Genomic DNA, 135,354 nt, shown 5'->3' with positions numbered 1-135,354 from the left:
CTCCTCCTCCTCCTTCTCCCCCCGAGTCTAGGCCGTATTCAAAGTCGGTGCTTTAAAACCAAAAGACACGTGAATATTTACACAGGCAAAGTTCAGCGTAAACACAGACGGATTACGCCGAGGCTTTAGTCGTTTATTTTTTCCAGAGTGGCTCACTGAGGTTATGCAAATCTCCCTCGTGCACTTCACACCTCTGTGCTTCCCCCAGACCCCCACAGCAGAGTCGAACCCATGAAGGCCTTTAGACCTGAGGGGAAAAACTGCAGGGAGGGAAAATATGGAGTGAAGAAGAAAAACGGTGATAAAAGGATGGCATGTTGTCCTGATTATTAAACATTTAGGTGTGTTTAGTGGGGGAGGGGCAACCTATAGAATAGCACTTGATCCAGCACATGTGAATTTTTATTTAAGGATACTTAATGAAGCCATGAAGCACTTAATCAGAGTATTAACATACGCAAGGGGTATTTATTTATTTATTTATTTATCTATCTATCTATCTATCTATCTATCTATCTATCTATCTATCTATCTATCTATCTATTTATTTATTTATTTATTAGGGTTTTTTTAATTTATTTACTTATTAAGTTTTTATTTTAATTATTATTATTTTTTTTTTAAAGAAACAAACAAATAAATAAATAAATTAATTCATTTACAGTATCATATGTCAACGTTTGTAGAAAAAATGGTAGAAAATCGAGTACTTTTTTTTGGCATCACTGTTGCTTTTGGCTTCCTGGGCTCAACATTTAAAAAGTTACAAAAAAAATAAATAAAATGTGATGGAGGAAAAGAAAAGACAAGAAATGGACGCATAAAAGAGGAAAAACATGAAAAGTGCATTTTTCAGAGAAGCCAAAAAAAAAGTGTGGGAGCGAAAATGGGAACGTTGAATATTTCACACGCAAACATTTTCATCACAGAAAGTACTAGAACAAGTAGGTCCTGAGTGTGCGGACATCCTAAGTAGAAGGGGTTGAACGGGATGAAGATGATGATGATGAGGAGGAGGATGTGCACTCCACCACACCAGTCCAGCTGTGATAATGGAATTAGCGTGTTCTCCCAGGGAGCCGCTCCTGGCAGGAGTTAATTCTGATAATAGCAGGCGAATCCGGCGGGAGGTCGAAAAGAGCTCTGAGAGCAGAGGCCAGTTGTGGGATGTATAATGAATGAACTGGGGCCGGGGGCCACGAGCTCGTAATTGCTCTCAGAGCCGCTAATGCGCCATTGTAAAAGAGGGCCCATCCCCAGCGCGCTCCACTCCGAGCATCCTTCCAGAAGAGCGGCCCACGCAAGGCAGGGGGGCTCAGAGAATTAATAAAACATACATGCAGAGGGTTTTCTTCCTCAAACAGCCCGGGATCGGAAGTGATGAGAAGAAAAAAGAAACTGATGCTGGAAGGACGTGTAGAAGAACATAGCCAAAATTACATCACGCAGCTAGCAGCTAGCATCTCACCTCACGGCACTAGCAGCTAGCATCTCACGGCACTAGCAGCTAGCATCTCACCGCGAGCAGCTAGCATCTCACCTCACGCCGCTAGCAGCTAGCATCTCACCTCACACCGCTAGCAGCTAGCATCTCACCTCACACCGCTAGCAGCTAGCATCTCACCTCACACCACTAGCAGCTAGCATCTCACCTCATGCCACTAGCAGCTACCATCTCACCTCACGCTGCTAGCGGTTAGCATCTCACCTCATGCCGCTAGCGGCCACCATCTCACCTCACGCCACTAGCGGTTAGCATCTCACCTCACGCCGCTAGCGGCTACCATCTCACCTCACGCCGCTTAGGCACAATCACTTCAAATCACACGGCCCTGAATAAATTCGTGTATTAACAGTGTGTCAAGGCTCAAGAATTGAAGCAACGAAAACACACAAATCTGAGGCGGGGACACCTCCGGGCCACGCAGGGCGCCGCTTTAACACGCCGCAGCATCGCTCAACAACAGCAGATTCAATAAAACTCTCCGGCTGAATGATGTGTCTATTAAACGCTGACGGTGGCAGTGCAGGCCTCCCCAGGAGCGACTCATGAGATTGGAACGAGCTGCCCTCCTTCCTCCTCCTCCTCCTCCTCCTCCACCTCCCACCGAGAGCCTGTCTATCCCAGTGTCCTCGCCTGCACCGCTCCTGGGGATAATTGGCGTCCGAATTATTTCTGCACGAACCTCCGGTGATGAAAAGTTCAATTTACGGCTCAGAAATCGACTCAATAAAAGACAATTGCTGCTGTAATAAGTTTAGACGGCCGAAGGAGCCCCGAGATCAGAGGGCCGACGCCTTGCCTCGCTTTCTCACAAGGATTGTGGCGGGTGGGAGAAACTCTGGAGCTTCGAAGAGACACTTTTCACACAAAGTGTACATTTATTTATTTCTTTATTTCTTTATCGCTTGTTTTTTAATGCCATATCAGCATCAGTGGTTATTTTCATGGCAGGATCTGTGTCAGAAGCAGAAGCTTTATTGTTTACGTTGTTGAAGACACGAGCATGGCGCCCATCATCATATTCCCGAAGATAGACTCCGCCCTCTCACGGACTCGGATAAGGTGCTTTGCTGAAGATAAAACTTCTCACTCATTTCTTCTCATCACCTGCAGCACTGATCATCAGTCGCCTCTTCACCATCCTCTCTCTCACTGACACTGGAGACTCCTTCCCTGTGCGTTAAATAAAAGTCCCCTTTTCCAAAAATAAATAAAGTATCACTTGAGTGTTTATCGGTTAAATAACTCACCGTGTTCATTATTAGGATAAAGCTGACATTCTGGGGGAGCTCTCGAGCTTCGTAGAAACGCTGCGAGGCATCAAGAAGTGAGAGAGAGAAAGAGAAAGATGCCAAACACTTCTCCGTCTCTAAACTGTTGCCTGTAATTAAATGATAAATGCCTGCCACAGAAATCATAGATTGTGTCTCGATGCAAAGAGCGTAAATGGCTAAGCCGAGCCGGGGATGGCCGCGGAGGACAGATTAGCATTGCGTCCTCGCTCGTGGTCAATCCTATTCTTCATCAGCGAGCACGTGGCCGTGAACGAGCCTGATTGTCTCGCAGCTCGGAGTGACGGAGACGCTCAGTGTGACTCGCACGGCTCAGAAATCAGCCGTAATCTTCACCTCCAGTTAATTAAAAAGGCACCGAGCAGCCGTTTGTAGACCGCAGGAGCTCTGGGCTGCGCATTTACAGCTCCACGTTAATTGATTTAAACTGCAGAATGTCTTGCAGGCGTGACAGTCACTTCATCACATTATCAGATTCAGTATGAATCAGTGAGCATCTGCAAATCACATTCATCTCTCTCTCTCTCTCTGTCTCTCTCTCTCTCTCTCTGTCTCTCAGAAACAAAATCAGATCACACAACCTGAAGCACCTTTCAGTCCACCAGCATAAATTGCACAAATATATCAGTTTCTGCTCTTCATCAAAGCAGCAAATAAACAATAACACGCCGCCGCCTGATAGCGGAACCTGAAAAGCGTATCGATTTATCAGAGACGGACAGAACGAGACTTTCACCGCTGCCCGTTAAAGCAGACGAACGTGCACACAAATGCCAATTGTCCTCATGTTGAAGTGAAGCTGATGAAATCATTCAGAATCGAATTGTTTTCTTGTTCAAGCCGCAGAGGTTCTGTTGACTTTCACGTTACGGCAGAATCACGGATGTTCACGTCGTGTTTTTTTTATTTATCATAAAATTATTTCTAGTTTTTTTAATCTAGGACTTGGCTAGCAATATATATATATATACGTTTTTATATACTTCACTTCCACAGACTATTTAAAGAGACTTATAAGTGAAGTGTGTGTGTTGGGGGGGGGGATATATGAGAAAAAATGATCAGGTATTTCAGAGAGAAAAAAAAAGTAAAAATAAAAAAAAAATGATACAAAGACAGAAAATCAATTCTAGAAGTGAAAGTGTCTGTTTTTGAGATGTGGCCTAGAGACAGACAGACACACATGCACACACACACACACACACTCACAAACACAGACATGCACACACACACACACGCACGCACACACACACGCATGCACACACACACACACACACACACACACACACACACACACAGACATGCACACACACACACGCACACACTCACACAGACGCACACACTCACACAGACGCACACACTCACACACACACACTCACACACACTCACACAGACGCACACACACTCACACAGACGCACACACACACACACACACACACACACACACACACACACACACACACACACACACACTTCTTTTTCTCCATTACAGCCATGTAAATATGTTTTCCAATGTAAATGTCTGGATTCTTACTGAAGAGAAGCTTGAAAGGAAACTGAAGTCTTTCAAACCCAAATTTTTCCACGTTTTATGAATGAACTCAGTTTTTGATACGAACCAGCAACCGGAGTTAAAGCTCTGACTCTCCAAGAGGTGATGTACAGTACAGTGTGGAGTGAGGGAGCTGAACAGGGCGTGTTCCAATAAACAGCAGTGTGTGTGTGTGTGTGTGTGTGTGTGTGTGTGTGTGTGTGTGTGTGTGTGTGTGTGTGTGTGTGTGTGTCGACTTTGGTCAGCACTTTTGAAGAGTAATGACTGCAGTATGGGCTCGACTCCGGCTGTGGCGATTCTCTCTCTCTCTCTCTCTCTCTCTCTCTCTCTCTCTCTCTCTCTCTCTCTCTCTCTCACACACACACACACACACACACACACACACACACACACACACACACACACATACACCACCTGCTAAAGAAAAGCAAAGAGCAAAAAGAGCGAGTGTGTGGGTGGAGAAAGCGAGAATGAAACGAGACAGAGACGAGACGGAGTTACGGAGACAGCGGCAGAAACACAGAGGAAGAAATTGTCATGAGGAACACGCTGGTGACCCGCCAGTCTAATCACGACCCCCAGCGAGACGAGAGAAAAGACTGAGATTAATAATGTTGATGCATGAAATTGCAATGTTATGCCTCCAAATGCAGTGTTTGGAGAAGCCTGAGCGTGGCTAAGTCAGGTTAGCGTCACGGAGCGCCATTAGCATAAATGCCTTTTAACACTAACGCCAGGAGTGAAGAGAGAACCAATGTCCATTTTAACTTCATGTCTTAACTGTTGCAAAACATTACATCAGTATTTCAGAATCCGCCAGAGTTTTAACAGAATATCTCGTCGTTTCCAGACATTAGCATTAACTTAATATCTCTTCTTTCTATCTTATTATCTCATTAGTTTTTTTTAATCGGTATCTCATTTTTTCCCCAAGCGAACGATGCCACTATTTCGATAACGCAAAGATATAGTGCTGAGAGAACTCAAAATGACAAGGTATTCTGTCAAAACAGCAAGATATTAAGATACAAGATAAGCCCAGGAACGAGATAAGACAGAAGATCAAGATAACTTGAAATTGTAAGATAACTTGAAATGAGGTCAAATATGTCAAAAAAGAGTCAAAATGAAGAATAAAGATATTAAATATAATCAAATGAGACGTGATGTTAAAATAACTATGATGAGATAACTCAAAAATAACGAGATATCTTGAAATAGTGAGATAATACAAAATAATTAGATATTCTGTCAAATGAATGAGATAAAGTCAAAGTAACTGGGTATGAAGTCAAAATAAAATATCTTTAAATGATGAGTTGAATCAAAGAGTATCTATCTTGAAATAACGAGATAACTGAAATTATGAGATAATAAGTCACAACAAAAGTCAAAACAGAAAACATTGAGATAATGAGATAGCTCAAAATCATGATATAAAACTTGACACTATGGATATTAAGTCAATGCAAGTGGTTATGAAGTCAAAATAAGATATTTTGAAATAACGAGATAACTATCTAATAATGAGATAATAAGTCACAAGGACATTCTATCATAGAATAAGGAAATATGTTGATATGGATTTTAATTCAAAGTGCAGCTGAAACAAGATGATATCTTGAAATCATGTGTTAAGCTAAAATAATGAGATCTATATTGAAACGGTGAGATAAGTCAAAATATCGAGGCAGAACTCGACATCATGGACATATTAAATAAATGGAACGTGAAACTAATCAAAATATGAAAGCTTGAAATTATAGGTCAAAGATATCCCTCTTGAAATAACTCATGAGATCTTACATCACAAAATAACGACAGAACTTTAACTCAAAGTAACGAGAGATTAGGTCCAAAATAACGAGCTGAAGTAACGGCGTCCTGCAGAACTTTAGCCGTGGAACATTTCACATCCTGAGCATCAGATCCTCCATAAAGTCTTGTGGGTTTTTTTTTGTTGTTGTTGTTTTTTTAACTAAACTTGTGCTTTACTTCTCTTTTTCATTCATCCCATCAAACTGTACTTTATCATATATTTATAAAGTCATACAGCGACGTTTGGGTTCGATCCAAGATTCATCCAAAACGTTCTGAAAATAGAAACATATTTTTCGAAAATTTCGAATTAGTTTAAACGAACGATTTTCAGCAAACTTTAAACCCAGCTATTTTCCAGATAAAGATATGAGACAAATATTTAGTTATAAATGTTTTACAGTGATGAATAAAAGCATTGTTGAACTTTATTTATTATTTATGTTAATTAATTTAGTATTTAGTAAAAGACGCGCGTTGGCAGGACCACAAATCAGCTTGTGTGCGGTTTTATCGTCCGTGGTGTTTTTGCCAGACTGCGTTTTATTATTTGTCGGGTAATTTGGCCATGTGGGTGTTGACAGGTAGAAATTTAACAGCGATGAGTGTGAGAAAATGAATGTTTACCTTTCATGTCTGTCTCTATGTGGGTGTCGCTTAAAGTCTGGAGGATTGGCTGCGTGACATTATCGGCTTATATCCTTCACATCCGAAAGGCAGAACCCGCGTTCTTTATTTACAGTGCGATTTCTGGAACTGGGTTCGAGCAAAAGGATAAATATTTGATGAATATGCATAAAAGCCGCGGAGCATAAACGACTGTAATCGCTCTCCGAAGGAGTTCTGATGTCCGAACGCCATGTGAAATGAGAGAGAGCGAATAAGCGGCAAAAAAAAAAAAAAAAAAAAAAAAAAGAAACGTTTCAATAAATAAATAAATAAATAAATAAATAAATAAATAAATAAATGAAAGGATGTCAGTGTCAAACCCATCAGCGTTAAGTATTTCATGTCTGTTTTTAACCCTGAAGGAATCCCACTGGTGTTTCGCTAGCGTACTCTTGTTTATTAGCCGAACTAGCATTCGTTAGCAGCGCAAACCGTCGAGCCGGTCTGACACGGACAACTCATTAACCTCAACCCTTTCGAACAGCGGAGCAAAGGTGTCACGTAGCAAGAGCACGGCTTTAAATTGCGCCTCGCACGAGGCAATGTGCTGCGACGGACGTCAGGAGCAGGCACCTGAGAAGCCAATTATGTGGCCAAGTGAGAATTTGTCCTGTCGTCGAAAGCCATTTGTAAGGGATTGCACCGATCCTTATTCTCAACGGTTTCCCATTAAACTAGGAAGCAAACAAGACGTGCACGCTGGGAAGGGACATTACTCCCAGCCTAAGAAGTGGCTCTGCTGCAAAATTGAAATATTCCAGAAGGCGGCTGACGCGGTCGCCCGTGCTGATTATCCCGAGGAAGACCGGAACGTTTTGGAATAAACCGGAAAGAAGAAATACTGTTTCCATGAACGTGCCGTGACCTGGGTTTTACTTTTCAACATCTCCCCTCTTGCTCGAATCCCTGTTTACCATCAAACACGCATGACGGAAGAAGGAAGGAAGGAAGGAAGTGAACCAACCTCGTGTAGGAAGCAGGAAGTGTTATGAATTTACAAACAGGAAATGATGTAGAGATAAGAGCAGATTTTTTTTTCACACATCGATTTCATCGTTAAAATCTCAACGATATCAAAGCGCTCGTTCTAAAACGGTATCGTTTCCATAGCAACAGCTCACTCGCTTCTCTCTTTTTTTTTTTCTGTCTCAATTAAAATCACAAGTCGCTCCCAGAGGAAAACTTTGGGACGTGTTGTTACAGGAAAATCCTCGACCTCGGAGGAATTTTGTCAAGAACTTTTCATTTATTTAAAATGAGAAACAACATTAAACAAAATTTTGTAGCATTTTAGAAAAGTATTTAATTTTAAATGGAGAATTTTACAGAATCCCAGAAGCCGGTCAGGTGACGTTCACGTGATTTATCGTGCGAAAGGAAATCCACGGTGCTACACAGGAAGCTGTATTCCGAGTCAACACTTCGGAGTGATGGAGGAAATAAAGAACTAAAAAGCCATTGGGATACATGGGAAGAGAGAACGATGGCAACTCGGCGTGTCTGTAATGTAATGAAAGCTGCTCGTCGTCTCTGTCGAACTTTGGAAAAAAAAAAATCCATAAAGCGAGTCTATAAATTTTGCTCGAAGAAACATCTCATGCCACGATGGTGACTGAACTCAATGCTCGCTCGATCCCTAGCTGATGCACGTCGTCACCCGTGGAGCAGAAGCTCGGAAGTCTGAAAGTCTGGAAGTTTAAGTCGCGCTGCTAATTTCACATTCAGCTCTCCAATTACACGTCCTTGTCCTCGCCTGAGCCTTTTTTTTTTAAACAGTAAAAAAGCTCGTTCGTCTCCCAAAGAAATGCCGAACCGATTTCCTGGCTGTGAGGAAATGTTCGATCCCCAGAAACACGCCATGTGAAGAGAACAAGCTCACTGGCTCTCACTCCTTCAGCTCCTCCAAAGCACTCTGGCAAATTTTTTAATGAGCCCTAAGTGCCTAAAATATGGTGTGAGCATTCTTTATAGACATCGAAATGAGCTCGGAGAGTTCTGAAGTTTTAAAGAGGGCCATTTAGCTCGGTGCTGGTTGTTCGATGTTCGCTCTTTAGCATCCATTTGAGCATTTTTGTCGGCGTTCCCTTGTGCCACTTAAAGCCGTGTGCGAGCGCGTCGCTTCGGGAGGCGTAAATAAAAGATCGGCTGGACGTCGGAGGCGCGCCGAATTATTTATTGACAACCGGACAACCTAGGAGTCGAAGCCATAATATGGGGTTTCTTTAATGAGCAGGAGAAACAGCTTCAGAGGATCAGAGACGGGACACGATACGACTTGGCCTCGTCTCGGCTGGAGACCCGCACAGAGGACAAATAATCGATTACACGAGGCATTCGCTTAAACCGACGCCACGTGACGAGCGCTAACGAGGTGATGGAGGCTCGTTAGAGAAGCCGTTTTTGTTATTCCACGGGTTCCGTGTCTCCGGAGCATCAATTTCCTCCACATCATTTTCCATAGGCGTGAATCATGGACAAGCTGCTGCTTCTACTGACAGGGGGATGATGTGGCAGCGCTGGAGGAGCCTGACAGCCTCGGGTTCTCCTCGTGCAGGGTGAACTTTTGAGAACTTGTCTTTCTGGTCTTCTTCTTCTGGTGTGTTTGTGTGTGTGTGTGTGTGTGTGTGTGTGTGTGTGTGTGTGTGTGTGTGTGTGTGTGTGTGTGTGGGTGTGTGTGTGTATAAAAAACCGCTGAGTCAGATTTGTCAAACTCTGCCAGAAATCTTTAAAGTGTCCAAATCAGAGTTTGAGAGATAATTTAGTCGAGTTACAAACCCCCCCCCCCCCAATTATTCTTTATATATCATCAAATAAATTCAAAAAGAACTATTTCCTAAACATCTGAGAGCTACGACGAGTTGGCTGAGAGTTAGACGCCATTGTTTTTACGAGCCGGGATGCTTTAGAGAACTTAGAAAAAGGCGCGGCCTGTAAGTGTATTAGCGGATTAGCGAAGCCATGTGAAACGAAAAGCTGGAGGTCCGACGAACACCAGACAAATTTGCATGTTAAGAGTCATTTAAATGTTACATTTCTAAACTGCTGACGTGAATTATGGGTAGGACACGACGTCATATTGGACACCGTGCTGGAGGAGCATGTGGATTTAAAACAGGGTGCAATAATAATAATAATGATAATAATAATAATAATAATAATAATAATAATAATAATAATAATAATAATAATAATAATAATAATTTGCTTTCATTTGAACTTTACATCTCTGAGAATTTCTACAGGTAAACAGATCTAGCTGTAGCTCTGCCCCAGAGATGGGGCTTTACTGCTGCAACAGACCAGGAAGGTCCATCAGACCAGGAGGGTCCATCAGACCAGGAGGGTCCATCAGACCAGGAAGGTCCATCAGACCAGGAGGGTCCATCAGACCAGGAGGGTCCATCAGACCAAGAAGATCCATCAGACCAGGAAGGTCCATCAGACCAAGAAGATCCATCAGACCAGGAAGGTCCATCAGAGCGCCATTGCTTTAAACCACAGAGTGGAGACTCATCTGGAAAAGACTGGAAGAAACATACTGACTTTAATTTTCTGGTAAATCTTGTTACCGTAGCAACCAGCCAGCGACATCCGGATACAGCGCAGGTTATAAGCGATCAAAACACGTATTACGACTCGTGTATTTTTTTTTCTCTCGTGCTAAGCAGTTTTAGTTGGAATAAATTTCTTCACCTGCAAACGGATCGCTCGTGAGAGCGAAGTGGAACTTTTGACAGTCGGTAGATTCGGATAATTTCTGCGTAGGAGGCAAAGTGTGAATGGATTTAATACTGTGTCAACAAGCAACTTTACTGAACACACACACACACACACACACACACACACACACACACACACACACACACACACACTGTTGAGTAAACATGGATTCCTGCCAGCGAGGTTCGTTCATTTATCGCTAATCATTTGAATTCAGTGAAAGTCTAAACATCCACAAGCTTTATCTTCTGTCCTTCGTTCCCAAACCTCGACACGAGAATGAAAATAAAAACAGACCGATGAGGGAAAAGACGTCCACTTTTTGGTCCTCAGCACATCTTCATCCACGCTTCAGATTCAGCAAAGACTGAGTTTACCGAGACTCAACGAGCTACAAACGAATGAAATGATCTGAAGGAAGCCTGAGTTTTGCCTAAATTGTCTAGTTTGTATGGAATCATCACAACAAGACAACAAAACAACCAAAAAGTAAAAAGAACAGCAGACAACAAAGCCTTCATGGATTCCGCGAGCCCACAGACGGTTTCGTCCCCGAGGGGGCTGAATCGCTCTACAAGGCAAAACAAAGCTGTCAATCAAGGCGGCGTTTTGTTTTTGTAGACTTGATTGTATGAGAAAAAAAAATCACACAGTGTTAAAATAATCAGACGAAAGACCGGGATGATGATGATGATGATGAAGATATTTTAATGGTACTATTATTTAACAGCATGTTATACCACCGTATATGGAGTGGAAATTATACACAAGCTTTTTTTCATAATCTGTTCATCTTAATTCATTCGTTCATTTTCTACCGCTTATCCGAACTTCTCAGGTGTCATCGGGCATCGAGGCAGGATACACCCTGGACGGAGTGCCAACCCATCACAAGGCACACACACACTCTCACACACTCACACACATACACTATGGACAATTTTCCAGAGATGCCAATCAACCTACCATGCATGTCTTTGGACCGGGGGAGGAAACCGGAGTACCCGGAGGAAACCCGCGAGGCACGGGGAGAACATGCAAACTCCACTCACACAAGGCGGAGGAGGGAATCGAACCCCCGACCCTAGAGGTGTGAGGCAAACGTGCTAACCACTAAGCCACCGTACCTCCTGTTCATCTTAATATCAAGTCCAAATGTTCTTCTTAATATCAAGGCTGAAAAACAAATCTACACCATGGTGGGTGACATACAGTACAAAGGCCTTTCTGAAAACAGTCGGTCAGATCTTCCCGGACGATGAGGTATCAGTGTCAACATCAACAACCAAAGTCCAACAACTCGTACCAGACCGACAGGAAGACAGGAGTACGGAGAAGGGAAGGAGTCGACCTACAGCGCCTCACGGTACGCCGTGGGCTGCTAACTGAAGATGTAGGATGAGTTGTGAAGTGCATGAAGAAATATCTTCTGCTTGACAGCGCAGACGGACAGCGACTTAAAGCCAACTTTTGAAATCAACCCAAGAGTTTTTAAAGGCAGAAAAAGTAGAATGTTTTGCGATGGCTACGTCAATCACACCAGCAGAATCCACCTGAGATGGATTTTTCTTTGCTGAAGGCAAAACTGAAGGCAAAAAGCCCCAAGAACGAGTTGGTAGTAAAGTTTCAGCAGGGGAGGAACCCGGTGCCTGATGATGATGATGATGATGATGATGATGATGATGATGATGACAACGACGACATCTGTGGGCTTCAGACTTCATGCAGTTACTGACTGCAAAGCAAAAAAAAAAAAAAAAGAAAGAGATAAATTTACGATTATGCTAATTTCTTAATTCCCTGCTCCTTTAAAAGGCGTGATGTCATTCATACACTGAAACTCTGTACAGATTGAGGATGTGATCTTTATGCTGTGGTAGACAACTGACTGTATGTACAGAGTGTATGTTCACACACACACACACACACACACACACACACACACACACACACACACACACACACACACACACACACACAATGACACTCGGACACGTGCCGCTCCATGAAATCAACAATTTCTCCAGTGCAGATACACTGCTGAAGATAATAAATGACGTCACAATTGTAGCTTCTTCACTACGTCACGTGATGCACCACAGTTCCTCACTTCTGTTGTTTTTTTTCGGATTTATAGACAATATTTTATTCTATTTAGGACTGTGGCACCTGCATGAAGAGCTAAAACGTCCTGGTGTTTATACTGAGACAAACTCCCAAAAAGTGTCGCTTCACTGTTCAGAAATGAGCCTCAAGCGTCTGTGTGAGCGAGGAGACGCCGTATGGATCCTCTGAAGATGAGGCTAGTTATCTGGTACACTGTGCGTTGCCATGGTGACAGTGAACGACCGTCGCAGAGAACAGAGTGTGTGATGGATGCATGCACATTCCTTGATGACACCGACAGAGCACGGATTGATTGTGTTTGTGTGAACGCGCGTGCACACAAAAGTGCAAACGTGTGTGTGTGTGTGTGTTTGAATTGCACATGCGTGTTTTGTAAATACATGCACCTGATAACCACGTGGGAGGAATAGCACTTATGTGGCGCGTGTCACGACTTGGTATTTATGTGCGGCTAGAGGTGTGTGGGGGCCGCGCGTGCGTGTGTGTGTGTGCGCTTGTGGGGGTGTGTTGCAGCGGGAGCAGCTTTGATGAGCCCATCCATCAGTGCGAGCGTGGAGGACTCCGTCAGGCTCGCGCCGGGAGGAAGGAGGAGGGAGAGAGGGGATGGAGAGGTGGAGGGATGGAGGGTGTCACCCTTAAACAGGATATATGGCCTGTCATGGAGACACAAATTACAGAGTAAATACATTACAGCGGTGCCGGCGACTCCTCTGCGCGCAACATCTCTCTACCAAACGCGTGCACGCGCTCACACACACACACACACACACACGCACACACACACACACACACACACACACACACACACACACACCGCTCAGCACTGCATACACAATCACATTAGAAAGGTCTGCCAAGTTTACATACATTCGCATTAGCCAAGCCGAGATGCGCGCGCGATTGCTCTGGAATGCGTGATAAACTCACCGGACGCGTGAGATCGACCCGGGGGGCGCACGCGCGCGCGCCCACACACACACACACACACACACACACACACACACACACACACACACACACACACACACACACACACACACACACACCTAATGCAGCACTGTACCAACACAGCACGCACTGTAATGATATCAATAGCATGATTCAGCATGAGAGGGTCTGACTCGAGTCAACTAATCTATTTGATTTAGGAAGCAGACTTTCTACTCCTCATTGCACACACACACACACACACACACACACACACACACACACACACACACACACACACACACACACACACACACACACACACAGGTTTACCTTACTATCCTTGTGTGGACTATCATTGTGCTATACATGAGACTAAATCAAAATAAGCAAAAGGAAACATTTCTGCTCTTTTAACCTGTTATAACCTTTTGGGGACATTTGCCAGGTCCCCACCAAGATATAAATACATGCCCACACTCTTACCTACAGACATGATCTCAATTCTGTCTACATCTCTTTCAACTATTAACATTATTTACCCAGACCCCCTTCAACTCTCCTAACTCTCCCACACACACACACACACACACACACACACACACACACACACACACACACACACACACACACACACACACACACACACAATGCAATAACCTGTAAATAAAAAAATAAACACAAAGCTACATCAGCTAGACGATGATCTTCAATGACAGCAGCCTTCAGAGGAACAGAAAACACACACATCCTTCGTCTACCATGAACACCACTGAACACCTCCACCATGACGTCGAGGTTTACCTTGGGATCAGAGGAACACTCTTGTAAAGGACAGCGAAAAACATTCATATAACATTTCACTTTTATTAATGAAATTATTAGTGCTAAGAGAAAATGATTAGTGATTAATATGAACACCTGTATTGAGTGATTGGTTGTCAGGACAATGCTGAATGGTGATTGGTTGTTGGAAACAACAGTGATCAGTGATTGAGTTTCTGACACAATGGTGATCAGTGATTGGTTGTTGGAAACAACAGTGATCAGTGATTGGTTGTCAGGACACAATGATGATCAGTGATTGGTTGTCAGGACACAATGGTGATCAGTGATTGGTTGTCAGGACACAATGGTGATCAGTGATTGGTTGTTGGAAACAACAGTGATCAGTGATTGGTTGTCAGGACACAATGGTGATCAGTGATTGGTTCTCGAACCCAATGGTGATAAGGGATTGGTTGTCAGGACACAATGGTGATCAGTGATTGGTTGTCAGGACACAATGGTGATCAATGATTGGTTGTCAGGACACAACAGTGATCAGTGATTGGTTGTCAGGACACAACGGTGATCAGTGATTGGTTGTCAGGACACAATGGTGATCAGTGATTGGCTGTTGGCTTTTAAGCTCTCACCCCTTCAGCACCTGTGATAAGAGCTAAAGAAAAACATTAAAGAAAAGAACAGCTGCTCAAATATGTTGTTCAATTTATTGGCAGCCTTTTTTTTTCAATAAAAACAATACCGAGATCTACAAAGTCACCAAATCAAAAGTTTTCTGCATCGCTACAGCAAATAACACGAGACGACTACTGAAAGGGAAAAGGGCTAAAGTAAGGGCAAGCGTAATGAATATCCTGAATAGATATTAAAAAAAAGAAAGAAAGAAAAAGAAAGAAAGAACCTTCCAGGAATTTGCAGCGAGTTTCAATCGAAATGTACGTACTATTGATATGAAACCACAGTGCAAGCTTCTAGGAGAACTAATCAATTTAACAAGCAACCGCTAAATCCTGTGTTATGGAAGCGTTACCCAGACGGACCCTTGGCTCCTTGAAGAAGCAATTAGACACCCAGAGCTTAAAGTGTAGCTTTTTTTCTTCTGCAGCTGCTTCTGCTCTAAACAACAGCGTGATGAGGTGGGAAGGAGAAGGTCAGTGAAACTCACTGCTGTGGGACTAATAATGTGCTGCTGATGGGTGGAGGGGTGAAGAGGTGAGGAAGAGACGCCACACAGGCCTCGGATACAGACGGTGCGAGAACGCGGTCCGAGTCAAAGGCTTTTGATCCTCGTTTCTCTGAGCGTTTAAAACCGAGAAGCTTCCCTTCGAACCGAGCTGGAGCTCACACGTGAACCCCATCAACCTCGCTGCAAAATAAAAAGCGTCACACCTGAAAGTTTTATGCAGCTCGGAAAATAAACTAAGCGTTTAAACGTTTGTGTTGGATAGAAAAGGTCTGATTAGCATTCTGGCGAGCAGCGTGTCAGAATAAAAGCGCTTAAACAAAAAAGAACTACAAAGACAAGCGCTAAAAAAGGAAAGAAGAAGAGGAGAGATAATTACAAGCTTGCTAGAAAAACAGCGTCAGCATGCGAGAGGAGATGCAAAACACAGCGAGAACACTCACGGACACAGGCGAGAGACGATCCGGAATTATTGGCACCCTTAATGAACAGAGAGTGAATAATGCATGAGAGAAACTTTGAGTTTTAATGATATGGAGTTTGTTTGTTTTTTTATATCGAATGATGTACAGTAGAGGACAGACGATGTTAGTGTAATATCTTTATATTGGTTTAGTCAGAGTTTCACCGCTTGGATGATTCGTTAGAAAGGGTGCCAATACTTGTGCAGGGTCCGTTTCGCTATTATATAAACGGCAGTGAAGCGACTCAGTGTTTGTTCCGAACCGTGAGAGAAACTCAGCCACCAAGAACAACTTGTTCGGGTTGGAGTGGATGCTAGCGGTTGAAGATGTTTTCGTTAAAACGGACGCGATGCCGTATCATGAATATTAACGATGTCTTTATTCATGGGCGAAAAGTTACAGGCCAACATATTAGCATGAAAAGTGATGAATTTAGAAATCACTTTAGAAATCTCTCGCAATAAACGTCCGTGTGTCTATGGGGTAGTTTTTTTTTGTACATGAAGTGGGATCAACACTTCAGAAAAAAAACAGGCATCAGATGGAAGCTCTGGTAATAAACCGGCACTTCTCTGGCTCACAGGGAGAAAGAAGAGCACTCGTTCATGATACGAATCAGTTTCGAGTCGGACGCGTCGGCTGCTTTGCATGGACGGCCGTATCTCCGAGCTCCGAGCTCCACGCTGTGATTTGTCACTGGCTCCCAGTGTTCTCGCTGCTCCACACCACAGCACATATGAGTAAACGCTCTATATATCTGCATGCTCCAGCGGCACCGAAACAGCCCCAACCACAACAGGCCATTAAAGGTACCTCACCATGAAGAGAGATTAAGCTGCAGGGGGAAAATGTGTGTGAGGGAGGGAGAAAGGGAGGGGGGGGGGCATTTCCTCAGACATTCCCTTCTGCCTTCCTTTTTCACACAAGCAGAAGAAGGAAATGTAAAAAGGATAGCGCCACTTATCTCATTCTCTGTCACTATTAATCGTTGGAAGAAAAGCAAACATCCTGCTCTTGAATAATTAGATATCGCTCTACTCATTTCCATTTCTCGGGCAAGAAAAAACCTGAGCAAGCCTGTCAGATTTTCACACACTCGTTTCTGAAAATGAGAAAAGAAAAAGAGAGAGAGATGGAGATGGAGAAAGAGAGAGAGAGAGAGAGACAGTAAGTCAAGAGGTCCTTCCATTTCATGCGAAGGAAGAAGAAATACAAGTTCCGTCAAGCGTGAAGGAACAACTCATTATAAAACTGAAGCATTTCAGTCCTGCTGTTGGGGAAAAAAAAAAAAAAACAGAGGAAAAAAAAAAATGACAACATATGAAAAAAGAAAAAATAGATAGAGATCATTTAGAAATGAGTTTGACTCCCCGTCCTTTTCAGCAGTGGAACAATCTGAAGATGAACGATCGGCGTTAGGCCTAAAAACGTCATTTTCACAGAGCGTTCGGGGAAAAAAAGCAGAGTTTGAGGAACAGCTGGTCCATCTTCAGCGCAGAATAGCTTAAAAAACAAAAGTTTGAAGCAATCGAAGTGAACACATGCCTGCGTGTGATATTCAGAACTTTGTATTTGACACTAAAAGCCCTCCATCACCTTTGGGGGTGATGATGTCATTCAGAGGTGTGACGATGTCATTCACAGGTGTGACGATGTCATTCGGAGGTGTGTTATTAGCTGTATTTTTTATTTTTTTTTCCCTTCTCTCCGGTGTGTCTCCACTACACGCTCGTGAAGCTGCTCCTCTGGGGACCTGTGGCTCTACCATCTGGTAGAAAGGAAACGAATGAGATGGAGGTGATGAGATGCTCCATGCTGGGCTCTGAATGGAAAGCCCAATTCGTAGCAGGGGAGCGAACGTATGGAACTGGAAATTGGCCGGCCGGTAAGGGAGAGCGAGGCACTGCTGAGGTGGCGAAGAAAAACTCGCAGCCTGAGGAGACAATGATCTGCAATTACCTTCAAGTCTCTGTCCAATTTAGCGCAGACATGAAAGACAGAACGGAGGGAGGGAAGGTGGAATTGTCTTCTGAGGAGACCTGTAACAAAAGAGTAAAAGTTTTTTTTTTTCTCCCGAAGCAGTGGTCGTGTGGGAGGATTTTCTTACGCGGATAAGCGGACGGCGTACGGGCCGTAAAGGGCGTAAAGGTACTTGGATGTTTTTAATTAGATGACTGACACACGGGAAAGTAGCAATTTAATTGGATGGGAATCGACTAGAGAATGGGAAAGAATTTATTGAGGGAGAGAGGGAGGGGAGGGGAGAGGAGGGGAGGAGGCCAGGAGCGAGAGCTAGTCTCTAATGAGAGGAGAGGATAAGAGCGAGAAATAGATAGAGAATTTTTTTTTGAGGAAAGCTGCAGTGTTACTCTCTGCCAAGGGGAGTTAAGAGAGTGTGCCTAGGGCAAATCTGCCATTTAAGGTAGAACCTAATGCAAGCTTTTCACAGCCGTGTGAGCTCGGGACCATGAAACCCGTCCACACTTCAGCTAATAGGCACTTAATAGTCGGACAAAGCAGGTAATTGAACTATAGCAAGGAAGAGCGGGAGACGGATCCGAATGCTGATCAGCTGGCTCGCCGTTCGGAGCTCGTCACTCCAGCGCTCCAGGTGTGTGGTTAATCAGAAGTGCCTTTCCTTTCCTTTCCTTTTCAAATTGGACAGAAGGAACAGGTCCCCCAGGAGTCTCCTTGTCAGCATTCATCTTCTAAATGAGAATCTCTCCTCCACTCCATCATGTAGACGTTCAAGGCGTAGTCTGGGAGGTGCCGGTTCCGCTCGTGCTGCCACTTTTACAGTTCCTCAGCATGTTTTCCTCACTGTACCTCCCACCAGCTTCACCCAACATTGCAGTTATGAGGCTGAAATATGGCCTTGTTGTGTGCCCTAATATTTATCCATCAAATGTAGACTGAAAATGCACCTGCTGCACTAAAGCTCAGTTCAACGTTACAAGCCCAGGCTCAGTTCGCTTCGTCACTCGGCCTCTCGGCGGGTCTGTACTACCAAACAGAAGGTCGTGAGATCAAGCCTCAGTGCTGTCATTATGCCACCGCCAGGTCAGTTAACTCCAGGGGCACCGCATCACAACTGACCCCGTGCTCTGACCCCGGCTTCCTAACAAGCTGGCTTTACAAAAGATAAAGCACTTTACACTCAGTACAGTGTGCACACGATGATAAAGGACTTCCTCTTCTAATTTCTTACATGTAAGTGTAAGCGACAAACGAGTGTGTTACTAGTCCAAGACCGCCTCATAATTCTGCTCTCGTTGAGAAGACGTTAGCTAGACAGTTATCTGGAGACGTGCCAGCGATTATCGGACAGACTTCAAATGAATAACAAGAAGTTTTATTAAAGCAAAAGAGGCGTTCTCTAAGCGAACAAACGAGTCTGCCTTGAGCATCGCTGTAAGGACCTTTATTTGCAGGAAATAAATCAATAAGTGAACGTTTCTCTTGTAAACCCAACAATAAGCATGTTTTTTTAAAGCACAGGCTGATGGGAGACAGTTTAGCCCAATGCACAACCCCCGGAAAACAAAGACAAACAAAAACAAAAAAACAACCAAATCAGCGAGATGTTCCGTAACTGAACCATCATCAAATTGTTCCGTTCCTTTTTTTTTCCCTTCCCAAGCAGCACGATGTCACTCTTCGACATTAGCCCGATGCTTCCTACCCCCTGGCCGCAGCTCTCAATAAAACTGCTTACCCCAACCACCAGTGTGATGTTTAATTGCACCCCCTGCGTCTCCCACAACAAAAGCTTTGTCTCTGTTGTTTTCCTCCTTTTTTTTCATTTTATAATGTCTCCACTAGCACTTTTTTTTTCTTTAGCAACTCTCCACTGCATCCATTATGACAGCCTCCTCAGGAGGTTTCCCTCTTCTCCCGAGAGGGACGACCGTTCTCAGTCGGTTTGATACGTTTTTTTAACCTCGTGTTACCGGGTAACAGACTGGACATGTACATGCATTTGGGGGTATAGAAAAATGAAAGAAAGAAAAGTTTGCTTTCATTGCATGCTGTTACACAGACCTGCGAATACACGACCGAAAGAGAGTGAGCATTAAATAAACGACAGACTAGCAGAGCAGAAAGGAAGGAATGATTGACCATGAAATTGGATCTGAACAACTGACCACTAAAAAAAAAAAAGAACGACAGGAAAGGGTGTAAGGGGTGAAGGGATCTCAGAGAAAGCACGTATTCCTAATTCTCTCTTCAACAGCACTATGTGATGGGTGACAGTGAAGCTCCAGCGGTTACTTAAAAACTTTCGGCTCCTCCGGTGATTTTTTTTTGTTGTTCAGCTTCGAACCGCTTCTGTGTTTCTGTACTTTAGCTTTAAGTTTCCTTACAAGCAAGAAAGGAGACGGAGGAAAGGAAAGCGGGCGAGAGGGAAAGGGAAAATGAATGGGGAAGGAAAAAGAGAAAGGGGGTGAAGAAGGTCAGGGGAAAGGGAAAGGTAGAGGTGGAGAAAGGAGTAGGAGAACGCTAGAGGTGGGTAGTAACGAGTTACATTTACTCGAGTAAGTTTTACTAGACTTTTACTTGAGTAGGTTTGTGAAGAAGAAACTGTCCTCTTACTCCGCTACATTAGGCTACGATGAGCTCGTTACTTTTCTTTTTACCTCTTTGGTATTCTACGCATCAATTTTAATGGGTTTTTTTTTTTGACAGAGAGAAAAACTTCCGCTAAGGCTCTACCACGTGACTGTGTTTCACCGATCAAACGTAGTTGTGTGGTCTCGTCACGTTACCGTACGCGATCTCAGCCAGCGGCGGGACGCGTTAGTTAGCGACACGAACCGTCGGCAATGCAGATGGTGAAGTTTAATAGTGACGTCACTGGGTGATTTTTTTGGTGAAATAGTTTGTTTCTGCATGTTTTCACACACACACACACACACACACACACACACACACACACACACACACACACACACACACGTTTTACGTTGACCGGTGTGCGATTTTCTGTTCAGCATGCCTGGTATGAAATGTGTGTGTGTTTCCTTCTGTTGTTCTGTCACTGGAGACAGACACACACACACACACACACACACACACACACACACACACACACACACACACACACACACACACACACACACACACACACAGTTTATGAGAATTTATGGGCTGCCTCGTTCTAGTTCTGCCTGGTAAAAAAAAGTATAAAGGTTTGGAAATTTGTGTTACTTGTGCGTATTTATTTTTTATTTTTTATTATTGTTATTTATTTTATTTATTAAGTACTTGAATTTACCCGAGTTATTTTAATTTAAGCTCTTTTGTAATTCATTCATTTAAATTTATTTTATTGATTGGATGAGCCATAATTGGCCTAAAGATTATTGTGTATTTTTGTCTGTCTGATTGTTGTCTTGTGGTAAAAAATAAATCAGACGTTACGCGACAGTTAGTCAGTACTTGTGTAGTTTTTTTCACCAAGTATTTTTTTACTCTTATTCAAGTAATTATTTGGATGTCTACTTTTTACTTGAGTTATATTATTCTGAAGTAACAATACTTTTACTTGAGTACAATTTTTGGCTACTCTACCCACCTCTGGGGAACGCTAAGGGGAAGGGAATGGGGAAAGTGTACAGTAAGGTAGAGGTGAGGAGGAAGGTAATAGGGAAGGAATGGGAAGGGAGAAATGTAAGAGGAAGGTTAGGGGAAAAGGAAAGGTAAGGGGAAGGAGAAAGGGAACAGGGAAGGGAATGGTGAAAGATGGGAACGACGATATGTAAGGTAAGTGGAAGGAAAAAGGGAATGGGGAAGGACGGGAAAGACGGAATGTAAGGTAACGGGAAGGAAATGGGGAAGGACGGGAAAGACGAAATGTAAGGTAACGGGAAGGAAATGGGGAAGGACGGGAAAGACGAAATATAAGGTAACGGGAAGGAAAAAGGGAATGGGGAAGGACGGGAAAGACGAAATGTAAGGTAACCGGAAGGAAATGGGGAAGGACGGGAAAGACGAAATGTAAAGTAACCGGAAGGAAATGGGGAAGGACGGGAAAGAAGAAATGTAAGGTAACGGGAAAGAAAATGGGGAAGGACGGGAAAGACGAAATGTAAGGTAACAGGAAGGAAATGGGGAAGGACGGGAAAGAAGACATGTAAGGTAACAGGAAGGAAAAGGGGAATGGGGAAGGACGGGAAAGACGAAATGTAAGGTAACAGGAAGGAAAAGGGGAATGGGGAAGGGCGGGAAAGACGACATGTAAGGTAAGGGGAAGGAGAAATGGGAATGGGGAAATGGGAAGGTAAGCGGGAAAGAAAAGTTAAGGTAAGAGTGAGGAGAAAGGGAATAGGGAAGAAGTGGGAAAGGAAAGGTAAACTGCATTCCTGTTGGCATGGAACAAACAGCATTAAACACACTTCACTTCCCTAAACTAACTAAGAAATAGAACCGGTCTTCTCTCTGCACTCCCAGACAGAGACAGATAAATACTCGTCTGTTTTATTTTTTAATTCTCCGTCACCCCCCAAAGAGAATAAATCATACATTAACTTTGTCTTTTAATTGATGTGACACCCTACTGAAGATTACACGGCAGGTAGCATCTCTGCCTCATTGCCCTTATCCCTGATGTCAGGTTCTTTCCATCCTTACATGGGTTTTTATCTGCTTCTTGTTTCCTTCCACCTCCCAAAATATGGGGTGAACTGGTGATGCTGTCTTGCCTCAAGGTGTGAATGTGTGAACTGGCATGTCATCCAGGATGTATTCGGGGATTGACTCCGGATCAGTACCAGGACACATTTATTTCTATATAATATAATACAGAATATTCTAAAAATCCTCATCCTAGAATCTACTTATGGGGATATTTTAGTGTTTCTCCTGCTTCAAACGAGTCTACAACCCAGTTCTGAGAGTCCCTCTGGATAAGAGCATGTGCTGAAGGCTGCAAAAGTAAACGTCGGGCTTCCTGAATCCTGTACTCTTGTGCGGTAGCCAAGGCTTAACATGCTGAAGGCAGCGTGTCCAGGTATGTTCCTGTCAAACACTAATCGATGAGCTGAAAGCAAAATCCAATAGCGAGTCATAAACCGAACACTTAAAGTTTCCTTTTTTTGGTTGTGGGGGAAACAAAAGGAAACTTTTATTAGGTCTGAAAACCATGGAGTCATTGAAGGCCTTTACTAAAACAGCTTCATCCCTCAGGCGATGTTCTGAGCAACTTCCTGCCTTCCAACACCCACCTGAACAGAACAAAACCCAATCAAACGCCGTACACTTTTATTCACAACTGCGATGTACACCGTGGCTTCACTCCTTCCCTGAGCTTCACTTCCTCCTCATGACCTTATAGTTGTGTTCTCGTCATATGACAGATCACATGCTCAGAATTTGTACATGATGCTAATGAAGAACATAAAACTCTGGACCGTTCATCCAAAGGATTTTTACTGGGTTGGTGTTTTGATTATGATGAGGATGATGATGGTGGTGATGGATGATCTCTAACATTCATTCATTCATTCATTTTTTACCGCTTATCTGAACTTCTCGGGTCACGGGGAGCCTGTGCCTATCTCAGGTGTCATCGGGCATCGAGGCAGGATACACCCTGGACGGAGTGTCAACCCATCACAGGGCACACACACACTCTCATTCACACACACACTCACACACTACGGGCAATTTCCCAGAGATGCCAATCAACCTACCATGCATGTCTTTGGACCGGTGGAGGAAACCGGAGTACCCGGAGGAAACCCCCAAGGCACGGGGAGAACATGCAAACTCCACACACGCAAGGTGGAGGCGGGAATCGAACCCCCAAGGCGAACGTGCTAACCGCTAAGCCAACGTGTCCTCCATGATCTTTAACATCTCGCTTCAAAATCTTCCAACTGGTGAGTGAAGTGAAGGTTCTACCTTCAGATTCCACTTCAGGATCTTCTTGCCCTGTGGGTTAAAAGACCACAGCCATTAAAATAGATATGGTTCATCGTCGGACTGGTCTGCAGTGATGATTTAATCCAAAGGCACGTGTGGAGCCGAGGCATGGAAGCTACTGTGCGTAAATAAAGGACCCTATAAATGCATTCAGAACTCCTCCTGTACGCCGGCCCCTAACGAGCGTCCTGCGAACAGCAAGCAAAGGAAAGTTTCTTTTATTCACCTAAGCATGCCGTGCAAACATGAAGCGTTCTGCTCAAAGGCAAAGCTGAACACAAGCGTACATAATAACCCTGATGGTTTTGCAGCACTTCTGCAAAAAAGGTGATTTTTTTCGAGTCCTTTTCTCAGCTCATTGTGTGTGAAAGAGCAGCAGTTGAAGCAAAAGCAGAACCCTGATCAGACAAAAGCAAGGCTGCAAAGAGCATCACATCAATATTGCGAAGGCGTGGAAGGCTGAATCGGTTAGCACTTATGAAAGAAAACCATGGCCTTCTCCAATTACTCTTTCCCTCTGAGCGACCGGAGCGCCGCAGCCTCGTGTTGCGAGTGCAGTTTTCAATCCGACGTTATTGTCTCTGATTGAACGTCTCGTGGAACAGGAAGGTGATCAGTCTAAAGCAGTGCCAGGGAGACTCGATTATTGTAGAAGCACTGTGATCGCTGAGTAGGTGGCGTCGCTCTGATCGGTCAAGATTAACCAAAATGAAAGCGTTCGTCGGCGTAAAGTAGCGAGAAATAAGAAAAAATAAACATGACACACACTCGGGGGAACGCACAATGATCCCTGACTCCTTGCTATTGTTGAAGAGGAATAATTACACAGTCTCTGTCTCAAATCTCAACTCCTGCCCTATAATCTGAGACACTAGACTCTCGACGGTGAAACTAGCACCCCCCCTCCCCCTCCCCCCCTCCCCCTCCCCCCCTTCACCGGCACCAACAACATAACCGAACATTTTTAACACTACACAGTTGTAGCCTAATTTCTGCCTGGGAATCTGTTTCCATGGTGACTGCTCATATAGTGTCAAGCCCCGCGAGTCTGAGAGGAAACTCAGGATCTACTGTATGTAATAAAATAATAATCTTAAGAGTGAAGCTTCTAGAAATCATGTCTCGCGAAAAACAAACAAACCAACCAACAAAAACACACACACACACACTCTTGGAAGAACAGAGCGTTTTAGGCCAAATTCTTCTTTAGTCTTTCTTTCTTACTGCTGAAACAACCACCGCTACCAGCTGCATATCATGATTAGAGAGATTTCGGGATCTTTAGATTTTAATCATCGTGCTTTTTATAATGACACGAAAGACAAAAGGAAAATGAAGTGTATATACTTTACATATCGCCTTTCTTCTCTCTCCTACATGCAACTAGCAATAGGAGCAGAAAAGAGAAGACATGAGCGACTTGTTGCTTGCTAGCGTGAACGCGAGGCAACACGTAGATACGGATCGTTCTCGGGTGATGTTTTGTTTCTGATAAGTGATAAAAAATACACAGTAATGTAACATCAGAGGAGGAAACATCACTAACGAGAAAACTCCCAGCAGCAAAGTTGTAAAATTAGCAAAGAAGCGATTTAGCGAATACGCTAAACGCCACAACGATTCAGCTGTGACGGGTTTCATCGCTCACTGAGACTGACGCTAGCATGAAGACGAGTGTTTTAGTTCATGTGTGTTGAACGGGTGACATTTAGAAAGTTCCAGCTACAGGCATGATGAGTTACATGTGCACGTGAGTGTAAAAGGTCAAACACACAATTCTAAACATCGTCAGACTAAATTAAAAGCATGCGCAGAGAAAAGAAAAAAGAAAGAAAAAAAGAAAAAGTCTTCATACTTTTGTAGACTCCATGTCCTTGTGAGGGGAAAAACCAGGAAGTCACCAACAAGTCACCCGGAAGTGCATGTCAGAGGCCAGTCTAGGGTGAGGGTGAGGGTGAGTGCTGCTGGGGGTGGAAATGTCAGCAACAACAACAGTAACAACTACTACAATAACAACTATAATAATAACTACAACAACAACCACAACAACAATAACTACACCAACTATAATAACAATGACTACAACAATAACTACAACAATAAAAACAACACCAACTACAATAACAATGACTACTACAACAACTATAACAACAACAACAATAACTACAACAATAACCACCACAACAACTATAATAACAATGACTACAACAACTACAACAGCAACCACAACAAAAACAATAACTACAATAACAACAACTACAACAATAAAAACAACACCAACTACAATAACAATGACTACAACAACAAAAACAACTACAATAATAACACCAACAGCAACAACAACTACAACAACTACACACATCATTGTACAAGTGTTTCTTTTTGTCTTGTGTATTATTTGTATTTGTATTATTATAATTGTTTACAAATTTCACAAATTTTGTGTCTTTACTAAATTGTTGTTTTTTTCCCTCCAGGTAGATTTTGCTTTGCTTCTTGTTAATATTTAGCTAAAAACAGGGCACTTACAGATTATGGGTGACCCATAAATATTGGCACCCCCTGCAGTATAGAGCTCATGAAGGGAAAAACAAAACAAACAAACAAAAAAATCCAGTCTAGTGGTCCTGATCAAACATCTCTCTCTTTCTCTCTCCCTCTCTCTCTCTTATTAAACATTTAAACCTCACTGTGTGAATTGCGTCCTGCGTGTGTGTGTGTGTGTGTGTGTGTGTGTGTGTGTTTTGCATGTGCTAGGACTGCTGATCAGGTTGTTATAGCCCTCTAACATCTCACTGATGATGTTCAGACTCCACCTCAGTGTCTCTTCTCACATTTTCCCCCAAACTATTTTTGGATTTTACACATTTCGTCCTCTCTAACACTCTCTTCACAGCTCAGGACACTATGCTCATGTTACCTCAGGAGGAAACGAGCACCAAGGACCAAAAAGCTTTCTGAAATCGTCCTGATTCCCTGAAGTGTATTGAACTGATCTGATGTTGTCATGTGTGGATTTGGTGAAGTAAATGAGCAGCTTTAAGTGGGCGGGATGTGAGCAGGAAGAGTGACTGAGCTTTCGCTGACGATCTGGCACTCCTGCAGACTCAGTCGCGGCCCTGTGATTTATGTAATCCAGTCCTAATGGGCTTTGCAGCACACACACACACACACACACACACACACACACACACACACACACACACACACACACACACACACACTGGCTTTTAGCTACCAACATCAACAATAAGAGGCGAGAGATTTTTAACAGCCGCTCTTTCAAGACCTGCGGCATTTAGCTGAGTCTTCAGAAATCCTTTCTTTTGTTTAAGAAATATTGACTGCTTTTATCAAATATTTAAGAGAAGGCTTCATATGAGGAAGTGAAAAACAGGCTAAAAAATATTCGGGCTTTCTTCTTTTCTTGCCCCACACTCACCCCCCAACCCCCACCCCCACAGGTGATGGTCGAAGTCTGCTTGGGATCATTGATCAGGAGTGTGAGTGTGAATGTATACGAGCAGGTCCTCTGGAAGTTCTGCAGTGTCTTTGCTATGAGGCAAAATGCATGTGTGTGTGTGTGTGTGTGTGTGTGTGTGTGTGTGTCTGTCACTGCTGATGGATGGCTCTCAGGTATTTCTGGATCAGAGATGATTCAAAGATTGAGTTCAGGTGCGAGGCAATAGAGTGTTAAATGAGTTAGTGAGATGTTTCATAGACACCACTGAGCAAGAGATGGCCACAGTCTCGCCTCTGAAAAATGAAAAAAGTGAAAAGGACATGAAATGTGTGTGTGTGTGTGTGTGTGTGTGTGTGTGTGTGTGTGTGTGTGTGTACATCAGCGTGCCCAGTGGAGACGTTTGCATGTGTCTATCATGTGACTGAAGTCTAATTACAGACTTTACTCTGGTCCTCCTTTAAGGATGACGGCGTTTAAACGCCACTGATGATATAACGCAGCCGTTCCAGCCGTCAGATCTGCAGCCTGTCAGGACCATAAAGACACGACCGGATGACCGAGAGACTCCTCTTATATATATACTGTATATATACTGTATGTGATGGCAAAAAGAAAGAGAATCTTCCAGAAACGAATCGGAGATGGAGTGAGGTGATGAATCCGGGTTACTGTGATGGACGTGGAGTGTTTTATTCCTCTTTCACCACAGCGATGTGCTTACTAATGATTTATTTATTTATTTATTTATTTACGTTTAAGTCTGTCATTTTTATCTGTTTGTTGTTGCATTGAATTCAGCAGCAGCTAGAATCTCTCTCTCTCTCTCTCTCTCTCTCTCTCTCACTACCTACTCTCTTTCTCTCTCTCTCTCTCTCTGTCTTTCTCTCTCTCACTACCACTCTCTCTCTCTCTCTCTCTCTCTGTCTCTCTCTCTCTCTCTCTCTCTCTCACACACACACACACACACACACACACACACACACACACACTACCTACTCTTTCTCTCTCTCTCACACACTACCTACTCTCACTACCTCTCTCTCTCTCTCTCTCTCTCTCTGTCTCTCTCTCTCTCTCTCTCTCTCTCACACACACACACACACACACACACACACACACTACCTACTCTCTCTCTCTTTCTCTCTCTCTCACACACTACCTACTCTCTCTCTCTCTCTCTCTCTCTCTCTCTCTCTCTCTCTCACACACACACACACAAACACACACACACACACTACCTACTCTCTCTCTCTCTCTCTCTCTCTCTCTCTCTCTCTCTCTCTCTCTCTCTCTGACACTGGAGACTCCTACCAAACACATTAAACATACCTATGTTTTTTTTTTTGCCGCACACTCTTTTACTATATAAACCGTAACATATTAAAACGATTGTTATTTATATTACTCGTTGTTATAAAGCTGGGATTTTTTTTTTTAAGCTGCACTTCAATCGAAGCTACTGACAAAAACGAATCAGCCAATCAGAATCCAGGACACTTCATGGTTACGCCTAAACGCCGCGAGAGCTCAGAACAACGAATAACGTTAAAGGAGATGTTTGTATAATAAGTGTAAGGCGTCGAAGGCCTCGGGCTTGAATTGCATCATCGATCTACACATTTTCCTCACGCTCCTTATTCCATGATTCTTTCTGTTTTTTATTATTATTTTTTTTTTATAAGGAACTGTATGTTTTTAATCACAGAGACAGGAAGTGCAGCGATGTGTGCAGGAAACAGAGGTTTTAATTGGCGTACAGGCTACAAGGCATGCAGGCTGTAATCTCCGAGCGAGCCGGAGTGTGTGCGTGGGTGATGGAAAGACACACACACACACACAGAGAAAGAGAGAGTGAAAGGTTGCCACAGCAACCACCGGATCAACAGCAAGCGTAGCCCAAGGGCAAGTTTTCGTCTTAGAACAAAAAAAAAAGGCGAACAAAACTCCCAATCTCCTCTAAACAACACGTGAGCCACTGACACTGACCTTCAGAGAGAAGGGGAAGCGGTAAGACAAACAGAAGGAGAATCTTAATAACAAATGAGCGCTCAGATAGACATAAAGCTGGATCCTGTAACGAGAGCGTGAAGTGAAGCGCCGGAGCAGCGACGAGACTCTCAATCAACTCCAGGAAAACTTTGATTTGATATAAAAGTATGTTTACTGTATGTAGAATTCTTCGGCGATAGACGTCGTTTAGCTCGTTAGCATCTCACGCTACAAAGGCACGTGATTGGTTAACGGATTCGCAGCGATTTGATTTCCTCTCCGCTAGTTACTGTATACCTATCGATCGCTGCCTCGAGTCCTGAACACCACTGAACACACCCAGATTTTTGTGGGGTTCTGACATCTTAAATTCATTATCCCGCCCAGCAGACGAGCGAAAGCTCCGGCGAGCTTCTCAGGCTCACGTTTCGCTTTCTGAGAAATCGAGTCGACATGTTAAAACGTAACGTGATATCGTACGGCCAGCATTTGCTAGTCAAGTGGATTAACGCCGGCTAAGTGAAAGGATTAGATAGCGTATATGAATTCCTGGAAATTGGAAGACTGTGTAGTCTTCGTCCTCTTTCTCACAATCTTACTCAAGTTGCGGATTGTTTGCGTCCCAGTTTAAGGAAGTTCGGGTGAACGTTTGGGTTCGGAGACGTGCGCTTTGTCTCTTTACGCTGAAGGTCAAAGATTAGCCAAAATCTTACTTCATTTTTTCACCCAATGATCTACTGCCAGGTCCAAAAATCTGAGACCTCGCTGATTTTTTTTTTTTTTTTTACTAAACCAAAAATCGGAGACGGGAATATTGAGGACTTCGTTCGAGAAGCGGACATTACATTTACAGCATTTAGCAGACGCCCTTATCCAGAGCGACTTACATTTTTATCGAGCTGAGCAATTGAGGGTTAAGGGCCTTGCTCAGGGGCCCAGCAATGGCAGCTTGGTGGACATAGGACTTGAACTCACAACCTTCCAATTAGTAGCCCAACACCTTAACCACTAGGCTACCACATCCCGGACGAAATTGTTCAGACTGGCGGAAGGTTTTCTTGGTATCGTTACAACTTTATTCTCATTTTGCATGTAGCACCGAGTGCCGTCTGAAGAATCGTTCTCCATTAGCCTGGACCCGTCTCTCTCGTCTAGATAAAGAGTCATAAAAATAACCTTCTTGATGTCTTTCTTTCAGATGTTTGACTAGACGTAACTCCTCCTTCTAGTAAACCGGAGCGAGTAATCGGAGCGAAGCCTGGCTGAAGCCGGTGGAGTCAAACCGGCGGTCTGATGGATTTCATTTGATTTGATTCTTGACTCAGTATCGACTCACTAGTGTCACAAAAAACACCCACCGTTTTTACTCATTAAGCCGCTTGGTCCATTAAACAGAACCTCTACATGCTTCCAGCCCAGAATATGCCTTTGGTCTAGATTTTTTTTTTTCTGGTAACAGAACTCTTCATGTGTATGCAGTCTGAGTCTCTGTTTTTTTTTTATCATCTGATCAGTCTAATCTGATCATTTACCCCAACACACCACCGGTGCCAAGAATGTGAAATTGAACCCCAGAGGGAGTCTTTACGTTGGATTCATTAATCTTCTGCACTGAGATGAACGTGTAATCCCTCGGCTGCTGTTCTCCTGATCACAGGTAGGGGCAGCGTGACCGCGCCGCTCATCATCATCTCATGTGGTCTCCTTCGACCCGTCTCTTTCTCTCCCGGACGGATTTGCGCCTTTTCGACCTTGCACCCGTTTGTTTCCGTCTTCGAGCTCGATGGAGGTATAAAAGGCGTTTTGATTTATCGTCTCGTGTGCAGGTGCAGCGTATTATCTTTATCGCGCTGTCAATCCTGCAAGATCTTTGACCTACTATCCCACCCACTGCTTTTTCGAAACACACTTCCTGTTCCATCTCCCGTCTTCGGCTCAGTGCTGCCTGAACAACCTGCCGTCTAAGCGCATTAACATTGACGGACATTTCGGGTTGGGTTACTTCCAGACGTTAGAGCTGCTCACTTCCTTCGAACTCAATATAACTTTCGGCTCTCCGGCTTCAGGTCCGGTAGCAAACAGGACTCGCCACAATGAGCCTGAGAGAATATTTTCTATGATTATACACCGTACAAGCAAAAGTATGTGCACCCCTGCTCATCACACTCTTTACACAATACTGGAAGAGCACAGATGCTTTGTGTGTCTGAGAAGCCCGAACCTCAGAGTGACATGAGCTTGCGTCCCAAACGACGTACTGGACACTACGCGCTACATCGTCGATAAGTCGGACATCTTGAAGAATCTTTTCTCCAACATTTCACACTAGAAGAAATGAATCATCCGTTTTTTTCTTCTTGTTCAACGTGAACGCAAATTACGGGGCGTCTCTACGGTGCGTCCGGGTCGCGGCGGCGTCCTGAACGTCAAGCTCCCTGAAGACCGCTCACTATCATGTACGTACTGTAACTAGAAACGGATAAACCGCAGGACGTCTCTTTAGGTAATGAATTTGACAATTTGAGAAAGACAACTGTTCTAAAAATGTAATCTGCTTCTCGTCCACTCCGTCGCCGATTAGTTTCCTTTCTCAGCAGGACTGCGGGAGGGTTTTATTCGTTTTTTATCATTCACACAAACAGACAGACAGACAAACAAACGACTCACACACTTGTTTGTTTCTCTTTACTCATTTTATTACAAACTCTTTTTTTTTTCCCAAGAAGGACTTATTACAAGGGGTATATTCTCAACATGCGGAAAACAGAATGAAACATAACACGCGGGAATCAAACGAACGGAGAGGATCGGACGGCCCACTGTTCACGATAAACGCAGGAAAGAGTTTCAGATGAAGCCCTCGGGAAAGTGGGAGCCAGTGAAACGACTATGGTGCAGGCATAGAAACGGCCACATTCACACCGACTCAGCCAGACGATCGACTCGAACCAAGGCAAAGATGTGCACGTCTCGATAAACACTTTGTTTTTGTTTTGTTTTTTTTTTGGTATTTTTTTATTTTGTTTTTTTTTTACCCTTTTTATATGCCGTCGGCGTTTTTGTCGCGAGATTTAAAAAGCTTCACTTGCATGTACATAAAACTGTACAAAAAAACAGGGCATCATCACAAGCAGTTTTTATTCCTATATAAATATAACCAACAGTTAAAGATAACGATTTTTTTTTAACTCTCCTGTAAAATACATACTTTCAAGGCAGCTGTCTTTAGATTCGTGTGAACAGTGAATAGTGATGATGGGGCTGTGCGGCGAGATTCGAATTTTGTTTCCAAACGGAGAAAAAAGGAAAGAAATAAAAAAAAAACGAAAAGGATTTTCTCTTCCACCGCTAAAACACCTCGGAGAAGAAGAGAAGAGCAAAGGATTCATTTACTTATTTTTTTTTTTACCGATTATCTTTGGGATTCATGCTAAACTGGCCGCAGGCTCGACGGCACGCACCGGAGGGAGGGGAGGGGAGGGGTGGAGGCTGAGAGGTCTATGTACAGAACACCTTCTAGAGACGCTAGCCACAAAACAGCACTGCGTTCATCGGGGGAAAAGAAAAACCGATAAAACGTTCCTCTCTTTACCACGATTGTATCACACCCAGAGTTCCTCAGCTACGGACACCGAACAGCAAGAGAGCACAGGTCTAAACACCAGCTTTTTTTTTTTTTTTTTAAATAAACAACGACGAGTAAAGAGTTTTCACGTTCGGCCTAAAGGACTAAAGAGGCGGGATCCAAAATGGGATCTAACCCGCGAGTCGATAAAAGGTCTCAGGTCAGCATAGAGAAGAGTCCAGATATCTCGGAGGAAAAGTCCACCCTGAAACAGGCAGGTGATGCCTCCGTGCCTCAGATTTGTCGGACGGTGGGGAATGAATGCGGCTGTAACTCAGCTAGTTTACACACAAGTTTTTTTCTGAAAACCTTATGTTCTTTTAAAGCGACGTCGTATAAATACGACTGGAAGTAGTTCGGGCTCGGAGCCGTGACTGACGAGGGAACTGTAGGGACGGTAGGGACGGATCGATCCCGTCGCACCTCTCCGATAAGGTAGGAAGTGAAGTCGGAATTTCATTGGCAACGAATCTGCAGTTAATTAATATTTAATAAAGGTTAAAAAGCGAAAGGTTCATGGTGGATTTTTCCTTTAAGTGCAGAAACAGCAGTCTCAGCCTGAGACACGCTCGGGTTCTGGGCAGCGTTAACGCTTTAGCGGTGAAGAGGACGAGAGTTAAGCCACATCAGAGCTGGGCGCACAGAGAAACTGACGAGAAGCGCTAATTACGCCAGATCACGCCTCTCGCTCTATTTATGTATTTAGTTTTCTGTTATCACAGTCATGAAATGGCTTCAAAGAACAGCGTAATGTGCTTTTATTCCGCAAGGCGCCGTAACGGCTCGCCTTATTGAATCACAGTCGTGTCCATATGTTCTGTGTGTTAATTATTCTCCGAGAGGTGCCAGAGGGGGCGCCGATGAGGTAGGAGCTGTGAGTTAGTGTGGTGATCGTCGTCTCCCAGCTCTGAGGGTTCGCACACACACTTAAACACACACACACACACACACTCCGGTCTCTAATTAGTTGTATAGTCACCGTACTGCTACTGCGCGCTCACACACACACACACACACACACACACACACACGCACAATAGAGGTCACGTTAGCGTGATGATGAAAACATAGTAACGGCTTAGCAGCGCGGCTCAGATGACTCCTCTGTGTCAGACACTTTCGCTCGGGGGAAAAGTAGCCACACTTGTCGCGTCATTACCATAATCACACATTAAAGGGGCAGTCTATCCTGTAGCTGCACCGTCCAGCTGTTTACGCTAAGAAGTCGCCTTCGGAAATCAGTCCGATTTAAAGCAAGGACGACGGGTCGAAGGGAAAAAACCAGCAACCGAAAACACAAGAATGAATAAATAGATCGAGGCAATTTCATTTCACTTGTGACCTCTGAGTCGCTCCTGACCGGAAACACATGCACAGCTGACATGCTCGTGAGGTCAGGAAAGATTATCGATCGAAATCATCATCGATTGTGATTGTTAGATACAAACAGCTTTTTTTTTAAGGCATTGAAAAAAGTTCTCGAGACCTAAAGAGGTTTAAGAACAAGAGGCCGTGAAGATGGAGAAAAAAGAACAGGCATGAGGGTGAGGCCCAGTGACGGACAGGACGGCGGGTTTGCCCCACCCTGTAATCCTTCTAAGACTCCACACACACACACACACACACACACACACACACACACACACACACACACACACACACACACACACACACACACACACACACACACACACACACACACACACACACACACACACACACACACACACAGGCTCAGTGCAGATATCTTTTCTTTGCCTTTCTCCAGCTCACCTCACATGGAAAAGAACTGCAGACTGTGTGTTCGAGAAGTGTTACCTGCCTCCTGGGTGGAGTTAAGGGTTCACAGTGCCAAACATGCTCTCTCTCTCTCACACACACACACACACACACACACACACACACACACACACACACACACACACACACACACACACTCTCTCCGGTTAAGTCTGTGATAGTGTGCAGCAACTCCCAGTGTAATATCAGTCCCATATACTGCAGTTCCAGAAGAGGTCTAGAAAGCCTAGCAAACACACACACACACACACACACACACACACACACACACACACACACACACACACACACACACACACAGGCTTAAGCTGAACAGGAGGAGCTGAAGGTGAAGCACCGACACCTGCTCCTCAGGCTGATAAAATTCGGAATGTACCATTTTTTTTTTCTTGTTCTTTTTTTTGTTGTTGTTGTTGTTGTTGATCTCAGCTCAAGGTTCTCATATTCATATCTACACATCATAGAAATGTATTTACATGGCTGTACATGTACTAAGACCACTCCGTGGTGACTCCCCGATCCAGGAAGTGGCTCGGAGAGACTCGGAGAAGAAGAAGAAGAAGAAGAAGAAGAAGCCGAGCGAGAGCTTCAGGCTTATGGCACTACAGCACAGGTCACACTGTTCGGAAAGATCCGGTAAACATTCCACAGGCTAGCGAAGCTAAAGTCACTCAGAAAGTCCCAGAGCGCTTTCATCACGGTTTATGGAGAAGAAGGAGACGGAAGAGGAATAGAAGGAGGAAGAGGAGGAGGAGGAGGGGGAGAGGAGATGAAAAAGAATAAAAAAAAAAAAAAGGAAAAAAAAAAAAAAGCTCACGGTAATAAATAGATGAATTCATAGATGAATAAATAAATAGAAATATAAATAAACGTACAACTCTACCAGACTTTTTTTTTTTTTTAAAGTTCACTAACAGCCCGAATTTACGATTCGAGTGATTATTTTCGTTCCGTTCCTCGGTGCGGAGGTCAATCAGTCGCCGCTTCGTTTACAGGTATATTTCCCGTTTGGGGGCGTGGTTAGAGGTGGGACTGGTGGGCGGGAACTCGGAGGTGACGCTCAGAGGCACCTCCTCCATCGGGACGTGATTGTTGGGGGCGTGGTCGCTGGGGGCGTAGGCACTGCGCGAAGGTGGAAGGCGGGGCCGAGGCTCACCGTTGGCCAGTCGTCCCAGAGTCCCTCCTCTCTCCTGGTAAGGCACGAAGGTGGAGAGTTTGGGCAGCGTGCGCGTCTTGCGAGCGGGTGAAGGCTGACCCGGCATCCAGCAGGCGTCCGAGTGGCCGAGCTCGCTGCACTCCTGACTGCAGGTTCCCGTCATGGCCACGTCAGGAAGCGACCGAACATCTGCAGAGGAAAGACAAAACCAAAATAATAAATGATAAAATATCAGTTTCGTTCAAACATCAGCTGAAACGTCTGCCATGATGGAGAGATTTAAACATCCTCGTCACTCCGTCACTCCGTCACCCCGCATCTCCTCGTCTCTACACCTCACACATCTGTACGCTCCACATCACATCACATCCCACACCCAACCCCCCAACTGGATTTCTGAATCGCTGCCGTTTCCATTCAGACTCACGGATATGCAAATGCGCTAATTTGCATAAAGGCGAGTGTGTGACAAGAGAGAGAGAGAGAGACAGAAAAAGAGAGAGAGAGAGAGCGAGAGACAGAAAGAGAGAGACACAGAGAGAGAGAGGAGAGAGAGAGAGCGAGAGAGAGAGAGAGAGAGAGAGAGAGAGAGAGAGAGAGAGAGAGAGAGAGAGAGAGAGAAAGAAAGAGTGCTTTACCTGCAGCCACACACGCTGATTAGGGAGCGGTTGCTAGGCACTGTGGCGCGTGTGGTCGCTATGTGTGGTGGAGCGGTTGCTATGCATCGTGGTGGCGTGGTTGCTATGTGAGGAGGAATGGTTGCTATGCACTATGACGGTGTTGCTATGGGGATCTCGCTGCAGGGGGCTTTGATCAGCAGGTGATGGAAGAGTGCAGGTGATTCCTGAACACGTGAGTGAGACACACAGTGACGTTCTGGACGGACACACACACACACACACACACACACACACACACACACACACACACACACACACACTAAATGTTGAGTGCACTAAGAGTGCACTAAATGTTCACACACATACACACACAGCTGTATACAAACAGATTACACACATTCAAGCCTTCAGTCATAGTAACACACACTATGCAGTTTCACACACACACACACACACACACACACACACACACACACACACACACACACACACACACATTAATTCGCACTTGTACACAATCTCACACACCTACATGTAGAGACACTCAAACACACGCTAATACACTAATCTAAATACCACACACACACACACACACACTAGTACAGTGTCACACAACCCCCCCCCCCCCCCCCACCCAGGGTGTAATTCGGTTGCCCAGACACATATAGAACATATGAAGCCTCAAGGGCACACACACACACACACACACACACACACACACACACACACACACACACTCTGTACATACACTCTTGGGTACACGCCCACTCTCCGCTGCATGGCCACGCCCCCCTGTGTGGCCTATAAAGGCATCTGATTGGCCCTGGAGGCAGACTGGATGTTGGTGTATTGAGTGTCAGGGCTGAAATTAGCGTGCTCCTGATTGCACTCCATTTCCATCCCACTCTTCCTAATTAATTAAACACAGCCGAGAGCCGGTGACCTCATTCCAGCGAGTGGAGCCGCGAGCGTAACCATCTACTGTATCTACCGCTGTGTGTGTGTCCTCAAACAATCAAACTCTACTCAAACTCACACACACAAAGGAACGAAGAGGGCGCCGAAGCGTGGTGTGTCGCTCGACAACACGTGGTCTCACAGCGTGTGTGTAGAGACGGTGCGGCGTGTTAAACGTCACGCCGCTCCACGCCTCCGGGCTTCTAAAGGAAACGTTTGGTTTAAAGTTTACCGAAAATTCACCACACGCTTGGTGTGTCTTTAGTTTTGCACCATCATCGGTTTGTACCAGCAAAAGGAAACTCTTCTGACAGAAGTTTCTGAATATATTATTTCAAAAAAATGTAATAAATAAAAATTTTCCGTCAGCAGAAAAAAATAAAATAAAAAACTCAATAAAAACTTTCACTCTGGCCTGAATTCTAAATTGGGAAATCGCGGCGTCCCGCGAGTGTCTGCCGTCTCTCCCGTCGTCTTTTAAACGTCTTTGGCTGGGAGGGAAATCACCAAATTACTGTCGAAAAGATGGAATAATGCGTAAGCTTGGAAAACCTCTGTGAAGCTTTAACAGGGATTTAAAAAATAAATAAAATGGCCGACACCGGAGACGCCGTCCGTCCGTCCGAGTTAAACTTCACCCCGTGGACGATGAGGTGTTTGTAATTTGTCTGTGTGGCGTGTCGGATGAGATGTTACTACGGAAACGCTAACATGGAATGAGCCTTGATGTGCAATATGAGCTACAATGTTAATGAATGATGCCTTGAGCAGCGTGTGTGTGTGTGTGTGTGTGTGTGTGTGTGTGTGTGTGGAGGAAAAAGATGGAGGGACGTTGCTTTATATCGCTCGCAATTGTTTCATGATCGAATTGTAACACGAGTAAATCGGCTCCTAGTCTCCTCCTGCCTCCTGGATGTGTGTGTGTGTGTGTGTGTGTGTGTGTGTGTGTGTTTGTTGGTAATAAGAGTGTGTGTAACCACATGAGATGCAAAAATTGTGTGGATTGGGTGTGTGTACAAGACAGAGAGAAAGGGAGTGTTTATAACTGTGTGTGTGTGTGTGTGTGTGTGTGTGTGTGTGTGTGTGTGTGTGTGTGTGTGTGCGTGTGTGTGTGTGAGTGTGTGCGTGTGTGTGTGTGTCAGTGAGAGAGAGAGAGAGAGAGAGAGAGAGAGAGAGAGAGAGAGAGAGAGGAAATGCCAGAGGCTCTAAGCAGTAGGTAATGGGATTTAGTGAGTAGGTGATTGAATTGGGGGAAGACAAAGGAGAAGAAGGAGAAGAAGAAGAAGAAGAAGAAGAAGAAGAAGGAGAAGAAGAAAAAGAAGAAGAAGAAGAAAAAGAAGAAGAAGCCTAGGTTTTCTGAAAACAAGCAAGTTGCAAGTTGGAAAACTTCATCCCTTTCTCCAAGAGAGAAATAGAGAGGTAGAAAGTCAGAGAGGAAAAGGAGGAATGTGAACGACAATGAAGGGAAAGGAACAGAAGAGGAAAGGGAGGGGGTGAGAGAGCGAGAGAGAGGGAGAGAGAGAGAGAGGGAGAGAGGGAGAGAGAGGGGGGGGGAGAAATTGAATTCTAACCAAAACTTTATTAAAACATATTTCTTAGCACCCAGCCAAAGCATTTCCATTATGATATGGTTAGTGAAGCATAGGGAGGGGGAAAATAAAAGGAGAGAGAGAGAGAGAGAGAGAGAGAGAGAGAGAGAGAGAGAGAGAGAGAGTGAGAGAGAGAGAGATTAAAGTCTTAAAGTGGGAAGAGAAGAAAAGAAATAAGATAACGGAGACAGACAAGGACAACCAAAGAAAGATGATAAGAGGTGAGAAGAAAAGAAATAAGATAGCGAGGGAAAGATAGACGGGGAGGGAGGAGAAACAGAATCAGAAGAAGAAGAAAAAGAAGAGGAAATGAGAAGAAAGGAGAAACATCGGTGAATGAAAACACACACGAGAGAAACGGAGGGACGAGGCGAGAAGGGTGCAAAACAAGGAAAACGAGTGTGAAGAATGACAGAGAAATAAAAGCAAGTGATGGAAAGGCAGTTGGGGGGGCAGTTAAAAGGAGGAACGGATAGACGGAGAAACGAAAGAAAGGGGAAGAAGAACTGAACGAAGCGGTGAAAAGGGAAGACGGACTGACCGACTGAGGAATGAATAAAAAAAAGTAGAGAATAAGGAAGGTGAGTGGAGAGAATAGAGATGAGTAAAGGATAGCAAATAAAGAAAGGAAAAAGAAAAGGATGACAGAAACACGAGGGAAAGAGACAGAAGAAGAGTGAGAATGGAACGAAGGAGAAACAGAGAGGGAGAGAGAGAGAGAGAGAGAGAGAGAGAGAGAGAGAGAGAGAGAGAGAGAGAGAGAGAGGAAGATGAGGGGAAAAAAATGAGTGTGACAGACAAAAGGTACAAAAGCACTCTATAGACACACACACACACACACACACACACACACACACACACACACACACACACACACACACACACACACACACACACACAGCAGGTTTTGCAGTAGGCTTGCATCAGGCTCATGTGTTTGTGACAGGTTTGTTCTCCATCTGATCTTCTGCTCAGGGGCACAGGAGGGCCGCTCTGTTTGATTCCTCCCTCTATCTCTCGCTCTCTCTCTCTCTCTCTCTCTCTCTCTCTATCTATCTTTCTCTCTCCACCTGCTGAGAGCGAGTGCTCCACCGTGCTCTAATCAACTGGAAGTTACAGCCCAGTTGGAGTCTCGATTGAGGAGACATCTGTCTTGATCTGTGGTCATTCACGCTTTTAATCCGTCGTGCAAAGCGTTTTACCGAAATGAAACTGAACACGCGCTTTATTCCCTCCTCCAAAAAAACTCCAGGCTCCCTGCGGCGCGCGCTAAAGACAATGCTGTCGGGATGGAGATAATGACACGAGGAAACCATCTTGTAGGAGAAGAATGACACAAGCTGTGTTTTTTTTTGTGTTGCTTTCTGGCATGCTGGGGTTTGTTATGGTATTCCAGCGCGGAGTCTAACGAGCTGACACCTCCGAGTACGTCATGTTCTCTGCCATCGAAGACAACCAGAAGAGAGAGAGAGAGAAAAGTCTCAGAGAAGAATAAGAGACACGACTGGTGCACGTGTCGGACCAGATCCGGGTGCGTCGACCTGCTTTATCTTTAGATTTATCTTTATCTTCGGTGTGCTGCTTTTAAACACGTGCTGAAATACTCGCCTGGCATTTAAAGCAGACAGGTGATTCCTCTACGGCGGGAAATTATAGAACAGGCCGAATGCGGACGCCAAAGATGGCCTCTTTGTGTAAAGTGGAGACACAAACAACAAGCTCTAATTTTCTCCGCTGAGCCTCAGATACAAAAATAAAAGGTCTCGTCTCGTGTTCTCGTGAGCCGGGGGCCGGGATACCGAGGATCCGGGACTGATCGAGGTCGGGCCGAGTGGATGATGCTATAAAGCCTCCAAGCTGGATAAAAATAAAATGAAAGAAAAGAGAGGGCGTGGCACTGTAGCGGCAGGAATGGGATGTAGGGTTAGCGATGCGAGCTGATTAGCCTCACGGTGCTGCCAGCTACTCGCGATGGCCTGCGACGCTAAGACTAGCGATCGTTTTCCTCTTGGCTGTGGAACGCAGGCTCTTGGCTAAGGGGAGGTGGCACTGTGTTGGCCTTTATTATGGAGATGGCTGGCAGGTCCACCCCGCGTTGGCACCATGTCAGCTTGCTATTGGACTGTAGGGGAACAATTAAGGGGCTGGCACGCTGCTGGATGGCTATATCATCTGTGTATATTAATGAACAAGGTAGTGGCAGTCGAGCAAAGCATGAACAGTCATAGCTCTGAGCGGTGTGTAAAATATGGATGTGTGTATCAAGCTGCAGCTTGAGTTGTTGGCTTGAGAGAGCGAGAGAGAGAGAGAAAGAAAGAAAGAGAGAGTCAGATTGCCCTGTTCCTCTGAGCCCTGCGGAATATAAGCGAAGTGCATGAGCATGTCAGTTCTGAGCAGCCCCAATCTCTCAAGTGGCAGCCATCATGGCAGGGCACCGCAGTACTTAGAGAGTGCTTGACTTGCTGTCTGCCTTTGTTCCTCTGCAGCGATGGAGGAAAATGCTCCAGGGTGTCTCCGTACCAACGCGGCACACGGGAGACCCAACTGGGGCGGAAAGAGATCGCGCAGGAGACAGCAGTTACCCTGAAATGCCCGCGTTTTACCCGCAATTAACAGCTAAGTCAGGATAACGGTATACGTTTACCTACGACATAAGGATGCCTAATTACAGAGCTGAGGGAAACATTATACACGACATGACAGTGTCGGTGATGTGCTGTTGTACAGTACAAAGCTTTTCTTTCATCATTTGCCATGTGGTTAGCTAGTTAGCCAGCGAGCCAGTTAGTAGCGCTAAACCTCACACCTGCTACGCATTTCTCTCCATTACAACTTTGTTAGCAACATAATCAAATCTCTTGTTTCTTTTAAAGCCTAAACTAGACAACTAGCTCAACATATATTACTAGGAATCAGTTTGTAACTCGGATGGGACTCGCCGGGGCTTTTGCTCGCCATGTCGAGTTACAGCTAATTAACTAACGATCCGCTCGCCTGTAAATAAACTCGTCATTTTTAAAGCACGGTCCTTCGGTGTCCACGTTTGTTGTTTCCGTTGAGCAAATTTTCAACCGCTGCTCCACATCTTCTATCTTCAACATCAGCACATTAACACTGCCGTGCTACTGGGTAGATTTTCTTTTTATTTACTCCCGTATATAAACACCTAGTGTTTTGTCTGAAGGCTCAATGTTTCAGACATGGACAACAAACATCGAACTGACTTTATGATTCCTGGGACTGTCTAATTAACCCATTCTTTCACGTCTCCTGTTGCAGCAATCCACCGCTCAGGGCTGCACCTGATGGAGACACATTATTCTCCTGACCTCATTACGGAGTCGTACTGTCTCAAGCCGCTCGCTCGCTCGCTCGCTCTATAAAACACCAGCTCAGAAAAACACACGGCATCAGCCGAGGTTCTCCCCTGGCGATAGCCTAAAGTATGCTATATAATACTCGCATTAATCTGAGCACAACAGCTCTGTTACTTCATACCGGAGAGGATATAAGGAAAAGTAACCCGAGCCATATTAAGAGTGCAATATATTGGAAAGTTGATGCTATGCATGGTCGAGGCTTGTATTATACCATCTATCTGTGCATAATTACAGGAAAGTGCACGTACTCTACATTACTTTAGCAGCTACTATACCCGACACATGGGACTGGTGTCCTGATGCAGCTCACATTTTAGTAAATCACTAACAATTCCAGGCTTTCTTTTTATTAACAGGCAAATGCTAAGCAGCCTGATTGATAGATTTTACAAATAATGACTCAATTTTAAATAGTCTTCCATCCTATGGCCAGTGTAGAGTCTCAGCAGTTAAGGCTCTGGGTTACGGATCAGCAGGTCGACCACCAAGCTGCCCCTTGAGCAAGGCCCTGAATCCTCTCTACTCCAGGGATGCTGTATCATCTCTGACCTATGCAAAGACAAATCTTTCACTGTGCTGTAATATAGATGTGACAAATAAAGGTTACTACTTTTTCTGAGTACCTCAGATATCTTCATTCTTGCCCTACTTTTGAAACCAGCTTGGAATGGAATCAGATGATGCCATAAACCATTGATGAGAATCCAAAGATCAGGATTTTTGTGTCTGGCTTCAATCACATGTCTGTCTCTTTACGTAGTAAACATTGGTTGCCTTTCATCGTTTTACTGCTGGTGGTTTATGAAGGTACACTGCCTGGCACCTTAAAAATACATCTTTGAAAACTTGAAAAACTTGTATGGGTCAGTCATGTATTTCGATGCTTTCCCATGTGTACTCTAATTCTCTCTAAAATGCCAAATGAGCCTTGCCCGACAGTCTGATGTAACTTCTGGAAAACGGGATGTTATTTGGAGGGCGCCGACCGTAGGGAGCATGAAAGTGCTCCGAGCGTGTGCTCCTGCTATCTAACATGATAAGGACGTAATCAGTGTCATCATGTTGTCGGCCTAGCGCCGGCGCCACTGCTGCTGACGCTAACGTGCTGGAAAGCAGATAATCATCGGATTTTTATCAGCAAATGGCCAGGAGAGGTGCACATGGATTCCCTGTCCTAACAGAGAAGATAGGCAGGAATATGAGTGGAATTAGTTAAGAATAATGCAGCATGATGATGGCACGGCATGAAGGGGTCAAATGGAAGGTAGAAGTCCCCTTCTGTTGCTCAAGGATCACATTCATCTACCCATTAATATGCGTCCAAAAACTAAATAAAAGGCTTCCTTGATGCTGGAGCGAGTACCGAGGACAGAAATTGTAATTCCGCTGCCGTCCTCGGTGCGAACTCGGTATTAAAGACAATTACGAACAAAGCAGGAAAAGAAACCTAACCCTGACACAATGAAGCCCTAAACAATGATGCCAGATTAGTGGTGGAAACCTGTCTCAAGGCTCCCCCCCTATTGTCTGATCAGAAATCCCTTGCAGCCCAAATGCTCCACACTGGGGGTGGAAAGAGAAGAAGCCAGCTTCTTGTGGGCTCTTGCCCGAGGTGACAGGAGCTCAGGAGAGGCTGGCTCGGCCATCACGATCAATTCGACTAACAGGCAGGGGCTCTGATGAGGCCCGGCGCCATCTGTGTGAGCAGAGCCGTGTCCCGCGTCGCCACGCCACGCTGGCACCCGGGCATACACCCAAGCTGGCAGCCGCAAGACAAACAAGCCCCCTCAGACTCGCGCTCTGTTTCTCAGTCTGTCTCGCTCTCTTTTTTCCACACTAACACTCCCGCAGAAAGACTAGTGAGATAAGGGAGGAATGAAGATTAAACATATAATGGAAAGATGATGGAGCGTTCAGAAATTACAAGTGAGAGATGATGAAATGTTTTCGGAGGAGCCGTCACTCTGTTAAGAGCCTTGGGGCTCGACTGAAACGGCGTCGCAGAGGGTGAAAGGATCGCATCGCCTCGCTCAGACCTCCTCATCTTTATGCAAATGCTGTGTAAAGTCCATTTTATCTCCATCCCTCTCTGTGCTGTCCATATGTGACGAGGCGCCTTCGCTGGCTTCAAAGAGAAGTCGTGTTGCGGAGAGTGAGTGCACGTGTAAACACGTCCATCTGGGGCTCGACAGAGTACACAGGCCGAGGTCATGGACAGCCGGCAAAGTAAACTCGGAGTTAAATCCACCACGGTGATACAGGTACCAACACAGCTCGGGGAAGAGACTTAACACACTTTTGCTTCTGCAGTTGAATTACATAACAAAAATTTTTAAATACTGTCACAAAGCAGCTTTACAAAAAATAAGTTCTAAATGTCTTTATGTCTGTCAGGCAGAAAGGAAAAGGCAAACCCTTTCCCCCAGTACACTGGGGGTCCAGTACAACCACAGCACGCTAATGGGACATTCTCAACCAGTAGAAAGGAACGAATGATTTTTTTTGCCGGTGATTCTGAAATAAAATTAGTCCTGACTTTGTGTGAGACGTTTTTACCTCTGTTTGAATAACCTTACACAGGATTTTAGTGGCTGAAGATAACGTATTCAGATTTCTTTTGTGCTCATGAATAAGCACTTGGGGCGTCTCAGAGAGCAGCGATGGGTTTGATATCACCATTTCCTTTAAACATACAACCATTTGTGTGGAAATAAAAACAAAAACAATGTTATTGCATGAAACTTTATGAATATATCACCCCTAGTATTCTAGAGAAAAACTTTATTCTGTTGTTTTCTGATATCATTCACTCACTCATCTTCTACCGCTTATCCGAGCTACCTGATAGCTTGTGCCTATCTCAGGCGTCGTCGGGCATCGAGGCAGGATACACCCTGGACGGAGTGCCAACCCATCACAGGGCACACATACACACTCTCATTCACACTACGGACAATTTTCCAGAGATGCCAATCAACCTCCCATGCATGTCTTTGGACCAGGGGAGGAAACCGGAGTACCCTGAGGAAACCCCCGAGGCACGGGAAGAACATGCAAACACCACACACACAAGGCGGAGGCGGGAATCGAACCCCGGCCCTGGAGGTGTGAGGCGAACGTTCTAGCCACTAAGCCACCGTGTCCCTTTCTGATATCATGAAAGATGTAAACGAGCAGAAACTCTGGGACGCCGTGGCTATTCTTCTAGCTGCTCGTTTTGCAATAGATAAACGGGTCTGACTTTTTTACCCAACAACAGACGAGCTGAAGTCGGTAATTTGTTACGTACAGTACAACATGAACGTGATAAAATATCACCTGAGAACATAAATCACGTCCGCGCCGCATCCTTCACTAGTTCCTGCTTGATGCGGCTGAAAAGATTTCGGCAAACGTGAACAAACTTCAAAGCGACTTCAGACCGGATTCTCTTACGAGTGCAAGCCTTTTTCGCGAAGACGTAATTGTCAACGCGGTCATGTTTGCTCGTGAATTCTTTACTCAATGTTTTATTTAAGTCGTGTTTAACTTTTCTCTTTGTTTCTGCCCCCTTTTTTTTCTTGGAAATGATAGAATGATATTATGATTCATTTAATTGCTGCCATCACAATCAGGAGGTTATAATCCCAGACAATGCACGCTATGAGAAATGTAAAAATCTCATCATGTACGTTACTCTTTGCACCGCGGACTCATCTTCGTTATTCTTCTGCACTCGCGTTTAGTGAAGTTTTTTTTTTTCTTGTTGAGAAGACTATTGCAGCAGACGAACACACGTGGGAGCAGACAGTCTTTGTAAAACTGTAATGTTCCATAAAAACACGCGTCGTCGCACTTTCATAAATCACAACTAGCAGCTCTAATTACTGTCAAGCAGCCTCTTGTAGAAAAAAAAGTGACTCATCAGTACAGATACTTCGTTCCTTCTTCTTCTTCTGCAGAAAGACAAAGAGAAGGAAGGAGTGCGTTGGAAGGTAATAATGCGAAAACGGGCGTTTTTAATGCGTGTCGCCGTGCGCTCGCCATCACTCAGACGACAGAAGACAGACGGCGGTACTGCTCGGTACACCTGGCTCACCCAATCAAACGTGTCCAATTAGTTGCCACGGTGGCCGTGTTCACGTGAGATAATTGGCACCCTTCAGAACCGAGTCGAGGAACAAATTCACACGGAAAACAAAAACGCTTTCGTTACATTTATTTGCGGCTTTTAAGAGAATCTTTCGGGCAAAACATAAAAGGTACGATAAAACGTTTCTCTATAAGTCAGCCATGAAAGGTTTGTTGTTGTTGTTTTTTCCCCATTTGTGCTTCGCCGGAGAGACGTGAGGTGAACACGGCGATTAAAAATGTTTCCGGCTACCGATTTAGTATCATGTAATTAGGACCAGCATGAGAGAGTCACCAAGACCATTGGGCCTATGGAAGAGAGCAGAATCAGTAAAAATGTAGGTTTGGGTGACAGATGTTAAAAAAAAAATGTGCACTTTATAATATTCTCATGGCATGACAGACTAATGTCATTATTCCACAGCCTTGAATCTGATTGGTTAGAAGGTGTTGATTCATTTTCCGTAACAGTGGCTCTGATAGCTTTATATACCTTAATGCACTCATTTTAATATGACAGCGTTTCCATAGAGATGAATCATTCACACACACACACACACACACACACACACACACACACACACACACACACACACACACACACGTTTTGAATGTATCTGATTAACTGGAAAGACACTCGTCAGATGTTTATCTCGCTGTTCAAATCAAACCCAACGCGACTCTACGAGCGATCGTTATGTCGACGACGGAATCGAACGTGACCTCAAATTAAACCGGAGCTGTGACATTTGCGATCGTCGGCGTAAACGCGGCTGTTTCAGATCGCATAATTGATATCTTTTTAATCCTTCTCTGAAATATGACTCGCTAACTCGGGGCTGGTTTGTGTTAGAAAAATAAAAGTTAACCTCCCGTTTTACAGACGTAATCTCACGGAGAAAGGCTCTAGGACGTTTAGCGTGGTGTTAGATTTCATTAGCAAATCATTAAAGAGTGATTAAAGAACGATCGCGGCCAACGCTGGCACGGAATGATGTGTTTGCAGCGTTGCGCTGGGGCACGAGCGCGGGCAAAAAGGAACGGGAGAGGAGAAGTGAGACAGCCTGGCAAAGGGGAGGAGGAGGAGGAGGAGGAGGAGGAGGAGGAGGAGGAGAAATAGCAGAGCTAATGCACGAGCCCTAATAGAGACCTGCAGAAATCAATAGTGACAGATCGTGTTACATGAGAATCAAATAGAGTAGTGTGGAGATCAGCGAGCCTGCTTTAGACAACGCTATGGAGGAAACAGCTTGGGTGAGGGAGTGTAAGGGAGAGAGAGAGAGAGAGAGAGAATATTACAGAGAGAGAGTAAATATTACAGAAAGAGAGGGAGAGAGCGAGAGAGAGAAAGAGAGAGAGAGAGAATATTACAGACAGAGAAAGAGAGAGAGAGAGAATATTACAGACACAGAGAGAGAGAATATTACAGAGAGAGAGAGAGAGAGAGAGAGAGAGAGAGAATATTACAGACAGAGAAAGAGAGAGAATATTACAGACAGAGAAAGAGAGAGAGAGAGAGAGAGAGAGAGAGAGAGAGAGAGAATATTACAGAGAGAGAGTAAATATTACAGAAAGAGAGGGAGAGAGAGAGAGAGAGAGAATATTACAGAAAGAAAGAGACGGAGAGCAAGAGCAAGAGAGAAAGAGAGAGAGAATATTACAGAAAGAAAGAGAGGGAGAGAATATTACAGAGAGAGAGTAAATATTACAGAAAGAGAGAGAGAGAAAGAGAGAGAAAGAGAGAGAGAGAGAGAACAATAGGACACAATAGGAAAGGACAAAAAGGAAAGATGCAAAGGAAAAAAACAGGATAAGGAGATTCCGTTTACAAAAAAAGAGAAGGGAAAGAGAAAAGACAGACAGAAGAAGAGATAAATATGGGATGGGGTTAGGTTATGAGCGAGAGAGAGAGAGAGAGAGAGAGAGAGAGAGAGAGAGAGAGAGAGAGAGAGAGAGAGTAAGAGAGAGATAATGGGGAAGAGGAAGGAAAGAGATGCAAAAAAAGAAACAAAGTGAAAGATAAGCACTGAGATGTATAGAGTGAAAGAAGGGCAGAGCATGAGAGGGTAAAGAGGGAGAAATGTTTGTGAGACATTAAGACACAGAGACGGACAGGTAGACGGAACGAAAAAAGAGAAAAGAATCGGAAAGATAATGGAGGGAGAATAAGAGAAAGAGAATGATGGAGATGAGAAGGAGAGCTGTGTGACGTGTGAGAGAATGAGAAACGATCAGAAACGGAGAGAGAATCGTGTCAAAAGGAAGGAGAAGTAAAAAGGGGTGGGTGGAGGTGAGGGGGAGAGATTATGAATGCTGAAAAGATTGAAAAGGAGCGACGTTGAGAAACAGAGAGCTTTCCTGTGTGTGAGACACCACCCCCTCACTCATCCCCTCCACCCGAATCCCCCCGGCTCGCCACAGTACGCCGTCGTACATCAACCTGATCCGGGATCAAAGGGCGATCACGCCGCTACTATGGAAACAGCCTGCGAGGCTTATCTGTGATGTTTCTGCACGTCGGATCGTGTCGCCTGTTTGGATGCAGTAACCTCAGCGGGGCCGTGGGGTAAACGCTGCTGTGGCACGGAGCGTGCGGCGTTGACACTATCGCTCGGCGAGGCCGAGCGCTCCGACACACACCCAGGGCACGGGATACACACTGCACCGCACAGACGTGAGCTACAAGCTGCAACACAACATACAGACACAAAGTCACTAAGCGGAATAAGCTGGGAGCCTTCGCCACTTTACTTGTGTTCTCGCTGAGAAGCTTCTGGAAACTCCTTCTTCTTCTTCATCTTCATCATCTGCTGACTCCAAATCAGAGGATTTTCTTTAAAGTTGCTCTTCTTTGGATCCATACGGGACCTCGCGTTAGAACGTCAGAATTCAAAACTAAACGTCATACGTTTTGATTTTTGCTTCAGGGAAAAAAACAAAAACCGGTCGTTCCTAGAAACGATCGTCCCCGCGGAATTCTGAGGGACTCTTGACGACGTCTTGCATTAACTCGTTCCCGAGGTGTTCGAACGTAAACGAGGCGATTTCCCTGCCTTGTTTCGTTTTGCAGGAATGCCAGAGGCAGCTTGTTGCTTATGATTCTGTCCAACTGAGTAGAATGCTGTGAAATGAAATCCCATAATATCAGCGTTGCTCTGTCGAACCAGGTCATTAACCTTCAGCTGCTCAGCTTTCTGCTTGGATTGTATTTCTCTCCATTTGTAGCTCTTAAAAAAATAAATAAATAAAATCCTACGGATATATAAATGAGTAACGTGGTATTGGGGTTGGAAATATGACTAATTGGTTTAGTCTAAATCCATGTAGAACTTTGACCTAAATTTTCTTATCCAGCTTGTTTAAAAACGGTGTTCGTAAAAAATAAATAAATAAATAAATAAAGGAAAGTGCTTGTGTAATTAGCAGCTGTCCGTCATACACCACTTTCCCCAAAAGCTTTTGTAGCTACAATGCCAAATAAATCAATTCGAGCTTGTTACCATTTTTTCTTTTAAAATCCCATCGATCAAACGTCATTGATTTGTTGTTTCGGCCGTATATATACGGTATGTGGCTGTATAATTGCTGACGGCAGAATGAACCGGTTCTTGCTGGGGAGAACTTTCCAGCTGGGTTTAATTCCGACCGCAGTCTTTAATCTGAATAATCGATGTCCTCGGCATCGTCTGGAAATCCGGAGCCGGAGGATCAGGGCCGAAATGTCGTGCGTACAGTAGAGGGCTGCATTGGGATTGGGCTCCCGCGGAATCTCGCACCTTTGCCCCGGGCAGGAGTGGGTGGTCAGAAAATTTAGCGGGAGATCCGTGGGACCCGGTGGGATTTGGCGTGTAGCCTAATAATAAGAATGGAGTCAACACATGACGTTGAGAAGAAGATTAGTATTAGCATTAGTATTAATTTATCTTATTTAAATGCATTCATGGTTAATTCTGTTATTCTGGACTTTAGCCTGAACTAATAATTAGTTTGATCCTTTGTATACAATCACAATTTTCACAAGCTCTCAAGAAAAAATCCACAGGAGTGGGCGGGACTGGACACAAACATTGCGGGTGCGGGCGGGAGTGGAACCCGCAGCTTGAGGGCGTGGGCGGTCCTGGTCAGAAATTCAGCGGGAGCGGGCGGGTGCAGGTTTATAAGAACAGTCCCGCGCAGGGCTCTAGCGTACAGTACGCGATGTTGCGCCGATATTATCGACGGTTTATCGAGACGAGGACCGAATGGTCTACAGGATTAAACTGCTATAGAGTTCCAATCTACACACTTCTGTCATGTTCGAGCCTGGAATCTATTTACATCAAGCTGGAAAGCGTTGGTACAGGATATTAGCTTAGCTGTCAGGAGAAGTGAGTGAACTTTATGATGGATGGAGTTCCATTTAGCAGCTAATGAATTCCTTTAGTCCAACAACATGCCAACAGACTCGATACCTGTTTACAAATCATGTTAATGTTATGCCCCAGTGCAGACCTGGATTCCTGGCAGATTAAACTGCTATTGATGGACCGTACAGTGAGTGAGGTGGACAAATTAGTAGCCTGGGCACTTGCACAGATTTCACGGCTGGGGAATTTGTTTTCTTAATTCAGAAAAGTTAAAAAAAAAAAATATTAATAAAAAAAAATCCATATCGACTTGTACAAAAGTTTTACTCTGGAATATTTCCACTTTCGATGTTAGTTGCTTCACAGTGATGCTATGAAGTGCTTCCAAGTCTCACCACCTGCTGCAGTCCACGCATAAGACACGAGCTGTGAGCAAAAGTCGCTGCTCCTGGGAATCTGAAGCACCCGGTTTAGAGCTTGGGCACTTTATATAAGGAGTCACAGCAGGGCTGTATCAGTCACGTCCCACCGGTTAGAGCCTCACTGGAGAATTCCAGTGTATCACAGCTGTCTTGGGAATCTCTGATGATCCCCAGAGGAGCGGAGGATAGAGGAGTCTGAGGTGACCTTGTTCCTGAGCCTGTTGCCACCACGACCCCCCGGCGGGAGAAGGAAAAGCAGACGGGAAATGAACGGATAAAAAAGAGGATGAAAGAGGAGCTTAGTAAAATCAGGAACATGCAGGATTGTGGGAAATAAAATGAAATGCAAAGCTGTAGTGTTCAATCCACTGCTTGCTTTATGCTGTTACCATGTTGACAGGAAACAGGAAGAAGACGCTGGCAAGATGCGAATAATAGCGTCACGTGGTACGGGAGGAGAGAAGACACACAATCACATCTTTACCAGTCGGACAAATGTGACTATAGTGTGTTAACTAGTTAACTAGCAGTCTGTACATTTTTATCACATTAGCTTCTACATTTTGTCTTTATCACCAAAATATTCCACTGGGCTTTTAATGTATGATTTGCCCCGCCCAGGACTCAGCCATGTTCAACAGCAAAAATCTGCTATTTCACACATCAAAAAGGATGAATTAAAAAAAAAAACAAACAAACAAAAGATTGAAGGTGTCAAAGGTCAGCGTGCATCACGAATCAGTGCCGCTGTTTGTACCACGGGACCTTTTGGTGTCATATAATATTTTCATCCTTCTTTTAACACAGCGACTCGACCCCTCCCCTTGCACCCACGGCTCCGCACGTGTCAATCATCCGCGCGGCCACCGGCAATAAAGGCTCTGCCGGTGCCGCCTGTCACGCTGCCACTCGCATACAACCTCCAACAAATAAACAGGTGGAGGGAGATCAGGGTAGCGGTGACGGCCGGAGTGACGGAGAGGGTTCTATATTTCCGCGTGTCTTGTCGGCCAGGGCTTCCTCTGTCTCCCTGAGGTGAGAGTAATGTTTTAATTAGGTCTACCTTTTCCTAATCTAGCCGGCGTACGTGCTCCGCCACCGGCGGGAGCTCTGCCATGCTGTCAGCGTCACTCACTTTGAGTTTCGGCTCTGTCAGAATCAAAGATGCCGACATGACTGCTGCTTTTTTATTCTCTCTCTCTGTCACATGCTGCCGAAGGAAGGAAGCACCGGCACCAGCATCTCAATGCCACTTACAAAACAGCCAGCTGTAACCTTCATGTTTTGTTTATTTCTATAACACCAGACTACATTGTATAGTATATTACATTTCAGATGTTTAAACTCATGTGTGGAGGTCTGGGAAATCCCTTTTTTGGTATGAACTGAAATTTCTCTTTAAAATCAGTCTCGATCTGAGCGACCTGACAAAAAAGGAGATGTTTTTTTTAAATGCCATCAAAGGTTTAACTGCAGTGACGCTGGCAGGCGCTACGTCTAAAGCGGGAGACGGAAAGAGAGCGCGATGCTGATTCTATGCTAACGACGTGAACCGACGAGTTCTCGCTTTGATTAAAGGAGAAGCAGCGGCTTCCTCGTTCCTGTCGATCTACGTCTCATAACCTGAGCTACAAGTCATGAAAAGCATCAACAAGGAAAATCGTAAGGTTTAATGTTTTATGTTTCCGAGCTCTTTAACGTGGGACAAGATGAAAGAGAAATGAATAAAACATCAGACGTGCCATGAAATAACATTGTGTGCTGGGAAACATGGAGTAGTGTGTGTGTGTGTGTGTGTGTGTGTGTGTGTGTGTGTGTGTGTGTTTGGTCATGTCAGCGGGAGGCCACGTTCTACAGAGCATGTTGAATAAAACACGACGTGTAAGGAACAGTCCACGTTTTTGAAGCTGAGCGCTCGCTAATTCGGCCTAGAAACAGTACCGAGATGATTTAAACTCAGCCATGCTAATGGAGGGAAACCCTAAAGCGTGCAAAACATAAATGGTATTAGAAAGAGCAGCCGCGGTAATGGAGATGAAATTGTACAGACGAGAATTTAAGGAATATATTTAGCGTGGAAGCGGCTGTCGGGACGATTTTTCCGAGGAGACGGACTGTGAAAAATGGCGTTTTGTTAAAGACAAGAAGTCAGGAGGCTCCTGCGGAAGCTCTGCGGCTTTCTGGTGTTAGCGGACGGTCGTTAGCGTGCGTGTATGACGCATAAATGAAAGTAAAAGGAAATGAAAAAAAAAAGAAACACACTTTGTTGAGCAGGCAGTCGGCCTTGCGGAAACACAAAACAAGTGTTAGTGTGGGCAGAAGGCTGATGACTGGATGCTCACACTGCAGCGTTATCTGCAGTCCAAAAGCTCCATTAGCCGGGGGTTTTAATTAGCGTGTTTCTGTGAGGGAGCCATTAAGATGGATTTGGAGCGGTGATGGAGCGCCTACTGATGGAGAGCACGCGGACTGCGGCTAACACCTGGCACACACACACACACACGGCCGCGCGAGCGGACCCGCTACTGCAGAGATGCTGACACTGTGTTCATACAGGGAAGTGTGACAGAAGAGGGAAAACTCATCACCTTCATCAGACAAGCAGCAGCTCGAGCAGAACAATGTAGTGAAAAACAATGTTGTAGAGAGGAGAAGAAACTCACACAACAACCATGAAGCTTCCTCATTAAAATCTGCATGCGCTGTTCTTATCTCTCTCTCTCTCTCTCTCTCTCTCTCTGTCAACCTCTTTCTGTTTCTATCTATCTATCTATCTATCTATCTATCTATCTATCTATCTATCTATCTATCTATCTATCTATCTATCTATCTTGTCTGTCTGTCTCTGTCTGTCTGTCTGTCTGTCTGTCTATCTGCATCCTGTCTGCCTATCTATCTATTTATCCATTTATTGATCAACCTGATCTATGTATCTGTCTGTTTATTCAGTGTTTATGACTTCTCTCTCTCCCTCTTTCTCCCTCTCTCTCCCTCCCTATCTTTCCCCTCTCTGTCTCTCTCTCTTTCTCCCTCTCTGTCTCTCTCCCTCTCTCTCTCCCTCCCTATCTGTCTCTCTCTCTTTCTCTCTCTGTCTCTCTCCCTTTCTCTCTGTCTCTCTCTTTCTCTATCTCCCTCTCACTCCCCCCTCCCTCTGTCTCTCTCTCTCTCTGTCTCACTCCCTCTCTTTCTCTCTGTCTCTCTCCCTCCCCCCTCAATGTCTCTCTCCCTTTCTCCCTCTCTCTCTTTCTCTCTCTGTCTCTCTCCCTCCCCCCTCAATGTCTCTCTCCCTTTCTCCCTCTCTCTCTGTCTCTCTCCCTCTCCCCCTTCACTGTCTCTCTCCCTTTCTCCCTCCCCCCCTCAATGTCTCTCTCCCTTTCTCCCTCTCTCTCTGTCTCTCTCCCTCTCCCCCCTCCACTGTCTCTCTCCCTTTCTCCCTCTCTCTCACTGTCTCTCTCCCTTTCTCACACTCTCTCTTTCTCTCTCTGTCTCCCCCCCCCCTGTCTCTCTCCCTTTCTCCCTCTCTCTCTATCTCTCTCACTGTCTCTCTCCCTTTCTCCCCCCCTCTCTCTCACTGTCTCTCTCCCTTTCTCTCTCTGTCTCTCCCTCTGTGTGTTTACTTGTCTGTATCTGTGTATCCATCCATTCCTCTCTCTTCCTTTCTGTCTGTCTATCCATCTAATAATACTACGCCGTATGGAGAATAAGTATGATGCAGAAGCACAGTCAGATGAAATGAGACACAATTTCTTCAGCAGCTGGAAAATAAGCAGAGCTGCAGCTCAACCCGGTCTCTAAAGAAATCCCTCTCACAGAACAATAAAGTATATACACGTCCGCGTGACTCTCTTTTTCTGTCCATCTCTCACCGTTTTCAGGGTGCTCCATCTCTCCGATGCTGCCGTCGGGCGTGGTCCTCTCGTAGTGTTCCTCGGGCAGTGCCAGCGGGCCGAGGCGTGGCCCTGACGAGCTCTTGCTGCTGGGTGTCTCCGACTCCTCCAGGCCGCTGTCGTAGTAGCTCTGCTGGGACGAGTCCTGAGCGTCCTGGACCGGATTGGCGGTGGAGAACGTCACTCTGCGGTGCGGCAGCTGTGGAGCGAGAGAAGAACGGGGTGTCAGGTCACAACACGCTAATTACGTTCTGATACTAACTTCCCGGCTCCTAACTAGGCTAATTGATCACCAAATTTGTAATATCACACTCGGAGAGACACGGGCTTTTTTCAGCCGCACAAATGTTCCGAGGGGTAACTAATGAGGAAATGTTTCCTTCCCCTGTTAGCCAAGGGTACTACTGACACACAGCTCGCACAGGCTCGGCACTGTGAAAAATCCCTAATTAAATTCATTGATATTAGTGTGAAGATGACCTCCGTCTTTCAATGAGACAGAAAGAAATAAACACACACACACACACACACACACACACACACACACACACACACACACATATATATCAACAAGAAGCTCATAAAACAGTGGAAATCACTGATCCTGTAGAAAAACTCTTTTCCTCATGCTGCATTAGTTCCCATTACGCTGAGAGTAGGTGGGGATCAATAGCACACACACACACACACACACACACACACACACACACACACACACACACACACACACACAAACAAACATTCATTTCAGAGCAAGAATCAGAGCAAAGCAGGAATCAGAGCCATTAAGATGGCCATATAAAAGCTCCATTAATGGAGCCATTTAAAACATATAGGAGTGCCATTACCGGCATGTTCTTCATCAGCTTCAACTCAAAGCTGGTCTGTGTGTGTGTGTGTGTGTGTGTGTGTTTATCCTAACACAGGATACCATCAGCTTCCTTCTGCTTCCTCCTCCTCCTCCTCCTCCATCACCCCAGGGTGCTTATTTATTTATCTGATCATTTATTTATCTGTTTGTCTGCTCGTTTTCCTCAGTTCCCGCCTTCTCTTCCCGCTTTCCCTCCCTAATGTGTTCATATTAAATGTGCTGGTGCACTCACACACGTATCTCTACCACACACTCGCACGTATCAGTCATCGGCTTGCTCACCGTGCGCTCCCTCCGGCTCTCCGTCGCACGGCTCGAGTAGCATCGTAACTCGCAGGAGAGCATTTTGCTTGCGTGGTAATTATATCAGCTTCCTGAGGAAACGCAAATATGGTGGTGCAGAAATGAACGCTTTCAGCCTGTCACCTTCTGCGCAACATGTGTCTGTATCAGAAATCCACGGCGTGTGTACAAGTTTGGATTACAAAGTCGAAGCGATTTCCTTGCTCGGCTCCTGTGCACGTTAGTAGCTGATTAACCCGTCTCTTTTTTCCCGTCTCTTTTCCTTCAGCCGAACATGAGCTTTCTGTCTGGACTTATTTGAACATTCTCTTAAACAGTGACTCAGTTCTACATTTGATATCAGTAATGTTCAGAAAAAAATTCAGTTTAAGTTAGGAACATCCTACAGCCAGCAAATTTACACGTCTGAGGGTCTGGTCTCGGTCTTGACATAGACCTGTCCCTGTTTGGTTTTGGCCTTGTCTCGGTTTCACCTCCTGTCTTTACTCAAACTCCGTTAGCTCTGGTCTTGGTCTTGACTCTGTCTTAGTTAAAGGTGCGGTCTCCGATGTTTGAAAGCCAATGTTGACATATAAAATCACCAAAACAAACACACCCCTAACCCAAATAGGTCCCACCCCTGTATCGATAGCTCCGCCCACGCATACGTACATAACCCAGGCAAATAATGGAAAGAAACGTGTCTTTATCATAGCTGAAGGGAAGAACAATACGATTGTAGATAAACAAACAAGCAAAAATGCCACACAAGCATAATGATGTAAAGGACAAAGGCATATATTAGTTCTGTGTAACAAAGCAAAACCAACGTTACTCACCTATCGAGAAGGAAAAAAGCGCCTCGGCGTCTTAAGTAAAGTCGGCCACATGTTCACAGGTCGGAGTTTCCCGAGTCAATAACTCCTGAGCTAAACGCTGTTACATATCGACAAGACCCTTTGTTTTGTTTTTGTTTTGTTTCTCGGCCCGACTCAGTTTTCTGAAGCATTTCTCAAACATCGGAGACCCCACCTTTAATGTGGTCTTCAACCCAACACTAGTTAACAAAAGCTAGGAATCTAAACAAACTATCTATCCGTCAACATGTTTTACAGCAGTGGTCCCCGCCCCCGGGCTGCGGACCGGTACCGGTCCGTGGACCAAATGGTACCGGGCCGCCCAAGGAATATTAAATTATTTCCATTGTATTTACTGTGGTGTATTTCTCTCGGGTTTGTGCGACTTTCCATGGACGAGAGGTTAACCGGGAGCTGCACCGATACCGCGCATGCGCAAAGTATCGTGATATCGGGCCGGGTTTAGGTGAAGTCTGGAGCTGAGCGGCTGCGAGCAGCAGTGGTGTTGTAGCTTCGGTGGACAGAGAAGGTGTGTATCGCTCTTCTCTCTGTTCACCGGTACTTTGTCATGTTTAACAGTGCTTGGTGTACGTGTATATTGTGTTTGCTCAAATTTAATCCACAAATTAGCAAAAATGAGCACGAAACAGACGTCGTTAGAAAGTTAGAAACTCTGCCGGTGTTCTGGATTAAAGTCATGGCGGAATACCCTGAGATTGTCACCACAGCACTTACATCCCTATCGCCATTTCCGACATGCTATCTGTGTAAAGCGGGGATTTCTGCAGTGACGGCAACCGAAACAAAACAACAGAATAAACTGGACATAAGCAACACACTTCGGGTGTCATTGTCTCCTATTACCCCAGATGGACCCGTCTCGTTGTAAAGAAACAAGCTCAGGGTTCTCATTGATTTAGCGTTGTAGTGAGTTAAAAAGGCATGTTTAAATACAATTAAATTAAAATTATTCATTTTAATTTAATTGTATAGCCGCCAACTCCCACCCCCCACCCCCAGCGGGTGGCGGTAAAATGAACAAACTATGACCGGTCCGCGGCGAAAAAAAGGTTGGGGACCAGTGTTTTATAGAGTATCAACAAACAGCAGTGAACAAAACTACATACATTGTAAAAAACTATAACCTCGGCCATCTTTTTTTTGTCCCACAATCATCTACTTAGACCGCATGAACCCAGATGTGACTCTTTCCACTGAATGACTTCTTGTTTTTTAACAATGGTCAATGGAGTTGAGCAGAACACTAAACCCACATGGAATTCACAGTTTTATTCCTACCTTTCCTCCTTTTATAGATAAGGACTGCAGCTGCTCATTAAGTAGCCAGTGTTACACCGTTGCTTAAAAAAGTCAATAAGATGAAATCCACCGGCTCCCCGCTCTTGATCTACCTTCAGTCAGCACACTCCATTGTTTTAAAAATGATAAATAAGTTATCCTCCTCTGGGGTCGCCCAATGGTTTTTTAAGTTGGCGGCTGTGAGACCAAATTATCGACCGCTCTCTACGCTCCGTGTTTCTCTGAAGTCTTTGAGACAGTTGTTGCTGTACGATTCTGAAAATATTTGAGTTTAAAGGCCTGTGTGAAGTGTTTCTAATCTGAATCTGGAGCATTTCACAGTACTGCATTTGTCAGGGGTGTTAATGACCTCCTGTGTGGAGCCGACTCCAGATCTTCGAGTCGTGATTGCGCTCGGTCTAAGTGGAGCATTCCTTGCCTTTGATTGCCTCAACCTTCTACCTGGGCTACAAGACTTGCTGGGAGCTACAAGACTAGCCTAACCGGTTCGGTCTTATTTTGAGGGGCTCAAAAGGATGCGTCGCACTGCGAAAATGCTAATCACCTTTCGGTAATCTTCCACAGGGGTAAATCTTCTGTAATTTAATATTTATATGCATTCTTTAGATCACAGCATGAATCCCAAGGCCAAACATTGCTCCCTGTCTATAAAACAATATTGAAACAGCTCATAGTGCACTGCTACTCAATAACACCCTTGAATTCACAGCAGATCCGTATCATAGCAAACAAACACCTTCCTCATGCATTAGGGGTGTAAATATTTGCTGATTTGAATCGATACGTCGATTATAAAGGCGACGGTTCGAATTCGCAGAAATTTATCGATAACAAATGACAAACAATAAACATATTCGAATCTGTGTAAAATGACTAAATTTGCTGCTTACGTGATCGTCATTCGCAAACTAACCGTTCGGTCTGAGAGCTGAACACACATCGTTACGTTACATTTACAGCATTTAGCAGTGCGACTTACATTTTTTATCTCATTTTATACAACTGGGGGTTAAGGGCCTTGCTCAGTGGCCCAGCAGTGGCAGCCTGGTGGACATGGGAATCGAACTCACAACCGTCCGACTGGTAGTCCGGCAGTGTGACCACTAGGCTACCACATCACGTGGATCTGAGGCCAAACTGAACTGTATCATAGCAAAGTCAATGGTATCATCAAATATCCAATAGGAATGTAAATCATATCTTATCTTCCAAAGCCTGAGGTTTACACCTCTAACATGCACCACACAGCAAACATGGCTCACGTCTCACAGAGCTGGAGCGTTGGTTAAAAATCGATGCCTATATGCTATACATCAGACCCCGAATGACAGACGTAATACAAATAGGTTCATAGCGGAGATAAACTTCTTGTGTCGTTTCTTAAATTGTTCTCTGTAACATATATTTCTGACATTTTTAAAACAATTCAAATGAATCAATTTAATAACTTTTAGTTAGCTGTTAGGGACAATAAAAGGCTCTTAAGGTACAGGAAGTGGGGAAAGTCGTGGCATTATGGTTAAAGAGTCTGACTCCTAACCCTAAGGTTGTGGGTTCAAGTCTCAGGCCAGCAATACCATGACTGAGGTGCCCTTGAGCAAGGCACTGACCCCCTCCAAATGCTCCCCAGGCGCCGCAGCATAAATGGCTGCCCACTGCTCCGGGTGTGTGTTCACGGTGTGTGTGTGTTCACTGCTGTGTGTGTGCACTTTGGATGGGTTAAATACAGAGAACGAATTCTGAGTACGGGTCGCCGTACTTAGCCGTACGTCACGTCACGTCACATCAGGAGGTTGAACGGAGAAAGAAGGTTCACTGTAAAACACAATATTCCATGGGGTGGAGTCAGACATGATCAGGGTTAGGGCTTTTAGGAATAGGATACTTTAGGAACCAACAGCTGGATTTTTGGTACTCCAGCAAGGACTATCTAAAAATGTCCTATTCTAGATTTAAAACCTCGTATTAATCAGCAGAATAGGTAATAATATGTTATTGGTCTTAATTTATGGCCCTTCAAGGCCTCTGAACAAAAGCAAGCCGAATTTGAGTCTGACACCTCTGAGCTTGTTAATACACGTATCTAAGAGCTAAGAAATCTCTCTTCATTGTTATTCTGATGATACACAGTTTTACTTCGGAACACAGCCTAATCTGCAGCTTGCCTTACCTTGCGCTACGATGTCTTACTGATATACACGACTGGATGTCGTCCAAGTAATCACAGATAAATGAGAATAAATTTGAAGCCATGCTTGTGGGCACTCAGATAATCATAGGAAAAAAAAAAAAATAAAAGTTAGAAGACAGTTGCACTATCGACATTTCTTACTAACCTTGAGGCAAAAAATTTAATTTTTAACTTTTATTCCACACCCACATTACATACTTTATCTCAGTAACCTATAGAAGCTTAGGTCAGAGTTATCTTTTAAATTCTGAAACAAAAAAAGCAATTTATTTTGCTTAGAATAACGAAGTTCAGATGGCTGAGTTTACTTGGCGTAGTATCCAGACGTAGATGAAGTCTACAGTGTCTTGCCTCAATGACTATCGTCCCGTTGCACTCACACCCATAGTTATGAAGTGCTTCGAGAAGCTCGTCATGAGGCACATCAAGACCCAGCTACCACCCTCACTTGACCCCCTACAGTTCGCGTATCGTCCAAACCGCTCCACAGACGATGCCATTACCACAGCCCTCCACTTAGCCCTCACCCATCTGGACAATAAGGACACATGTACGAATGCTGTTCATAGACTTTAGTTCAGCATTCAATACAATCATCCCTCAGCACCTGATTGGGAAGCTGAGCCTGCTGGGACTAAACACCTCCCTCTGCAACTGGATCCTGGACTTCCTGACTGGGAGACCTCAGTCAGTCCGGATCGGGAACAGCATCTCCAGCACCACCACACTGAACACTGGAGCTCCTCAAGGCTGCGTGCTCAGTCCACTGCTGTTCACTCTGCTGACTCACGACTGTGCAGCAATGCACAGATCGAATCATATTATTAAGTTCGCCGATGACACGACCGTGGTGGGTCTCATCAACAAGAACGACGAGTCAGCATACAGGGAGGAGGTGCAACAACTAACTGCCTGGTGTAGAGCCAACAACCTTTCTCTGAATGTGGACAAAACTAAAGAGATGGTTGTGGACTTCAGGAGAGCACAGAGCGACCACTCTCCGCTGAACATCGACGGATCATCTGTAGAGATCGTCAAGAGCACCAAATTTCTGGGTGTTCATCTAGCGGAGAACCTCACCTGGTCACTCAACACCAGCGCCATCACCAAGAAAGCCCAGCAGCGTCTCTACTTCCTCCGAAGGCTGAGAAAGGCACATCTCCCTCCCCCAACCCTGACCATGTTCTACAGAGGGACCATTGAGAGCATCCTGAGCAGCTGCATCACTGTCTGGTTTGGGAACTGTACGATCTCGGATCGCAAAACCCTGCAGCGGATAGTGAGGACAGCGGAGAAGATCATTGGGGTCTCTCTTCCCTCTATCATGGACACTTACACCACACGCTGCGTCCGCAAAGGCAACAGCATTGTGGATGACCCCACACACCCCTCACACACACTCTTCACCCTCCTGCCGTCTGGAAAAAGGTACCGAAGCATTCGGGCCCTCACGACCAGACTGCGTAACAGTTTCTTCCCACAAGCCATCAGACTTCTCAATAACCGAACTGTACTATACTGAGCACAACATACACACACATCATCTGTATGGACTGCACAGACCCTCACAAAACACACACACTGTTTTGCACACTTTTCTGCTGTTTTTGCACATATTGGACAATATCTCAGTCATCTGCTGTTTTTTGCACAACTCCATATATAATCCAAAGGACCTGCTGCTAAGAACCTGCTGCTGTTCATTCTTTTACTGCACAAAATATTGTTTGAACATTCAGTATTTACACCGGTCGGTCGGCGCTGTTTCTGTTACTGTTTATTGTCTTTTGTGTATTGCATTTTTTGTACTTTTTGTATTGTCTTGTAACTTAATGTCTGCACTGTTTTTTGTCCTGCACTGTCTTTTGTCCTGCACTGTCTTGCTTGTCTTGTCCTGCACTGTTTGCACCAGGTTGCACAGTTGCACTTTATGTGGCTAAGACTACTTACATGTCCTTAGCCCTGTCTTTGTTTTATGTAGCACCTTGATCCTGGAGAAACGTTGTCTCATTTCACTGTGTACTGCAACAGCTATATATGGTTGAAATGACAATAAAAAGCTTCTTGACTTGACTTCTTGAGACAGTAATATGTATAATTCCAGGACACACATTTTAACAAAGAATTTGTTGCCTCATATTACACCAGACTCGTCGACTCCACTCTGTGCCTCACGCCTAATACCGACTCTCTACAACAATGATTAGCATAAAAAGCATAAAACCTCTCTGGGTGGGAGGGACTGTGCTACTCTCACCCTGTCAATCACAGCAATACTTTCCTTTAAAGGAGCGGTGCATGATGTTTGAAAGCCAATATTGACATTTGAAATCACCAAAACAAACACACCCCTAACCTAAATGGGTGTCACCCCTGTTTTGATAGCTCTGCCCACACATACATACGTAACCCAGGTGACTATTATGGCGGAAACTACTGGGGCAATCAATAAATCAATCAATAGATGAACTCAGTGAGTAATACTATGGGAATACAAATGTGTTTTTGTAGTGTGTTGTACCATGGAAGCTTTAGCTCCGTTTCACGCGGAAGACGCTGGAAAGCTGATCCTATATTAACACGGGTCCTGCTTCTTGGCTTATCGTAAGCCTTCTTTCTCTTTTCGTTTTTTTCCATGTCAATGTTTCGATCGCTTTCGGCTAATGCCAGACACGCGCACTGAACGCTCTCTCCGCCGCATATTGACAAGCCACGCCCCTTTCTGCTCATTGGCTACACGTTTGTTTTATTTTTCAGCCCGACTCAGTTCTCTGAAGCATTTCTCAAACAACGTGCACCCCACCTTTAAGTGTTCAGCCGCGCAGTGACGTAGCACGGGCACCTTCCCTCAGAGGAAGCATGTGCTAGCCTTTCACCCTGCCTGGTTACTAGCTGTTGTGTGACAGGGTAGAGCTAGTTAGTCAGTGACAACTGGTAAATTATTACATTTGGAGAAAAGGCCATTAAGTAAAACATACATCTTTGCATCTACGTCTTTGCAGCACATCCACAGTAGCAGTAGCAGTATGCATGCCAAACTGGTAATGAACACATACGTAGCATTAAATGTCAAAAATATTGCAGCATCTTTACCAGGGTTTCAGTTTGCTTTTTTTTTTTTCTTCTTCAGACTCTTGAAAGCATTGCTCTTTAGTTTATAAAAACAATGAGTGAATACAGAAAAAAGTAGGCCACAGTTGTTAGAAAAATCTTCTAGGATACGGTAAGAGACGTGTACCTTTTTAGGTGTCAACGGTAATACAGGTGTACGTATCCGTGTGGCAGTATTTCCGTTATCCCTTATTGTCTACATATAATTAGGTTTGACAGATAGACAAGGCAAAAGGAAATCTGCCTCTGTGCTGGGGCAAACCTCATAACTGATTCTATCGTTCAACTGTCATATTATTTTGAATTTAGACAAGAAATAGGAAATAAGCATTTCGACAAAGGAGTGCGTATTAGCAAAGTTATAACATTTCAATCAAGGGCATTATGTCCGTCTTTGGCCACATCCTGAAGTCGAGGTATTCCCAGAGAGAGCGGACCGAGATTGCGATTAAAGATCTCCCAGGCAGGCATATTACTATTTAAATGTAGGGAGACCGTTTACTTTTATAAATATGGATCCTACGCTTTAATGACTCCTGCAGGCATCGCTCCAGAGTCAGCACTTACTTTTCTCCTAGCTCCAAGAGCTAAGGCAATGCAGATGGAGCACAGATTCTCCTCTCAAACTCGTTTAACATTGCTTTCATAAAGGAATAGTGCAGGCCAGATAGGCTAAAAGCAGCCTAGGGTGGAGTCTGAGCCAAGGAGGGATTGAAACAGGCCAAGCCATGGGAGCTTGGGTTTAACTGGTTGGATGGAGAGTTGTGCTGGACTGATGAGGGGGAGTTTTGGAGCTGGTTAGTAAGGGGATAACAGGAATTGGGCAGCAGCAGGGAGGCACCGAGCTGGAGGTAGATAAGCTGATGGAGCACAGTTGGGACAAGGCCGGACGTGGCTTCCAAATCGCTTAGAGAGCCAAAAAGTTGGCAGAACACAAAGCAAATTGGGAGGCAGTGGTAAGTGAAGGACAAACAAAGCAGATTTGGTACTGTGACTGAAACCAGTAAACAGTACCTGAACAAAGAAGAAAAAGGCGCCTGAATACCAAGGAAAACTGGACCAGAGGCAAGTATTAAAAAGCCTGGCATGAAACACTGACAATTCAGAAATTCAGGAACATAAATAAAGACGAGGATATCAAGAGCCGGAAACAACAGTGTGTAAGGTTTAAGATTACAAGAAGAGCTACAGAAGAAGCCAGCAATCCAAGCATAGAATAAACCAATTAAGAAATACAAAAAGATGAGGAGATGGCAATAAGGTTTAATTCGGACCAAAAAAAATTGGACCGAGGCACAGTCTTTAGCATGTGGAATACTGGGCAGTAATTTAAAGACACCTGGCCAGGGATTTAAAGGCGCTGGGTGTCAGGAGCTGAAGGAGTAGTAGCCTTGGGTAATGGAGCGTTGTCTGATTCTAGTCTATTCATCTTGTGTTAGGTGTGGTCTGAGGTGAAAAGTGCTCCACAAATGGATGTGTGACACATTTCCGTTTCCAGTCGCCCACTCCATTAGTCCTGCATGCTGTCATACACAATGATGACAATGGTCCGATCTATCATTCAAAGTGGCAGCTCCATCCTCAAGCTGCAGGGTCTCCCTACATATGGTCTGAATTTCTGACACTGTTTAAAACCAACTCCATCCAAGGACTAGAAGAAGCTTGTTTCCGACACGCGAGGTTACGTGTATAGGCTTTTACCAGCGCAATTAGCATGCAGCGAACACTACAAATCTGACAGAACTACACCTTAACCCACGATCTCACATTTCTAACCGCACTCTTGTGATCATTGCTCATACTTCCCTAGTCGCTCGTCCACCTCTTTGTGCTCCCGTTCAGCTGCCCCCCCCTCTGTTTTGCTTCCTCTATCTTGTCCTCTTTACTCACTGTGTCTCTTTGATAAGCTTCAAGTCTTTGAAGACTCCACCGCTATGCTGTGTGCCTTCTAGCTATTACACAAGAAACAAAAAAAGGAAGGTGAGAGTTCGATCGCAAATACAAAAACGATCTGCATGCAAGCTCAAGTCTCTATGATTTTTTTTTTTTTTTTTGCTTGCTGCATCTCTGCAGAGTTGCACTCCTTCATTGTCAAATTTGTTTGTGTAGATCATTTTTTTTTCGGTGTGCTACGTGCTTTCGGAGGAAACGGCTCATTGATCCTCGTAGAAGCCCGGAGCAGCAAAAGCTCCTTCTTTCTCTTTACCGTGTATGCTCTCTCTTCCTCACGTTAACTAATTCGACTTATGCACAAACTTTAAGCAAAGCAAGGATGCACAATCGTAACCCCGACAGAATTCATGAGATCCGTAATATGAACTGTCAAAAAAGAAAAATAAATTCAGGAAAAGTTTACTATCGTTAGAAATAACTAATACATCTGTGCACTTTCTTTTTCAATGGAATTCATTTAGCATAGATTGCTAAAACATTCATGAGCAACGCACAGCTCATGGAACTCCAGATTGCCCTGAGTTCATTTGGGTTGTCTCTGGGTTGAATCAGTAGGTGACTGCGTTACACTGTCAGTATTCCAGATGTCTTGCAATAAATTATGGTTTCTATTTGTGGTCTATTCCCATCCCCGCTCCAAATGTTCCCAGGATAGGCTCTGGGTCCACTGCAGCCCTGAGCAGGAAACATTTCTAATCGTTCCCAAGTGGTGCAACAGAAAAGCCTTGATGATTCCACAGCTATCTGTGGCCAAGAGTCCCAGAGTGCAAAAGCGATCTTGCTCTCATGATGGGAGGGATGACATACACTCTCCTGCCAACAAGAGAATCACTTGCCCACTGTGGGCATTTGTGAGCTCATGTATACTGATGCATGTGAGAGAGAAAAAAAAAACCCAAATTCCTGGAATGTAGGTCATTCCTTCAAGCTTCACTGTAGAAGTTACCACAAATACCACAGGTTGCCGACGTCAGGCTTTCATTCTCCACACATTTCTTTCAGCTCATGCATGAACCTGTAATCTCACACTTTTTCATCCACCGTCCATCCTGTGGACGCGAAACGACGAACACGCGCCAATCGACACTTACTGTTACACCTCTCGCTCTCACCTCTGTAATCTGTTCACTTCTCCTGGTCTCCGTTCCCTCCGCCCTTCCCTGTCCTCCTCCAACATCTGTCATTCTCGCTGTCTCACTCTTAATCTTGCGCCCTCTTGCCTCGCTCTGCCTCCCCTACCTCAACCGCTCCGTCTCCTTGGTACAGCAGCTTGCCATTGGGATTTGGAGGAATTGAGTTAAATTATGAAGGAATTTCTCGGCAGCACGATCGGCATCATTTCCCCCTTCACAATAGAACATCATTCTCATATCTTGCGCTGAGAGGGAATGAAAATAGGCCGCGCGCCATTCTTTCTCTCATCCTTTTAAATTGAATTTTTCATATCGCGAGGCAGCGGAGACATCTGCCTTTTTCTTTTAAGAGAAACCCTTTTCGTCACAAGAGAGGTATATACCTGAGACTTAGTGTGAACAATCAGGGTTCCTTGTACCATACAGTACAGTATGTATGGATTAATCCAAGATAAATGATTAAAAGACACACATTCCTTGCACAAAAGAAAAGATGGACTGTTCTTCATTACAGTCACTTTACCCTGACATCTTTTCCTCCCATTCAACCCCGACGAGCCACCCCTGCCCGAAAGAATGAACTGTTCATTCTCCCACCGTGTGTTTGTATTCTCGCCGTGTATCAGCTCGGAGACTCCGGGACATAAATTGCATCTCATTTCATGGAGGGTTTTCTTTTAAAATGAGTGCCGGTGAATGAGGCAGGAAGTAGTGATCCTGCTAGACGCAGAAAAATAGGGAGTTGTATGGAAGGGTGGGGGGTTGTGAGGGTTGGTGGAGGGGGAAGTGAGTGAGATGCACTAGAGAAATTAATCCTCAATATCCACTCCCAAGGGGCACCTTATTCCCTCTGAAACTTCAATTTTCAGAGTTAATATCTCAATTCGTGGCTGGAAGGCATGCATGAAGCTCACTCTCCGATTGCTTTAAGGACGTAGTACATAATGGGATTGGAGGGCAAGATGACAAAGCTTTCAAGCAAGCTTAAGACTTCTGGGGCTATCACCAGAATTGTTTTATGCATCTCTATTAATAGGCTGGAATGCGTCCGTCTGCGAGGAAGCTCCGATCTGATGGTGTGATGACACGTAATGTCTTCGTTCAGACCGGTCCTTCTATATTAGATGCGGAATTAATTTCGTCCGTCCTCTCTCTCTCACTCCTGCCATCTAGTGACAAAGGCACTCAAGCAGTGACTTGAATCTCCATAAAATGAGGGTGATGATATTAAAAAATAATGTTTAATTAGAACCAGAGCAGCACTTTCATCTCCTGTTCAGAGTGAGTAGCCTGCAGTGGAACTAGGAACACCAAATAAATCTCTCTGTTGTAGCTGTTGTGGATGTGTGATGTTTTTCCAATCGATAGATCCCCAGAGCTTGGCCAATGCTATTGAAGCTACAGTTCTGTTCAGTGAATAAATTATGTGCTGATTAGTGATGACTTATTATGGCTGAAAGCAATTAGGCCCTTGTGCCAGTCAGCAGAACAAAAAAAACGTAAAGTACTGCAAATATGAAATCTGTAGGCTAAAGCAGGTCATTGATTTTTCGCACCGTACAAGATATTGTCCAATGCCAATATTTTCTGTTCTTGCTAGACTCCCTTTATATAACATTATCTCCTCTACAGCTCCTTCAGAATGCTGCTTGCCAGGTTCATACCCCTCGAAAGTTCAGGTCACCTAACTGGCATCCACTTGTCCTTACATACCGGGCATCAAAAACGGTTCTGCACCACATTATCTACAGTATGTCTGCAACTTCATGTCACATGTAGCTTTTCTGGCTGTTTCCTTGTCCGGGCCACCTCATGGACTCATGGGTAGAATCTTCCCTTCGAACCACTGTGTCTGTGTAACCTTTCCTACAAGCTCTAAAACCCTTTCACTTCAGACAGTATCTAGGATAGCACCATATTCTTTCTCTTCACTTGCATTTTTAATATATTTGCATTATTTAAATATCGCTGCACATCTCAAGTGTTCTTAACAGCACAAGCGATACAATGTGGAGTCAAAGTGGAGCAGAGCAAAACAAAATGGACATTAACACTAAGGAAGAGCGTGCAAATTAAGGATTTGCATCGACATTTCGCAAAAGGTACAGGATCGTTTGTCCGGACCTGGTTTCAACGAGGTTCTTTTCTATGGTCTATAAAAGCACGGGTATCCTCACGAACGCGCTAGCCGCTCGGTACCGCTGCATTTTTTCCACGGCACATTTTAAGCCGCTGTGCTAAACGGCTTAATCTAATTATAAATATTTAAATGTATCTGTGCGGATTTTCGGCTTGCAAGCATAAATGTGCATACTAATTGACACACTGGGCTAAATAGTTTTAGTAGCTTTCCTCAATTAAAATAAACATATCAGAAGCAAATGTCTTCATGTAACACTAAATGCCAATAGTCTGGAATATAGTAGTATCATTATGCGGTATTGGCAACTAGACCTTCGGGAGGCAATTTGCCGTTTTCTGATTTACTGTCTATTGTAGCGTTAATTCGGTGTTACGTAAAACAACATCATTGAGCACAAAAAGTCTAATCTGTATTAATACTTGAATACAAATGCTGTGATATTAAGGTTAACTGTGATAAACCGTCGCATACACAATTATCAGGGCCTCGTTCCGATGTAGATTTATTAAGTAATCTTCAGCACAAAGTACATACAGTATATTATCCTTTATCCTTAGAACGGCATAACGACGGAATGGAAAAAAGTGCTAAAGGGTGAAACAAACCTTCTCATGAAGTCTGGTAATCAGAAAGCATTGATCCGACGTTTCCAATTAACTAGGAATGCATGTAGGGTCGAGGAGTTTGTGATTACGCATTCATGTGTGGGAGAGAGTGTTTGTCTGTGCTTACTGTGGTGTGATAATGGCTTAAGAGTCAAGACAGATACCCTCTATCTACTGAGCTCTCTTTCAGCCTCTGGCTTCTCTCGCTTGTTCTTTATTTCACTTTCCTGGCTCTCCCTTTGATTTAGTTTAAAAATGAATCACAAAAACCGTGCTTCTCAAATGTACTCACTCTGTGAGGTGATGCAATTATCCATCCTCTACTCTGTGGTCTTGCAAACGCTCTGTTCTGAGCTAAGTGTTTTTGACACCGGCAAGCATTCCTCGAACTCACAAATCTCATCACAGGAGAACTGAAGTGTGCAGGATTTTACTGGCACCTCAGCACTTAGGTTGCTGATTAAAGACACCGATTGGCTTAAGTGATCTTCTCTGTGCTTTCTAAAATGTTGATTAGAGCCACGACAGATTAAAGCGTTATTCTGGAAACCTGAACATGCAAATGAGTCCAGTGGGAGCTGGAATTCCTTCAAAAGAATGAAAGAACGTTCAATTCCCGGACAAACGCCCTGATGTTTAACTTTTGAGTTACAAACCTGAAAGGGAACGACTTCACTGTCCGTGGAATAGCAGTCAGGAGTGTCGAAGCTACTTAGACAGTTGAATGGAAGCTCTGGTGTTCATTTCATCCTTATTATTTCTTCAGCTTCTGAGTGACAGGAGCTGAGGTGTAGGCTGTGGAACTCCTGCATGTAGGTCAGTGGGCTAATCGGAGCCTCAAGGTGGTTCTTCAGTGAATGACCTCCATAACATGACTGCAGGATATTCAGACATGCAGACACTGAGATGAGTACCGAGATGGGCATTAGTTCCTTACTAAGGCACATCATCCCAGTGAATCTAGGACCGATCGGTCTGAGACGGTGTATAGGAGCACAGAGGCTGAGCTAACACATCACCGCTGTGGCACAATAATGCTCAAGGGACCTTATTAGTGTACACATCATGTCAAATACAGAGTGTGTGTCGTTCCTTTTTTGTCATGTGTGCAAGCAGAAGACTGAAATCCATTATTCTAACACGCCCATGCCGAGGGAAGCTCTATGTTATCTATATTAAAGAACACTATAAGATTGTAGGGAAGTGGTATTTTTATACATTATATTACTACAAAGTTTCAGTGGCAAACAGTTTCAGGTCAGATTGATGACACCGATCGCGGTGATGCTGGTCAGCAGCTGACCGCGTGCCACCGAACGCTTTATTATGGATTATGTATAATATATGATGCATTATAATAGGGCCGAATAGAAATGGAATTGAAGTCTCATTTAATGTATGGTGCGATGTGGCCAGCGCAAGAACAGCTGCTGCCACTCAAACGTCGTGAATTATTCAAAGTCAGATATATTCTGATGACAGTGATGAAAATGCTTTTAGAAGCGCATAACAATGAGTTACCTGTGATAAATTATACATCTCGGTGAGTCGCAGAAAGCGTAGTCGCTGTCTAAATGAGAAGCGCAGCTCTGAATTTAAGGTATTATTCCCGGTTTTCATTTCCCTAGAATTAAAAGACTATTATAGCTCTACAATGTTACCTACTTCGGCGCTCGGCTTTAGTTACGGCTCGGTCTGCTCTTCCCCTGAGTATCGTGCACGGTTTCTGGTTTAATGCTAGAAAAAGCCGGGTTCTGTGGCGCTTCTGAGAGCTAGATGCTCGGATACGACTCTGCAACGTGTCCGAGGTTCTTTTTAAAATCTGTAGACAGTGTTTTTCTGTTCATTGACAGGTGGGACAGGGGGTGGAGCTTAACATAGAAGATTTCACAAACCGTCTCATCTGCTGTTTTTAATAGCTGAGGTTTAATGACCTGGTCCTGGGTGAGAGAATGTGGCACAGGACCCTCTTTAATTCTCTAAGCACTTCCAGGTGAGATTATCCACTGAGGCAAGAGTGAGACACACTGGATTAAAGTGTCCACCAAATGAATATGCAAATGTGCACTGATATGGCTAGTTTTCTTCTGATTTCCTAAGCAGCACTATGCAAGCATGCACAATTACACACACACACACCTGTCTCATTTGACATGGTTCACATATGATTAAGCTCTGTTCATATCTCTGTGTTAAGTGTTAAGTGCTAAGGGAAATGAGGTACTAAGTGAGGGTGGAGAAATCTAGAAGCTTTCAGGCAATCACCTGAAAAATTGATCAAAATGAAGGCTGATCCTATCAGATCGTCATGTATCATATAGTGATTTCTACATGCCAGAAAAAAAACATGGTGTATACAAAGCATAGAAGGCTGAGGGTAGTAAACACTTTATACAGTTCCTCAGTGCAACTTTGTACCTTTTAGCTTTAAAGGTCAACTATATCTGTGTCAGGATCTCGCCCGGACTTTTTCCATGTACCTTTTGTTAGCGTTCGGTGTTCACGTGTCTGCCCCGCCCTGGTCTATTCCTTGCCGCCTCAGCACACCTGTCCCTTACGTGTCTAATTGTCTTCGGTATTTAGCCGTGCGTGTTGCCTTTAGCAGCGCGTAATCCTTGTCTTTTGTTTTGTCTGTTTTTGGTTTTGTTTATTTTATTTAATTAATTAACCGTGTTTTTGTTTCTTACTACCCTGCATTTGGGGCTGTTTTTACACCCGGTTCTCTGTGTGCTTAGCGGAAACGTTAAACCATGACGTGTGTCTCGTCATTTTAAATATAGATAAGTCGGACTATCCTTTGACCCGATGACCTTTTACGGTAGGGATGGAAGTGAACACAAATACATTATTCAGATCATACAGATAACGTGTTGTAAACTGATATGACCAGGACAGTGCGAGCGGAAGAGCGAAATACCGTAGTGATAAATTCTAAACAGTTTGTACAGTAATATGGTTTTGTTTGTTTTTGAGCTCAGTAAGGCGATTAACAGTAGCTGAGATTAATGCACCTCATGCTAAAGAACGTTGTCACGTATCACTTGTGAATACCTCTGGCTGGTGTGATTTTACGTCAGGCGTCCTGTGGGATCCCGGACGCAAACGCAGAGAGATTTTTGTTGGAAAAATGTGTGTATCCGTTTAGAACACTTGATGTGTTAAATCTAGAAATAATCTATTCCTATTTAGTTGCATCCCTAAATATTAGCATTCTTCTCAGAGCGTAGCCTTAGTTTCCTGAATTGCAAGAGCTTCACATCTGAGAGACAATCATTCATTCTCCCTCTCTCCCTCTCTCCATGCTTCATCCTTGCAGAAGTCTGGGAGCCTGGAGAACAAGCTGTGCGTTCACTTATACATCAGCTGTGCTCGTGAAAGCTTGTGTAATGCCACGGTTTAAAGAGAACTGCGCCGTAACCTGTCAGCCGTAAACCGCTGTAAATCAGAAACGCCACAGACGGGAAGCAGCGACTGAATTCTGTAACTCACTATGATGTGCTCTAGTATTACCGCTCAAACCTGTCTCACCTGCTGGTGCCATATTGGTTCCTGAATACACACGAGAGATGAGATTAAATGAGACGAGCCGAGATGATGGAAGCTCCGTTATCACGGTTTACAAAAATTCAACATACATATGCATGAATTTTTTTGCTTTTCTGTTTGTTTGTTGTTGTTGTTGTTGTTTTTAACTCATTCATTATGGATATCCGAGCGGGGTCGTCTCTGAGCACGCTTCATTAGTGCTTAGACTCACAAAGGAGACATAGCGACGAAGTGAAATGACCAGGTGGCCCATTAGCGTCACTTTTCAAAACCGGACATTAATTAGTTCATCAGATGAATAAAACCCAGACGTAATTAACGGAGATACACGCTGAACCTGACAATACCCCACTGTTTTTATGTTAAACTCTGAGCGGTGTTCTTTTCTTGTTCGAGTAACGCTGTAATTGTACTATTGATACGCATTACGGCTGTGTGCGCACTCTTAATAAATATGTAAATTAAGCTTCGTTTTGATGCAACCGGGTCTAGTGGGGTTAAAGATAATAACCTGCTTTTACGTCTATTTCTACAGACGCTACAATAGAGTGCACGCCATATGACAGGTTCGCCTCTGTGGTCATGTATGTGTACCTTACCTTCATTCATATTTGCTTTCAAAACATACATACATACATACATACATACATACATACATACATACATACATACATAAATAAGCTGAAAATGTGCTTGTTTTTAGTTGTTCCTACTTAAAAGCAAAAATAAGAAATTACATACTTATGATCCCCAAAAAATTTCATTCATTCATTTCATCTGTTTTCATTCATTCATTCCTTTTCAACGGCTTATCCGAACTTCTCGGGTCACGGGGAGCCTGTGCCTATCACAGGCGTCATCGGGCATCGAGGCAGGATACACCCTGGACGGAGTGCCAACCCATCACAGGGCACACACACACACACACTCACTCACACACACACTACGGACAATTTTACAGAGATGCCAATCAACCTACCATGCATGTCTTTGAACCGGGGGAGGAAACCGGAGTACCCGGAGGAAACCCCCGAGGCACGGGGAGAACATGCAAACTCCACACACACAAGGCGGAGGTGGGAATCGAACCCCCAACCCTGGAGTTGTGAGGCGAACGTTCTAGCCACTAAACCACCGTGCCCGCAATCTGTTTTCTGAAATCTTATTTAATCTTGAAAGACAGAATAAAAACAGTATTAATAAATACATGTTAAAATATTTTATTAACACATGAAGAAGTTTATTTTTCATTTTGTTTCATTGTAAATTGCAGTATCTCCTTTTTTCTTGCTTTATAAGTAAAATCCTGTGTAAAAACGATTGGACTAAAGTACAAGGACCGTTCCCATCTAATCGTTTTCGCGAATCGTTAATTATTTTCTCCAGCAAATAAAGGAATAAAAGAGCTATTGTGTCTGACTGAACTTGCCCACATGCGTTAACATAAAATCCTGCGAATCCATGAAGTCTCTAAATGTGACAATTTGAGACCCAATTATTATGCCAACTTGATATTAGCACTGACACGGTACTATCTGGAGGCTGAAGAGGTGTTATCTTCAATTACCTGATCATTTTTCAGCATGAGCGAGTAATCCGTGAAATAGACTGTTTGGTTATGAGGCTAGAGACGCGAGGGCTATCTCATCACGTCTTTCTTAACCTCCCTTCGCATCCACGGTTGGGGACGTTTCATTAGCTTAAAGCGGGAGCGGTGGAGGCAGTGGCGGCTCTGGAAGCCTTGAAAAAAATGACACTTAGTTTGAAAGACTTCCTGGGAGAATAACGCTGGCCTTGGGTTTCACTTCAGAAAGGAAGGAGGTGATGTACTATTAAGAAGTGGCATCGAAGTTTTTTTTTTCTTTTCCAGAACAAATGGAAGGGATGTTATCTCCAGGGCCACAAAGAGCAGCACTTGGCTCAAAAAGAACACAGCACACAAACCTGTCATATGGCGTGCACTCTAGTGTCTCTAGAAATAGACGTAAAAGCGGGTCATTATCTTTAACCCCATCTATCAGGGCAAAGGCAGCGTCTTCCATCAAAGGTCCACAGATGTCTCCCTCTGTGTGAACGCGCCCACTAACGCTTCTCTAAACTGCAGATTAATGAGGCCTGCCTTGCATGTGCTCTGTGCTCACTTTCAATAACAGGAACAGTTTTTGGGAAGCTGCACTGAACAACGGCAAGCAATTTAGCTGAACTATGCTTGCTTGCGTTCTCCATAAATCTCGGCAGTCATTTGGCCTGCCACAGTATCTCCAGTGCCATAGGGAAGAGAGACTAGTGAATCTTGCCAGGTCTATTTAGGATCTCCTCAGCTGAGTCATCATGTTTCTTTTAGCATGTCTGTATGAGCACACGTTCACATTTGTGGACGTCCAACACCTTTTGTATAACACTTACGCCGCTGTCAACGACGCGGTATGTTTGATTTCTCGGTGACGTTTTACCAGAAACACACAAAACAACCTGAGAAAAGTCGCCTATGAACCACTACAGCGCCTGTCGTAAAGCCCATATTGGCTTGTCAAAGCTAAAAAATAAATAATATATTAAAATTAATTTAAGGCACAGCCAAAGATAGAAAGCATTGATTCAGTAAACACTCTGCCCCCACCTCCCGCTTCCTCCGGCTATATCAGGCGTCAACCTGCATTGTTTAAATGACAACCTAAGAAAATGAGGTTTGCAAACCGATAAAGCAGAAACGGCACTAAATCCAGCTCAAGATTTAATATGCATGGAGGAGACTGATAAAGCAGATAAGGAGGATGAAAGGCGCTGGCATTTGCAGGTGGGACAGATAATGAAGGAGCTCTCGAGGAGAGCCGAGGCCGGCGGCGTCGCCTAGCCGCTCTGTTCGGGAAAACGCCGTCCTGGTGAATGCCTCCATTTCCCTGCTGGCATTTCGGTGGCATTTTGATATGAGCATCGGGAGGATCCCAGGGGAGAGAGGAAAGAAGAAATCCATTAGAGATGTAAAAAAAAAAAAAAGCCTGTTTTTCCTGTTCCACACTGCCGTTGTAGACATTTGAGTTAACAAAACAAAAAAAAACACGAGAAAGAATATAAAAAAACGGATCAATACTGCTCCATTTGACTCAACTGCAAGCTCATTTGTCACCTCTCACGTGGTATGAAAACAAGCATACAAACAAAAAAATAATAATCATTTTATATATATATATATATATATACACACACACACATGAATACACACACTAATGCTGCCACAGCTCTGCGTTTGTTTTAAGACTGTCTGCGGTATAGTGACCTCTCTACTGTTTTCTCTTCAGAAATATTATGTTTACGTACACTGTCGGTTACATAATGGAGATGGAGCGATGGCGTGTGAGCAGGCAAGAATGCATTCCCCGTTCTGAATTATTCAGCAAGGCTGTCGGTGCTCTCCTTCACCCGAGAACCTCCCAGCGCTTATTCATGAATGGAGGGGAATGCAGTGGCCGCAGTATCACAAGCATGCACTGTTAGCAGCTCCGGAAATCACTCGCCTCCGCTATGCAATCTCTTCCCTTCTCTCCCACTTTAGCTCATTCAGCCATCTCAGTGTGTGCAAGTTGGCTCGCCTTTGCTATTCTCTCTCTCTCTCTCTCTCTCTCTCTTTCTCTCTCTCTGTCTGTCTCCTCCCCTCTCTCTTATTTCCATAGTCTTTCTTTCTCCTACCTCTCTTTCTGACTCAACAGATCCAGCATAGCTGGCAGCCGCTGCAAATTGCTTCATGTAAAAGCCAACGACGGGCCTCGTTTATCAAGCTGGAAACAAAAAAATGTATTCGCAAATCATTTGCAGGAAATATGCTGTTCATGAAAATCCTGTTAGTCGGGAACAAAGTTTCTCATATCCCATGTTCACTCTTTTTGTGTAAATATACATATAATGAGACTCGGGAATGTGAAGCGCTGCTGATTGGCTTTAGACCGTACAACTAGTGATGAGTTACTGCAATTCATTTATGTAGATTATGCTGCTGTCAATTACACATGAATGTCATTTTTTTTTAAAACTCAATGACGCTGGAAACCAGTTCAGAAAAATAAGACTTGCCATTCGGTTACGACACAAGTAATGGCACCCTACAAAAGGGGGAGTGGAATGCGTGTGTCCGTGTTGGCTGAAGCAATCGATGAGCTTTGCCTTTTATGTATCATTAACACTGATGATGCGGAAGGACTTGGTTTTCAGTGTAAACAAGGCTATTTCTAAACTGAGAAAGCTTTGGCATCACCGTGCTCTGTTCTGGAGCTTTTTAACACTAACACAATGAGCTACAGCTCTGCTGCTGTGGGAGTGTGAGGGCAAGAAGCTTGATGGTGGTGTGCAAGCCAACGACTCATCTGAGCCATTGTGACATCTTCATCTTAACAGCCACTTGATGTGAAGAGAGATCAGAATGTTGCTTTCTGTCTGAGTCTGCATTGGTTGTAGGGATGAGTGTGTCTGTCACTCACTGTCGGCGGGGTTGAAGCTTGTGTCCGACATGCTTCCATTAGTGGAGAGACTGTTCAATTACCTCAGATCGCGATGTTTAAACCCTGCCAATTACTGATACATCTTCCTTCTAAATTATGCATACGATGGGCTGAGCTCGTGTGTGCAATGATTTTCTCCCTTTTGACACCACACCGTGTGTTCCAGACTGTCTGAATTACAGAAGAGCCCAGAGATCTGGGCCAGCCGTCGCCACTCCTACGTTAAAGCAGGATCCCTTTGTCGTCTTGGACGTTAGCACATCTTCTCTGATGGCTAGGCAGTGGCACCAAGTAGGCGGTCTTCAGACTGGCACCCTATCCATCTCTGTGCTTTCAGAACACACCTTGTCTCATCCCCTTGTCTCCTAGCAACACTGGCTGTCTCGCTGGCCCAGGAGGCATCCCTGGATCCTCGCTCAGTGTGACTTTATCCCCTTTTATTTAAACCCCTCCTATACTACCAGACGATATTTGGGATATGACCTGAGTACCTCTCATGATGGTTTCCTGTGACTTTTTGCCTGTTACTGTCACAGTAATAGTGCCGTTTTTATAACTCATAGGAGAACACGCTGAGCTCCTACGCAAGACGCATGAAGATCTGCTTGTTATCATATTGACCAGATTATACATCTTCACTGTCTGACAATGCTTGAATGCAAAGCATGCAGCATCAATTAACAACTAAACCACAACAGATGAACCCATATGACACCCAGATAGATCCCCAGAGAAATAATATCCATCATGTTATCTGACTTTGCTAGCCTTCTTTTTTTATCTCAGCTTTTTTGCCAGACTGCTGTCATAGTGATCCGGCCACTTTAGAAAATAATAGAACATTTATTTATTTCTCTGTTGTATTCTCAATTCTCTTACTCATTTCCAGGCAGGCATAAAGCACCACTGTGAGGCAAGCATTATTACCAGTGAAATCAAGGAGAATTAATTGAATCATTTTCAAGTCAGTGAGGTCCCCCATAGGTAATTGTTTCTGAGTCAGTGGCCATGGTGTAGAGTGCGGCTGTGGAGAGACGACTGCCTACACACACTCATGCAGATCTAAACAAAGCCTACAGCCGGCGATGCAGGCCCACCCTGGGCTATAATACATAATACAAATGCACAATGAGCTCTAATCAAATTCACACAGGCTTCATCAAATCCAGCACGGCCCCTCGAGTTAAACAGCACACCAAGTTGAGCGCGTGCCGAATGCAGATCAAATATGTATTCCTTATCAAACTAAAGCCAGTTTTAACTCATTCTCTAGGCGTTCTCTAATGGCACACGCAGCCACGGCTAAGAACGGGGGCCTTATTGGATGTACACGGATCTATTATCATGAATCCTGCCTTTGAAAAGTGTGACTGAACCCGGATCAAAAGCATGCGGTTCGTTCTGAATCTATAGAGAGGAAAAAAATTACAGACACTGACTTCCAACCCACATACAGACCTGATGAAACAAAAAAAACAGCATGATATCATGCTAATGCAACTTTGTTACATGCAAAGCTTGATAAAGTATGTCAAAGAAAGAAAGAAAGAAAGAAAGAAAGAAAGAAAGAAAGAAAGAAAGAAAGAAAGAAAGAAAAAGTGTGACTAGAGCAAAAATAGATAGCTAACTAAAGCCCTATTCGGACGGGACTAGTTTTACGTGGGGACGTGGTGTAATGCAATTTTACCTCAGGACGTCTGCGATATTAATTGGCCAATTTTCACGGGACAAGACATCTCAGTAAAACTAGCAGAAGTGGGAGGGGTAACTCACTTTACCCACCACAGTAACACCTTGTTGTCATGTGCGTATGACGTTGCTTCGTGTTATCACGTGTGCAAACAGACAACATGGCGCCTCAATGCTTGCAAAACGCTCCAAAAACTACATTTAAACAGGAAATGACGGAATTTTACCGTACATATTTACAGCGGGTCTATTCGGACGGGATCAGTATTACCTGAGGTAATTTTTCCGGACCTTTTTACAGAAGGTAAAAGTCGCCGTAATCTTTACTGACATTGTCCGTAATGATTACCGAGATGGCACATTCGGACGGGACTAAAATCACTGAGAAGCTCTGGTAATAATTACTTTACCCCCACGTCCCCACGCAAAACTAATCCCGTCCGAATAGGGCTTAAGAAAGAAATGAATGCATGGACCAATTGAAGGTACAAACATGCAAAAAATGAAAAGATTTGTGGCTATTGAGTGAAAAAGGAGAAAGGCATTGACTTGTAACCAAGAGCCAGTTGTGATGAAACAAAATGGAGCTTTCTGAATATAAACTATGCACACAGTTCAAAGAAAATCTTTTAATACGAGATGTAAAGAGAGCCAGGGACACGCAGCATACAACTTCTCATAAAACCATTACAGAACAGTTTTTCGGTTCATCAGCTAACCATCCACTGAATCTATACCGAGAGATTAAAGTCGGAGGTTTTGTCCGAGGGGCGTATAAAGCAAATGATGGCTGAAGGCCGTGGCGAGAGCACAGACAGAATCTACGTTGGAAAGATTGAAATTCATCCCAGTCGGTCTGTGTGAAAGCACATCGATATGAGCCTGGGCAAATATTTCCATGCTTTGCTGTGCAAGTAAAAATAAAAAGAGCTCAATAGTGTTTTTTTTGTTTGTTTGTTTTTTTGAAATGCCCATTTTTAAAAACGTCTTTTAATATTTCCCCTGAAAATGAGGCTTCATAGGAACAAGGCAGATCTCTCTCTCTCTCTGATTTTAGTGCAAGTGTTTTAACACTCAGGGTAAATCAAGCTGTGCTGTGCGGGTGGTGCCTTGTGGGGGCACTGTAGCCCTCGCATGCGACAGTTGTGCTGCCATGGCAACTCACGACGCAGAGCCATCTTGATCTGATCTCCAGCTGTGCTGCTATGGCAATAGTAGAATACAGGACAAGAGCAGTTTATCAATTCAGAGCCCAGCTGAGCAGCCACGGTGATGACAAAAAATCAGGGCGGCCCCAGCATACACCCCTGAGGAATCCCAGCTGTGCTGTTACAAAGAAATACCGCCCAGGAGCTGTGCAGATGTGCTCGGTCTCACAGCAGTGATGATGCCAGAACACAAGGCACACAGTTCATACATTCTTCATATGTTTTTTACTGTATGAGAGTTTGCTATGAAAAGGATGGTGAGGATGGAAAAGCAACAGATAACTGAAGATCCCGACAACGCATCCAGAAGCAGATGCACGACGCCAGGCCCAAACGGCCGAGGCTCCAGTGTCGGCTTTGTCGCTAGTAATTAACTTTATCAGACAATGACACGAGTCGCTCAGGACAGCATGTCCCTCACAAGCGAACAATAGCATACAGTATGTTTTGGCGCTTGAGAAATCTCCAGTGGGGGTTTGTTTGCTTCGTATAGTGCTTGTCAAATCCTAGTTGACATTTTATATGGATGCTAATCAGAAGCAATATGTCCCTGGGCAAAAGCCTTCAATTTCTGAAAATCGTTTTGCTGTAACATGAGAGGCAGAAAAAAAAGAAAGAACAATGACGATAACACTGATACTAACACACTGATATACTACACAGTCTCAGAAAAAAACTGTACCTTTCCTTTTCTCTGAGGTGGTACAGTGAAACATATAGTGATACAGTTTACTTCCCTTTTTTCCGAAAGTGCAGTTCAGCCAGTAGAAGTGACCATCACTGGTAAAAGGGACATTAGCATATCGTGTGAAATACGATTAATACAAATGTTTTTCTATTTTGGTGGTTTTGGTGGTTTCGTGTTATCTCTTGCCTGAAATTCGCAGACAGAAATCAGAACCAAGGCCATTGCTCTGCTCTCCAACCCAACAATTACGTATTGTTTCACCACCCATTTTTACCCTTCACACTCGACTTGGTTTACAACGTATTATTTGCAAGTTTCCAAAATTGTCATCAGGCGAAAGACTACACAACGCCCACACTTTCATCTTAGAATCTATTACCACTATGTATAACTGTATCATATCATCATGGGAGCGTGAACCTATTCCACCTGCTGCTGGAGTTGGTTGAATAGAATTATCAGATAGAGTACTTGGGCCTTGCTCCAGCTTTGCTCTTAGTTAGTGTATATTAAATATTGTCTAATCTATCTAGTTATATAAAATACAATATATAAGACCATTAAATAAATGTATTCGTATTTTTTTTGCACTTAAAGAGGAAGCTAAATGATCTAGCAGTCTGTAAATGCATCTACAAAATCTTGATTTTTATCAGTTCAAAATACGAAATATTAGATCAATTTGCCCATATTCAACTCGTTAAGATATTATTTGTGTCTGATTCCTCTCAAGGTTTCTACCTCTTGAGGGTGAAAAGATGAGGGGAAAAAAAAGCAGTACTACTTCAGCGAGTGCGGTATTCAAAGCAAACAGAATGCTATAAACTATATTCCCAAAAACGATAAAATGCGATGAATATTTAAAAAAAAAAAAAAACATGAGTTTATGGACATTAAAGTACATACCCCACAGTGGGAATTCGTTCATAAGAACGAAGCAGTCTACATCCTAGGGCTCTCTGATTACACTTCGGATTACATTAAGGTATTACTGATTGCTTTCTGTCTTCCCCAAGGAAAACAATCAATATTATTCTCGATTCTCTGTGATGTAAGAAGCAATTCAACATTAATTGCTCTTTCGGGTATACTGTTGTGTTTTGCCTTGATATTGGGTGTTGGATCGTTAATGCTGTAATACTGTTGCGTTGGTTACCGTGGACCTAAGGTGCACAGTGCGGCTCGGTGTACGCCTCCGAGCGCGTGGTGGTGGAGAGGATTTGACAGAGTGGGGCCGTGGCATTAGCATAACCGTGGTGAGAGCAGAGAGAGGAAGATAGACAGGCTCACTGAGCAACGGGGCAAGTCTGCAGCTCACCTCTCTTATCAGTCTGCAGGGCCAGGCTTCAGAAAAGGGTGGGGGGTGGGGTGGGGTGGGGTGGACTGGCAGAGAGAGATGGAAAGAGAGAAAGACAGATAGCGAGATGGAAAGAGTGAGAAAGAGAGGGAGAGTGAAAGCAGAAACAGAGGTAGCCAAGCAATTAATTGTCTTCACAGCCTGGCATTTCATTTCAACACTCAAGCAAAGAAAGTCTATTACAGGAACAGGATGATCATTAAAACCCACCAGTAATCACACTCACACAGAAAAAAAAAGAAAAAAAAGAAAAAAAAACGACCCCCCTTTCCATCGCTGTCACCGACCCTCCAAAAACAGTCATTTTCCCCTGCTTCACGGTCACTAGACTGGAACCAGTAGATTGAAAAATAATAGCAGTTCTGATGGCCCTCTAGGCAATCGCCATGCATGCAGATAGATAAAGAATTTCAAGTTTGGAACTCGGGTGAACACGAGAGCAAGAGAGCATGGGTTTAATTTCTGAAATAAATGTCTGGCATGAGTGCAAGGCAGGGATCGAGACCCCGCCCCGGGCTTTTCCACTTCCGGACATGCTGAGCCGAGAGAAATGCAAAACTAGTGGACAGGAGAAATATGAGTGTGGGCAACGAGACAGAGCAGGAGAGGAGAGGAGGACAGCAGAGAATTGCAGGTGGATGAGGGATGGGCATTGGCGGTTGGTTGGTGGAGCGACGGAGCAGTTCATTTGTCACTGTCAAATTGGTTCGCTTTTCGCTCATAACTAGGAGGATGGAGCGCGGCCCGTGAAACCCTCCCGGAGGGCGGCGCAGAAAACTGCATAGGTTTCTAACAGCAAGCGCAGGAAGCCGTCCTTCATCTGTAATGTGCAGCTGCGTGTCTGAATCAGCATGCTGACTGCGGTGTGGATGTAGGGTTTAATCTAAACTTGTAAAAGTAAAGACCATGTTTGTCTGAGACCAGAACGATGACAGGACGACATGTACATGGCACATCTGGAATGTTTCACTGTGGCGGTGGTGAGATAAAAATTAACAAATACATAAATTTCTCTTTTTCTCACTATCCAGTATACAAGGCCTCGGCGGGTGCAGAGGGGTCCGGACGCTGACGTAGCACTCCTCAATGCGTTGCAGGCAAAATTGCACATACTTGTTTATTGGCCCGGTGTTCAGACTGAGTGCTGAGTGCATAATGAATGGTGGAGTATATCTCCTGCAATAAACATCCTCTCACACTCTCTCTGACTCACACATTCCCTCTTTCTCTCAGGCTCTTGCTATAACTCTCTCTTTCACTCACAAACGTTCCATCTCGCTCTGATTCATTTTACAGGTCCTGAGGGAGGTAGCGGGTAGGCCTGAGGTTACAGGTTCAGCCCTGACTGGGGACAACATTGCTTTTCCTTCGGCAAGATAATTAACCTGAATTCTTTTGGGTATCCAACCACATAAATGTTAATGAGTAAACTGCAAGCCATGTTAGTCAATCTGGAAAAGGGCATCACTTTTCACCAGCACTATAAGGTTCATAAACAAGGCACAATGTACTCTTAACACCTATAATTCACACCAGGTGGGATGATACGTCATATATGTTAAGTGTCCTTCAACAACCAAGTAACGTTAATTAGTCACTAAATTACCTTCGGTGTAACAAAACTTCGGTGTAACCGAAACAAAACGCCGTCTCCTTCTTTTATTCTTGTGACCATGCTACAATGAGATGAGGTCAAAACCATGTTACCCTGATTACAGATGTCATTTTTATTTAATTTAATTATTATTTGCTTAATTACAACTAAATCTCCATGTAAATAATGACATATGGATGTTTGGAGTGTCAGTAGTTACTGTATATGCACCTTCTCTTAAGATTCAATGCTTAAAGAGCACCGCGGCTGTGGAAGCCGCCTTGTAATCGTAAAGACATTATTGTTGATATAGTCATGGAGGAGGCTGTGATGATTAGGTTCACTATAACTCAGACATGGAGCAAGACTCAAACAAATTGTCAGTTAATTCAAATTGAATCCTAGCATGAGAACACGACTACCTCTATGTGCGTGTCCTCTCCCGTTGCTTCTCCTACTATTTATCCAATCTCCTTGCTTGTTTTAATGCACTTTAATTGAATTTCATCATCCAGACAAGTGCTTTCAGACAGACGATTATCACTGGAGCTTCGTCCGCTGCTCTTCCTTGCTTAAGAATGCCTTTGATACCGAATCATCTCTGGATATTCTTCAGTCAGACTGCTCACAGCATCCAAAACTCAGAGAAATGAATGGATATTTGGGTAGATCTCTCCCCTCTTCCCCCACCCTCACCCCTCTCTCTCTCTCTCTCTCTCGCCTGTCAGATGAGGGATTCCAACATGGTGGAAAATATCGACCGTGGATCAAGTTCAGCCATGTCATCCAAAACCAGAGATTATTTTAACATACGGTGGGAGGAAGGTTCCGGAATCAATGTTGGAAGGAATATCCCCCACATCACCACAAAACACACACACACACACACACAAGCAAAAATCAAGTCGCATATAAAAAGTGCTACTATCGTCCCACGCCACAATACTAGTATACTTCATAGTTAAAACTTGTCTAGTATTAAAACTAGTTATGTGTGTTAAGTGATTTTGCCAAGCAATTCCTGTAAAGATTGTGTCTGATTACCGTGAGAAGCAATTTCTGTATAGACAGCAAACAATGTGATTTGCACGATATACACATTCCTCTATACGTAATATCTAACTTCTGATATTCATGGAAAAAGTGCTTGTGATAGACACTGTATGACAACAAGCTTATCTTGATCGCCAGTGTAAATGAAAGTGAAGTGACGTGACGTACGGCTAAGTATTTAACCCATCGAATGTGCACACATACGGCAGTGAACACACACACCATGAACACACACCCGGAGCCTTGGGAGCAGATGGGTGTGTGTGTGTGTGTGTGTGTGTGTGTGTGTGTGTTGATGCCTTGCTCAAGGGCACCTCAGTCGTGGTATTGCCGGACCGGGACTCAAACCCACGACCTTAGGGTTAGGAGTCAAACTCTCTAACCATTAGGCCAGGACTTCAATATATACACATACTACAGTAACTACAGTATGTCAGATTACCAATAATTTCCAGGAAACAATTTAGATATCAAAACATATTTCTGTATTTTGGTGTTCATCTTTTGAAACTTGGCCAATACCTGGTTCTGGTTTAGTCGAGGCAACAAAAAATAAATGCTTTAAGAAAAGTTTCCAGACGTAATATAATAAAATAAATAACCACATTACTTCTACTGGTCAGAAGGTAAAATAAGACATACTATTTATAGATCTGTGCACATTCTGTCTGCAACATTACTAAAAGATTCAAACAGGTCTAAAAGGCCTGATATTCCAGTAATGAATTCGCTAACTTCACCTCCACGTGTGAAACGAACCCAATCCGATTATGATTTTACAGCTACACATTTCTAGGTCCTGAGTCCATTAGCCATTTTTTTGTCTAAACCCTTTCAAAAGCTCTATTTCATCTCTGGACCTTGATTGCGCTGAACTCCATGTCCCTGCCTTTTTGACAAATGCAGGCTGACACTTCAGAACATTTCACATTGTGAGAGACGTCTTTCAACCTTTTTTTAAAGACTTGTGCAATTAAGCACCGATATGAAAATCTTCCCGCAGCAATCCAAGAGCAAGAAAAGTTCAATATTCATGAAATATTCTAATATCCTGAGCCCCCAGTAGGATGAACAGAGAGAAATAATGATCATTCCTCGTGTCAGCCAGCACGTTCGGCCATGGAGAGAGAATTATGCAACAGCACAGTTCACAAGCACTTCTCTGTGTTTTTTTTTTTGTTAGGGTTTTTGGTAAATGGATTATTCTCCCAAGTGGGACATGTGGAAATTAATGTTCTCATACACGTCAGAGACTGGAATCATTTGCATCATACGATATTTAACATCTCTGCCTGTAACCATGACCGCCCTACTAATATGCAGTTCAAACTGTTTAAACATAGAGAGTAATCAGCATTTTGCTGCTAGATCTTTAATCCAGGAAGTCAGCTCCCATGGAGATGGTGCTAGTTTGCATTTCGTCTGGAATTCTCCTTTGGTGAACCCGTCAGCGGAGTCCGTCGGTCGACATCTCAATGCTGGTGAGACAGCCTCCGAGCAGACAAACGAGTGATTGACAGGCCTCTGAAGATGGCTTTTTCAAAGATCGATTTCTCTTTTGCTTTCTTGTTTATTTGGATCCTGGGGTTGTGATGTGTGATTGAATTACTAATAGTGTTGCTCGGGGTGGGGGGTGTTTGGAGGAGGAGGGGGGGCTGTTGAGGTGTATAATAATTTTTAATGAAATGCATAACTTTAATGAAAACCTATGTACTGTTTAGTATACTTTGACATTTACAAATGTAACATTTACAAATGCAGGAACATGCAATTAAATTAGCAGCTAATAAAATACCCTGGTCATATAATGCTTTTAATACAATACTAAATTGCAGATCGAGCCCTATGGCTAATATAGACCCAAATATTATATGCATAACATGCAGTGCTTTCCCTGAGTAGCTTGTAATCTGCATTATTTATGAATGAAGAATTTGAATAATGAACCCGGATAATGGCACACTGCCCTCAGTGCATGGCCTTAAAGGTGTCCGTGTGATTGTATACTTCCCTAATGGAGCTTAATGGATTGTGTGCAGCTCTCTGCTGCTCTAATGGGGTGAGATGCCTGAGGGATCTTTGTTGCCTGGCTTTCTTTCTCTCTTGCATCTGACCTGCAGTTAAATGCACGTGTGAAAAACAGACTTGGCTTCCTCAAATACACGTATTGTCTGACGGCATAGTAAAGACTTAGAATGTCTAGCATTTATTATTCTCCAAATGACAAACTATCATTTGTAAGACGAAGAAGCCGGGTGTCTGTCAAGTCTTGTAGTCATTTTTAAGAAATGAAAACAAATCAAGCTAAGGGCAAAAGTCAGACAGGAAGAGATCAGTTATTTGTTTTATTTATGACATTTTCATTTTTTAATAGTGCTGTGAAATGTAACAACAGCTAGAACAGCGCTTACTGTTCTTGATTACCATGGCAACGCACGGGATGAATAAAAGCTTATCCCGGCTGACATGCGAGTGCAATGAGGGACATTTACATCATACAAAGTTGATCATCTTTCACAGTCTATCTAAAACAATCATGGGATGTATTTGTAGAGTAAACAAGCAGCAGAACACGCTAGAAGGAAATAGAGTGACAGACAGAGGGAAAGAGGTAGAGAGAGCACACGGAGAACAGACAGACACCACAGAGAGAATGAGAAAGTCAAGTCCTGGGGAAGGAAAAGAAGTACCGTAGCACATTATTGAAGAATGCTTTGGCAGTAAGCTGCTTATTGATAAAAAAAAGCACTAATCTGGCTGGTGGAAGGTAAGAAGCGTGGCACGTGTGATGATGAAACATCTGAGCTAAAGGCAACACCTTTAGGGAGTTGAGTGTCCTTAAAGCTTCACCTGAAAGTTAGTATTGTGTTTATTTTTTGAGGGATTTTCACACAAAAGTGTGAACCTGACCTCAGACCGCTTGCAGAATTAGACGCCCTGGTGCATGGCCTGAGGAAAGCTAATTCACCATTTATGATTCCACTGATTCCACTGAGAATTATTTCCTGTTCCCCATGCACACTGCAAAATGGTAATTTGATGTGATGTGACATTTTAGATCTTTCGAACAGTGGAGATATTAAAAACCTGGGCAGATAACGATAAGTGAAAATCCTCCCAAAACAACGTTTACATAAAACCCGCTTCTCGGGTTGTATGAAGAATTGTATTAAAAATGTATCTGACTGTGAGCCTTTGGATATTAACATTATCACTGTTATTATTGTCGTTCTCATCTGTGCATACACCGGCAGTAGTCTAACATCTTCACACTACCGCTGTATACTGTTCCATCCGTTTCTACAACAGCATCAGGAATCATATCCTCGATCTTCAGAGCAGGCCTGTTCTGCCCTTTAAGTATTTCCTCAGCATGAGCTGTAATCTCTTTTAACAGGTAATAATGGGGATGTTAGATCAAATCTCCACCTTGCTCACGGGGGCCACAGCAAGAGCAGAAGGTTTTGTGCAAAACCATTTCTACCAATCCACCATGCAGTTTCAGAAAGAGATGCTTTAGAGAGGAAGATTATCCAAATACCGCTGTGAACGTTCTGCTAGGAAATCCTGATGTGCTTGTCAGAATCCTAAAAATTGATTAGCTTAGACTGAAAACCATACTTTTGTTTATTTCCAGTGGAAACAATTCACACTGGTGATATGTTATGAAGCGTTCTGGCAAGACCACCTGGTCCGAAGGTAGGGAACTGGACAGGGGCCAGAAAGTAAGCCGATTCATATAAAACAATGCTAAGAGCAATCGACAGGTTCTACCTTGAGTCTTATTTCCACCAATGCTCTGGACAAGATCACTCATTTGGAATATGTCTGTCCAGTGCACTAAATCCCTAAGCACTTGTCCAAGGGAATCGATTTCAAAGTGTCAGCCTAGACCATTCAATTGGTAAGTGCCTGCAGAGACTAGACCATCCCTAAGAGACGGTGCAGAGAAGTCCTCAAACACCGAATACATAATAAGCTATTCCCTTTTCTCACCTTATTAGCCTTCCCCCTGTTGACAAGATCACTCATATATGGTGCTGCATGTAACCGAACATAACTGCGGAATTCCTCATTAGTGGCTTAATTTCCCTAAGTGTCAAATGTCTCAGTTGTAATTTATTCAAAGCATATTTGTTTATAATTGCTTGCTTACGTCTTCCCTACAGGCAATAGGCAGTCTTGATCTCTCCCTGTCTGAGCCTAGAAGGCCAGTGGATCTGAGGGTGGATTACACAAACCCCCCCCCCCCCCTACAGGCATTGTGCTCTAATGAGCAGCAGCTGAGGGGCATTATGGGATGGAACCACCAGGGAGCGGAATTTGAAAAGGTGGATACCAGGTTTGAAGGGTTTACAAGTGCATTCTGTTATGGATAACTGCCAGCTGGAGCAAGAGAGAACAGATGCTCAAAAAATTGGGGATTCTGAGACAGGTCTAAAGGCTTTCTGCACAAATCCAAAACTGTGTAGGGAAGGGAGTATGTAGGAGAGGGTCAGAGAACATTGCAGTATATTTTATGGCTTTAGCTTCTTTACTCTGTGACCAGGTTGATACTCGATTCCAGACAGGCTCAATTCCAAGTATAGTGGAAATAATTCACTCATGAGATACACACAAACAGAATAGCTCAAACAGTGCAAGACGTCGAGAGGTGAAAATAAGAATACTCTGCGAATACTCATAAGCGTTTGATGACAGATATTCCAATCTTACAGACTCACATGCGACAGCATAGAAGCTGTGTGTAACACAGCTTAGTTTAATGACGTTATTTCAGCTGCAGCAAATATAAGGGAAAAATGATGAGCTGCTATTGCTTGCTTTCCTCCCGTGGAGCAGCACTGGACGGTCACAGCAGGCTGGCAGAGGAGGTTTGGGGAGTAATCTCCCGACACTCTAGCTGCTAGAGTTCACGCTGGGTAACGAAGGTTAAGCGATGTGTTCCATTAATTAAAGCCTGCCCCAAAATCCCTCTCGCATCCCTGCTTCCAAATCCTGTGGAACTAGTCGTGTCTGAAGTTGTGGTGAGATGAAGCACAGAGCATCATGGGCACAACATTAAACTATCTACATGTTATAAAGGATTTTAATTGTGTGGATTTAATTTAAGCAAAGATTTAAGGCTTCACAAGCTCTCACTACTCACTTAGAAAAATAGCTGGAATTGTCTTTCCTTGGTCTATCATTTTGTGAGTTTCTCAGCTTATACCAAAAAGAGGAGAAAGGCATCATTAAAATAAAGAACAGTATCTTATACAGTATGAGAGTATTTAAATAAAATTGACCAAAATAAATTCTTCACTTCCTTCCTTAATCTACTTATGCATATTGGCAGAGTAGGTTCTATGACAGACACTTGGTTTAACTTGGGAAAGTGCTGCCTCTCACGTTTTCATTAAATATTTATTCATTCGCTTAAATATACTATGGGAAAAAAATGGTCTGTGAAACCTGTACTGATATATGAGTCATGCTTCTGTATGTTACGTAGTCACTAAAAAGCCGTGTGGAAAGGAAAAAAAAAAAAACAGGTCAATTCAGTAACTCTGACAGCTGCACAACTGTTCTCCTCGGCAACTTTCACAAAATCCAAGACGTTTTGAACGTGGAAAGAAAAGGCTCAAGGAAAACCCTTGATCTGCCACACACTGACATACAAACACACGCGTACGCAGACTTTCAAACAAATCCCTCTTCACAAAGTCAGGCCCATGTCTGTGTGAATTGTCCATTCAGTGGGTTTTTTTGCACTTCCCAGACAAACAAACTCCCTTTAATGATCATTTAAGAAGTAGGTGAAGCCCTTCCTGGCAGTATGCAGTAAACAATGCTGCTATGTTTATAGCCTAATCTAAGCCTAAACTTAGTCCCAGCAGTCCAGCTGTTGAGACTAAAGGAGCATGAAAACCAACCGAAACCAACACCTGATTAAATCTTCACATCCCACAACGACATATTGTAAAGTGCACTACCATTAGATTGGTCACCTCCATATCTGTCACGGCATTCATTAAATTCCAAGGGGTTCGTTACCACCACATACCGCCCTCTTTCAAAAAAAAAAAAACAGCACACTACGAAGGACAAAACAGTCATACAGATAGATTTATTTTAGAAAAGAAATAAAAAACCAAAAACTAAGGTTATGGTTAGGGTTAGATTATCAAATAGGCCACGCCCAGCCGATGACGCAATATCTGTTATGCTGTTCTGAAATCCCTGGAAATAAGTGCCTGTCTATATGTCACTTCACACTTGACTTCAGTTTTTAATATTTATTTTGGTCAATTTGTTCAGACTGATATGGCGGAAAGAACTCTCCCACGAGTTCACATCTGCTGAGAGATATCGCATGAGTTAACACCTGTCCCTGTTTTTGTACTCCTGTCACTCAGCTCTGCCAAGAGTTCAGACATATTGCAGAGTAATAATCAGATGTTTAAGTGAATAAAGAATACAGGCCAGTCAGTGTTCTTCACTGATGTGCAAAAATTCCAGCGATTTTAGACTCCATGGGAGGCACACATGGTATGCTTTGCTGGAGCCTATTGTCACTTCCATGCCATATGCTGTCCATCACAGTGGCAGTGCTGCTCTGGGTCACTCTTCTCTCCAGTCAGTAAGTCCATAGGGCCTGCACTTACCCCAACTGTCAGCTAGCATCTGCTGGTATTATCAACCAGCAGGCTGGTACTGACAAAGCCAGAGTGTACACATCCTCAAAATATGTCTCAGGCTTATCCCATGCCTTCTAACCATCAATAACATGTTCACTCTGGAGAATAAGCCTTACCTAATAGTGCTTCAACACACACACACACACACACACACACACACACACACACACACACACACACACACACACACAAACACACAACATTCTGCTTCAATAACTTAAATTACTTTAAAATAACTTAAGCATCATTTGCTTGCCGAAACAAAATTAATGGCCAAAATGTGCACAAAAAAAATTAGCAATGGACTTCCTGGAAAAAGATCAAATACTGACCAGTCAAATTATCGACCCTGTGAATAAAGCAGGAAGGCCGACGCATACAATTAAGAAAAATACGAAAGATCAAAGAGACTATACTATAATAGGAAAGAACTATCTGGTCCAGAGTTGGATTTCTATATCATTAAATATAACAAAATGTATGATGGTATGATGTATATAGAATAAATATAGAATTATTTCCAGATTTTACAGCCAATTTGGTGTTTTCTCTCTCTGTCAAATTCAACTAACCTATTTAATGATTTTATTCATATTTGCTCTGGAGTTTATTTTTAATTTTAAATAAAACTATGAAAGTTTACTACATTCTGTCTCTGGTATATGACAATTTACTACAAATTGAGCACTACTAAGCTATTTTTAGAGAACTGTAAGCACATACAAAAAAGCTGTAGGCAGTCACTAGGCGAGAACAACAATATCTTCGGATAATACGTTTGTAAACACTCACCGATTTTGTGCTGTATTTTGGCTGATTGGTCTTGTAACTGTAATCCGAGTACTGGTCAGATCCTGTAGAGTTGTCATCTCGTTCTGTTCCCACAAAGGTATTGGTGGCAGGGAGCTCCTGAACAGCCTGATGCTTCTGGGAAGCAGATGGAGACTGGGCCTGAAGTTGGATGGATGGCAAGGGTGAATTTGAGCGGTAATGCCTGCCCAAGTCAGGGCTGCCAGGTGGGTAAGTCAGGGGCAAGTGGATCCTAGGGCTGTCATTAACCCCATCAATGTTGAACTTCAGACTCTTTTGGAGGCTGACCTCTTCATCTTCCCCAAGAGGTTTGGGTGACTTTGGTGGCTTTCCCTTTCTTCCCTTTTTACCCTTAATGCTCTTTGGTCCTTGTTTTGGTGCAAACAAGTCCTTAGTCTCCTTTTTGCCAGCTTGATAACCGCTCTTGGTTTCTCTTTGGAGGCGATGTCTGATGAAGACTACCACTATAATTACCATTACAACTCCTGCCACACCAGCCAAGCTACCATAAAGAATGTTGCTTCTCTGAGCAGCTAGACCATAGTCAGGGTCACCCGCAATGTCTGTGTCCAGTGGAGTGTATAGGCTATGCCCTACTAGGCCTTCCACCAGGCTGATATTGGAAATGGTCTCATTGACATAAATGTGCACCAAGGCAATGGCGTGGCGAGAAGGCTTACCCCTATCACTCACCTTAACCACCAAGCGATGCAGACCTCCATGCTTCCGAGTCAGTTCCTTGCTTAGTTTGATCTCTCCATCAGAGGGAGAGATATAGAAGAGCTCATGTGGGTTCCCCCCAGCAATACTATAGACTAGCTCAGCATTGGAGCCAGAGTCTATGTCTTCTGCCTCCACTACCTCAACTACAGTATCAGGTGCTGCCAGGGGAGACAGAGGTTTGAAAGAAGAATTGGAAGGTTTGGTGACAACAGGTGCATTGTCATTCTCATCAAGTACGTTTATGGTCACACCAACATAAGATGACCTAGGGGGTTCTCCTCCATCTACCGCTTTGAGTCGGAAACTGTAGCTGCTTTCTTTCTCCCGGTCAAAGGATATACTTGACAGAATTGTTCCTGTTCCATTCTGTACTACAAACTTTCCAACATCTGGTTCAACAGAGAGCTGCACTTGGGAATTTTCTCCTTTATCCATATCTAATACAGTCACCATGCCAACCGGGCTTAGTGGTGGCATGTTCTCCAGGACAGAGAAGCTGTAGGTACTAAGCATAAACTTGGGATCATTATCATTCCTATCCAGTACATTGATCACAACAGTAGCAGTACCCTTGTGGCTAGGAACACCTTTATCGGTTGCAGTAACACGAAACTCATAACGTTCTTTGTGCTCACGGTCAAGTGGGCTCCTGGCTCGTACTTCACCTGTGTTAGGGTCAATCTCAAAGAGCCCCCTTGTTGAGGAATCTGCAACAATGCTGTAGATGAGTTCTGCGTTGGTGCCACTGTCTGCATCTACGGCAATAACATCAAGAACCTTCTCTCCAGGCTGATTCTCTTCAGCAAAATCTATTTCAAACACTGGAGGTGAGAATATGGGAGAATTGTCATTAATATCGGTCACCTGGACTTTCAGGGAGTTGGTGCTGGACAGGGCTGGGTTGCCTGAATCCACAGCTACTATCTCCACCCGGTACTCCCTGACTCTCTCAAAGTCTAGTGGTGTGGTGGTCTGCAGAAAGTACTTCTTCTTATTATCAATAGAGGAATCACCAGCTGGCCGGAGCTGGAACGGAACATCTCCTGCTACCACACAAGTCACAACAGCATTTTCTCCCTCATCCTTATCGGACACTTGCACCAGAGCTACCGCAGTGCCCACTGGCATGTCCTCTGGGATGTTTGCAACACCATCACTATGGGTCCTAAGACCAATACCACGGATCTCCACAGCAGGTGCATTGTCATTCTGATCAGTCACCTCAACAGAAACATACGTCGTTGAGCTTTTAGGTGAGGGACCTCTGTCCCGTGCAATAACATGAAACTTCAAGCTGTTGATCTCCTCACGATCCAATGGGCCTTTTACATAGATGATGCCTGTGGAACGGTCAATCTGTAGCAGTTTTGGCACTGGATCACTGGCTTGATGAATGATGTATTCAATTTCACCATTTGGTCCCAGATCTGAGTCATTGGCCTTGACCTGTAATTGTAAAAATAAGTAACAAATAAGTTGTCAAAAGTAATCACAGCTTTATTGAGAATTAATTTGCCTGATGTTCTCATTTAAAAATGTTTCATTAATAATGTAATTTAAATGATAAAGTAGTTTTTTCTGATGTTTTTTTAAAGCCACTGAAGAAAACTGGCGACAGAAAAATTGTTATATCAACAATTGTACTCATGAAGAAATAAAAAGCATATAAAAAGGACAGAGTTGCTCCAGGAGGAAAAAAATGTTAATTTATTCTAGATTTTTCAAGCAATTAGGCTAGGTGAACTCAGCCAACAACACACTGCTCTGTTTATAAAAAGCATCAAAGTAAAAAGGGAGGCAGTTGAGGGGGTTGAAACAGCAGTGCTCATTAAAACACCTCCCACTCTTCTTTTCTTCTCTTGCTGAGATCTAAAGGTTAATAGTACTGTATAGATTTTTACCTGTAATACTGAGTGTCCAACAGGACTATTTTCTGAAACCTCTGCTTCATAGGAAGATTTCTCAAACTTGGGTGCATTGTCATTGGCATCGGTGACGACGACTCTCAGCAAGGCACTACTGTAGCGAGATGGGCTTCCCCCATCCACTACTTTGATGGTCAGGTCATAGGAGTCTTTCAACTCCCTGTCCAGATTTCCCATCACAATGAGCTGAGGCAATTTCTCACCCCTGTCATCTGCTACTTGTAGGCCAAAGAGAGCAACAGCCTCTGGTCCGGCAGTGAGGGTATAGTCAGCTACACCATTACGCTCTGTATCTTTGTCAGTGGCCAGCGGGATGGAGAAGGTGGCTCCCATGTGAGTGTTCTCTTGCACAGTGAGAGTAAGGACAGGTGATGGAAACTGCGGCGTGTTATCGTTGATATCAAGCACCTCAATCCGTCCCTCGATCAGCCGGGGGCTTTGGTTCTGGATGAGATCTGTGACAGAAACCTCAAACTCCAAAAAACATGGCTTTCCTTTCATCCGACAGTCCTTCAGGGTCTCTCTGTCGATTGGGATTTCAGTGGTAAATATTTCCCCTGTTTTTCCATCCACTCGCAGGTAAGGGGTGCCCACCTCCAACTTGTACAGGTGTCCAGAGTCTGGTAAGCCCTGATCAGCCGCCAGACTGCCTATCAGGGTGCTTGGCGGCTGCTCTTCACGCACCCGGTACATGATTACACCCAGTGTGCCACGCCCAAAGTTCAACACTATTGCCCATAGCAGATACAATCCCACTGAAAGGTCCATGATGCCCCAGGGAGGTAGCAACTTAGTCTGGAAAATATCAAGTAAAACGGGGGGAAAATAGGTTAAATCATAAAGTATAGTCCATAAAGATTATCAACAAACTTGTAAAAATAGATATTTCAAAATCCTAATGTCCTTTCTCTGGATAAAACTGATCTTGCATACACAGAGCATCTTTGTTTTGTGTACAATGTAAACAGTAAATTTTTGTAATATTATTTTGGGGGGGGGTAAAGAAGGGTTTAATTCCTTGGTACTACTAAAATGTTCTATCCTCTGACACAGCATATCATAATATTCTTCAATTTAGCCCATGCAACAAATCCAGTGTTTCTCCTCAGACTCATCCTCATTATTGCCACCAGTAAACTGCTAATTATTACCCTTTTGAATGGCTGTCCAAGATAAGCAGCTTTTGGAAATTAATGATTTAACACCAGTAATAAGGCAGTTCTTAATGGGCTTTTTATTAAGAATGTATGTGTGACTATGCTCTAAAACAACAACTCAGCATAGTTTCCATTATTTACAACCGCAGTAAGACTCGGCTCTTAACTGGACTGTAATGTATTTTTCCCCAACATGTACTTAACTTAATACAAAATTTACTAGCTTACTGTCTTATTAGCATGGAAGACTATGGATCAAGAATAGGTTACTTAAGGCGAGGGCTTTCGATTCTTCCGTAATGCTAAACTGGAAGAGAGCTGATGAGATGACAGATGTGGTTAAGTAAAAGAATATTTACACGGCAGGGCACTACTGAGCATCACAGAGTGAAACCAATCCTTTGGGATATTGAACAAACAAACACTTTTTCCTTTAGTTGAGCATAGCCTTTATCTCAAAGCACAGCTTCACCGTAAATTTTAAGAGAGATCTCCATTTCATCTCAGCTCTGCAATTTCAAAGCTATTTTCCACACTGTAATGGGTAATGACAGATTTCTAACCTGCTATGCCTCTCTTAATGAATACCCTCTATTGTAGCGTCTGCTTTTATCCACATTCCCCAAGCTGAGGCATTATATTTTCAGCCTCCACATTATTTTTAGTCGTTAATTATTTCCTCTGTGAGCATACTTCTTGTTGTTAGTCGAAAGGGAAGCGGACAGGTTATTGAGTTGAGTCTTAATGCTTTGACAGGTCACTCCTTGAGAAAACCTGTACACCTGTGTGTAAACAAAGTACCGGTGCTACACTGGTATAAACTAAGATCAATACAGTGTTGTACCTTCATGCAATCACTCTTGGTCTGAAGCAAAGCAAATCAAATGAGTGTAATACAAAATAGCTAAACATCGGAAAGCTTTGTAATCAGATCAGAAATCCAATTCCTCTGTATCTGCTGAGATTGGGATTGTGGCATATTGACGAGCTAATTGCTCATTTATTGATGTGTTGCTTTTTTTTGCATTTGCAGGGCAGCCTAGTGCCCATTTGCTTAGTAGGATTGCATGTTGGGTTAAAAACATGATTCGAAAGTGGGGCATAAACCCACTTTCCAAAGGCCCGAGCAATAACTTGTGCTACTTGAAGCTATGAGATGAGAAATTTTACAAAAAGGTTAATGACTGCCTGGAGACATGCTACATGAACTAGAATAATACTGTTTTGGAATAATAATAACTATATAATAAAGTATACATATATAGCGTTTTTCTGTGTGAGAGCACATTTGAGAAACCCCTCTTACTAAAACAGGCTGCTGCAAAAACTCAAGAGAAGAGAAGGGAAAATATTTATGTGAAACAGAACTTGAAAATATTACCCTTACATCAATTAAAGTCTTCATGCATGTACATTTCATTTGAAAATAGGTGCATTTGAAATCGTGTTTAAAATGCCGCTTTTTCTTTATGCCATATTCATAATAACTTGCAGATACTTTATTTGACAGCGATCCTGTATTTGTTTTCAGGCACAGTGGCTCAAATACAATTCTTATAAGCAAGGAAACCTGATCCTAACTTCTGCCACTTTATTCTTAAGATTGTGTTTTTTCTGCTTACACTTTTCCTGCTGCAGCACAGTCATGTGTACTGACTCAATGTCCAACTTCATCAATCAACTAGAGAACACAAATCCCTGAAAGATAGTCAATACATTTCCTCAACAGCTAAGGCAAACAAATGTCTTCCTTCATTTGTCTTTCTGCATTCTTGTCCAAAGCAGAATAAACATAAAGCTTAAAAATATTCTGGAGACATTAAGATAAGAGACTTGCCAAACTCCCCCTGCTTCCATGTGCTCCGTCAACCCCAAGGTAAGAATGTTTAAAAAAGTGCTAAGCACACAATTTAAAATGCTGTTGATTGTGCGTTATTCATATTTGCCCCCAAATAAATGCCTATTCTAACAGTTTTAATTCTGTAAGACAGGAAATATTTTTGCTTCTTTTTTTTTTTTCATTTAACCTTTATCCTATGCATGGGAGCGAGGCAAAATCCAAATCCTGCTGAGAATTAAAATCCAACAATGGCATTCCTGCATTCCTGCAGTCCTGCGGACTGATCTCATAACCCTACGCGACTAGAAACCATTGCTCGATTTCTGAATGCCATCAAACCTAAGTGCCTAAAACTAACCTAAAACTCTGCTTAAAGATGTTTTGCGTCTGCAAAAATAAATTATTTAACGATCGTAAAACATGAACAGTAATTTATCTAGTACGCTATGATTTTGAGAAAAATACTTTCTAGTTATTTTAGTTCTGAGTTCTTTAATGGCGTTTAAACAGTTAATATTATTTTAACTCTAAAACCCTCTAAAGTCTACTTTAAAAAACTTTAGTTTTCATCACAAGGTCTTAAGACTACTTAACTATTAACGAACCTTATATTGAAATGCTTGATGCGCTAAGCACCTATCAGGTTAAAGACGAATTAAATTTAAAAGCAAATTTTCTATTTCAATGCCTTTAATTCATCTTTATCTTTTTCTGTTAGGTTGCTCTACATGGCATTATACACCAAAATAATGCTGTGGAAAAAATCTTTGTAATCGTTTAGATTGGTGGTGTCAGAATGATGATATGTGTGCTGATTTAGCGCCTTTGCAACCGAAGATCGCCTACACCAAGTGATGCATCTCAATCAGCTTCCTAGCTCCCTAAGTCATGAATCAGTGGCTCACAACTCACTGGGCACTGATGACTCAATTTCAGGTGACGTGACGTACTTCTCTTGTGAAAGTCACTGCTGACATTTATATATAACAGACAGGACTAAAATCTTTCAGACATTATTTTATTGATGTTGTTGAAAGTACAATATGCAAAATACTTTGATATTTATGCTACATAATTTTGCAACCTCTTTAGCTAACAGAATATATTGAAAGTCAAATAAAGTTTAAATCGTTAACGTAGTCAGTTGAGAGCGACAACCAGAGTTTGTCTGTCATTTTTTTTAATTGAGATGTTTCGGAACATTTTATGTCATTTACAGTTATGGAACATGGTGAGCGTTGTTATGAGCATTCTGGGATTTTTTTTAAGAAGCAAACATTTCAGTGCTTTGGAAGGATTTTGCGATCGAGACGGTCCTTATAATAACCGACACCTGATCAGTGCCCTGAGTACTGAGACACACCCAATTTCTGTGATTTTGGATGGAAATTCTCAGATTGTGAATGTTGTTACAATGCACTGAATCTTAAATTGATAAAGTAAATCACTAAACATAGCCCATACTCTTCTGGATGACCCCAGATAGCAGATTAATAATCACTACACTAAAACGAGATAAAACGATAACGATATGTATCGCGATAGACACGTGATCGATATCGATAAAAAAATGTGTTTGATAAAACGTTCGATATTTTTTATTCTTCGTCGGAAGAAAACAGAAGTTGCGAAGCAAGTTTGGTTGCATTAACAAAGGCACTCGCTCTCTGGTAACCTAGCAACGATTAAGAGATAATTGTTATGTGTTCATTGTGACTTTAGACTTATGTTTACATTTTAATTATTTGAGTTTTCCTGGTTGTTGACATTTCTGTCTTAATAACTGAGGGGATTATGATCAGAGGAAGGTTAAGTTTCAAATAAAAATGTTTAAATGTAATATTTTTTTCTCCTGGTCTTTATTTTAAATGGGTCATAAAAATATCAATAATTATCGATATCGACCGATATGAAACACTGATATCGTGATACAGTTTTTAGCCACATCGCCCAGCCCTACACAACACTATACTGCTGTAGAAGTAGAGACAAACAGTACTCCATTGTGTTGAAAGGGTGCCTGGTAGATTTTTTCAGTATCCAGGTGAGATTACCCAAGAAAGTAAGACTTGGCTGTGGACTGGTTTTAGGCCATGTGAATCTGTAGGGTATATGTGCTTATGCCATTTGGCATTTATCTAATGCGTGGACTTGAGCAGTTGAGGGTTAAAGGCCTTGCTCAATGGTCCAGCGGTGATAGCTTGGCAGTGCTGGCATTTGAACTCACAACCTTCCTCTCAGAAATCCAACAACTTAACCGCTGAGCTCCCACTGCCCTGGGGACCAGCCACAGCAGAAGATGGTGAGTCACAAGTGTATCTGCAGTCTCCAAAGAGAAGTAAAGTCATTTAATTTGCAAATAAACACAAGTAAAATCGAACTGATTTCGCAGTCTGATTTTGACCAAAATGTTACTGCCATCATTTCATTCACACTTCCTCATCTGTACATTTAATGTACATTTAATAGACATTTACTCTATAAAGTAAAGGACACATATTATACTATAGATATACTGCAGATTCCCTCAAGATACCCTTAATACCCCAGCATCAAGCACTGGTTTATTTAATACACTTTCTTCTAAGAATGCAAAGTGCATTAAACCTATACGTTCAGCCTTATCACAAAGTGGAAAGCAGCTTGTACTGAAGGATTGAATAAATTGATTTACAAGTAGGTGACTGTATACTTGCTTTGCTGTGCAGTTCAAAGTGCCACATTAACCAATCGTTTCATCTTCATCGTGCTCGAGATTTGTTTTTGCACTTTGTTTCAAACCAGAAATGTACAAATTTCACTGTATACTCATAATGATGTGTTTATCAATGTAGATGTATTGTAAATAACGGTGTATATTTACCCCACGGTACCGCACGGTGGTGACGGTAGGGGTGGAGATTAATGTAGGGGTTAAGGGTAGTAGTCACAGCTCAGATAGAAGTTCAACACCACTGATAAGGAGGTGCTACTGTAGCATAGATGTGCGCCAGCATCTCTAGTGATTCCTGTGTTATTACATAGAACTATTATGTATATATAAATGAAAGCAACTATTACCGCATAATAGGTTGGAACCTGAGTCTTAATGATACTTAATGATAATGAGATCTTATGGGATGCTCTGTTTTGCCAGCAGTGATGCTCAACAAAAGCAGTAGCCAACCATTTTGAATACTGTCATATAGCATTTTTAAAAAAAAAAAATCACCCTTCATTCCAGGTCTCATTTAGTAATCCCTGCAGCAAAACAAACACATGCTGATGCACCGGCTTTATTTCCACACCTTGCTTAATTAATTAATTAATTTTTTGTACAGCACCTGAACCTTAATATGCATGAAAATGCAAAACCTCCTTTTCAAATCCCAGGGTTCTGCTTACCGTGATTAAAGTTCATGCTGGACATTTTATCGTCCTTAAGTGTTGTGACCTTTTGTTGTTGTTTTTTTTGTTTTGTTCTTTTTCCCTTCATTTTACCCAGGACTCTAAATCATGTGTTATCGCATTCATTCAGGTTCAACAGGTTTAGCATTTTAGCGTGGCACGCTTCAGTCGTTTATGCACACTATTGCTTTCCCCCACCAACAAATCCACTCAACCTTGGCATCTCATCTCAGAAACGTGCATTTGCATTAATAGATTAATTAATTCATGCGTGCATTCGTTCGGTTATTCGTTACGACGGCTTACTATAAAGCTATAAATTAATTTTTATCATCTTTACCTTTAATGCTTCACATTTTCATGATGCATATTTAATGATGCCAACTTCATACATTAGGGCTCTTTATTTATTAGCTTGTACTACTGCACGAAGTTTACCAGGCTATTAACATCGGACTTTAGATTTCATTTGTGAAGCCAGCTCCATTTGGGAATAAATTATCATAAGGCAAATGGATCAGTGAACCTGGTGAAAAGCTGAGGATTCTGGGGGATTTAATTAACTTGATTTTTTATTTATTTATTTTGGGGTATTGCTGTTAAAAGCAAATACTCTAAATAGCTACAATACCACAAAGAAAAAACAAAAAAATTAAATGTATTTATTTATTTATTTATTTATTTTGTGAAGCAGGTTAAATGCGGTGATCCTGGAAATGCCTAAAAAAAAATCTGCCATCATTTTAAGGCAGTGAGTCTGGAGAAAGCAGAGAGACGGAGCATGACGGTTCTCGGGGTGTAAACCTCTGTATGCCTGATTTTCTCAGATTTGTTTGAGAGTCAGTCTGTATTTTTGTCCAAGCATGGAAATCAATTACTCTCTAAGTGGATCAGAGTGGTATTACTCAGGAAATATGCAGTGTAATGTTACTCGAGCCTGCACCCCTATGGGACCGAACATAAAACAATCCGGAGCAAAAAAAAGAAATAATAAAAAATCTTTTATACTGTGCTGTATGAGCTCTAATTGTAAAAGTGTCTTACATCCAGATGCCATATTTGTTCCCATATCGTTCCCTATGAGACTCAGTCGAATCGAAGGCAAACAAGTGTCAGTGGACTAATTATGCAAGCAAACTGCATCCTAATCCTCCGACGGATCTGAAGCGTAAACGTACATCCAAAGACGCACGACGCGAACATGACACGTTTTCCATCCTAATCGAGACGTAAAGACATTTTTTCCTCCTTCTCTCTCTCTCTGTCTCTCTCTTTTCTTTTCCCGACACCGTTTGTACTGAACGCTTCCCGTCAGTCTCAGCTATACGCCATTTAGACGTGAATTCCTCAAGTGACATCCATCCGAAATGGAAAAGGAAAACGACGCTAAATGACGCGATGTGTAAAAGTTCAGAATAGAATAGCGGTCTTACCTCCGTGGACCACTTTATCTTCTCCTCCTCTTCCTCCTCTTCTTCTTCTTTTTCTCTTCCAGTGAGTCTCGGTGTAAAAAAAAAAAAAGAAATAGGATGGAGATTAGCTTACTGCTTGCTTTCGGGTGTCTCCAGACTCGAAATAAATAAATAAATAAATAAATCCGGCACAGCCCCTTTCATATACACAATCCAGCCATGAAGAGGGGATAAGAAAAGAAAGAAAAAAACAGCAGCAACAAGAAAATCCTTCACGTCGATGAAGAAAATCCGTTTAAGTGACTGTTTTATTCGCCTCCGCCATTCTGACGAAGATTAGCAGAAATGCTAACGATAAATGTCTGAGGTAAAAAAAAAAAAAAAAAAAAAAACGATAGACGGTGAAAACAAACAGTGTTTAAAACGATGTAGGAAAAGTCTTGAGGTTTGTAAGACGCCGACACACGACAGGACGTCACTCGGGTCGTGTCTCGTCACAGAATAAACACTTTATCTGAAGTAATTTCTCAAGATATTTCCCGTGAAAATCAGTCGGCGGTGATGATATAAAATAAACATGCCGTATTTCACTAAAGTGTCCCTCAGAAAATACACAACGTATTATTCCGTACTTATCTGACTGCGAAAACGGTGTTGTTTGGGTTTTTTTCCCGTCCACAAGCTGAGTGAAATCCTGCGTGCGGCTTCTCCTCCGGTTTTTTTGGGGAAAAAAAAAAAAATAAGAGACTGAGGCGATTTTTTAGCGCTCGGCTCCGTGCGCGCGCTTCCCGCCGGAACGCTCGAGCGCGATGAGAAGGAGGAGGAGGAGGTGATGAAGATGATTTGGGGGCGGGGCTTAACAAGTCCCTCAGGTTCAGTAACTAGTTTCCTTGCAGATTGTGACAGCTTTAATGATACCGTCGTGTTTGGACTATAATAATAATAGTAATAATAATAATTATGATGATGATAATAATAATAATACTAAACGGCATCGATCTGATCTGTTCTTGTTGTTAATAATTAGTTGATATAAAAAGTGGGCGTGACTTCATTCGGGTCCTGATATAAAAAAGTCATCAACGCTTTGGATTTGGCCGTAAAATATAGAAACGGACCGACGTCGCGGTCTCGCGCTCAACAGTTCAGGAGGTGCGCGAGGGCGCTCTTTGCTCATTTGGCGCCACCCGCGGGCGCTTCAGTGCAAACCGTTATACATCAACAAACAATAAACAACTCCGAGTTCTAAATTACATTAATTAACAGACCCTACACAGTGTGTGTGTGTGTGTGTGTGTGTGTGTGTGTGTGTGTGTGTGTGTGTGTGTGTGTGTGTGTGTGTGTGAGAGAGAGAGAGAGAGAGAGAGAGAGAGAGAGAGAGAGACTCTAACACACACACACACACACCACACACACGAACACACACACACACACACACACACACACACACACACACACACACACACACACACACACACACACACACACACACACACACACACACACACACACACACACACACACACTTGTTGCATAACATATATCCAACTTCTTAATTGTTGATAAAGCCAGTGTCACTTTTAATCAGCTAAATAGTTTCAAAAACTGACAGCATAAATGAACACTGTGTGTGTGTGTGTGTGTGTGTGTGTGTGTGTGTGTGTGTGTGTGTGTGTGTGTGTGTGTGTGTGTGTGTGTGTGTTATGTAGCTTAATGCGTGCTGAGAAAGGCACTGGATGACCAATTTGCATATTGACTTATCCACTATCGATGCTTTGCATATCAAAATGTGTTCTCTGAAGACGTGAGATCTTGCGATTGGTCTTTTGGAGCGATGGTGACCTGTGATTGGTCAATGAGAATTATAGGCTCACTTTATCACAACTCAGGCTATACACACTGGTTGTGGGTTGATTGAACCTGCTCTTTTAACTCATTAAACCAGCAGCTGTGCAGAAAACTGCAAATCAGTACCGAGTGCAGAACCATCGTCGGCATCTGCTCAAAAAGTCATAAGCCAAGGTCTCTAAAAAGTCGTAGAAAATCTACCAACAAAGTTGCATGTTGGCAACACCGCCTTTTATTCAGGATGCATATTGCTGCAAGTCTGAGGAGCATCTAACACCCCACCCGCAAAATACGATTTTGTGCCTTGAATAAAGACCAAACATTAGGCGAGTTCAAACGGTAAACATCCGTACAGCAGCGTATACAATTATTATCCTTTCACACTGCCTTCGGTTTGACGTCCTCATGACAATATTATCACTGTCAAAAACATTAAAAGAATAAGCTAGTTAGCTAACGGGGCTGATGTTGGACAAGAACGCTTAGGGAGCAGTTTGTGTTCCAGATCATCCCAAAGGTGGTGTTCACTGGGGTTGAGGTCCAGGACTCTCAAGTTCTTCCAGTCCATCCTCACCAAGCCATATCTCCATGGAGCTCACTCTTTGTACATGCTGGAACAGGTTTGTGCCTCTTAGTTCCAGTGAAAGAGTTTATACAATTTTGTTCCTTTAACATTGTGGCAACATTTTGTCAAAGAATATGGGTGTGGTGGTCATACCTTATATGCGTATACAGTACACCATTTATTTGATGCTTACACCAACTATTTATTCTAGAAACACAACATTTATTATATTGTATGTAACTTAATATAATCAGATTACCTCCAGCTAAGTCAAACATCTGGGTAACAGCAGGACACGTAATATTTGTCTGTAATATTTAGGTCACATCTTGTATAGATCTATAATTCATGACACAGATATACCGAAAGTCTTTTGGACATAAACCTTCTGCCACTATATATCTGTGAAGTGCAAGTGTGAGCAATAGTATCAGTTGGATATCAAGGCTGACGCGGCTGTGTTTATGAGGGTCACGAGAAGGGGCAAGCACACAAGTTAGTACATGCTGTCTTGGCAGTAGTGATGTTGGTGTACTTTGATGGTCACTAGCTCCGACAGGAAGGACCCAGGATGCCTTTCAGTTTAAACTCTGACCCGTTCGATTTCCAATATGCTAGATTTCAGTAGTGTTTCTACCTTCTGTCTGTCATTTATTTACAGCTTACACTAGGTAAAGAAAGGGATGCAGATGCAGAATGCAGATCGGTGTGCAGAACCCCCCACCACCACCACCAATCAGTCTTGACCAATCCCTCTCTGTCCTAAAGGAATTCTTACCATTCTCTTCACTTTTAGCTCTTTTTTTTATTTGTTCTTTCCACATACATCTATAACGTTGTTGACACGATCCTTTATTTATCGACCAATTGAGCTCATAAATTACTGGAACAACCCTTATAATGGCAGTGGGGATACAACCAGGGTAATATTTATAAGAAGTGGGACAGTGCAGGAAAGGTGTCTCCTGAACTGTCTGGACTCAACAGCTCTCCGTGAAGCTTTGGAGATGATCTCAATATTGCCAGGGGATGTATTATATCTTTTCAACTCTAGTTTAATGGTGCGTATGGACATTTCTCTAAAAATGTATCTGTTCTGCCATTGGCCTTCTGCTGAGTCAATACACTTCTAACACTTCTAACAATACACTTACGGTGGCATGCCAAAGCCTTTGGCAGAACGCTCACACTGTTGGATTTAAGTAAACGGTATGTTTACGTTGCTCCATTTACTAACTTCTTGGTACTGTACGTGCAATTTAATAAATTTGCAGTTGTATCGTTATTAACATATTTCCATTGTGGTTCCTACAGTTAATATGAAATTGGGGAAGCATTCATATTTAATGTTCCCAGTTCTCAGTTCATTGGACCACATCAAATTGTAATTAACACAAAGTGCATCAGTGGATACAGTAAAAATTATTAGACACTCTAGATTGTTCAGCATGTCCACTGCACATGCTGGATTTGAATGTGCATCTTAAGTGGGTGCTTTGGATTTAATATTGTTCACCTGTACAGCTTAATGGTGAAAATCAAGGCAATGTCTGTGGTGAGCCCTGTGTGTTTTGGCATACACTTCACGTCTCCTGCATCAGGAGTACATTTTCTGGCCACCTGATGCCGTCTGCTAAACGAGGAGGAGCTCTGAAACGGGGCATAGACAGCAGGCTGTCTGTGCTCTTCAAAACCCACGACAGACATCTAAGCGTTTGCGGCTGGAAAGTGTTCATTTAATTACTTCCACCACGCTGCGGCAGCTCTGTGAGAGCCTCGAAAAAGAAGAGGGGTATGTTACCGTACAGACAGAATTGCAGCAATAGCTGACACAATAGCAGCCTTTCATGATCCACAGCAGCAATCCTTATTAAACATATACCCCCTATCAGGTTTGGACAATCCGTTAGAAGATTCAAAGAAACAAACTTATTTGCTGGCTTTTCAAGCCTCCAACAGGTCAGTTGAAACATGTAAACACTGAGAATGACCAGGGATACAGAAAAACAACCTTAGACCACCCACAATTCACACTGATCTATCATAAAATATGATCAGCAGTGGGTAAGCCCACCTTCTACACAAGCTTCAGGATGAAAACAAGAAAGAAAAAAAAAGCCTGTATCAAACATCTCCAGCATGTGATCCGGGTGTCTCGACCAATCCTCATTAGTAGCAAACAAACAGCTGTCTGCTTGGCTCTCCTGGGCTCTCATTAAGTGCTGCTTGTCATCCACTGCCTGATGAACACCCAATCAGGGTACAAGCCCGTGCTACACTGCACCCGCCCATCGAGGTTAAAGGTAAGGCTCGTATGATGCAGCATTCCCGGCATTACGATCGGAGATTTATTTCATGTAAGACTTTGGATGTACCTGAAGCACATCACCCATTGCTTTCCCTTCACCTATTGGTCTCACTAATATCCCGGCACTTGTATGCCATTCTTCACCTTATCCTATATGGATGTAAATCCCCAGCTCTAATGAAAGGTGAGACTCTCTGTAAAATCACAAGGCCTTTGTTCTCTGATTGTGAAATCGTTATGACTCACTCGCCTCTCAGTGCTCGGTAATGACAGCCGCCCGCCGTCAATCAGTGCTAATCAGAAATATTCAAAGGGAATAAAACCACATAATGGGCTTGCTCGGTCCTTGAGGGGGGTTAGACTGGGGTAAGTGCACAACAGCACAAACAAAGCAGTTTGATTATGCAGATTTTGAGGAGGTTGGGAGTTTTCTTACATCCTTAAGATGTATGGGGGAAAATGGACTGTTTTTTTTCTCTGTCTTTATTTTAGTTATCTCTAATCTGTCTACTTGTTGAACCTGATCACATGGAAAAAATGTACAAGTCCAAACAAATAAGGGGCTGAATTTTAAAATATGTTTTTTTTTTCTGGGTTACATTTCTCGCCCTTCCTGGTTTGTTTCATGAATGTTATCCCCATGCTTGAATTGGTCATAGGGGTTCACCAGTTTCCTCCCTAAAATATTACACTACAAGGATGTACCGTATGTGTGGTTCCATGGGATCTGATTCAGTGAGTATCTCTGCCACACGTCCAGTGTTCCCAGTACTCTGGAATGCACCATGACCAGGATAAAGTGCTTACTGAAGATGAATGAATCAAAGAATGAATAAAGTAATAAAAAAAGAAATCCCATGGCTAACTCGCTAATCCTAACCCCAACCATCTTAGCATTAATGCCTCAACATGACAGAATGTTGATTCTCTCTTGACTAGAGCCTTTCTTCTTTTCCATCCTTCTATCCTATCTCTTTTCTCTCATTATCTCTCTTTTCTATGGGTTTTATAGAAAATGAATTGAAAAGGCTCATTGCATGTGGCTGTTTTTTTTTTTTTTTTTAACATTCTTGGGAGAACGATTCTTTTTTGGGATTCAGCCCTGCAGGCTACCCGCACAGCAAGGCCACTGGAGAACAATTAACTGAGCTTATGAATCAATCCTTCCAGAGTCATTTCTGAACTTTCGAGTTCAGGGTCAATCACCATGTAACCGCAGCGAAGCAGCTCTCAGCCTTCAGTATTCAAGGGATTCCTGTCCAAAAAGCAGATGCGATGCACGCTCTGAAACAAAACAGCGACGGATCTATCGCAATCGTGAACATGGCACTTTGAAGTAGTTCAAAGCTAAAAGCCGGGAAATGCGTCCACCAGCCGCTTTTGTTCGTACGCTGTTTCTGCTATCATGTTGCTAATCGCCTGGAAGGTTGCGCAGTCAAACCTGTGGCAGATGTTTCCCTGGCGAACGTTCGTTTTTGATCCTTTAGTTGTGAAATGAGGTGGTTTGATTTCTTTGTTATAAAAGACGATCATCAGACGATCGCCTGCTTCGCACCCTCTGGCAGAGGAACTAGTTTTCTTTTCCACTGAGAGCTGAGCCAAACATGTAATGTGAGAAATGGTGGAAGTCCAAAGCCAAATGGAGAACGTTTTGGAATACTCAAAGTGCTCAAATAGCCTTGGTGGCTCCATCATTCTAATGAGCTCTCTCTCTCTCTCTCTCTCTCTCTCTCTCTCTCTCTCTCTCTCTCTCTCTCTCTCTCTCTCTCTCTCTCTCTCTCTCCTGTGCCTGAAGCGATAGTTACGCTCTTGATGACTGTCCAGCTCCACTAAGAAAACGGTTAAATGAAGGCCTTCATCAAGGCCTCGAGTCACCAAAACAGAGCCCTCCTACTGTGATCAGCTAAAAGGAAAAGAAAGCTTTCATCGCAGCACAGCATAGCATTCGATATGATATAATGGAGCTTTTATATTATATGCTAATTATAAATCCTACCTGTGGTGGTTGCAAATCAATGAGCTCCAAATTATAATAGGAACAATTAGGGTCCTCGAGAACAGTTACAGTATCGGTGTGAGGCAAGTGATTGTGCGCGTGCTCAGGTGCTAGCATGTCCGATGCCAAATTGTCCATTTTTGTTGTTATCGTCATTGTTTTGGGCATAAGCGGAGGCTGCGAGCGGTGGAGCTCATTTGCATGGAAATTGTTGCTGATTGCGAATAAAGCATGTTTCACTGTATGTACATAAACAGTTCCATTGAATGCCGAGCGAGTAGCACGAACACATTAGACGAAATCAGATCATGTATTCATATCGTGCTGTGATTGCAAATGTTTTTTAAATTGCAGCTACAAAGGACCATCACGGGCTTGAATACATAACACGGTGTTTAGCGCAGACTTCTGACGCCAGACGAGCAAAAACTTTTCACAGAAAGTTAAATCGAACCTTTTTTTGTTCTCCTCTGCAACCTTAACACGGCCTTGTTCCGTCCTCCGGCCGCTATTGTCATTCGGAGGAAGCCGGTCGTAATATTTGGTCGCAGTTACTTGAATAGTGTTGTGTTGTGTCGTTTCATTTATCCGACATAATTGCTTTCTCTTGGTCAATTGCCGGTGACACATATTAGATCGTTGCAAGCATGATTCTGTCAGTCCTTATCTGTCTCCTTGTCTCTGATTATTGCGTTTGGCCTTTACATCTCAGAGCAGCAAAAAACAAAAAAAAAAAGAAAGCAAAGTAATTGATTTTTCTCCCATTTGTGAGATATGAGGATCTTATTTGCTCTGAGACGCTGCTTCCGCATCAATGGAGCTTTCAGGCATCATGCTGATGTGTTTGATAGGTAAACTTGTGCATGCATGAGCGTGCTTGTACATACACTGTCACGACAACTGAAGGATCACTGGGATTCCTAAGGTAAAAAATCCACATGCCCTTTCATTTGAGCCGTCTCATTTTTTCCCCTTTGCAGTAACCTCTTTCGCATTAAATTGTATTTATATGGGAATATTTTTAATGCGAATACCGCGAATTTGTTGGTCGCCGCTGTATTTGCGTCCTTCTTGTGCTGTTTAATAGGAGAAAAATTTAAACATCGAGTGTTTTGCTCTGAGCTCCTGCAAACAAAGGAACATATTTTGTCACTCTAGATTATTCGGTTATTGTTATTGTTATTGATGTTTATTTGACAGGGACAAATGCATAAAACATTGCTTTATAAAATACAAAGTAGATGCCATGCATACAGGTTTATAGCCATGACTAATATGCAACCCCTGTCCCTGATTAGGCTTGTAAAGTTAAAACAGAAATGACAGAATATTAAATCAAGAATTTATAGCTATTAAAATACATGCGATAAATACATTCCGTCCATAAGCTAAAATGGGCTTAAATAAATATAGCAATCACTATAAAACAGAGTCTAGACATATTTAACAATACAAAACACAAAGGTATGCATTTGTCTGTGCATGCTGACATATGCAACCTTATGTTTGCATACATTGCGTTGTATCCCATATAATCAATGTTCACAGAGTTGTTTCAGTTTCAGCCACTGCATTAAATGTGTATTAAAAACCTTGAGTCTTGTTAATGGTTTAATTTCTGGTGGTAAATCGCTCCATAAATTTACGCCTCTTACTAAAAATTAGGTTAGGTTAGGTTCAGCATCGTATTAATGGGAAATCCAGTGTAGAAGTAGAAAAAGCAGGACTCAGCGTCCCAGATGCGACGCAGAGACTCGGCTAGTTAGCGACCTATGAGTTTACAGTGTTAGCATGAAAGTTGAAGCTTAGCAAGCTGTACAGTAGAGGAAGTGAAAGAGCTAGACAGAATAAAAGACAAAAGTGGGACTATAGTTTTTTTGTATATTGAATACTCACTCACACTCATCTTCTACCGCTTATCCGAACGTCTCGGGTCACGGGGAGCCTGTGCCTATCTCAGGCGTCATCGGGCATCGAGGCAGGATACACCCTGGACGGAGTGCCAACCCATCACAGAGCACACACACACTCTCATTCACTCACAGACTACGGACAATTTTTCCAGAGATGCCAATCAACTTACCATGTATGTCTTTGGACCGGGGGAGGAAACCGGAGTACCCGGAGGAACATGCAAACTCCACACACACACAAGGCGGAGGCGGGAATCGAACCCCGACCCTGGAGGTGTGAGGCGAACGTGCTAACCACTAAGCCACCGTACCCCCCTGTTATTGAATATCATGTGTTAATTATAAAAGTTAATGGTATAGTTTTCCTTTAAAATGTCTAGACCCCTCATTGTCAGAATTGGTCCTCTCCACTCACAAAAAGCCCCAGCGATGCACAAAGGATCCGAGGACAGAGGATAAATACTCCGGAGAGCAAACAAACAGCTATCACAAAAATAGTATATGAGCAGCCGAGTCTGGATGTGTGCTGTTCAGCAATGTTTAAGTCGTTCCTTTGGCTGTCAGCCGATGCCGCTGCGGCAGGACCAAAGCTCCAGCCATTTGTCTCGATGAGAAATGCCGTGTCAGCTGGCCCAGATGAGCTTTTAAATGACTGTCACTTCTCCTTCTATTTCAAATGGCTGTGTGTTATGGCATCCTATAGGCATTCACTTTATTTACAACCTTTACCCTACACCACTTTCATTTATGGGCCAGAATATAAACTTCAGCAAAAAAAAAAAAAAAAAAAAGACGAGAGGAAAGATTTGGCCTTGTGTTTTCGCAGCCAGACAGCCTTTCTTTTACGGCGTGAATAACAAGCGAAGTTGCCGTGGTGTCTGCTCATTAAAAGCACATTACTGTTTAATAAGTGCGGTACAGATGAGAGGGAGGTGTGCGAGATGAGAGGATACGGGTGTGGGAAGAGTTTAGAAGTTTGTTACAATAAAAAAAACAAAAAAACGAGTGAAGATACAGGATACAGCACGTACTGTAAAGGAGGAAAGAATATTAGTGATATGTATTTGACAGGACCAGGTGGCCTGTGGGGAGCTCGCTGGGTCAAACCGAGCACTCGGAGAGTTAATTAAACCACTGCAATGCTGGAGGTAAGTTAGGAACCGGGTGCATACTCACTCTGGAAAGGTTGATAAGACAATGTAGGGCAGAAACAGCAAGAAAACCTGAAGAAGAAAAGTAGAAGGACGTTTTTAGACTATTTTTTAGCATGGACGTGGCTTATAGAGAATGCAAGGGCTCGATAAACCGATCACTGTTTTTTTTTTTTTTTTACAGCATAGCATGATGTTTGCATTTGAAGGTTGAACAAGAACAAGTAGGAACTCTTAACGATCCAATTAACAATTTATATTAAACTTTTCTAAATACCAGATATATAAAACATCGTCTACACGCCGTATTACACGATCCAGTAGAATTGATAACGATATCAAACTTTACAGTATGTTTTCTTTTAATAACCTTCAGGAGTTTTTATTACCTTTCCTGCTCTGGAGTTTGAATTATGTATAAGACGTCTAGACTCAAATGTTTCTTCCAGTACAGAATAGAAATAAGAACGTGTGACAGCTGTGGATACGGCGAAGGAACCTTCAGGGAAGGAGTCTCCGGTGTCAGTGCTCGGTAACGGACACAGACGAGATCTTTAGCAGTATAACAAGCTGGATTTTGATGGCATATTGTATAGCTTTTGGGCTGGTGAGGGTTCGACTGTCTGTGGCTGTGTAAAAGTGAAAAGAGAAGATTAAATGCAGCTAAGTATGTTTGTAAAGTTTCAGAGACTTCTTTGGAAATAAATAAATAAATAAATAAATAAATAAATAAATAAATAAATAAATAAAGAAAGAAAGAACAAACCGTTCGCATCAAAAAAATGTTTAATTCTATTTTGAACATTTTCACACAGTATCCTCCTGTGGTGTAGAAAAGTCCCATCTCCCTGGTCTAGTCATTTTTTAGTCTCTGCTTCACACCACATGACGAGTAATTCTGACTTTTTTTGTAATGTATAATTTGTGACTTAGAATATACAGCGAGAACCTTGGGACTTGGAGCCTCTCTCTTGGTAGATCCAAGCAGGCTGCAGATCTTCCCGGGGCCTGGCCGAGGGCACGAGAGAAACTTCCTCGGGCTTCGCCACGGGGCGAACAGCGCTCACAGGAAGTGGGCTCTGCTTCAAATAGCGGGAGGTGATTTATGAATTCGGTTTGTCCGGCTTTTGTGTGAGAGGCTTCAGAGAAACCCAGGAGAGAGCACGAGAACCGATACGGAATCTAAAGTGGAGCGCCGTGTCCAGTTCCTACAAGAACCGTAACTTGAACCGTGCAACATTTAATATGGAAGAAAGAAAGAAAGCGAACCGGTTCACGACACACAAAGGTGCTGTGGAATGTATATTAGTGTTTTTCCATCTCGCCGGAACTCTGGAGAAATTCGTAGATCTACAGTTTAATGTGTGAACGTGGCCCTCAGGCCACTCTTCATTTCTTCTCTCGCTTGTTTACTTTCATTCCAGGCGCTTGTGTCTTTTGGCTGCGAGGCTCCCTTGCTCAGTGGGATTAAATCTGCATGATGTGTGTTGTGTGTGTGTTGTGTGTGTGTGTGTGTGTGTGTGTGTGTGTGTGTGTGTGTGTGTGTGTGTGTGTGTAGCCGCGGTGGGTAGACGAACATGACTGATAGTGGGAGAGCTCTTCATTGTCTACGCTTCTCATTTACGCTCATATCACAAGCGCCGTGCAGACAGCCAGCGTGAAAACAGCAAATTAAGCTGTTTAATGTTTCTCCAGTCGCATACAAATGGTTTTGTTCCAACAAAAATAATAAATAAATAAATAAAAATAAAGTTTGGAGTCAATCGCTTGGATTTGAACGGATTACTGAGAAGATTGTCTTTCAGGACGTTTTGCATATTTTTGTGGTGTCATTAGTTTTATTAAGCCTCTCTCTCTCTCTCTCTCTCTCTCTCTCTCTCTCTCTCTCTCTCTGTGTCTATCTCTCTCTCTCTGTCTCTCTTTTTTCCTTCTTTTTTTTTGACTTTGTGATGTCACGATCAGCGTGACTTTTTTTAAGTCTGTAAATAAAGTTTCCTTTAAAAAATCAAAAAAATCTCTGTCTCTCTCATTTTCACTCTGTCTCTCTCTCTATCTCTATTTCGTTCTCTCTCTCTCTGTCTCTCACTCTCTCCTTCTCTCTCTCTCTCTCTTTCTCTCTGTCTCTCTCATTTTCTCTCTGTCTCTCTCTCTATATATATATATGTCTCTCTCTGTCTCTCTCTCTGTCTATATATTTATATCTATCTCTCTCTCTCTCTGTCTGTCTGTCTCTCCCTGTCTCTCTCTCTCTCTCTCTCTCTCTCTCTCTCTCTATCTCTCTATCTATCTCTATATATATCTATATATATATATATATATATATATCTATATATATATATCTCTCTCTCTCTCTGTCTCTCTCTCTATATATATTTATATCTATCTATCTATCTCTCTCTGTCTCTCTGTCTCTCTCTCTCTCTCTCTCTCTCTCTCTTTGTTCTTTTTTTTTTACTAGCATAGCATACTCATGTCTCCTTTCATATCAGAATGATCAAAAAGAATTACATTTCCCAAAAGCTAAGAGAAAAAGAATCCGATCTGGACCACGTTAGATACGTTTCAGTTTTTTCTGATTTTTAAAGTGTCTCATGATTCTGCTGCTAATTTGTCGGTCGGTGCTGGATTTTATGGTACGTTATTCCTGTGAGAGGTCAGCGCTTGTTTTCTACGCCGACGTCTCGTGAGGATATACAGTAGTTACTGTGTTACTGTGTTATTGTTATTGCTCGCACAGATATCATGCTCTTTAATTCCGCAGGAGAAAATATTTACTCCCCATCCCAGTCTATAGCTTTAAGTACATCATCTATTTTTCCAGTAAATGAAGTTTATTTCAATTTCAATTTCAATTTAATATGTCTATATATTATTACAAACCAGGTGATGAAGAAATACTTAGTACAAGACTATTTTTTCATCCCTAGAAGCTTCGGATGGATGATCAACCGTCTGAGAAACTAGATTCGAGTCGCAAAGCCGAATCATTTAGCGCATTCTTACCGCTGGCATTTAGAGCATGATTAATCAGCTCTGAGTGCCAGTATGTTGATAATATCTTGCCATCGCTATCACATCTGTTTGCCAGGATGGACTTGTCATATCGAGCAGAGGATCGAGCGTCTGTTGGCGAAACATCGATGTTCTTCATCATCCCTCTTTCACTCAGGTTTTCGGCTTATCGCGGGATTTCTCAGAATTAACCGCGTGTCAGCGCGTGCTGGCGTTCTAACGCTGGGATAATATATTGGTTCTGGCTCTCCGTTAGTACATAGTGCAAATGTGTAGGTGGATGCTACATCTGTCCTTGTGTGTGTGAGCGCGTGTGAGAGTGAATGTGAACGACTAGCTATATATATTTTTATATCTGGTTACATTTATGCCTTCATAAAGAAAAAAAAAATATTGATGAGCTTTTATATCTTCTACGACGTTTGATATTAGAATACTATCAAGAAAATATCACAGCACCCATAAATATACTGTACCGACAGTGTAGGAGACGAAGGCTCGATGCTATTTTCATCGCAACGATGTTCCACAAACGTACGATCTACGGTACGGAAAGAGTTTATAGATAAATAGGACTGTGCTATTTTTATTATTATAGTTAAACGCTAATGCTAATATGTACAGAAACAAAAGGTGTCGATTCTTACGCTTCGGCTCGGGTGCTATTTAAAGCTACAGAAATAAATCCATCAAAAGATGAAATCGGTGTTGGATATTAAATTGTTTACGGTTTGTCTGAATTCTGTCTAGAAATAGTTGATTACGGAGCTGAGAAAGAGCAGCATGAAAGCTCGTGTCCTAATTAATCAGTGCTCTTAGATGGAAGATTCATAAAAAACGTTTATAAAAAACGTCCAGTAGGTTTTCAGTCCACGTTCAACACCTTGGACTTCGCTCGTATCTGGAAATACAGTCGGAATTGTCCTCATCGAGCAGGTATCTGGTCAAGGGGTCTGATCTAGATGAATAGGATTAGATAGTTGGCCTGAGACCTGCAGTTAGAGATCTGAGAGTTTTTCTGTGTAAATTGTGTTTGGATTTAAAGTCAGCGTTTGTGTCGGAGTGACGTCTACAGAATAGATCACAGTTCCTTAACAGAAAAAAAGTGTCACCCAAATGAGGATAAGTCTGGTTTCTTCCTCTTCCATCTATGGGAGTTTTTTCTTGCCACAGTTACCTCAGGCTTCCTCATTAGGAAAGAAAAAGAAGAAGAAGAAGAAGAAGAAGAAGAAGAAGAAGAAGAAGAAGAAGAAGAAGAAGAAAGTGACGTGACGTGACATACGGCTAAGTACGGTGACCCATACTCAGAATTCGTTCTCGGTGTTTAACCCATCCAAAGTGTATACACACACACACACACACACACACACACAGCAGTGAACACACACACACACTCCGTACGCACACACTCCTGGAGTGGGCAGCCATTTATTCTGCGGCTACGGGGAGCAGTTGGGGGGGTTCGGTGTCTTGCTCAAGGGCACCTCAATCGTGGTATTGCCGGCCCGAGACTCGAACCCACAACCTTACGGTTAGGAGTCAAACTCTCCCCCAACAATAAAGAAGGCTTTATTTTTGTCACATATACATTACAGAACAGTGAAAATCTTCCTTTATATATCCCAAATTTCCAGGTTGAGGTCAGAGCACGGGGTCAGACATGGTACAGCACCACCGGAGCAGTGAAGGTAAAGGGCCTCGCTCAAGGGCCCAACATTGGCAGCTTGGCAGTGCTGGGGCTTGAACCCTGATCAACAACTCATAGCCTTAACCGCTTCATCCACCACTGCTTAGATTTAATTATAATGTCTTATGTGCATTGTTAAAAGCTCTTTACAAAAAAACGTGAATTAAATAAAAAATAATCAAACTGCCTTCAAGCAATCTGAAATAGTTTTATTCTATTCTTTAACATCCGCCTCATTAGGAAGATTACACCGCGACGGCACGAGGGACCCCACGCTCCTACGATGCCCGCTCTCCCGATGCTAAACATGACGAGACTTCATTTCACATATTTATAGAACAATTAACGTTTATAAGAGAAGAATCCTATTTACACGAGATAACGACGTTATTGCGACGACAAAATCACGAGCGATGCGGTCAGAGTCACTTATAGCTTAATCCGTTTTTTTTTTCTTCTCGAGCTGTAATGACATCAGAGGCCCAAAGCGATCAGAAGAAGCCGACTTTGATAGTATAATGAATTTTGGATGTTTAAGCGCTTAATCACAGAAAGACCAAAATGTTGAAAGAGAATTTGAATTAGGGAACATTACTCATCTGCAAGCTTTTTTTTTTTTTTCCACTCTGTATGGCTTAATGACTTTGGTTCCTATGGCAACAGTGTAAACACCGTATTTCATTCCGGTCACTGTATTTGTCCGTATTGTTGTTGTTGTTGTTTTTTTATTCACCACTTCAGACTAGTTCTTTTCTTTATTACTAATCGACTTTCAGTAGAATCCTCTGGCGGAACGTTCCGGACATCTCTATCTCACAGCCTTATCCGTGTTTATGCCTCGGAGAATGGAGATGCACGGCTTATGTCACACAGCCATTACTTCTCTCAGCCATGCATGTCATCTTCATCGTCTGTGTTCTCCTGAATTTAATACGCCGTGTATATATTTTCCACCCTGTCTGCGTTTAGTCATTACGCAGGAATTGAAAATAATATCGTACCTGTGTTGGGAAACGTTACAAACTGCACGACTGCGCAGATTTAACGTCTTTAACGGTTCTTCGTGGCACGAGTGTGTGATTTTTTTTTTCTAATTCGTAGCTGCAGCTCGGTGAAATTATAGACACCTGACATGGCACCCGTCAGCTTCCGGGGCATCTCGTACAGTCTGGGGTTCGTACACCTTCCCAACACGACCTGAGAATCCAGTCCAAACCCAGGAATGCATGACACCCGGGAATTACTGCTTCTGTGGACTTCATTCTACCGCTTATCCGAACTTCTCGGGTCACGGGGAGCCTGTGCCTATCTCAGGCGTCATCGGGCATCGAGGCAGGATACACCCTGGACGGAGTGCCAACCCATCACAGGGCACACACACACTCTCATTCACTCACACACACACACTATGGACAATTTTCCAGAGATGCCAATCAACCTACCATGCATGTCTTTGGACCGAGTGAGGAAACCGGAGTACCCGGAGGAAACCCCCGAGGCACGGGGAGAACATGCAAACTCCACACACACAAGGCGGAGGCAGGAATCGAACCCCCAACCCTGGAGGTGTGAGGCAAACGTGCTAACCACTAAGCCTCCGTGACCCCCTGAACTTCTTATATTAAGCCAAAAAAAAAAGATAGTTTAAAATAAATATCGACCCCAGTCTGACTCCAAATAGTCTAGTTTGTATGCACAGTTTATTACTGTTAGCTCAGCGGGCTAAATAGCTACAAACACGAAACTATTAAGTGTCCTCATTTAAGCAAATGATGAAAGCGGTGCAGCTTGAGGATATTTTCAAATAAATCAAAGGCAGCCGGAACACAACTGGTGCATCGAGAGAGAGAGAGAGAGAGAGAGAGAGAGAGAGAGAGAGAGAGAGAGAGAGAGAGAGAGATTTTTAAAAGGGCAGGAATGTCACATGCTGATGACATCAACAGCGATGGCAGTTACCGGAGGAAAAGCAGTGTTTATCCAGGAGAATGTACTGAAAGCTCGCCTTGGCCTTTTAACTCATCTCGGTTCAAAGGCAACTAAAATTTCCTCCATTTATTTTTTAACACCATTAGCTGGGTCGTTCAGAATGTGTCGTTTTCCATAAAGAGTAAAAGATTGGGTAAATTTCAGTTCTTAAATAATAAATAGAAAACATTAAAGATGAAGAGAAGCCCTGAGCACCTTCTATTGTTTCTAGAGTGCTGAGGTACGTCATGCAGAGTGTCTTAGCTTTCGATTCAAAAACCTGTATAATGGCCGATCACAGGAGAGCGTGGGTTCAGATGGAGGACACTGTCCTGTCTCCTGCCAATCAGATCAAAGCTAGGGACCAATCAGATCAAAGCAGGAGATAAAGAAGATCAAAGCACGTGATCAGTAAGATCAAAGCTAGGGACCAATCAGATCAAAGCTTGCGACCGATCAGATCAAAGCAGGAGATAAAGAAGATCAAAGAAAGTGATCAATAAGATCAAAGCTAGTTCCTATCAGATCAAAGCCAGGGATCATTCAGATCAAAGCCAGGGATCAATAATATTAAATATAGGGCTCATTCAGATCAAAGCTAGGGATCAATAAGATCAAAGCCAGTGACCAATCAGATCAAATCCAGGGATCAATAAGATCAAATTTACAGATCACTCAGGTCAAAGCTAGGGATCAATCAGATCAAAGCTAGCAAACTCCTCGTCGTCTCAGAGCTCATTGCAGAGTCAGTTAATGCTTTAGCTGTAGCTGCCATGTCTTAGAGAACAGTTAGATTGTAGAAGCTGAATGAAATAATGACAAAATGAACAAACCGGTAAACTGATAAACATTAAAAACCTCCTCTCTAATATGGAATTATTTGTTTTAGGGTTAAACACCAAAGCTCCCTTTACCTAGATAGCCTAGTGTGTGGGTGTGTGTGTGTGTGTGTGTGTGTGTGTGTGTGTGTGTGTGTGTGTGTGTGTGTGTGTGTGTGTGTGTGTGTGTGTGTGTGTGTGTGTGTGTGTGTGTGTGTGTGTATTCTGTGCTTAGGATTCTTTGTTTTGCAACTTTTTTTATCCATCCCCACTTTCTACCACATCATAGAGCAGTTTAATACACTGGAGGAAAGCGAAGTCGTTGAAATGTAAACCACTGGGAACGGTTAGAGATTTAACGTTTAGTTTACGTCTGCAAACCAAATACCTTCAGTAGACCTTCAGTTAGAGTTCAGCCAAATGTACTCAGTGTTTAAAAAGAAAAATCAATCGTGCAAAGCGGACACGTCCAGACGCCGATCGGCAAATCCGGAGGCTATTATCGAAATAACTTAGGAGCAGGAGACAGAATGTTGTTCCAGGAGCTCCTTAAAGAGAACCGACCTTCACCATCGAGTGGCCTGCTTTTCATTTCTAACAGTGATCTTCAAACATGTACGAGAAGGAATATACGAGTAATCACAGAGAAGTAGAGGTCAAAAAACATCCAGCATTGTGACTGGGAGGAGGTAAAGGGGGGTAAAGAAGAAGAAAAAGAAGAAAACGATGACGATGTAGAAGAAGAAGAAGGAGAAGAAGAAGCGTGCTGCTTTGATGTAACACGTTCTGTGTTTGTATGCGCTCTCCGTGCTTTGATGTTGTAATGTGTCGACATCGGAGCGGTGTGTCATGGTGTTTTGTACAGCTGAAGGCGTCGCTAGCATCCACCCACACTCCAGCTCCAACCCTACGCTCCTGACAGGGAAGTCTCACGTTCGTGTGCTAAAAATTCCACCTCTTTTGACGTGCTAAGATATTTTATTTACTCTCTGTCGAATTAAACTGACTGTCTTTTCAATTAAGTTTCATTTACAGGTTCTTCGATCTCCGCGTTCACACCATACACCTTTCACAACATCGAATCGCGCGGTTGAGGAGCGCAAACGGGAGCAGAATTATGCTGGAAAGTTTCTTTACTGGGAGGGGGGGGACACGGTGGCTTAGTGGTTAGCACGTTCGCCTCACACCTCCAGTGTTGGGGGTTCGATTCCCGCCTCCACCTTGTGTGTGTGGAGTTTGCATGTTCTCCCCGTGCCTCGGGGGTTTCCTCCGGGTACTCCGGTTTCCTCCCCCGGTCCAAAGACATGCATGGTAGGTTGATTGGCATCTCTGGAAAATTGTCTGTAGTGTGTGAGTGTGTGAGTGAGTGAGAGTGTGTGTGTCCTGTGATGGGTTGGCACTCCGTCCAGGGTGTATCCTGCCTCGATGCCCGATGACGCCTGAGATAGGCACAGGCTCCCCGTGACCCGAGGTAGCTCGGATAAGCGATAGAAGATGAGTGAGTTAGATGAGTTTCTTTACTGCTTTCTTAGGACTGTTTATGTTCTGTTTTGTTCCCAGGACCTCCTGAGGACGACTGAAGAACAGATGACCAACAGATATCTCAATAAGTTGGTCTCATGATCCTCTTTCTTAGGTGTAGATGCTCCAGCTTATGGTATGCTGATTTCTTCACACACACACACACACACACACACACACACACACACACACACACACACACACCTGACCTGAGGCACTGCAACGTGAAGCAAAAGTGCTCTTCTATAGACGCAGCTCTGAACTCCTCAAACCGCAAAAAAGATAATAATTCTGATGCCCGGACGCTAAAAAGGGCGACTCCGTCAGGGTCGAAAGGTCGTTTTGGAGATCAGCCAAACCCTGACATTTAAGGAGATGCCGGTAATGTCGAGAGCGGATAACAAAAGCAGTGATGAGCCCGTGGCCTACATGGACCATCGATATACTCCCTTGACAACAGATGCAATTACGCACTGAATACGAGCTCTAAATAACCTTTGTGCTTTCCATTTTAATTAAACTACACCTGACTTCTAACGCAGTACAAAGACGAGCCCTTCAGATCCTCTCATTTGCTATCTGGTAAGATTTCCTCTGTCTCCGTTTATACAAAAAAAAAAAAAAACGCACAGACGTCTCTATGGCTTCGTCTCCAGAGCTTCGTCGATTACCTCGTTTTCCGTCATCCGCCTCCTTCCGAAACGTCTACGAGTCAATCAAGGCAAGATAAAACGTTTTAACGTCTTTTTACCAATTAATCCCATTCTGGCTGAAGGTTACAAAGCACTCCAAACACTCTGCTAATAAACCCAACTCCTCCCGGTTACGCCAGGTGCAGGAAAGTTCACGTCTCTGTAAATAAGATCTCGGCTCCTGTCGATTTTACGTTCGCTTCAACTCGGGATTTGTTATTCGTACCGACGACGTGACGCTCGGAGCATGTTTTATGCATGTCGTGTTGATCCAATTTCCATAAAAATCTGACAATTTGTCAAAAAATAACGTCCGACGGCTGCGTATCTGTATCTATGTCTATATGATTATATTAGAACGACTTTGCACAAATAGTTGATATTCAGAATCGGTCCCTTCTGCACTGATAAGCAGCATTAATATTTAAAATATTAAGCAGATTCTTATTTTACAGCTCCGGGACCTTGGCATTACAGCAGCGCGGCAGAAGAAGGCCTTTTGTCTGAAACACACTGTTTCTCTGGAAACCTTTTGTCCCATGGTTAACTTTTAAATCAGCATCTGCTTTGACCTTACGGAGGGTCAGGACTTTACGGCTCGGTATCTTTTTTATTAGTATTCAGAAACTTGAAATTTGGAAGCTGAAGATTTTTTCCCAATAACAGGGCTCTCAAGTTTTGAAGACAGGCAAGTGTGACATCTCCGACCCCCCAACCTCCCACCCCCACCCCCACCCCCCACAAAAAAAAAATTGAAAATAAAAAAATAAAAAACAATAATGGGAGAGTTGCTGTGTTTGGTAAGGCTCACTGACTGCAACTGAACCAAATACAAAGTATTTGTTTAATTTCCATTTATTAATTTGTGTGTGTGTGTGTGTGTGTGTGTGTGTGTGTGTGTGTGTGTGTGTGAGAGAGAGAGAGAGAGAGAGAGAGAGAGAGAGAGAGAGAGAGAGAGAGAGAGAGATTATGACTGGTGGTGTTTATTGTAAGTTTTTGTTCCCTTTTTGGACCCCTTTATCATGTGTAATGTTGCTCCCATATAAAACAAGCCCAGACATGTTTAGGGTCATGATTGAGGACAATATCCTGGACAATGTCCCGTCCAGAGACAAGCTGTGTCGTGTTGAGCTTTTGTTCAAACCAACCATCGAAAATTCCCTCGCTAATGAATATGTTTTTTTTTATTGGTTGTTGTGTTAAATCTTACCCAGATACAATAGTGTTATTTTCTGATTGGCTGTTGTGTAGCCTCTTTTTCTGATTGGCTGATAAGCGTCAGGCTCGACTAAGAGCTCCACGGGAGACGCGCTCGATTCCTGCCCGTTTCCATAGAGACGGCGGTGCGGACTGATACGTTTTGGGCGCTGCGGCTTATTAAATATATGATAAATAGTCAAAAAGTTTTTCTGCGTGAGAAATACGATGTGCTGCGGGAGAGCGTGAGAAAAGACCGACATGACGGACTGTCACTCTCAGTGCATGACACCTGACAGCCCTGTAATAAGGCGGGCGTCCGTGGCATGGAGCCCAACAGTCTGGAGCTGGACCAGCTTTAAGAAGGTGGATCTCCTCACACACAGTAACCCACGGTATGTAAAGCTAGCGCTCTGTCCTGAGAACGAACCCTTCCACAGAATAAACTCTATACTCTTATAATGTGCTCTGGTGAAGCTTTCTGAAGCCTTCAGCTGTTTAATGATTCCATGGAGATGAGATTTTCTTCTCGTGAGTCTGATGGAACTTTATTAACCAAAAAATAAAAGAGCTTGTAACTGGAAGTCATTTGGTGTTTCTGGATCTTATTCTAGTTCCTTGTTTGCCTGAGTATACGGTTTCTGAACCGATCCACGGATAACTACGGAGCGCAAAACAATACCGCCGACCCTGACCTGCTGAAGCTGAGCAAATACTTCTGCATCTGCCCTTTAATGCAGCATCAACTATATCATTTGAGTCAGGATGAAAATGCCACCTGACTGCAGAGTGTAGAACAAGAAAAGAAAAAAAATCATAATTTACATTCACACACACACACACACACACACACACACACACACACACACACACACACACACACACACACACACACACACATGCTCATAATTTACTCGTCTGACCGATCTCTATGAAATTCGACCAAAATAGTTGTTTATTTAGGAATTAATTTCTTTATTTCTTTATTAATTTATACATTCATTTATCGATTGAGTTATTATTTATTTCTTTATGTAAATAAATAAAAGTAAGACATTCAACTACACATGAAAAGGTTAAAAATTAAATTAAATTTAAATAAAAAAAATTACGTGGAAATAAATTAATTGTGTAAAATAAATTAAATTAAATAAATAAATAAATATGAACACTGAATAATGTATGCATTAAATTGTGAAACGCATTGCTGTTATTTGTGTAAAGGGATCATAGGAGCAGCTCGAGGTATAAACACACGATATACCGTGTTTTTTCTCCTTCACCAGACTAACAGTACCCGAGTGCACCACTTACCTGGACACTCCACAACTTCAGAGCTCTTACCTGCTCACACAACGGGGTCAATGCACTTAAATACCGAGTGTGAAACCATAAAAAGCCCCAACTCTCTTATTTCAACTGCCTTGGAATTGGCTCCAGTTTAAAGTACAGTACCAACAAGAGACAAAACCCAATCAGAAGAGCGTTCCAGTTAGCGCACGGCGACGCTCTTCTACTCACATCCGCTTTGTCTGTGTTCACTACACTGTGACGACTGGGAGAGAGTCAGGGATGTGACGGGGAAGGGGTGGGGGGGGTGGGAGAAGAAGAAGGAGTGAGAAACTGACAAAAGTGCGAGGACTTAATGGGCCAGTGATAAAAAAGAAAAGTAGGGCAGACAAATAAAACTGCAGCTCCACCAAGTCATTTTAATCTAATTTGAATATTTGACATCGTGCCGAAGAAAAAAGGGTCAGGATCTCCGCAAAGGCCTGTTGCTTGGTTACCTTTTTCCAGTTCACTTTATTTTTTTTGTGTGTGTGTGTGTGTGTGTGTGTGTGTGTGTGTGTGTGTGTGTGTGTGTGTGTGTGTTTATAAAAACGGCATGTGCAAAATGAGCAAATCACTCGAGCTGATTTGTGATATTAATTTAATCCATGTCAAGCTTGATTCAGCCCTGAAAAGGTCACAGTCATCTTCTGCATTTCAGCATGGATGCCACTTGTCTGTACCTGTGAATAAAGCCTCTCTGAACCGCGCTGCTGTTATTATTCCGTAGAAATAGCTGGCGTTCTGCTCCGAGGAGTATAGAATGTCAGACGGTGACCTGTGTACGTACAACACTCCGAGTAAAAGTCAACACGCAGCCGCACGCCGTCCTTTATTACGGAGCGTAATTAGCTCGATACGAGGGCTTCTTTCAGGGGCAGGTGCTCGTATAAAAAACGGGGGCATCTGTCGCGCAGTGTGGAATAATAAAGCACAGCCATGTTGCTGGTGTCGATGTGATCTTTACTGGAGAGATTTTATGTTATGCGTACATACAGAAATATGTTTTTTTCCCTCCTCGTGTTATAAATGTGATGACGGCTTGACACGCACCATCTGTCTCCGTCTGTCTCTCACCTCTCTTCATCAGGTAGACACGTATGCTTCCTCCTAAGCTGCCTTATTACTTAAAATTCGCTTTTAACCCATTAATAGATGTGCGGTTCACGATCCGTTAGACATTCTGAACGTCGTACGGTCTCGAGAGGCTCGGGTCTGGTGCGACGGAGCGGAGTCACTGTAAAGGAGTTAAAGAGTTAAAGAAAACATCCGACATCCGTCGTTGTAACTTCTTGGTGGTTGAAATTAAATTAGTAGTTTGTCAATATTTTAGAAAACATTCATTCATTCATTCTCTACCAATTATCCGAAATTCTCAGGCGTCGTCGGGCATCGAGGCAGGATACACCCTGGATGGAGTGCCAACACATCACAGGGCACACACACACTCTCATTCACTCACACACACACACACACACACACACACTATGGACAATTTTCCAGAGATGCCAATCAACCTACCATGCATGTCTTTGGACCGGGGGAGGAAACCGGAGTACCCGGAGGAAACCCCCGAGGCATACACACAAGGCAGAGGCGGGAATCGAACCCCCAATCTCGGAGGTGTGAGGCGAACGTCCTAAGCACTAAGCCACCATGCCCCCCTTATTTTAGAAAACAAAGCTGGAAATGATGAGATGTAGCTGAGATCGGATCAATCGGATTCAGGTGATTAAGAGAAAAAAGCGAAGTACGCTGCAGGTCATGGACTGTCTGCAGATGTTTTCGCTCTGAACACTCCACAATTTATCCAACAGCTGTATGAAGAGGAGTCACACTTCACATCATGAGCAGCTGAGCTCTTTCTCTTCACCGTACTCCTTCTGCCTAACGTCGATCTTTCATCATCTGACTATATGTCAGTTATTGTAGAAGTGTCCAGGCTTCTGTAGATGATTTCTAGCTAAAGCATCATGTGGTGAACCTTCAGTAATGACTCATGAAGTCTTCTCTTCTTCTTCTTCTTCTTGTAGACATTCACAAAATGGAAGGAATTATGTCATCCATCACAGTTGTTTCCGTGGTCTTCCAGACCTTCTCTGTGTTCCTGATCTCAACCGTGAGTTCTTTTATCCACACACGACGCTTTCATTTTGTCTCTTTGATGGGTTTGTTTGGTTCTAAAGATGGTTTACATCACCGGCAGCCACAGGGAGGGACCTGATATTTCTACCTGATATTAAGAGGAACAGATTCCAAGCTGTAGATGAAATCAGCTGTAGATCTTTAATCTGATGAAGTGAACAAAGAGGGAAGGATCTCACACACCTTGGCCAGGGAACATCTGAGGAACCCGATCTTCTTAACATCAATACGTGAGATTAAATCAGAAAGTATTCTCTTTACTAAAAAAAATATGTCCAAATATTTATGAGCCTGACTAAGAGTATATGATGTACAGATGTTTGGTGGCTTACTCCAGTGGTCCCCAACGCCCGGGCCGTGGACCGGTACCGGTCCGTGGACCACTTGGTACCGGGCCGCCCAAGGAACATTAAATTATTCCCATTTTATTTACTGTGGTGTATTTCTCTCGGGTTTGTGCGACTTTCCATGGACGAGAGGTTAACCGGGAGCTGAGAGACGTCACCTAAAGCCGCACCGATACCGCGCATGCGCAAAATATCATGATATCGGGCCGGGTTTAGGTGACGTCTGCAGCTGAGCGGCTGCGAGCGGCAGTGGTGTTGTAGCTTTGGTGGAGAGAGAAGGTGTGTATCGCTCTTCTCTCTGTTCACCGGTACTTTGTCATGTTTAACAGTGCTTGGTGTTCGTGTATATTGTGTTTGCTCAAATTTAACCCACAAATTAGCAAAAATGAGCACGAAACAGACGTCGTTAGAAAGTTAGAAACTCTGCCGGTGTTCTGGATTAAAGTCATGGCGGAATACCCTGAGATTGTCACCACAGCACTTACATCCCTATCGCCATTTCCGACATGCTATCTGTGTGAAGCGGGGTTTTCTGCAGTGATGGCAACCGAAACAAAACAACAAGAAAACAACTGGACATAAGCGACACACTTCGGGTGTCATTGTCTCCTATTACCCCAGATGGAACCGTCTCGTTGTAAAGAAACAAGCTCAGGGTTCTTATTGGTTTAGTGTTGTAGTGAGTTAAAAAGGCATGTTTATATACAATTAAATTAAAATTATTCATTTTAATTTAATTGTATTGCCGCTACACCCCACCCCCCAGCGGGCCGCGGTAAAATTATCAAACATTGACCGGTCCGCGGTGAAAAAAAGGTTGGGGACCAGTGGCTTACGCCAAAGCTCTAGCTGGTGCTGTAGTCGACTAAGCGACTTTGTGATTAACTCGCAGGGGAAAAAAAAGCCCAGCGGAGTAAATATCCTGAGTCATGGTCTGAGCAAATGGTTAGCGTAGCGTAGCTTCCTGAATAAACAACGTTATAATAAGGAAACGACTCTTTATAGAAATACAGCATAAAAAAAATGACCATCAGGAATATTAGATGGTTTGGAGTGCAGATTTCAATAGATTTCCTATTGATTTGTCCTCATGTGGATTTGTGTAGTAAATCCCAGCCTTTTTTTGTCATCTTTCCAGTGTCCTGATTCTGATTACGGATTATTCCAGTTTTCACCACCGCCGACATCAACAACAATGTTTTTTTATCTAAACCTTAAATCAACATCGCACTGTACGCTCTTGAGCCCTGAATCAATCCTCTACACCTTTTAATCATTCTCTATCATCTCGCGTTACTCAAACGGTTAGCGCGTAACGTCGCGCGTTCAGACGTATCGATGACGCACAGGAAGCAGAAATATTACGAAGGAATAATACACGCGGAGATCTTTTAAATAACAAGGGACGGATGTAGCGGGCGGCTGGTGTGGAATTAGTTTATAGATAAGATCTACGTCGAAAAAAAGACGACGCTAGAAACGGATGGTGATGAAGACGAAGATGAAAAAGTCATGCTGTTAGAGTAAAATAAACTGTCGTAAAGGAATGAATTCGGAGGATTTTCTACTGTACAGCTGGGTGTCTTATTACGTACGAAACGTGACGCTTTTTATGCGGTTACAATTCTTCGGAAAAAAATTAGACAAAATAAATAAATAAATAAATAAATAAATAAATAAATAAATGTTACTTTTCTTTCTCCAGCACCGATTCGTGGAAAGGTGTTAATTTTATATCTGTGTCTTAGACGGTTCCTTGACACAACAGCCAGTCCTTGGGAGACATCCTTATGCAGAGCGACTAACTAACGGTTAAGGGCCTTGCACAGGGGCCCATCGACGGCAGCATGGTGGACCTGGGATTCAAACTCACACCCTTCTGATTGGCAGCTCAACACAACCGCTAAGCTACCATGTAAAAAAAAAAGGTGTCTAGCTGTTATAACATAACGACCTAAGTTTTTAAATTCATTCTGCTCAGTCACATCCCTGTTGTCTTTGATTAGTTTCCGATCTCAGCACAACACACTGTGGGTTACAGGACTGTATGTAGTCCTACAGTATACTATACATTATACACTATACACTATACATTATACACTATACACTATACACTATACATTATACATTATACATTATACACTATACACTATACACTATACATTATACACTATACATTATACACTATACACTATACATTATACACTATACACTATACACTATACACTATACATTATACACTATACACTATACACTATACACTATACATTATACACTATACACTATACATTATACACTATACATTATGCACTATACACTATACACTATACATTATACACTATACATTATACACTATACATTATACACTATACACTATACATTATACACTATACACTATACACTATACATTATACACTATACACTATACACTATACACTATACATTATACACTATACACTATACATTATACACTATACACTATACACTATACATTATACACTATACATTATACACTATACACTATACACTATACACTATACATTATACACTATACACTATACACTATACATTATACACTATACATTATACACTATACACTATACATTATACACTATACATTATACACTATACATTATACACTATACACTATACATTATACACTATACACTATACATTATACACTATACACTATACACTATACACTATACATTATACACTACACATTATACACTATACACTATACATTATACACTATACATTATGCACTATACACTATACACTATACATTATGCACTATACATTATACACTATACACTATACACTATACATTATACACTATACACTATACATTATGCACTATACATTATACACTACACATTATACACTATACACTATACATTATACACTATACACTATACATTATACACTATACACTATACACTATACATTATACACTATACACTATACATTATACACTATACACTATACACTATACATTATGCACTATACACTATACACTATACATTATGCACTATACATTATACACTATACACTATACATTATACACTATACATTATACACTATACACTATACACTATACATTATACACTATACATTATACACTATACACTATACACTATACACTATACATTATACACTATACACTATACACTATACATTATACACTATACATTATACACTATACACTATACATTATACACTATACATTATACACTATACACTATACATTATACACTATACACTATACATTATACACTATACACTATACAAATAAATTCAATCGAATTGAGTTTTATTCCTGACAAACGTTCCAGTGAAGATCAGATACAGTACTCAGTGCTTCAGATGAGGTCTAACTCACGATGCCAACATCCTGACAGACGGACAGCTTTCTGAGGAACGGGATCGTCACGGTAACGGATTTTCTCTACGTTATTCGTTCGGTTTTAGCCGGGAGTTTGTCGAATACTATCGACCAGGGAAATCATATATTTATTTATTTTACCAAAGATGAAAATTCAATATGAGAATGCAGTATGTACTCATAAATAAATCAAATCTTTCTGATCGAGCCTGCTAGGTGGTTATGTTGCCAAACGCTGAAATGCCGGGGAATTAAAAACAGTCGGTCTGTGTGAGTGTTTGCAAATGGAGGAAGTGGATGAGTAATGAAATGGAGAGGGAGACACAGAGAGAGAGAGAGAGAGAGAGAGAAAGAGGTTCACTCGCTTTCCCTCAGTCCATTTAAGACGAGTCCTGTCGGGCGAACCTTGCTGCTCTTTCAAGCCTGCCTCCCGTCGCCATGGCAACACACCAACCCCCTGCTGGCGTCTTCTAGACTCGCTGTCCGTGTGAGTGAGAGTGCATGCTCGACGCCGTTCAGAAGAAGTAAACACACACACACACACACACACACACACACACAATCATGTACGTTGATCAAACACAAGTGGAAAAAAACGTGTCTACAACCTGAAACTGAACCCAAGTAAACATTAAATAGAAAAAAAACAACATTTGTGTGCGATAGACGTCTGTGCATTAAAAAAAAAACGTAAAGGAAATGCAACCATTAAAATGTGTGAAATATTGTGATGTAAATTTCATGAGATTTTCTGTAAACGTGCACACACACACACACACACACACACACACACACACACACACACACACACACACACACACACACATGCTCATATACATGAATCCCATCCATCACCTTTACTTGCCCTTCTCAAGCACATGCTAATCATCACCGTATGTCTCTGACGCCCTCTCGGAGCCGGGATTAGCCGCATTACCTTCGGCACGTGGGCTGCGTGTATCTACTGTAGCCACGCAGATCTATTGTATCTAATGGCTTTATGTGCAGATAGAATCGGCCCTGCGAGGAGACTACGGATCAAACGGAGACTGAGCTGATCGCATGGCTGTCCCCGTGGGGCATAACGCTATTTTCCATGGATGAGCTGGACTGTCTCTGTGCATTCAGGGAAAAAAAAAGGAGAAGAAGGACACACTCGGTGTGACAGTCTACCACCTTGTGCAGCAGGAGAGCATACTGAGCATGCTGTGAACTGCCACACTCTGTCCATTCCTTAGCAAAACGCACAGAGAGTGTGAAAACCTGTGACACGGGGAATATAAAAAAAGGTAAAGGGGTTCTAGTTAAAAGAAGAGGGAGCAGCAGGGCGCCTGGTTCTTATTCTGAGATGAGACACGGTGCCTGTGATTCACTTCCACTTCCGGTGTCAGTACTGAAATGTTAGTCACTGACGTCTTAGTCATGCATCATGTATCTCTGTCTTGTCTTTCACACACACACACACACATTCGCAGGTCCTCACTCGAAGATTAAAATGATGTGTGCTCGTTAAATTAACAGTCCCCAGTGCGGACTAATTAGCACGTAATAGGACACTGAATCCAGTGCAGGAGGCCTGTTATTTAAGGATAAAGCTCATCTCTCATTTGAATGCATTTTTCATAAGCTGGGCTAATTACGTTTCATTAGCATTATTAATTAAACATGAAAACTTCCTCGTGCCCCGGCTATGATTATGCCGGCGTCGAGTCCGAGGCCGAGTGGCAGCTTTCTTTGTTGCTGAAACCCGACTCATTTGTCCCGACCCCACGGTGTTCGATTTAATATGGAATTTTCTGTGACCTCAGATGTGCAAACGAGTGCCAGATCTAGAAATATTGCCAGAAAGCTTACAAGATGTCTGTTGGTTGTGATTAGTCAGATATGAAGCTTGTGAAGGGGGGCATGGTGGCTTAGCGGTTAGCACGTTTGCCTCACACCTCCAGGGTTCGGGGTTCGATTCCCACCTCCACCTTGTGTGTGTGGAGTTTGCATGTTCTCCCCGTGCCTCGGGGGTTTCCTCCGGGTACTCCGGTTTCCTCCCCCGGTCCAAAGACATGCATGGTAGGTTGATTGGCATCTCTGGGAAATTGTCCGTAGTGTGTGTGTGTGTGTGTGTGTGTGTGTGTGTGTGTGTGTGTGTGTGTGTGAATGAGAGTGTGTGTGTGTGCCCTGTGATGGGTTGGCACTCCGTCCAGGGTGTATCCTGCCTCGATGCCCGATGACGCCTGAGATAGGCACAGGCTCCCCGTGACCCGAGGTAGTTCGGATAAGCGGTAGAAGATGAATGAATGAATCTTGTGAGTCAAACATCTATTCATTCCTTCATCCTTAGTAAGTGCCTGGTCAGGATTCTACCGATTTACACCTATTAACAAAATATCGTAGACAGGAATAAAGATAAAATATCAACAGCACAAATGAGATTAAAACGCGACCAGAGTGAACGGATCCTTCCGCACATCTCCATAGATCCAGATATAGAGATATAGAGATATAGAGTCTCTCATACTGCCTCTTATAATAACAGAACAGTTCAGTTTAATGATCATTTCAGGTTTATATTCATACACAGTCACAGACAGCAGCTCTATGTGATATTATGACCCTCTCGTAAAGCCTCTGCGAAGCGACCATGCGGCAAAATAGTGAAAAAAAAATCTTTAGATGTAGAAATCCAGTGTCCTTATAGCCTCCTCTGAGGAAAAGCCATAACAGGCTTTTCTGGGATTCATACGGTGGATTACTAGAAGGTGTCAGTCAAAAGGGAGCATGTTTTATCAGTTCAGGCTTTATTCAGGACAGGCCTGACACACACAATAACTCACTCTCAATCAAACAGGCCGCCGCCATCATCTATGTTCATTCTCAATAAAGAGTCTCTCGCCAGTCCTGCGGTGCCCAGCTGCTCCTTTTAAAAAATAATATCCAGGATCGGAGCATCGGTCATGGCGGCGTTTCTCATTTTGTGGCAATTGTTTATCTTTTATTTTTTCTCCTTTATACCACCGAATTCTGGAATCTGATTGGTTCAGCAGGCTTATATTAACGTGCGCATTGTATGTAATACGTCTTTGTTTCTACGGTAACAGCTCGTTCGCAGGGACGGATGCAGACGCCGCTCCACGAAAAGTGATTTTAAAAAAAAAGGTGACGTTTTTTTGTCAGGAGGATTAGGTTTCATTATCTCTTGTTTTAGGTTACATTATTTCTTGTTCATTCATTCATTCATCCTCTACCGCTTATCCGAACTTCTCGGGTCACGGGGAGCCTGTGCCTATCTCAGGCGTCATCGGGCATCGAGGCAGGATACACCCTGGACGGAGTGCCAACCCATCACACGGCACACACACACACACACACACTACGGACAATTTTCCAGAGATGCCAATCAACCTACCATGAATGTCTTTGGATCGGGGGAGGAAACCGGAGTACCTGGAGGAAACCCCCGAGGCACGGGGAGAACATGCAAACTCCACACACACAAGGCGGAGGCGGAAATCGAACCCCCAACCCTGGAGGTGTGAGGCGAACGTGCTAACCACTAAGCCACCGTGCCTCCCTTCATATGGAAATGTTTTATTTTATTTATTTATTTTGCCATTATAAGAAGAGGAGGTTGATAATGTTAGCAATTCTGGCCTTCTCCCACTGTCGCTAGCTACTGAGATTTGGATCTGATACGTACATCATACCTCAAGCATGAGTTACAGTGGTTTCTCTAATGGTAGCTAGCCAGAAGGAGAAGGTTAGCATTCTCTTTGATGTGGCCAAGTCAATTACTAGAATTTCTCGTTCCTAAACCCTTGAGGATTTGCGCTTGAATGGAATCTTGGCAAGAACATCCTGTCCAGCAACGCTAACCTGATGGACATTAACAGAACATAGTTAAAGTGCTGCTCATACAGTCAGTCCTTTTGACATAAAGTGAGCTTCCCAGAAGAGGTTCTGCGTCGGCTCCTGTCCAGCTCCGCGACGTGTCTCGCTCCCTTGCTTGACTCTGCTAAGTGAAACAAAATCAATTCTGTATCTCAGGTGTCTAAGTGTCCTTGCAGAACCCAGCTCTCTCCTGATACACATACTATACACTCCTGACCTAACTCCACCCCCCATCATTTGCGGTTTGGCCCCATGC

At 43.2% G+C, this 135,354-nt stretch overlaps 1 protein-coding gene across 5 annotated transcripts; it reads right to left on the bottom strand.

Annotated features, from left to right (window-relative positions):
* Positions 1 to 13,693: 13,693 nt before the first annotated feature.
* On the bottom strand, positions 13,694 to 104,143 carry pcdh1a (protocadherin 1a). Of its 5 annotated transcripts, XR_007138849.1 has the most exons (6): positions 103,359 to 104,143; positions 95,518 to 96,336; positions 92,876 to 95,062; positions 55,289 to 55,508; positions 35,078 to 36,187; positions 13,694 to 13,728 (listed from the first exon to the last, which is right to left on the bottom strand). XR_007138849.1 is itself a non-coding variant. In XM_047805028.1 (5 exons), exons 2-5 carry the CDS (start codon positions 96,307 to 96,309, stop codon positions 35,832 to 35,834), a joined length of 3,555 nt encoding a protein of 1,184 aa, XP_047660984.1. In that variant the 5' UTR covers positions 96,310 to 96,336; positions 103,359 to 104,143; the 3' UTR covers positions 32,414 to 35,831. The 5 variants fall into 5 exon arrangements, 4 of the variants coding, with proteins under 4 accessions (XP_047660984.1, XP_027014353.1, XP_047660985.1 ...); XM_047805028.1 differs by lacking the exon at positions 13,694 to 13,728 and having other exon boundaries at positions 32,414 to 36,187; XM_027158552.2 differs by lacking the exons at positions 13,694 to 13,728; positions 35,078 to 36,187; positions 55,289 to 55,508 and adding an exon at positions 74,552 to 76,224.
* Positions 104,144 to 135,354: the final 31,211 nt, after the last annotated feature.

This window comes from Tachysurus fulvidraco, chromosome 20, assembly GCF_022655615.1.
Source record: "Tachysurus fulvidraco isolate hzauxx_2018 chromosome 20, HZAU_PFXX_2.0, whole genome shotgun sequence".
Lineage (NCBI taxonomy): Eukaryota > Metazoa > Chordata > Actinopteri > Siluriformes > Bagridae > Tachysurus > Tachysurus fulvidraco.
Note: the sequence above shows the minus strand (reverse complement) of the source record. Positions and strands in the feature narration are given on the sequence as shown.

Excerpts from the sequence above, each read along its gene's own strand:
- pcdh1a (XM_047805028.1), bottom strand. The coding sequence starts at position 96,309 with ATGGACCTTTCAGTGGGATTGTATCTGCTATGGGCAATAGTGTTGAAC. Across the intron at positions 95,063-95,517 it reads TTGGACACTCAGTATTACAG|GTCAAGGCCAATGACTCAGA; the intron begins GTAAAAATCTAT and ends TTACAATTACAG. Across the intron at positions 36,188-55,288 it reads GATGGAGCACCCTGAAAACG|ATGTTCGGTCGCTTCCTGAC; the intron begins GTGAGAGATGGA and ends TTTCCTCTGCAG.